This window comes from Petromyzon marinus, chromosome 57, assembly GCF_048934315.1.
Source record: "Petromyzon marinus isolate PM22_M1 ecotype Great Lakes invasive population chromosome 57, UKy_Petmar_22M1.pri1.0, whole genome shotgun sequence".
Taxonomy (NCBI): domain Eukaryota; kingdom Metazoa; phylum Chordata; class Hyperoartia; order Petromyzontiformes; family Petromyzontidae; genus Petromyzon; species Petromyzon marinus.
This window is the reverse complement of record NC_133723.1, coordinates 10,140,626-10,284,804: the sequence shown is the minus strand read 5'-3', so window position 1 is coordinate 10,284,804 and position 144,179 is coordinate 10,140,626. Positions and strand designations below refer to the sequence as shown.

The window sequence follows — 144,179 nt, the reverse complement described above, 5'->3', positions numbered from 1 at the left end:
TGTAGTAGTTACACGTGTAGTAGTTACACATGTAGTAGTTACACATGTAGCAGTTACACATGTAGTAGCTACACGTGTAGTAGCTACACATGTAGTAGCTACACATGTAGTAGCTACACGTGTAGTAGCTACACGTGTAGAAGTTACACGTGTAGTTACACATGTAGTAGTTACACATGTATTGGCTACACATGTAGTAGTTACACAAGTAGTAGTTACACATGTAGTTGCTACACATGTAGTATGTAGTAGTTACACATGTAGTAGTTACACATGTAGTAGCTACACGAGTAGTCTTCTTTGGTTCTTTCGGTAAAGTCACGTAGAATGAGAATAAAATAATAAATTGATAAAATAAAATAACACAATAATATTCTCACGACGTTTCGGCCACAACACAAGCGGCCTTCATCAGGTGAAGGGACGAGACAGTCTGGTAGGACTCCAGCGCTGTCCTACCAGACAGTATCGTCCCTTCACCTGATGAAGGCCGCTTGTGTTGTGGCCGAAAACGTCGTGAGAATATTATTGTGTTATTTTATTTTATTAATTTATTATTTTATTCTCATTCTACGTGACTTTACCGAAAACGTCGTGAGAATATTATTGTGTTATTTTATTTTATCAATTTATTATTTTATTCTCATTCTACGTGACTTTACCGAAAAAACCAAAGAAGATGAATCATTGCAGTCACGAACGCTTTAAATCGAAATTTACACGTGTAGTGTTACACATGTAGTAGTAGCTACACATGTAGTAGCTACAGGTGTAGTGTTACACATATAGTAGCTACACATGTAGTAGTTACACGTGTAGTGTGTAGTAGCTACACGTGTAGTAGTTACACATGTAGTAGTTACACGGCCCCGCACATTCAAGGGCCCCGCGCTAAATGGTTTCAAGCTGTCAATTCCGATTCAGTGATTCTGCACTTGCTCTATTACTATAGTACTATACTGCCTTCAACTTTTATGAACGACTGGGTGTTTAACGTTGGTTATTTATCATATTATCTGGCTGTATAGCAAATAAAAAAAACAATAACTTGACTTTGCAAGTTACAAATGTGTGCTTCAACGTGTTTTTTAAAATTTAGGGCCCCTTTATAAAATCATGGTTTAGGCCCCGCGCGAGCTTCATCCGGCACTGAGGAGACCGAATGCCGGAGGGAGTGACTTGGGGGGGGGGGGGGGGGGTCACGTCAAGAGGCCCCGGGTCACCCATTGCCGCTGGGGTGAGATCGCGAAAACAAATCTCAAACGTGTCGTGAGGCCCGCCACCACCCGACGCGAGCCAGAATCGGCGAGGTTTTGTCAACGCAGACAACAACAACAACGACACGGAATGACTCCGCGTTTCAATTCCTTCGCAGGACGTTCACCCCAGCCCCCCAGCCCCCCAGGCAGAGCCCCAATGGCACGATCCCTCTGTCTGCGAGGAGGGGCATTTGCACTGTGACCACGGGAGCGAGGTCATTCCTTTGTCGTGCGGCTCTCTATATATATAGTTTATAATATATAGTATATAACATATATAGTTTATCATATATAGTATATAATATATAGTCTATAACATATATAGTATATAATATATAGTCTATTATATATAGTATATTATATATAGTATATAATATATAGTCTATAATATATAGTATATAACATATATAGTATATAACATATATAGTCTATAATATATAGTATATAACACATATAGTCTATCATATATAGTATATAATATATAGTCTATTATATATAGTATATAACATAAATAGTCTATCATATATAATATATAACATATAGTCTATAATATATAGTCTATAATATATAGTATTTAACATATATACTCTATAATATATAGTATATAACATATATAGTCTATCATATATAGTATATAACATATATAGTCTATAATATATAGTATATAATATATAGTCTATGATATAGTACATAATATATAGTCTATAACATATAGTATATAACATATATACTCTATAATATATAGCATATAAGATATATAGTATATAATATATAGTATATATAATATATAGTATATAACATATATAGTCTTTCGTATATAGTATATATAATATATAGTATATAACATATAATGTATAACATATATAGTCTATAATATATAGTCTATAATATATAGTATATAACATATATAGTATATAACATATAGTTTATAATATATAGTTTATAATATATAGTATATAACATATATAGTCTATCATATATAGTATACAATATATAGTCTATAATATATAGTACATAATATATAGTATATAACATATATAGTCTATCATATATAGTATATAACATATATAGTCTATAATATATAGTATATAATATATAGTCTATGATATAGTACATAATATATAGTCTATAACATATAGTATATAACATATATACTCTATAATATATAGCATATAACATATATAGTATATAATATATAGTATATATAATATATAGTATATAACATATATAGTCTTTCGTATATAGTATATATAATATATAGTATATAACATATAATGTATAACATATATAGTCTATAATATATAGTCTATAATATATAGTATATAACATATATAGTATATAACATATAGTTTATAATATATAGTTTATAATATATAGTATATAACATATATAGTCTATCATATATAGTATACAATATATAGTCTATAATATATAGTACATAATATATAGTATATAACATATATAGTCTATCATATATAGTATATAACATATATAGTCTATAATATATAGTATATAATATATAGTCTATGATATAGTACATAATATATAGTCTATAACATATAGTCTATAACATATATACTCTATAATATATAGCATATAACATATATAGTATATAATATATAGTATATATATATAATATATAGTATATAACATATATAGTCTTTCGTATATAGTATATATAATATATAGTATATAACATATAATGTATAACATATATATTCTATAATATATAGTCTATAATATATAGTATATAACATATAGTTTATAATATATAGTTTATAATATATAGTATATAACATATATAGTCTATCATATATAGTATACAATATATAGTCTATAATATATAGTACATAATATATAGTATATAACATATATAGTCTATCATATATAGTATATAACATATATAGTCTATAATATATAGTATATAACATATATAGTCTTTCATATATAGTATATAATATATAGTCTATAACATATATAGTCTTTCATGTATAGTATATATAATATATAGTATATAACATATATAGTTTATAACATATATAGTCTATAATATATAGTATATAACATATATAGCATATAATATATAGTATATTATATATAGTCTATAATATATAATATATAACATATGGTCTATAATATATAATATATAACATATAGTCTATAATATATAGTATATAATATATAGTCTATAATATATAGTATATAATATATAGTCTATAATATATAGTCTATAATATATAGTTTATAACATATATAGTCTATAACATACAGAGTCTATAATATATAGTCTATAATATATAGTCTATAACATATATAGTCTATAACATATATAGTATATAATATATGACATAGTATATAACATATGATATATTTTTGGTAAAAAAACATTTTGTCTGGCGGTGGAGGTGGTGGGGGTGGTGGGGGTGGTGGAGGAGTCAAATTGTCGTTGGCTGCGAAGCGGTGGGGGCGCCGTTTGTTGATGTGGCCGGTCGGCGCATTAAAGTGATGAATGTTCTGACGTAGGGGACACTTTTTCTCTCTCTCTCTCTCCTCCCTCTCTCTCTCCTCTCTCTCTCTCCTCTGTCCCCTCTCCTCTCTGGCAAGACAAGGGGCCTTTTCTATTTGCTTTTTTTGCTCCTGCCGATAACCAGTCCATTTTTCACGGAGCGACACCACAACAAAGAGAGACGTGGCTCGCGTTGCGTCTTTGTTGTTGTTGTTGTTATTGTTGGTGTTGGTGTTGTTGGTGTTGTTGTTAATCTCTCCCAATTTTGTCGTCTCCTAGGCGGACACAAAGAAAAAAAACTTTCGGCGGAATTTTATAGCCAAGAGCTAAAAAAAATTCTCCTCCCGGTTGCATTTCTGTGGATTCTTCCTCCCTCGTCTCGTCTGGCACTTCCACTCGGACATTCAATTTCTGCGTGCGTTCGATCTGCGTACGTACGATCTGTGTATGTACGATCTGTGTATGTACGATCTGTGTATGTACGATCTGTGTATGTACGATCTGTGTATGTACGATATGTGCATGTACAATCTGTGTATGTACGATCTGTGCATGCACAATCTGTGTATGTACGATCTGTGAATGTATGACCTGTGTATGTACGATCTGTGAATGTATTATCTGTGTATGTACGATCTGTGTATGTACAATCTGTGTATGTACGATCTGTGAATGTATGACCTGTGTATGTACGATCTGTGAATGTATTATCTGTGTATGTACGATCTGTGAATGTACGATCTGTGAATGTATGACCTGTGTATGTACGATCTGTGAATGTATCATCTGTGTATGTACGGTCTGTGTATGTACGATCTGTGTATGTACAATCTGAGAATGTATTATCTGTGTATGTACGATCTGTGTATGTACGATCTGTGTATGTACAATCTGTGAATGTATTATCTGTGTATGTACAATCTGTGTATGTACAATCTGTGAATGTATTATCTGTGTATGTACGATCTGCCCGCCTGAGATGGCTGGCACACCAGCGGACTTGCGATGCACAGACTGACTGACTCGTTAACCAGTGTGCTTGTGTCAACATCACTTATACGGACACACTGACTACCTAACCAGTGTGCAGCGGCGTTTGGCTAACCATCCAAAAAAGACGGTCACTGCTTTCAAATGCACTTCTGTGGCCGTCTGGAACGCTCTTCCTTCCGATATTAGGAAGCCACTGAAGCTATGATGCACATCGTCTAGATGAGAAACTAATTTCTTCAGAACTGCTCTTTGTGCTTCGTTTGTTGTCCTTCCAACGGTGCCTCGGATGAGCACGATTGGCTACGATGTTACATCCATCACGTACGGTGCGAAAGAAGTTCAACATACATGGCCACGATGCACAACCGGTTGTCATAGGCTGCTGCAGGGCTACGGGGCGGGTGGCAGGGGGCAGTGTAACGAAATCCATCGTTGTGCTGGGGTACTGCACTGTGCACCCGCATAAATGGTCTCCGCCTTCACGAAGCCGTACTAACCAGAGTGGTGAAGTATGGTCAAAATGACCCTGACAACAAGCGTGGTGTTTGGGGCTTGTTATCCAGCAGTGGATTCACAGATAATTGCGCGCGCGTTCTGTGATCCGATGTAATCACGTGGTGCTACTGACACCTGAATTCTAACCCAGACTGCCAGCGGGGCCGGGGGGTGGGGGGGGGGTCTGTGACGTGGCCGTGACGCGGAACCCACGTGGGACGGGCCAAGCACGCTGCGTCGAGAGATACCCAGCAGCATTGGGTTGCGTTGCTTAAATCCCAGGCATGTAAAACACAAACAAACATTATGTTTTAATGTGCCCATGTGAAGCCCACCGAGCTACATAGAGCTCTTTTTTTTCAGAACGCACCATGCTATCACAAATGATAGCTCAACGAAGTGGCTTATCATCAGCACGATCACATTTATAGCAGCCAAATAACTCTAAACGCGTGATGTTGATTCTTAATGCGGATGAAAAAAAACGGAGGACCCGAAGAGAAATTCACGCCACCGTGGGAAGAAAGAGAGACGCGTAATGATGAGAGAGAGAGACTCACACGAACTCCAAATATACAGCAGGCGTCGGGGTCGGGATCGAACTCACGCCCTCCTGTGTACCAGAAGAGGGGGCAGCCAAAGAGCTTTAAGGGGGCAGCCAAAGTGCCTCAAGGGGGCAGCCAAAGAGTCGCATGGGGGCAGCCAAAGAGTCTCAAGGGGGCAGCCAAAGAGTCGCATGGGGGCAGCCAAAGAGTCTCAAGGGGGCAGCCAAAGAGCCCCAAGGGGGCAGCCAAAGAGCCTCAAGGGGGCAGCCAAAGAGTCTCAAGGGGGCAGCCAAAGAGTCGCAAGGGGGCAGTCAAAGAGTCGCAAGGGGGGCAGCCAACGAGCTGCAAGGGGGCAGCCAAAGAGTCACAAGGGGGCAGCCAAAGAGTCGCAAGGGGGGCAGTTAAAGAGTCTCAAGGGGGCAGCCAAAGAGTCTCAAGGGGGCAGCCAAAGAGCCACAAGGGGGGGGGGCAGCCAAAGAGTCTCAAGGGGGCAGCCAAAGGGGGCAGTCGAGGAGCCGAATGCGACTTGTGAGGCGCAGGTTGCCGAGCGTTGGCTTCGTGCCCGCAGCGTCACCGTCGTGGGGGGTCCTCGGCCCCCCTACACCCCCCCCCCTGGTGGCCAAAGCTACGAGTTGCCCCCCCCCCCACCCCCGCCAACAACCACCATGAGATCTGTTTTCAACAACGGTGTGAAAGAACACCAGCTTATTTAAATCGCGGTTTAAATTAACGTTTTTTTTTTGTTTGTTTGTTGTGAAAACCCTTTAATTTGAACGTTCCACGTTTTATTTCAATTTAATGAGAGCGGCGACGCAATATTGCCGAGAGGTGACGACGATGGAGCTGTCGTGGCTGCGTGTGGCTAAGACGGAGGAGCGCCACCCCCCCCCCCCCCCCGCACAGCGTTAAATGTTGGAGACCGTGAGCTGTGAAGACGACGACCACGTGGGTCAGGGCAGGGGGAGGCCACCGCGACTTTGAATCGCGTCTCGCGTGCGCCCGTGGGAAGAGACACATCACAGTATTGGGGGGGGGCGCACCCCCCCCCCCCCCCCTAAGCCAACAGAGTAGAACCTCGCTTAGCGACGGTCATTGGTTCCACGAAACCGGTCGTTGAGCGATCGGGTCGTTCAGCGAGGATTGTAAATCGCAAGTTAAATTGTTCATTCGTTCCGATAGCATCGAAAGGTACCCCCCTTTTTAACCACAAAAAGACGGCACGTTGTCATATTTAAACAAAGTATATTATGCACAAGCATACTGACGACATAATCGACGCATAATATTTAAAGAAACATGGGTAATCAATGCATTAATTAATATTAACGAGACCTACTGCGGCGCATTGTTAACAGGGGAATGGTCAGTAAGTTAACACGTGGGGCTCTATGGAGACTCGTCGGTCAGCGATTAGTCGTTAAGAGGGGTGCTACTCTACACTGCTATACACTACACTACAATACACGACACTATACAATACTATACACTACAGAACTATACACTATACACTACTATACACTGCACTATACACTACAATACTATACACTACTATACACTATACTACTATACACTAATATACATTATACTACTATACACTACAATACTATACACTACACTAATATACACTACAATACACTACACTATACACTACTATACAGTACTATACACTATACACTACACTATACACTACTATACTCTACACTACACGATACACTAATTTACATTATACTACTATACACTACAATACTATACACTACACTACGATACACTACAATACACTACACTATACACTACTATACACTACACTATACACTACTATACACGAAACTACTATACACTACACTATACACTACACTATACACTACACTATACACTACTATACACTACTATACACGACACTATACACTACACTATACACTACTATACACGACACTACTATACACTACACTATACACTACTATACACTACACTATACACTACTATACACTACACTCTACACTACACTATACACTACTATACACTACTATACACTACTATACACTACTATACACTACACTATACACTACACTATATACTACTATACACTACACTATACACTACTATACACTACTATACACTATGCTATACACTACACTATACACTAATATACACTACACTATACACTACTATACACTACACTATACACTACTATACACTACTATACACTACACTATACACTACACTATACACTAATATACACTACACTATACACTACACTATACACTACAATACACTACACTATACACTAATATACACTACACTATACACTACACTATACACTACACTATACACTACACTATACACTACAATACACTACACTATACACTACTATACACTACACTATACACTACACTAAACACTACACATTGGGCTCCATGGAGGCCCGCCGTTAATCGATTGTTCGTTAAGAGAAGTGCTGGGATCGTGGGGATCGTGGGGAGGACGTGGGGTGTGAGAAGGATGAGGATGGAGGGATGGCTGGAGGGGGTGGTGGTGTCGCCGTGGTGGATGATTGCGCGTGCCTCGCTGCCCCCGCCGCTCCTGGAAGCTGACGACGTCTCCATGTTGACGGGGGGGGAGGGGGAATTGTTGCATTTCAAAGGCTTAGAATGGTGGGGGGGGGGGGGGCAAAAAGAAGCCCCCCCCCTTTCGACAGCTGTCAGCGCTTGAGTCGCTTTTTTATCGTGTGAAACATTTCACACCGTCCAGTTTGTCGTCGTTTGTCGACGCTGAATATCGCAATTTATTTTGTGAGTCCATTGCCGCCGAACGCCGCCGCCGCCGCTTGCAGATGAGTGGCACCCGCTGGCTGAGTCGCGCGCCTCCTTTCATTCGATTCGCCGCCGTGTTGGGGGCATTTGTTGTGCCTGGGTCTGCGAGTCGTCGTGTGCGTCTCGAGGTGTGTCCGTGTGTCCGTGTGCCCGTGTGTCCGTGTGCCCGTGTGTCCGTGTGTCTCTGTGTCCGTGTGTCTCTGTGTCCGTGTGTCCGTGTGTCTCTGTGTCCGTGTGTGCGTGTGTCCGTGTGTCCGTGTGCCCGTGTGTCCGTGTGCCTCTGTGTTCGTGTGTCCGTGTGTCTCTGTGTCCGTGTGCCCGTGTGTCCGTGTGTCTCTGTGTCCGTGTGTCCGTGTGTCTCTGTGTCCGTGTGTCCGTGTGTCTCTGTGTCCGTGTGCCCGTGTGTCCGTGTGTCTCTGTGTCCGTGTGTCCGTGTGTCTCTGTGTCCGTGTGTCCGTGTGCCTCTGTGTCCGTGTGTCCGTGTCTCCGTGTGTCCGTGTGTCTCTGTGTCCGTGTGTCCGTGTGTCTCTGTGTCCGTGTGTCTCTGTGTCCGTGTGTGCGTGTGTCCGTGTGCCTCTTTGTCCGTGTGCCCGTGTGTCTCTGTGTCCGTGTGCCCGTGTGTCTCTGTGTCCGTGTGCCGTGTGTCAGTGTGCCCGTGTGTCTCTGTGTCCGTGTGTCCGTGTGGGGAGCGGTAGTGTAACGGTTAGCGCTACGCTGCGCTACGAACCTGACGACCCGGGGTTCGATCCCTGCTCACGGCCACCCCCAGTGACGATTATCTAAACCGGTCCTGGGCCTCCTCTAGGTCGACTCAGCCTCAAATGAGTACCTGGTACGATGTGTAAACATCGCCACTAGGGAGACAAAGGCGGCCGGGCGTGGTGTTAGCCACCCACCCCCTCGTGTGCCGTGCCGGCCTTTATGGGTGCTCGCTAACAGCACTTGCCCCTACAGCCTGTTAAAGACTATACGGGGGATCTTTGCCTCTTTCGTGGTAGTAAGAGAGTGGGCGTCAGGCCAGTTTCTTGTCGATTTAATACATTCCACGTGTCGTCGTGGTAGGAAACCGAATCGCTCCATTAACCAACAACAACAACAACGACGACGACAAATCCACCGGCCCATAGAGAAATCCATCATCACACACGTGAGATAAAATGAACAGCGAACCTACTTGCTGCGCTACCAGCACCATAGCGGCGAAGGCACCTGTCTGACCTCCCTCCCTCCCTCCGCACAATCTCGCACAGAGAGAGAGAGAGAGCCGGGGCCTGTCAGGCTAGAGAATAGCACGACGACTTATTGGCAAAACTGACAAGACGCAACCATAACAGCGGTCACTTTTCTTGTTTTCTTTGCCCCCCACCCCCATCCACCGGCGCCCCCCCCCCCCGTCCAGCCCCAGGAGCGATGGCCACGTGGCTCACGTCGCGTGTGGACAGAGGTCGCACAGCCCCCTACACCGCTGTCTGCCATTTAATTACCATCACTCACCCCCTCCCCTCCCCATCCAAATAAAGACAAAGATACCCCGACCCCAATAGGCTGAACATACCGTGCTGCTAGCGAGTAGCAGCACGGAATGTTCAGCACCGTGGCACACGAGGGGGTGGGTGGCCAGCACCACGCCCGGCCGCCTTTGTCTCCCCAGTGGCGATGTTTTTTTTACACACCGCACCGGGCACTCGTTTGAGGCTGAGTCGACCTAGGGGAGGCCCAGGAACGGTTCGGATAATCGTCACCGCCAGTGTTGGTGGCCGTGAGCGGGAGTCGAGCACGGGTCACCGGATTCGCAGCGCGCCAACCGCTGCACCACCGCTCCCTATCCACCCACCTCCTCCACACCTCCACCCTCCTCCCCTCTTCAGCTCTCTTTTTATAAGACATCCATCTCGCGTTGATCTAAATACGCGGTCGATGGGCGTGCAGGACGAGGATTAGGGTTTCAGCGTCTGAACATAAAAATTGAAACGTCGATGCGGGGTTCTGTGTCTCCCTCCCTCCCTCCCCCGCCTACCGCCTCCATGCCGCAACGCAACACCGGGACGCAAGCGCCGACTGCTTGCGGTCGGCGCCGCGTTCGCCTACCGCTGAGCCGCTTGCGAGCTGCTACTAATGATAGTGGTGGTGGTGGTGGTGATGATGTGTGGTGGAGTGGTAACGATGATGATGGTGATGATGATGTGTGGTGGAGTGATAATGATGGTGATGATGATGTGTGGTGGAGTGATAATGATGATGATGTGTGGTGGAGTGATAATGATGGTGATGATGATGTGTGGTGGAGTGATAATGATGATGTGTGGTGGAGTGATAATGATGATGATGTGTGGTGGAGTGATAATGATGGTGATGATGATGTGTGGTGGAGTGATAATGATGGTGATGATGATGTGTGGTGGAGTGATAATGATGGTGATGATGATGTGTGGTGGAGTGATAATGATGGTGGTGTGTGGTGGAGTGATAATGATGGTGATGATGATGTGTGGTGGAGTGGTAACGATGATGATGGTGATGTGTGGTGGAGTGATAATTATGGTGATGATGATGTGTGGTGGAGTGATAATGATGATGATGTGTGGTGGAGTGATAATGATGGTGATGATGATGTGTGGTGTAGTGATAATGATGGTGATGATGATGTGTGGTGGAGTGGTAACGATGATGATGGTGATGATGATGTGTGGTGGAGTGATAATGATGGTGATGATGATGTGTGGTGTAGTGGTAACGATGATGATGGTGATGATGATGTGTGGTGTAGTGATAATGATGGTGATGTGTGGTGGAGTGATAATGATGGTGATGATGACGTGTGGTGGAGTGATAATGATGGTGATGTGTGGTGGAGTGATAATGATGGTGATCACGCGTGGTGTGTTAATTATCACTGAGACTGTGGCTATAATGTGACGCTTTGTAATTTGGACTTCGTACACACACTGCCGCCTAGCATCGTCGTACCCACGATCGTCGTACGTACTTTGAACTTCTTTCGCACCGTACGTAGCCAACCGCGCTCATCAGAGGTGCGGGATTAGAATCGCATGAGCATTACTAGAAGCACACCATGCTTATGTGTATGTTGGAGCGGTAGTGTAGCCGGTAGCGCGCCACGCTACGAAACTGGTGACCCGAGTTCAATTCCCGCTCACGGCTAACACCGGTGACGATTATCTCAACCGGTCCTGGGCCTCCCCTAGGTCGACTCAGCCTCAAATCGTGCGGTGCGTAAACAAACAACGCCACTTGGGAGACAAAGGCGGTCGGGCGTGGTGCTGGCCACCCACCGCCTCGCGTGCCGTTCGGGCCTTCATAGGTGTTGCTGCTCGCGAACAGCACTTGCCCCTACAGTCTGTCACAGGCGGCACGGGGAATCTTTGTCTGTTTAAGTCCGGTGGACTTTTTTCGCACCGGTCACGGTGCGTACGATCAGTGGAAATGTCTCACGGACAGGATAACAGGACAGACAAATATCTCCCGTATAGCCTCAATCGACTTTTGGGGCAAGTGCTGTTAGCGAGTAGCACCTATGAAGGGCTCACAAGGTAGACGAGCTGGTGGGTGACCGGCGCCACGCCTGACCGCCTTTGTCTCTCCAGTGGCGATGTGCACTACACACCGCAGCAGGTACCCATGTCAGGCTGAGTCGACCTACGGGAGGCCCAGCACCAGTTCAGACAATCGTCACTGGTGTTAGTGGCCGTGAGCCACTAACACCAGTGACACAGTGCGCTATCCACTCCGCTACCGCTCATACATATGCACATGCACACATCTATATACACACAAACGTATACAACATTAATAATATATACGCCGAATAAATCAACACGTAAATGCATACACATAGGAATGCAAATATGTACGCATCGTTGTGAGCATAATGTCAACAATGCGCGTGCATCCACAGATACACTCACACACGTACACACACACGGATACATTCACACACATACACACACAGATACACTCACACACGTACACACACACATACACACACAAAGGCACCGATACACACACAGATACACTCACACACTCACACACATTCACAGATACATTCACACACGTACACACACACAGATACACTCACACACACAGATACACACACACACAGATACACTCACACACAGATACACTCACACACGTACACACACACAGATGAACTCACACACACAGATTCACACACACACACATACACACACAGATACACTCACAGATACACACGCACATATACACACACAGATACACTCACACAGACAGATACGCACATACACACAGATACACTCACACACACAGATACACACATACACACATAGATACACTCACGCGCACAAATACACTCACACACAGATATATACACACACACATACACACAGATACACTTACACACAGATACACAACAACCGCCATTCGCCACTAAGTGGCGTTGACGTCACCACGACGCTTGTGCCAGGCCATGTGCACCTTGAGGCCACGTGAAGTATCGAACGCCCGCCGGTAGGAGGGCACGGGCAGAACCAGGTGCCACGCGTCGACTGACTGAGATGAGTGGCTGATGCACCACCTGTGCCCCCTACTGTGCCAACTTGCTGCGCTTTAGTCACCCGGCGCTTCGCTCGTTGTTGTGAGCGTCGCTCTCCGCCCTCTGTTGTTGTTGGAGGGCGACTGTCTCCAACTGCCCAGTAGCGTCCTTCACGAGCCTCCTCCACAGATGCCGATCTTGACACCGCTGGCACCAGTCATCGGAAAGTCCACTCAACTCCACGTCCTCCTGTACCACATCACTCCATCTCTTCTCTAGCCCGTGCCGCGCCCGTTTTGCCCCGTCGATCCGGCCGAACAAAAGCTGTTTCGGCATGCGGTGGCTGGGCATGCGGGCTACATGACCCAGCCAACGCAGCCTTGCCTGCCGGAGGAGCTCACCGATGGGACCGTGCCCAGATCTTTCGAGGATTGGTGAGCTCCTCACACATTCCAGCCTGGTTAAATCCAGGATTGATTGTAGGCAGGCCAGCCTAAATGTTTCTAACCGGCGGAGATGTTCCATTAGGGAGGTCCACGTTTCACAAGCGTAGAGAAGGGAGGGAATGACTGTGGCCGAGAAGACCTGTAGCTTCGTGCGGAGCGACAGACCAGGTAGCTTCCACACAGCGTTACGCAGCATTGCCGCTCGAATGATTCGGAGAGAGACCTCTGCTGTTAAATCGGAGCCGGTCATGAGCACGCTGCCCAAGTATGGGAAACTCTCCACTCTCTCGACAACTGCCCCATAACCGATTGGGAGTTGTGGGGGTGGAGTGTCCGATGGTACAAAATACCCAGGCAGGTGCTTCGTTTTGGTGGGGCTGATGGTAAGGTCCCACCTCTTAGTGGCACACTCCAGTTTCAGCAGCAGCGCCTCCAATTCCTCCTCTGAGTGAGCCGCAATTACCAATTACACACACATACACACACAAACAACCGCCATTCGCCACTAAGTGGCGGTGACGTCACCACGACGCTTGTGCCAGGCCATGTGCACCTTGAGGCCACGTGAAGTGTCGAACGCCCGCCGGCAGGAGGGCACGGGGCAGACCCAGGTGGTGCCACGGGTCGACTGACTGAGACGACTGAGATGACTGCTGGCTGATGTACCATCTGCAGCGTGGCGCTGCCCGATCCACCACCCCTTCGTTATTAAACAGATTTTGCTCGTTCGCATTTTTTCTCTCTCACGCCAACTTTCCACGTGTAATTTCTGCACATTACGCAAAAGGAGGGGGATTACCCCCCCACACACACACACACTAATTGCAACCGTGGTTATTCATCTTGTTTAGAATGACATTGTTTTTGCGATGGGGGTTATTTCCCTCGGGGTGTGAGTCTGTGTGAGTGTGCGTGTGTGAGTGTGCGTGAGTGTGTGTGGGTGTGTGTGAGTGAGTGTGCATGTGTGAGAGTGTGTGAGTGAGTGTGTGTGTGAGTGAGTTTGCGTGTGTGAGTGGGTGTGTGTGAGAGAGTGGGTGTGTGTGAGCGTGCGTGAGTTTGTGTGTGTGTGTAAGTGTGAGTGTGTGTGCGGGGAGCGGTGGTGTAGCGGTTAGCGCGCTGCGCTACGAACCTGGCGACTCGGGTTCGATTCCCGCTCACAGCCAACATCAGTGACGATTATCTGTACCGGTCCCGAGCCTCCTAGGTCGACTCAGCCTCAAATGAGTACCTCGTGCGGTGTGTAAACATCGCCACTGGGGAAACAAAGGCGGTCGGGCGTGGTGCTGGCCACCCACCCCCTCGTGTACCATTCCGGCCTTCATAGGTGCTCGCTAACAGCACTTGCCTCTACAGTCTGTTAAGGCTATACGGTGCATCTTTGTCTTTGATTATTTGGTGGGGGCGGGGGGGAAGGGCACAACAGCGTTATTATCACTGGTTACAGGAACAAGTATCCGCGTTGTGTTCACCCCCAGTGCCCCTGCCCCCGTCCTGCCACTTGTTTCAGAATCAGAATATTGATAGAGAACAGCAAAGCATGTGGACGAGTTGACGTCAGTTGCTAAGAGGCCCTTCGCGTAGGTGATATCGCCAAGTGTGTGGACTAAATGTTGACTTGAAGCTTTCGTGACTGCAGGAATTCACATTCTCTGGGTCTTTCGGTAAAGTCATGTAAATAGAACAGTAAAATAATAATAAATAAAAAGGAAGTGAATTAAAAAAAAAAGATAAAAATACCACGACGTTTGGATGGCAACACAAGCAATCGTCATCAGGTGAACAAAGAGGTGGGGGAGCTGCTGAGGCAGTCAGTTATAAAGGTTTGAAATGGGTGCACGGATTATTCTCTACATTTGTTCGTTACGTCTCCTCTGGGCTTCAGGCCACAACGATCTCCCTCTTGGAACCTCGCCACGTGCGTTCTCTGCCTTGTAGGGATATAAAGTGAAATCACCACCATCATCATCGTCGTCGTTGTCCTGGGATTTCGAGAAGACGTGGGCCATTGTGAATATAATAATAATAAACAGCGCCCCAGCCAGGGAATTTATTTGCGAGCCCGTGGGTCGATTTCTTGAATGTTGTAGCTCCGTATCGAGCGACTGAGAATTGTTTTTGTTCATTAAGTTTTAACTATGACAAATTAATCTCGAATTCAATGCAATTTAATTAGCGCTGAGAGAGAGGGAGGGAGGGAGGGACGGTGTAACGGCAAATTCGCACCACTTGGAGCAGAGCTTTGTAACTCACAGGACGTCGGTGAGATTCCAGCCCGGGCCCGGCAGTGGAAACAGCCAGGGCACGGCAGTGGAAACAATTGTAGGGAGGGGAAACGTTTCTGAATGATCTCATCCCCCCCCCGACCCAACCCCTGACCTCCCCCCTGACCCAACCCCTGACCCCCCCTCCCTGACCCAACCCCTACCCCCCCTGACCCCCCCCCGACCCTACCCCTACCCCCCTGACCCCCCCCTGACCCAACCCCTACCCCCCCCCTCCCTGACCCCCACACTCAGAGCCGTTCCGAGGGTGCATGGCGTATCGCCGCTATTGGACGTTACGATGTCAGGTGTAATACTTGCGGTGTAAAACTACTCTATGAAAACTATTTTTGTTATTATTATTGCCTGGTAAGGCCCGCTGAGCTGTATAGCGGACATCACAAATGATAGCTCAACGAAGTAGCGCATCACCATCATCACCACCATTATCATCGCGTGGAAATGTAGAGCAGCAGCCAAATACTCTGAACGCGTTGCGATGTTGATTCTAAATGCGGAGGGAAAAAGCCGGAGGACCCTGAGGAAATCCCACGCGACCACGGAGAGAGAGAGACGCAAACTCCAAATATACAGCAGGGGTCACAGGGTCGGGACCGAAACCACAACATCTTGCAGTACAGGCGAGGTAGTTAACATCTCACCACCGTCTAAAGGCGTCAGAGCGCCCCTATCCCACAGTGGGGGTCTGCCCCGGGCCCCGGAACTCCCTGCCCCCCCCCACCCCCCATGGACGTCCCTGCCCACACCGCTTCCATCCATCCAGCGGTATTTTTCGTGAGTGCGTCACGGTTGCCCTGCGATGGGCAGATCTCTGCGCGTGTGGTGGGGATAGCACGTGGGTAGCACGTGGGACTCACGTGGGTAGCACGTGGGTGGACTCACGTGGGTAGCACGTGGGTGGACTCACGTGGGTAGCACGTGGGAGGACTCACGTGAGAAGGACGAAATACCCACGGGAGAGTTGCTCTTTAGGTCTCCATCTACAGCCACTATTCTTCACTACATTTCAGAGGGGGGTGGGAGGCTGGCACTTTCGCCGATAAGACATCAGCAATTCTCACGACGTTTCCACTGCAATACAAGCAGTCATCATCAGGTGTGAAAACCACAACAAGAAATTTTGAAAAAAGTGGCGGTTTTTTAACGTTAGCACAACGGATAGCGATTTGACAGTTTGTTCAGATGGACGAGTCCATCTATGTTCGGAAAAGAGGAGGGGGGAGACGAAAGATAATGGATGCGGTCTGAAAGCCACCTTAAGCGTTATCAATCAATTAAGACCCGAAATGGTTTATCAAATCCTTCCAATGATTGCTAAGCCAGAATCCATCTTCTCGGTTGAAATTGTCTCTGTGTTTGTGTATGTGGATAGCCTCATGAACGAATCACTCATGGTAGCCAGATGGCTTGCAAAGAACCTCTGTCTTGGAGAAGTCAATGTCATGTGAGCCTACTGAATTGTAACAGTGATCTGCCACGGCCGAGGTGTTGGGCCTACCATGTTTCAGGTCTGCTTTGTGTTCGCGAATGCGGTCCAGCATCATCAGGCGTCTACAAACTAAGTTGCCTCTGTGGTAGTAGTTACATTGGAGAAACCAAACGACATGTCTCGGACCGCATTAGTGAACACAAAGCAGACCTGAAACACGGTAGGACCAACACCTCGGCCGTGGCAGATCACTGTTATAATTCAGTAGGTTCACATGACATTGACTTCTCCAAGACAGATGTTCTTTGCAAGCCATCTGGGTACCATGAGAGATTCGTCCATGAGGCTATCCACATATACAAACACAGAGACAATTTCAACCGAGAAGATGATTTCTGGCTTAGCAATCATTGGAAGGATTTGATAAACCATTTCGGGTCCTAATTGATTGATCATTCTTAAGGTGGCTTTCAGACCGCATCCATTATCTTTCGTCTCCCCCCTCCTCTTTTCCGAACATAGATGGACTCGTCCATCTGAACAAACTGTCAAATCGCTATCCGTGGTGCTAACGTTAAAAAACCGCCACTTTTTTCAAATTTTCTTGTTGTGGTTTTCACACCTGATGATGACTGCTTGTGTTGCAGTCGAAACGTCGTGAGAATTTTATAGTTTTATATTTTCATTATTTTATTGTTTCCCTTCTATGTGACTTTACCGAAAGAACCAAGAATATGAATCCATGCAGTCACGAAAGCTTTAAATCAAAATATATTTTTTACCGTTCGTGTTGCGATTGAAACGTCGTGATTTGTTATTTTTTCATTTTATTTTATTGTGTTTATTTTTATTGTCCTTCCACCCGGCACCTCCGAATACCACGGGTTCGGCTACGTATCTGCGCCAAAGAAGTGCACACAAATACACGTACGTAGCGTGTACACACAAAAACAAAAATGCCAATTGCCTTGCATTGCCGAAGCGCTGCCATGGCTAACGCTGTCCATCACCTTCACGTGACCTGGGGAATTGCTTGGGCTCGGTAAGGTCACGCGTTCTGCACGGTTCCCGGCTTTTGGGGATGTCATGGAGGATTCCTCACGGAGTAATTTATTAACACGTGAGCGGAAGCTTCAACTTGCAAGCTCGTTTCAAATATATTTACATATATATGCACACGATGTGGCGCGTGCTTCACATTGGACTTTAATGGGCCCCCGTGGCGCCGTTCGAAATGAACAGGCCATTGTGTGGCAGCGTCGTGGCTCCAACGTGGTAAATAAGAGGAAAAATACATGTTGTATCGTATGCACCGCGTACGGTGCGAAAAAAGTTCAACGTACATACAAAGAGCAAAGATCCCCCGGATAGCCTTAACATACTGTTGGGGCAAGTGCTGTTAGTGAGTCGCAGCACCAATGAATTGCGGGCACAGCACATCCCAGCGGCGATGTTGTGTTGTTGTTTTAAAACAGCGCATTAGGTACTCATCTGAGGCTGAGTCTACCTAGGGGAGGCCCAAGAACCGGTTTCTGTTAATCGTCAGTGAATGTTGGTGACCGTGAGCGGGAATATAACTTGGGTCGCCGGGTTCGTAGCGCTAACGCAACACCACTGCTCGCCCAACTTGGGGCCACACAAACACACAGTGGCAATCACTGCCGCTCTGCTGGCTAATGCACAGGGACAGCTGCCAGTGGGGGAGCCCCTAGTTTAGACCACACGGCAGAAATAAAATCCGCTCACAGATTCGCGCATTGAGTCACTGGGACAGCTGCCACTGGGGGAGCCCCTAGTTTAGACCACACGGCAGAATTAAAATCCGCTCACAGACTCGCGTATTGAGTCACTGGGACAGCTGCCACTGGGGGAGCCCCTAGTTTAGACCGCACGGCAGAATTAAAATCCGCTCACAGATTCGCGCATTGAGTCACTGGGACAGCTGCCACTGGGGGTGCCCCTCGTCTCGCTGTGTCGAGGTGAGACGAACTTATTCGGGCGCTTGTGAGTTGCCGAGCCATTTAAAGAACGCCGCGTAAAAGGCGAAGATGATGATGAGTCGATCCTTCACATCGGCCGAGTTTGACTTCTATATTTGGGGTGGCAGTGGTTCGCTTCGCTAGGAATCGCGAGTGCACATTGTTGATTTATTTTAAATCTTAATTGTAAAATACTTAAAATAAATTAATAATGGTGCCCAGTTTGGGAGGAGCTTTCCCCCCTCCCCCACCGCGTGCCCCCCAAAACCCCCGCGTGCTCCCCCCGCCCCCCGCTAACTCCGCCCGTGATCTTCCACGAAGCTGCTCACGGTCCACCCAGAACGTCATCCGCACTGCACCAGGCACGGCAACAGCAGCAGCTGATACCCGGTGACGCACAGATGGAAACATTGAAATGTCTCCAGGAGGAGTCGTGGTGGGCGTGCGACTGCGGCTCCTCCAGAACGGACCGTAAATCCACACTGGATTTACTCTCCAACACACAACCGGTGGGCTGGAGCAGTACAGTACACTAATTGGCGCGTTGTTCACGTGACAAACCTTACTGGCTGTGTCCGGTGTGGGAGGGTTACGACACAGTCATACTTAACGCGATCGAACCCAAAAACCTTCATTAGGAATAATATTGGTCGCGACAGCCTACGTGTTAAACTGCTATTTATTTATGCACACACACACACATAAACACGTGGTGTGTTTATGTGTGTGTGTTGCTGGTGATTATTTCAAGGTGTCTGCGTCATCCCCTTCCCCCTCCACTCTCTCCCACGTGGCGCTCTCCGATGCAGGTGTTCACATTTGCGAGTCGCGCATCGGGGAGTCGGGGACTAATTGCCTATTGGCAAACAGCGCCACGTGGGGGTGCGGACGTTCATTACGTTTGTAAAATTATGATGATAATAATAATAAAAGCCGATTCTCCGTTTTAATTCAAATGTGCTGACAAATTATTTTGGGGTTCCCTGCTGATTTGCAGATGAGTCTTTATATAGAGGTCGTGTGATGATGAAAGTGGTGATGCTTTCCACATCGTACCGAGTACTCATCTATGAGGCCGAGTCGATCTAGAAGCTCAGGACCCATTCGGATATTGTATGTCCTGTGTGTGTGTACTCTGTGTACTCTGTGTGTACTGTGTGTGTACTGTGTGTGTGCTCTGTGTGTGTACTGTGTGTACTCTGTGTGTGTAGTGTGTACTGTTTGTACTCTGTGTACTGTGTGTGCACTGTGTGTAGTGTGTACTGTGTGTACTGTGTGTGTACTGTATGTACTGTGTGTGTACTGTGTGTACTGTGTGTAGTGTGTACTCTGTGTGTAGTGTGTACTCTGTGTACTGTGTGTGTACTGTGTGTGTGCTCTGTGTGTGTATTGTGTACTGTGTGTACTCTGTGTGTATAGTGTGTACTGTGTGTAGTGTGTACTCTGTGTACTGTGTGTACTGTGTGCTCTGTGTGTGTACTATGTACTGTGTGTACTGTGTACTGTGTGTAGTGTGTACTCTGTGTACTGTGTGTGTACTGTGTGTACTGTGTGTACTGTGTGCAGTGTGTACTGTGTGTACTGTGTGTGTACTGTGTGTGTACTGTGTGTAGTGTGTACTCTGTGTACTGTGTGTGTGCGACGTGAACCTGTACACATTTTTTGGTGGATGATGATGATCATGATTCGGGCTCTATCCGGGTATAGTGTCAGATCGCCGTGCAAGTAAAACGTTGTGTGTCGTACACCCCCGCTCCACCCGACAGAGCCGATTCATCAAGTTGTCACGTGGTGAACAGAACGTGGCCGGCCAATGTAAGGACTCATTCAGCAGCAGCAGCGTCATTGTCTGTGTTGCTGGAGAGCGACCCAAGGATCCTAACCCAGTTGTTAAACGTGTGACCCACATTTTTTTTCCTAGCAATGATTCATTATAAATTATTAACCAATGTGAGTTGAGCTATATATATTTTAAAAAAAGGATTACACTGAAACGTGCAGCGTTGTCGAACACAATTCATGGGTGCGGGGCATCATTCGGGTTAACTATCTTTGATCAATTCCATTAACAATTAATGAGAGAAGTCTAATGAAGGCACGTAGGAGAAGGAATACAACATTAATAATCCACAATTTAAATCCACCACGTGCCTTCTAGTTGGCATGTCGTGTCGCAGGGTCTCGGCACTCGAGCTGGTGTCTAATTAAAGTAAATTAAGCTAAGCTCGGAGTGCAATCGCAGACGGCCTCGGCTAATTAACGACAACAAGTATGTCGTCGTGATCATCATCATCATCATCACCACGACAAAAAGCGAGCAGTCGACTCGACAAAGACCTCTCCCCTCGCCGGGGAGCATCGTCGGCACGCTCGAGGCGCGTTGCGTGGTGCTGTGAGCGCGGGCACGGCTTTCCTTTCGTTTTCATTATGAACAAAAGGGGGAGAGGTGGCCCTCCTCCCGGGGCGCTCCCCCCGGGCCCCCCCCCCCATGAGTTTTGACACGCGATGTTCTTGCCAATCTCAACATCGACTGCGCCACTCGCAGTGGAACGCGACCGATCGAGCCTGGCGCTGCCGATCAGAGACCCCGCGTGGCCGTGAAAACTCCGCTGTGCTGAGCTTGATTTTCCCGTGTACAAGGTGGTCCAGATGTCTCGTGACCACCCCCAACCCCCCCCCCCCCCAACCCCCAAATTTCATTATCCCAAACTTAATATATATTTAAGTTTTATTTAAAACAGAAATGAGTATGTGAAGGGTAACAAACAAATTACTCGTACAGCACACCGGTGTTACTTTACACTACACTATACACTAATATACACTACACTATACACTACACTATACACTACTATACACTACTATACACTACACTATATACTACTATAAACTACTATACACTACTCTTTGTTTTTTTTCGGTAAAGTCACGTAGGTAAAATAAAATAAAACAATTAAATCACGACGTTTCGGAGGCAACACAAGCTTCCGTCTTCAGGTGGAACAGTCACAGCAGAATAACTGTATCAAGTGGGGAGGCTCTGAGAGCCTCGAGCTTAAATACAGGCTAAGGGTGGGGGGGAGGAGCCAAGTAGGGGACATTGATGGGGGGGCGGGGCTAAGGTTAAGGGGGAGGGGGAGGAGCCAAGTAGGGGACATTGATGTTGTGCGGGGCTAAGTTAATCCGTCTTTTGTTATGTTGAAGGTGCGGGGGATGCGGTGGGTCACTGCACGGGGGCAATGGAAAAATGGAAACAAAAAATGGAAAAGTTCGGAAAGAATATGCTGTGTGCTTATAAGGTAGCTAAAGTTTTGACTTGGTTTATGACATCTTTCCAGTGGTTGCTTCATTTAAAACCATCCTCTCGCTTGAAGTTGTGTCTATGTTTGTAATATCTGGATGGCTTCGTGGACAAATCTTTGATAATAACCGGGAGGTTTGCAGAGAACTTTGGTATCGGAGAAAACAGTCTAATGAGAACCCGCTATGTTGAGACAATGATCAGCTACAGCCGACGAATTGGTTCTGCCGTGTTTCAAATCTGATTTGTGCTCGCGAATTCGGTCAGAAATATGTCGTTTTGTCTCCCCGATATAGCAGTCACCGCAGGTGCAACTCAATTTGTTAACACCGGGGTACTGTAAGTCAGGAATGACACCCTTTACGGATGGGATCAGATCACGGATTTTGTGTACTGTGTTGACTCGAACCAGGATCTTGTGTTTGTTTAGAATTTTGGAAATCTTTTTGGTGACGCCTGCTATGTTTGACAGTGTAATGATTTTGATCGGAGTGTCAAGTGGTTGCTTCTGTATGGTGGGAGAAACAGCTTGGCGGATGGTACGGTCAGAGTAACCGTTGAGGGCTAGATGTACTTGTTTGAATTCACTGGTCAGGTGGTGTTTGTCAGAAATGCAATGAACTGTATGGTATAATGTTTTGATGAGAAAATTATTTTGAGCTGGGTGGTGGTGGTGAGAATCAGGCTTCAAGTAGGAATCTGTGTGGGTGGACTTCCTGTAAACAGAATGTCCCAAAGAGCCATCAGTCCTCCTCTCAAACAGAACATCCAAGAATGGCAGCTTGCCATCTTTCTCCACTTCCATGGTGAATTTGATGGATGGGTGTCTGGAATTGATGTGGTCTAGGAAATGGTTCAAAGCTGGGAGGCCATGTGGCCAAATGACGAAAGTGTCATCCACATATCTCTTCCACAGGGAAGGATCGATGTCTGGATGGCGTTTGATTCAAATTTCTCCATGAAAACATTGGCTATCACTCGTGACAAGGGGGAACCCATAGGGGCACTCTCATTTTGTTTGTAGAAGGTGCCATTCCAAGTAAAGTAAGTGTTGGTGAGGCAGTGCCTAACCAGCGCAGGTACATCAGGGTCCAGTCCATGTTGGACCAAATCCTCAATTATCGTTATGGTATCAGGCACTGGGATCTTGGTGAACAGAGAGACCACATCAAAGCTGACGAGGATATCGTCAGGAGATAGTACAATGTCTTTGACCATAGAAACCAATTGGGTTGAGTTAAGTAATGTGATGTAATGCAACACAGAGAGTCGGTCAACACACAACAATTGTACTAAGTTTGTTTAATTTAGTGTTGCCTTCTTCTCTCTCTGTCTCCCCTCGGTTATTGCTCTCTCCTCCAGCGGTGGCACCGGATCTCCCATTGACATGCTAATCCCTCTACCCCCCCCCCCTCTCTCTCTGTCCCCCCTCTCTACCTATTTAAGGCCTCGACACAGAGGCGTTGTTTCTCTGTGTGCCCATGCGTGTGTCTCTCTCTCTCTGTGTCTCTGTGTCAACTCTTTCTGCTTATGTGTCTGTGTATGTGTCTCCGGTTCTGTGTCTTATCTCTCTCTTAAATCTAGCAATCTTTAGAAGAACGTAATCAACCAGGTAGGGTGTTTACTGTTATGTTAGCCGACTATCTGCGCTGTATTGCATTATATTTCTAAGTTTGCGAGGTCTGTTACTCTTTCATTTGTACCTGATGATGATTGCTTGCGTTGCAATCGAAACGTCGTATGAGATTATGTCATTTATTATTTTCTATTTCTACGTGACTTTACCGAAATAACCAAAGAACAATAGCCCCTTCTTCATGGCTCATAAACAAAGACTCCAGAGAGACGGAGTGGATGGTAAGGGTCGGAGACTCCGCTAAACAGGGCGGTGATGTTGCATATGAATAGTGGGCCAATCGTGACTCTTGAGAAACGGTCAAACTATTTAGCAATCACACAAAGTATTATGGTTAAAATAAATCAATTTGTATTCAAAAGTTAAATTATTTAAATGTTGCTGGCACAATGCATTGTGGGAATGATTAATTAAGTCGTCAATTAATCAATACATGTGTTGCATAATCAACTGGTCGCTTCATTGATTTAGTAGTAGATTGATTACGGTAATTATTTGTTTCGTTCAAGTCTTCCGCAAAAGTCCTACGGGACCGAAACGATGTTGAGTTCAGTGACAACACGGACACGACATGTAAATGTATATATATACACTCTCACACGAGCACGTGGATGAAACAGCAGAGTTTATTTCATGGAGAGCGGGGTTTAGGAATTGAATTGCACACGTACAGGGGCGGTCCATATGTCTTGTGACCCCCCCCCCCACCTCTGAAACTTTATACAACAGGAATTTGTGTACACCAATGGGTGTGTAATGTCATGTACGCAATATCACTTTGATTGAATAGCATCGTCATCATCATCGTCGTCGTCGTTAAATCTTTCACTGTAAATCCGTTCTCCCACAGTACAATGACCTCGTACGCACCGACCATATCTGAAATAATTACGTGGGCTTTATTTAAAACAGAAATTAATATGCAAAATAATAAAAATTATTGGGGGCATCAGGGGGGGGGGGGGGTGGGTTGTCACGAGACCTTTGGCCGAGTCTGTGACGCACGTGGACCACGTGACGGCAGCAATGGGTGTGGCTTGTCCGTCACGCCCCCTCGCTCGGTCACTCGCAGAGCGCTCGGGCCGTGACGAGCAATCGGATCCCACCACGCCGAATGTTTCGTCTCATCCATGCTCTGTGTTCAACCACCACCACCACCACCCAGCATCGCCCAACCACTTATCACACTGCAGGTCACAACAACTACACTCACACTCGCCAACTCACCCAACCACTCACCCAACCACTCATCTACCCACCCCAATGCAGGTCACAACAACTACACCCACACTCACTCATTCACCGACTCACCACACTGCAGGTCACAACAACTACACCCACACTCACTCATTCACCGACTCATCACACTGCAGGTCACAACAACTACACCCACACTCACTCATTCACCCACTCACTCACTAACCCACTCACTCACTCACCACACTGCAGGTCACAACAACTACACCCACACTCACTCATTCACCGACTCATCACACTGCAGGTCACAACAACTACACCCACACTCACTCATTCACCCACTCACTCATTCACCCACTCACTCACTCACCACACTGCAGGTCACAACGACTACACCCACACTCACTCATTCACCGACTCACCACACTGCAGGTCACAACAACTACACCCACACTCACTCATTCACCGACTCACTCACTGACTCACTCACTCACCACACTGTAGGTCACAACAACTACACCCATACTCACTCATTCACCGACTCACTCACTGACTCACTCACTCACCACACTGTAGGTCACAACAACTACACCCACACTCACTCATTCACCGACTCACTCACTGACTCACTCACTCACCCACCACAATGCAGGTCACAACAACTACACCCACACTCATTCACTCACCCACTCACTCACCACACTGCAGGTCACAACGACTACACCCACACTCATTCACCGACTCACTCACCACACTGCAGGTCACAACGACTACACTCACACTCACTCATTCACAGACTCACTCACTCACCCACTCACCACACTGAAGGTCACAACAACTACACCCACACTCACTCACCCACTCACCACACTGCAGGTTACTACAACTACACCCACACTCACTCACCCACTCAGTCACTCACTCACCACACTGCAGGTCACAACAACTACACCCACACTCACTCACTCACCACACTGCAGGTCATCTCACCTGTCTCTGTCTTCCCCTCGTACTTCTTCACATTGGGAATTCCCGCCCCCCTCTCTCCCATAATCACCACCACCACCATCATCACCACCATCACCACCGTCACCACCATCATCATAACCACCACCATCATCATCATCACCACCACCATCATCACCACCACCACCGTCACTACCACCATCATCACCACCATCATCATCATCACCACCACCGTCACCACCACCGTCACCACCACCACCATCACCACCATCATCATCACCACCACCGTCACCACCACCACCACCACCATCACCATCGTCATCATCACCACCACCGTCACCACCACCACCATCACCACCACCATCATCACCACGACCGTCACCACCACCATCATCATCACCACCACCGTCACCACCACCGTCACCACCACCATCACCACCATCATCATCACCACCACCGTCACCACCACCGTCACCACCACCACCATCACCAGCATCATCATCATCACCACCACCGTCACCACCACCAACATCACCACCACCATCATCACCACGACCGTAAACCACCACCACCATCACCACCATCATCACCACCACCGTCTCCACCACCACAATCACCACCACCATCATCGTAATCACCACGACCGTCACCACCACCACCACCACCATCACCACCATCATCATCACCACCACCACCGTGACCACCACCATCACCACCATCGTCATTATCACCACCACCACCATCATCATCACCACCACCGTCACCACCATCACCACCATCATCATCATCATCACCACCACCGTCACTACCATCATAATCATCACCACCATCATCATCACCACCACCGTCACCACCCCCGTTACCACCACCACCATCACCACCATCATCATCACCACCACCGTCACCAGCACCACCATCACCAACACCACCACCATCATCATCACCACGACCGTCACCACCACCACCATCACCACCATCATCATCATCACCACCACCGTCTCCACCACCACCATCACCACCATCATCATCATCATCACCACGACCGTCACCACCACCACCACCACCATCATCACCACCATCATCATCATCACCACCACCGTCACCACCACCATCATCATCACCACCGTCACCACCGTCACCACCACCACCACCATCATCATCACCACTACCGTCACCACCACCACCACCATCACCACCACCACCACCAACACCACCACCACCACCATCATCAGCACGACCGTCACCACCACCACCATCACCACCATCATCATCATCACCACGACCGTCACCACCACCATCATCACCACCGTCACCACCACCACCACCACCATCATCATCACCACCACGACCGTCACCACCACCACCATCACCACCATCATCATCATCATCACCAGCACCCTCTCCACCACCACCATCACCACCACCACCATCATCATCACCACCACCGTCACCACCATCACCACTATCATCACCATCACCGTCACCACCATCATCATCACCACCGTCACCACCAGCACCATCACCACAATCATCATCACCACCACCGTCACCACCACCATCATCATCATCACCACCACCGTCACCACCACCATCATCATCACCACCGTCACCACCAGCACCATCACCACCATCATCATCAACACCACCACCGTCACCACCACCACCACCATCACCGCTATCATCATAATCATCATCACCACCGTCACCACCAGCACCATCACCACCATCATCATCATCACCACCGTCACCACCATCACCACCATCATCATCACCACCACCGTCACTACCATCATAATCATCACCACCATCATCATCATCATCACCACCACCGTCACCACCACCGTCACCACCACCATCACTACCATCATCATCATCACCACCACCGTCACCACCATCACCACCATCATCACCACCGTCACCACCATCACCACCACCACCATCATTATCATCACCACCACCGTCTCCACCACCACCATCACCACCACCATCATCATCATCACCACGACCGTCACCACCACCACCACCATCATCATCACCACCACCACCACCACCATCACCACCATCATCATCATCACCACCACCACCGTCACCACCACCATCATCATAATCACCACCGTCACCACCACCACCATCACCACCACCACCACCATCATCACCACGACCGTCACCACCACCACCATCACCACCATCATCATCATCACCACCACCGTCTCCTCCACCACCATCACCACCATCATCATCACCACGACCGTCACCACCACCACCATCACCACCATCATCATCATTACCACCACCGTCACCACCACCATCATCACCACCGTCACCAGCACCACCATCACCACCACCACAACCATCATCATCACCACGACCGTCACCACCACCACCACCACCGTCTCCACCACCACCATCACCACCATCACCATCATCATCACCACGACCGTCACCACCACCATCACCACCATCATCATCATCATCACCACCACCGTCACCACCACCACCATCATTATCACCACTACCGTCACCACCACCACCATCACCACCATCATCATCATCACCACCACCGTCTCCACCACCACCACCATCACCACCACCGTCACCACCACCACCACCATCACCACCACCACCATCATCATCACCACGACCGTCACCACCACCACCACCATCACCACCATCATCATCATCACCAGCACCGTCTCCACCACCACCACCATCATCATCATGATCACCACCACCGTCACCACCACCATCACCACCATCATCATCATCACCATCACCGTCACCACCACCATCATCATCACCACCGTCACCACCAGCACCATCACCACCATCATCATCATCATCACCACCACCGTCACCACCACCATCATCATCATCATCACCACCACCGTCACCACCACCATCATCATCACCACCGTCACCACCAACACCATCACCACCATCATCATCATCACCACCACCGTCACCACCACCACCATCACCGCTATCATCATAATCATCACCACCACCGTCACCACCACCACCATCATCATCATCATCACCACGACCGTCACCACCACCACCATCACCACCATCATCATCATCACCACCACCGTCACCACCATCACCACCATCATCACCACCGTCACCACCACCACCATCACCACCATCATCATCATAATCATCACCACCACCGTCACCACCACCACCATCACCACCACCATCATCGTCATCATCATCACCACCACCGTCACCACCTTCACCACCATCATCACCACCGTCACCACCACCACCATCACCACCATCATTATCATCACCACCACCGTCTCCACCACCACCATCTCCACCACCACCACCATCATCACCACGACCGTCACCACCAACACCACCACCACCACCATCATCATCACCACCACCGTCACCACCACCATCATCATCACCACCGTCACCACCATCACCACCACCACCATCATCATCATCACCACGACCGTCACCACCACCACCACCATCACCACCATCATCATCATCATCACCACCACCGTCTCCACCACCATCACCACCATCATCATCATCACCATGACCGTCACCACCACCACCACCACCGTCACCACCACCATCATCATCACCACCGTCACCACCACCACCACCATCACCACCATCATCATCACCACCACCGTCTCCACCACCATCACCACCATCATCATCATCACCACGACCGTCACCACCACCACCATCATCATCATCATCACCACCACCGTCACCATCATCATCACCACCGTCACCAGCACCACCATCACCACCACCATCATCATCACCACGACCGTCACCACCACCATCACCACCACCATCATCATCATCATCACCACCACCGTCTCCACCACCATCACCACCATCATCATCACCACCACCGTCACCACCACCACCATCATCACCACGACCGTCACCACTACCACCATCACCACCATCATCATCTTCATCACCACCACCGTCTCCACCACCACTATTACCACCAGCACCAGCACCATCATCACCACCACCATCATCATCATCACCACCACCGTCTCCACCACCATCACCACCATCATCATCACCACCACCGTCACCACCACCATCACCACCATCGTCATCATCATCACCACCACCACCATCATCATCACCACCACCGTCACCACCATCACCACCACCATCATCATCACCACCACCGTCACCACCACCGTCACCACCACCACCATCACCACCATCATCACCGTCACCACCACCATCATCATCATCACCACTATCACCACTATCACCACCATCACCACCATCACCATCATCACCCATGATTATAATCTGATTCAATTAACGAAGCGCGTGGCACTTTATTCAGCACATCTTCTGCTCACGTTGCTGATTGCTGCGGTCCGCCTGACGTTTGGAACTTCACCCTCCTCGTGTGTTCACCCACTGCCTTTGTGTGTTTACCACTGTGTGTGTTTACCACTGTGTTTGTGTGTTTACCACTGTGTGTGTTTACCACTGTGTTTACCACTGTGTTTACCACTGTGTGTGTTTACCACTGTGTTTGTGTGTTTACCACTGTGTTTGTGTGTTTACCACTGTGTTTACCACAGTGTTTACCACTGTGTGTGTTTACCACAGTGTGTGTTTACCACAGTGTTTGTTTACCACCGTGAGTGTTTACCACTGTGTGTGTTTACCACTGTGTGTGTTTACTGTGTGTGTTTACCACTGTGTTTACCACTGTGTGTGTTCACCACTGTGTGTGTTTACCACTGTGTGTGTTTACCACTGTGTGTGTTTACCATTGTGTGTGTTTACCACTGTGTTTACCACTGTGTGTGTTTACCACTGTGTGTGTTTACCACTGTGTTTACCACTGTGTGTGTTTACCACTGTGTGTGTTTACCACAGTGTGTGTGTGTTTACCACTGTGTGTGTTTACCACTGTGTGTTTTTACCACTGTGTGTGTTTACCACTGTGTGTGTTTACCACTGTGTGTGTGTGTGTTTACCACTGTGTGTGTTTACCACTGTGTGTGTTTACCACTGTGTGTGTGTGTGTTTACCACTGTGTGTGTTCACCACTGTGTGTGTTTACCACTGTGTGTGTTTACCACCGTGTGTGTTTACCACTGTGTTTACCACTGTGTGTGTTTACCACTGTGTGTGTTTACCACAGTGTTTGTTTACCACTGTGTGTGTTTACCACTGTGTGTGTGTGTTTACCACTGTGTTTGTGTGTTTACCACTGTGTGTGTTTACCACTGTGTGTGTTTACCACTGTGTTTACCACTGTGTGTGTTTACCACAGTGTGTGTTTACCACAGTGTGTGTTTACCACTGTGTGTGTTTACCACAGTGTGTGTGTGTGTTTACCACTGTGTGTGTTTACCACTGTGTGTGTTTACCACTACAAAACAACCCCCTACCTCCTCGCGGTGCCGGACGGGCAACTCTGTCGTGGACAGTGCTGTGGGGGGAGGGCCAATTCCGATTGGCTCCTCCCCTCATGGCGTCTGTGTCCACCACAGTGGCTAAACGGAGGCTCTGGACGGGTGCGAGGGGCTGGTAACCCCTCCACCTTCAATTAATTACCACTAAACCACGAGTTAAACTGAAATATGTAACTAATAAGCTTGTGCCGGAGGCCCCGGGAGGACAGGCGTCTATGACGTCTCCTGGCCAAACCCCAATTGGCGGAGCCAGAAGATTGAATCTCTACCCTCGGGGCTCCCCCAGAAACAACGAAAAGCCACTACGGATGGCCACGTGGAATGTTCGAACGCTCACTGCGGAGGAGAGGCTGCCACTCCTCTGTCGGGAGCTGGACCGGTACCGCCTGGATCTCTGTGGCATTCAGGAGGTCCGGTGGACCAGTTCTGGCTCCTGCCACCATGAGGGGTGGACAGTCCTCTACTCGGGGCAGCAGACTGCCAAACAACAGGGTGTGGCTCTTCTTTTGAACAAAAGAATGAAGGGGGAGTGGGAGCGTGGCGGTGAGGTGTGGTAAGCTGTAAGCCCCAGGCTACTTTGGGCTCGCCTTCCCATCAACCAGAGGCGAGGAGTGGTGGTCATGGTTACTTATGCTCCCACCGAAAACGAACATCCGTGGAGGGATGCAGGCAAAGCCGATGAGTCAGATGCCTTCTATGACCTCCTGTCACAGGTGCTGGCTAAAGTGGCCCCTCGGGATAGAGTCATCATGTTGGGTGACTTCAATGCCCGAGTTGGTCATGATGCTGGCACCTGGTCTGGAGTGATTGGAGGGCATGGGCCAGATCAGCTCAATAACAACGGTAGGAGGCTGGTAGATTTTTGTGCAGCCCATGGGCTTGTAATTATCAACACGCTGTTCCGGCATCGGCACATCCACACAACATCATGGATGCATGCCGGGTCCAAGCAAGAACATCTGCTGGACTATATAGTGACGGACCAGCGGATGCGAACCCATGTCCTTGACACCAGGACCTACCGTGGAGCTGATCTGCCCTCTGACCATCGACTAGTCATCTGTATGATGCGCCTGCCATTCTTCCACTCCGGTGGTGGGTGTACACCCAGGACCCCATTTCAACCTAAAGTGGCCTGGTCTCAGTTATCTGATGAAAGTCGCAAGCGAGAATTTCATCATCGCTTGCTGCTGGGATTGGCATTGTCCCCGACTCCTCCTGATGTCGAGGGTAAAAGGGCGAGGTTTAGGACTGTGACTCATGCAGCTGCAATGGCTGCTTTGGGTACGCGGTCCAGACATCCCCAGAGACCCTGGCTGACAGAGGAGGTGTTCAGGATAGTTGAGAAAAAGCGACAGGCCCACTTTCATCGACTACAGAATCCCACATCAGAGAATGATGAGGCTTACCGCAGCCTTCGCTCGGAGGTTCGGAGAGCCGTGAGGCGCTGCAAGGATTGGTGGTGGTCGTGGGTTGCTGAGGAGATGGAGTCTGCCTCAGTGGCCCGCGATCACAAATCTCTATTAAACTCCATCATAAAAGTAACCTGCAGCACCACACCTATTACCATAATTAGGGGAAAAAGCGGTGATCCAATCTCCGACCCCCAGGAACAGGTTTGTAGATTTTCGGAGCATTTCTGTGAGGTCCTGGAGGATGGGAAATCCCTCAGCCAGGAAAACATCGTGGCACAAAGTGGGGATGACCCTGCTGAGGCTGCGGTGCCTCAAATATTGGAGGAAGTCACCCCCTGTGAGTGGCTGGCTGAGGTGCCATCTGTTGAGGAAGTACTGAAGGTGATCCAGAGTCTGAGACCAGGAAAGGCACCGGGCAGAGATGATCTCCCAAGCGAAATGCTGAGGGAGGGTGGCGTTTGTGCACAGACTGCCCTATATGACATCATAACAACAGTCTGGACCACTGGATGGGTTCCGCAGGATTGGAAGGATGCCCTGGTGGTCCCCCTCTTTAAGAAGGTGGACGGCACAGACTGTAACAACTACAGGGGCATCTCACTCCTCAGTGTGCTGGGAAAGGTCCTGGCAAGGATTATTCAACATCGCCTTGCCAGGCACGCTGAGGAGAGGCTTGCGGAGCCCCAATGCGGTTTCAGGAAAGGGCGGTCCTGCACAGATGCCATATTTTCTGTCCTGCTATAGCAGAGGTGTAGGGAATTCCAGCAAGACCTACATCTCTGCTTTGTTGACCTGGTCAAGGCCTATGATACCATCAGTAGGCCAGGGCTCTGGGTTGTTCTTCGTGCTTTTGGAGTCCCTGACCCTCTGCTCACGATCATTAAGGACCTTCATGATGGTGAGCGGGCCCGGGTAAAACTACGTGGCCGGGAGTCAGAGCCATTCCCTGTACACCTTGGGGTGCGACAGGGATGTTGTCTGGCTCCCACATTATTTAACATCTATTTTGACCACGTAGTTCGTGAAGCCTTCAATAGCTGTACCGAGGGAATCTCCATTTGGTACAGATATAATGGGAGGCTGATCGATGCCCGGGTGCGGTCAAAGGATGGCTCCCTATTGCTCAACCACGTTATGTATGCCGATGATTTGGTAATAGCTGCTCATTCAGAGGAGGAATTGGAGACGCTGCTGAGAATGGAGCGTGCCACTAAGAGATGGGGCCTTACCATCTGCCCCACCAAAACTAAGCACCTGCCTGGGTATTTTGTACCATGGGACACTCCACCCCACAATTCCCAATCGGTGATGGGGCAGTTGTGGAGAGAGTGGAGAGTTTCCCATACCTGGGCAGTGTGCTTATGACCGGCTCCAGTTTAACAGCAGAGGTCTCACTCCGAATCATTCAAGCGGCAATATCTTTTCATCGGTTGCGTAACGCTGTGTGGAAGCTACCTGGTCTGTCGCTCCGCACTAAGCTTCAGGTCTTCTCGGCCACGGTCATCCCCTCCCTTCTCTACGCTTGCGAAACGTGGACCCCCTAATGGAACATCTTCGCCGGTTAGAAACATTTAGGCTGGCCTGCCTATGATCCATCCTGGGCTTAACCAGGCTGGATTGTGTGAGGAGCTCACAAATCCTTGAAAGATCTGGGCACGATCCCATCGGTGAGCTCCTCCGGCAGGCAAGGCTGCGTTGGCTGGGTCATGTACCCCGCATGCCCAGCCACCGCATGCCGAATCAGCGTTTGTTCGGCCGGATCGAGGGGGCTAAACGGGCGCGACACGGGCTAGAGAAGAGATGGAGTGACGTGATACAGGAGGACGTGGAGCTGAGTGGACTTGCCGATGACTGGTACCAGCGGTGTCAAAATCGGCCTCTGTGGAGGAGGCTCGTGAAGGACGCTACTGGGCAGTTGGAGGCAGTCGCCCTCCAACAACAACGGAGGGCGGAGGAGCGACGCTCACAACAACGAGCGGAGCGCCGGGTGGCTAAAGCACAGCATTTTGGCACAGTAGGGGGCACAGGTGGTGCATCAGCCAGTCATCTTATTCAGTCGACCTGTGGCACCTGGTCTGCCCCGTGACCTCCTCACACTTCACGTGGCCTCAGGGTGCACATAGCCTGGCACAAGCATCGTGGTGACGTCACCGCCACTTAGTGGCGAATGGCGGTTGTTGTTGTTGTTGTTGTTGTATGTGTGTGTATGTTTGTATGTGTGTGTGTAAATGTTTGTTTGTGGAACTTGTTTAGCACTGTACGTAGCCAACCGTGCTCACCGTAGGTGCGGTGAAAGGTCAGCAAACTAAACACAACAGCAAGAAGTTCTAAGGAAATGACTTCGTCAATCTAAATGATGATGATGATGATTTAAAAGCGTATCATAGCCCCCCAGTGGTTTCCTAATATCGGAAGGAAGAGCGTTCCAGACGGCCGCAGAAGTGCATCTGCACACACCGAGCGGTGCCTCTGAGCGTGAGACGATTCCAGCACCCTGGGGGGATTTCAGTATCCGGAGAGTCGCCGGTTCGACTCCACGTCCAAGCGGCTTCTGTCCACCCAGCAGCAGTCGATACGGTGGTGGGGTCAAATGTGGTATAGTTGCAGCTCTTTCAAGACGTATGGGCGTTGTGGAAGAGTAGGCCAAGGTGCCCTCTACAGAGAGAGGGGGGAGGGGGGTCTCTTGAGAGACATCGAGAGAGCTTCCTCGAAGTGGAGGTTCCTTCAGTCAGCGGTGGCGCGAGCGAGCAGTTGCAGGGCTGCGCCTTTGATTTGCTGGACGTCTGTGATAACGAGCTTCAACGCACATCGGATGCCTTCAGTATGAATACATATTCAGATAATGATCTTGTGTGTGTATGCTTTTTCTGTTTTATATTTTATTTTTAATGTGACGAGTTCGCTCCGAGCCAGTAGCGGCAATTCCACGGTCCTATGGCAAAGGGCCCAGGCTATACATATTGAGATATAACAACGTATTATTAAATATTACATCAACCGGTGGCTTCCAAGAACAATGTGGTGCTTATTTTATCGGTCCGAAGGGATGATGATGATGATGATGACGAGACCCAGTTTAATTTTGCACACAAATACACAGATCCCCCGTATAGCCTCTACAGAATGCTGGGGCAAGTGCTCTGAGCGAGTAGCAGCACCACCGCTGAAGGGCTGGCACGGAACACGAGGGGGTGGTTGGCCAGCACAACGCACGGCCGCCTTTGTCTCTCCGCAGTGCCGATGTTTACTCACACCGCAGCAGGTCACTCGTTTAAGGCTGAGTCGACCTAGGGGAGGAGGCCACGGACCGGTTTTTTTTTTTTAAATTCGTCACCGTCTTTGGTCGCCAGCGGGGACTAGGACTCGTTTCGCCGGGGCTTGTGTCGCGAAGTGCGCTAACCGCTGCGCCACCGCTCTCCGCAACGCAGACACACAAACACGCGCGCGCGCGTGATGCGCACGAGCGGCAATAAATGAGCGAGTCTGTGTTCGTGCCGCCGTTTCTAAATCGCTTTGCCGATGAGTATGTCGCAATCGGACGTGTGATACGCTTTGTAAAGCGTGTGCAGACTTCACAGGCTCACGTTCACACGCACACGCACCACCACCACCACCATCATCATACCATCTTCTTCTGATGGGCGCATCTTTAGAGCGCACACACACACAACAACAACAACGGTCCCTATGTACAGGGCCGTGCATAGGAAGGGGGCGGCGGGGGGTGATGGATTGGTGGGGGGCCCGGGGAAAATCCCCCACACTGTGGACCCCCCCCCCACCCCCACACCTTCAATACTAAACCGAAAGCAAAACAATCTGACGCCGTGACGTCGAGTGGCGGCAAACCCCCCCCCCTCCATAAATTGCGGGGCACGGGGCGGTCGCCCCGATTCGCCGTTGACGCCCCTAGGGATGGCTCTGCCGACGTTTCAGCACATTGCAGGAGCACTCAGCCGAGCCGCGATGATATGGGGGGGGGGGGGGTGTGCTGAAGTCGCCACTACATTGGCACGCGTTTTGTTTGCGCGACAAACCCTTAATTAATGGGCCGTGTCGGGTGGTGGCGGGTTTAACGACACAACATTTATATTTGACGCGATCTAAACCCAAGCAAAATAACCCCCACTATTATGGATAATATTCGTGATATATATTCCGCCACGGTGGCGAAATGTTAACTCCCTCGCCTTGTATATAGGAAGTCATGGGTTAGATCCTGACCCTGACGCCTGCTGCTGTATATTTGGAGTTTGCGTGTCTCTCTCTCTCTCTCCCCGTGGTCTCGTGGATTTCTCTGCGGGTCCACCGGATGTTGTCTCCACGTTTAGAATCAGCATCGTCACGCGTTGCGAGTATTTTGGCTGCTGCTGCTGCTATAAATGTCCACATGGTGGTGGTGACGATGACCATGAGCCACTTCGTTGGGCTATCACTTGTGATGGCCTGGTCGCCTCTGAAAATTAACTGTGTAGCACAGTTGGGGCCTTACAGTTGGTAAAATAAAATAAGTTTTAGTTTTAGTGTATTGGTCGCGAAAGCCTACGACTCTACTTCTGTGTTGAAGAGGCGTCGAAGGATGACAACACGATTTACAAACTAACAATGCTCCCGAGAGGAGATCGTGACCACCATTGATGCCCTGCGCTATCCGGTGGAAATTGTACGTTCCACTGGCGGAGGCCAAGACCATCCATCCAATAACAGGCGACGTTGACGTCTCCGCCACCAAGTGATAATACTGTTGCTCATTTTATACACCCCCAAAAAATAACGATGATGATGATGGATGTTTGTTGGTGGTGATGATCATCATGAGGATGCCTGGGGTGATGATGATCATGTTAATGATGCTAAAGATGATGATTGATACTTGACAGTGGTGATGAATAATTATGTTGATGCCTGCACGGACGATGATGATGTTGATGATGTTGATAATGATGGATGTTTGTGGGTGATGATCATCATGAGGATGTCTGGGGTGATGATGATGTTGATGATGATGGATGTTTGGTGGCCAAGCTGCTGCTGCTGCTGATGGTGATATTGCTGAGTTGACGACACCCACGACCTTGCGACCGAGAGGAGATCTCTGCGCAGAACCAACATATTTACAAATTAAAACATAATATAATGAGATCACAAAATCAGCACGGAGGGCCTTGCAAAAGAGGTCACCTCATCCGAACTCGCGCGATGGAATCACGCCGACTCAAAAAAAAAGACGTTTCGTCAAAGCAATTTGACGGCACGTGTCGTTTTCTGTTCCCTTCCAGCAACACGCACTAACGAGGCCACAATTAATGATTCCTAACGACCCATAAACGTTCGCACACCTGCAGCAGGAATTGGCGTGGCGCGCGCAATCACGCCGATGATAATTGAGCGGCAAACACGCGAGCGAAACGATAATAACTCACACACTCACACACACACACTCACACACACACTCACACACACTCACACACACTCACACACTCACACACACTCACACGCACACACACTCACACACACTCTCAGACACACTCACACACACACTCACACACACTCACACGCACTCACACACACACTCACACGCACTCACACTCACACACTCACACACACTCACACACACTCTCACACACACTCACACACACTCTCTCACACTCTCACACACACTCACACACACACTCTCACACACTCACACACACACTCACACACACTCACACACACACACTCACACACACACTCTCACACACACTCTCACACACTCACACACACACTCACACACACTCTCACACTCACTCACACTCACACACACTCTCACACACTCACACACACACTCACACGCACACACACTCACACACACTCACACACACACTCACACACACTCTCACACTCACTCACACTCACACACACACTCACACACTCACACACACTCTCACACACTCTCACGCACTCACACACACACTCACACACACACTCTCACACACTCACACACACTCACACACACACACTCACACACTCACACACACACACTCACACACTCACACACACACTCACACACACTCACACACACACTCACACACACTCACACACACACCCACACTCACACACTCACACACTCACACACACACTCACACACACACTCACACACACTCACACACACACTCACACACACTCACACACAAGTAGAGACAAAGGTCCCCTTGCACCATCCTCGCCCGTATAGCCTTCGGCGGACTGTCGAGGCAAGTACTGCAGGCGAGAGGAGCGGCACCCATGAAGGGCGGCACGTGGGTGGGGGGTGGAGCAAGATAAACACCGCGCCCGGCCGCCTTTGTCTCCCCGAGTGACGATGTTTAGTGCACACCGCACCGAGTGCTCATTTGAGGCGGAGTCCACCTAGGGGGAGGCCCGGGACCGGTTCAGAGAATCGGTTCAGAGAATCGTCACCGGCGTGGGTGGCCGCGAGCGGGAATCGAACTCGGGTCGCCGGGTTCGCAGCGCAGCGCTAACCGATGCATACAGAGATACACACAGTACACACACACACATAGTACACACAGAGATATACACAGTACATACAGAGATACACACAGTACACATAGTACACAGTACACACACACAGTACACATAGTACATACATAGTACACAGTACATACAGAGATATACACAGTACACACACACACACAGTACACACAGTACATACAGAGATATACACAGTACACACACAGTACATACACACACAGTACATACAGAGATATACACAGTACATACAGAGATACACATAGTACACACACACAGTACACACAGTACATACACAGTACACATAGTACATACACAGTACACATAGTATATACACAGAATACACACAGTACACAGTACACACACAGTACACACACAGTACATACACAGAGTACACACACAGTACACAGTACATACACAGTACATACAGAGATATACACAGTACACACACACAGTACACACACACAGTACACACACACAGTACATACAGAGTACACACACAGTACACACACACACAGTACACACACACAGTACATACAGAGTACACACACAGTACACACACACACAGTACACACACAGTACATACAGAGCACACACACAGTACACACACAGTACACACACAGTACATACAGAGTACACACAGAGTACACACACAGAGTACACACACACACAGTACACACACACACAGTGCATACAGAGTACACACACAGAGATATACACAGTACACACACAGTACACACACAGTACATACAGAGTACACACACAGAGTACACACACAGTACACACACACACACAGTACACACACAGTACATACAGAGTACACACAGTACACACACAGTACACACACACAGTACATACAGAGTACACACACAGTACACACACACAGTACACACACAGTACATACAGAGTACACACACAGTACACACACACAGTACACACACAGTACATACAGAGTACACACAGAGTACACACACAGAGTACACACACACACAGTACACACACACAGTACATACAGAGTACACACACAGAGATATACACAGTACACACACACACAGTACATACAGAGTACACACACAGAGATATATACAGTACACACACACAGTACACACACACAGTACATACAGAGTACACACACAGAGTACACACACAGTACACACACAGTACACACATACAGTACATACAGAGTACACACACAGAGTACACACACACACAGTACATACGGAGTACACACACAGAGTACACACACAGTACACACACAGTGTGTACTATGTGTGTGTGTGTACTGTGTGTGTACTGTGTATGTGTACTGCGTGTACTGTGTGTGTACTGCATGTACTGTGTGTACTGTGTGTACTGCAAGTACTGTGTGTACTGTGTGTATGTACTGCATGTACTGTGTGTACTGTGTGTGTACTGTTTGGGTACTGTGTGTGTGTACTGTGTGTATGTACTGTATGTATTGTGTGTACTGTGGGTGTACTGTGTGTGTACTGCATGTACTGTGTGTGTACTCTGTGTGTGTACTATGTGTGTACTGTGTGTGTACTGTGTGTGTACTGCGTGTACTGCATGTACTGTGTGTACTGTGTATGTACTGTATGTGCAATGTGTGTGCACTATGTGTGTGTACTGTGTGTATGTGCTGTATGTACTGTGTGTGTAATGTGTGTGTACTATGTGCGTGTACTGTGTGTATGTGCTGTGTGTATGTACTGTGTGTGTAATGTGTATGTACTGTGTGTATGTACTGTGTGTGTAATGTGTGTGTACTATGTGTGTGTACTGTGTGTATGTACTGTGTGTGTAATGTGTGTATACTATGTGTGTGTACTGTGTGTATGTAATGTGTGTGTAATGTAGGTGTACTATGTGCGTGTACTGTGTGTATGTGCTGTGTGTATGTACTGTGTGTGTAATGTGTGTGTACTGTGTGTATGTGCTGTGTGTGTGTACTATGTGTGTGTATTGTGTGTAATGTGTGTGTACTATGTGTGTGTACTGTGTGTATGTGCTGTATGTACTGTGTGTGTAATGTGTGTGTACTATGTGCGTGTACTGTGTGTATGTGCTGTGTGTATGTACTGTGTGTGTAATGTGTATGTACTGTGTGTATGTACTGTGTGTGTAATGTGTGTGTACTATGTGTGTGTACTGTGTGTATGTACTGTGTGTGTAATGTGTGTATACTATGTGTGTGTACTGTGTGTATGTAATGTGTGTGTAATGTAGGTGTACTATGTGCGTGTACTGTGTGTATGTGCTGTGTGTATGTACTGTGTGTGTACTGTGTGTGTAATGTGTGTGTGTGCTGTGTGTGTAGTGTGTGTGTGTGTACTGTGTGTATGTACTGTGTGTGTACTGTGTGTATGTGCTGTGTGTATGTACTATGTGTACTGTGTGTATGTACTGTGTGTAATGTGTGTGTGTACTATGTGTGTACTGTGTGTACTGTGTGTATGTGCTGTGTGTATGTACTATGTGTACTGTGTGTATGTACTGTGTGTGTACTGTGTGTATGTACTGTGTGTGTAATGTGTGTGTGCTGTGTGTGTATGTACTGTGTGTTTGTACTGTGTATGTACTGTGTGTGTACTGTGTGTATGTGCTGTGTGTGTACTGTGTGTACTGTGTGTTCTGTGTGTGTGTACTGTGTGTACTGTGTGTGTACTGTGTGTACTGTGTGTGTGTACTGTGTGTGTACTGTGTGTAATGTGTGTGTGTGTACTGTGTGTGTACTGTGTGTGTACTGTGTGTACTGTGTGTGTGTACTGTGTGTGTACTTTGTGCGCTACTCTGCAGGCAGCTGTCTCCTGGTGCGGTTTCGCTTCGTGCGCCCCCCTTGTTTCGCTGCAATGCCCCAGCACGACCAGAGGGCCGCACACAACGAGGGGAGGGGGGGGCTGCATTTGCCTGCGATCGATATTTGGAGGCGTGGCTTTTTGTTGCGGTTTCTACGGCAGAAAATAAAATAAAACAATTTGTTGATACCGCCGCAAATAAAACGACGCTGCGCGAGTCGACAAACACAGAGGCAGGGCGCATCCTCGCCGCTTGAGACGCGCGTTTCACTCTGTGCGCCGTTCGTTTTGCTCTTGGGAACGCTTCTAGCACAACGGCGGAACGCGCATAACCAAACCCCTACCACCGTTATAACGCGGATTGGGCAGCGTTAACGCGTTATAACGCGTCCACCGTTATAACGCGTCCACCGTTATAACGCGTCCACCGTTATAACACAGAGCGCGTCCACCGTTATAACGCGTCCACCGTTATAACGCGTCCACCGTTATAACGCGTCCACCGTTACAACATAGAACGCGTCCACCGTTATAACGCGTCCACAGTTATAACACAGAACGCGTCCACCGTTATAACGCGTCCACCGTTATAACGCGTCCACCGTTATAACGCGTCCACCGTTATAACGCGTCCACCGTTACAACACAGAACGCGTCCACCGTTATAACGCGTCCACCGTTATAACGCGTCCACCGTTACAACACAGAACGCGTCCACCGTTATAACGCGTCCACCGTTATAACGCGTCCACCGTTATAACACAGAACGCGTCCACCGTTATAACACAGAACGCGTCCACCGTTATAACGCGTCCACCGTTATAACGCGTCCACCGTTATAACGCGTCCACCGTTATAACGCGTCCACAGTTACAAGGCGGTTTCTGAGCGATTTACGACGAGCAACTTTATTGAGCTGCGCCACGGCCGAGCCTGTACGGCGATGCCGTGACGCGGAGTGACGCGGTCACGTGGTGGTTGACGTCGCCTCGGTTTTATTTTCACCGCGTGCGCGCGCAGCTGTAGTCGGGCTCGCGTCGCGTCTCGCCCAACTTCGTCGTTGTTACACCACCGATGTGGAGTTTGTTTTCGCCAAGTGTTTTTTTTTATTCACGCGGCACTTTTTCTACTACGACTAGCGCGTTAAACGAGGACTTGCTGTATTGTTATTTTGATTGTTTAGCCACTGCAGCCTCACTGAGTTCAGAGGACTCGTTTTTCAAGAGGATCCCGCCAAGCTTTTGTATTGCAAAGACCCTCCAACACCCGACGAGCAAAAATCGGATGAAATTGTCGTTTAAAAATGTGCCGAACATCCGCGTGCAGGACCCTCTTGAACGATGAGTAATGCGACTCAGCGTGAAGCTTTACTGGACGTCTTATCATTATTATTATTACACGATTTATTGAAAGATTTTACAACGTAGGTTCATACAGAGTCTGCAATCGAATTGCAGTGCAGCCTTCTGAAGTTGTACTTATTTTACTGACCCCACGATGATGATGATGATGAAGAAGTGATGATGATTATACAATAGTGAAGACAACTCGTAACAAATGCATGTTGATGATGGCAAATAGCGATGCCGCTGCTGCTACTGCTGCTGATGACGATCGCATTGATGATTGCCCGATGCTGCTGATGATGATGAGAAATAACGATGCCCGTTGCCCACTGGACATCTGCGAGAAAGAACTTCATAGCTCATCAGTATAAATACATATTCTGATTCTGACTGCTACTGACGATCACATTGATGCCATGATAGTGGCAATGAGAAATAGAACGACGACTCTTGTGTTGATGTTGCTGCTGCTACTGCTGCTGCTGCTGCCGCCGATCATCGTGACGATGAAACCGATGACGACGGCGACGACGTCACAACGACGGCGACGACGTCACAACGACGACGTCACAACGACGGCGACGACGTCACAACGACGACGTCACAACGCCGGCGACGACGTCACAACGGCGGCACTCTACACCCCGCCTCCCTACATCATTCGGGTGCTGAATGTCCTCGGCTCGGCGCCACCGCCGCCGCCGCCGCCGCCGCCGCCTTCTTGGTTGCACCGCGGCACGTGTCCCACGTCGAAGGTCTTCTTCACGCGCCCCTTGGCGCGGCTCCAGACGAACAGGAGCAGCAGGCAGAGCAGCACGACGCCCAGGAAGGAGCAGCATCCCATGGCCGTGGCCACGAGTACCGTCTGCAGATTGAGCAGGAACCTCTTGTGAGGCAGCGCCACGTCGCTCCCTCCGACGCCGCTGCCGCCGCCGCCGCCGTCGTCGTCCCAGCTGCCGTTGTCGCCGTGGCCCGGCCTGGCCGCGCCGTCCACGAGCGGCGTCGTCCTGGCCATGTGCAGGAAGTGGTCGGCGCCCGCGTAGCCGCGCACGGCGAGGCGCACCGCCAGGGTGTCGTTGCCGCCCGCGTTGGCCGCCACGCACGTGTACACGCCGCCGTCGCCCGGCTGCGCGTAGCGCACCTCGAGAGCGCCGTCGGGCGACACGAGCATGCGCCCGTTGCCCCGCGCCGTCAGCGCGGCCCTCTGCGGCGACAGCCAGAAGACCCTGGGCGGCGGGTCACCCTCGGCGCGGCACGGGAACACGGCGCTGTGGCCCTCGTCCACCACGGCGCTCCTCCAGCGCGACGACGACGACGGCTGCGGCGGCGGCGCCGAGGACGCGGACGACGACGCCGGCGCGGCGTCCCCGTCGAGGATCCGCGGCCGTCGGCAGGTGAAGTAGTTGGGCAGGAGGACGTCGGGGAAGTTGCGGAACTCCCAGCCGCGGACGCCGTCGGGCGCGGCGCACGCCGGCTGCGCGCCGTCGAAGCTCAGGCGCCGTCGCCGGCGCAGCAGCCACAGCAGTCGGCAGTCGCAGGCGAGCGGGTTGTCGTCGAGGCGCAGCACGGCGAGGTTGGCCACCGACTGGAAGGCGGCCTCCTCGAGTGTGTCGAGGCGGTTGCCCGACACGTTGAGCAGCCGCAGGTGGCCGAGGCCGTGGAAGGCGCGGGCCTCGACGGTGGCGAGGCGCGCGCCCGCCAGGTGCAGCTCCTGGAGGCGCGCCAGGTCGACGAGCAGGCGGCCCTCGACGGCCGCGATGGGGTTGAAGGAGAGGTTGAGGAGGCGCAGGTAGACGAGGTGGCGCAGCGCCGCGTACGGCACGGCCGTCAGGTTGCAGTGCGTCACGGAGAGGCGCGTCAGGTTGAGCCCGTAGAGGCTGTTGGGCGCCAGCGCCTCGAGCAGGGGCCAGTGCTCGATCTCGAGCGCCTTGAGGCGCGAGAGGCGGCGCAGGGCGTACGGCGGCACGGCGCCGATGCCGAGGTGGCGCAGACGCAGCGACAGCAGTCGGTGCAGGTGGGACAGCGCGTCGGCGGGCACCGACGTCAGGTTGCAACGCTCGAGCGCCAGGTGCTCGAGGCTGTGCAGGCCGGCGAAGGCGCGCTGCGACACGTACACCAGCTCGTTGTCGCCCACGTCGAGCGAGCGCAGGCTGCGGAGGTCGGCGAACATGAGGTCGAGGAGGACCACGACGCGGTTGTCGCTGATGTCGAGGTGCGTGAGGTTGCCGAGGCCGGCGAAGGCGCCCAGGGGGATGAGCTTGAGGCGGTTGCTGCGGAGACGCAGCGAGCGCAGGTGCGGCAGGTTGTTGAAGGCGCCGTCCTCGATGCTCGCCAGGACGTTCTCGCTCACGTCCACCTCCTCGAGCAGCGGGAAGGCGGCGAAGTCGTCGGCGGCGAGCGCCCGGATGCGGTTCTTGCTGAGGTCGAGCGAGCGCGTCTCCGTGGGGATGCCCTCGGGGATGGAGGCGAGGCGACGCCGGTGGCACACCACCGAGCGGTTGTGTGGGGAGCAATCGCAGCGTGCCGGGCAGCCCGAGGCGCGGCCCAGGCGCGCCACCATGGTGGTCACGGCCAGCGCCGTGGAGACGAGCAGCAGCGGCAGCAGCGTGGCAGGGGAGCCACGGCGGCCCGGCCGCATCCTCGCCAGCATGGCGGCAGCAGCAGCAACAACAACACGCTTCTTCTTCTTCGTCGTCTTCTCTGCTCCACTCAGAACGACCCGTGGAAGCGGATATCACAGAGCTACTTCTGAGAGCCTTTCTTCGTTTTGCTTGGTGCCTATGACGCCAATTGCTGGTGCCTGGTGTCTATGACGCCTATTGCTGGTGCCTATTGTGTAATGCCTATTGCTACTGCCTGGTGTCTATGACGCCTATTGCTGGTGCCTATTGTGTAATGCCTATTGCTAGTGCCTGGTGTCTATGACGCCTATTGCTGGTGCCTATTGTGTAATGCCTATTGCTAGTGCCTGGTGTCTATGACGCCTATTGCTAGTGCCTGGTGTCTCCGACGCCTATTGCTGGTGCCTATTGTGTAATGCCTATTGCTAGTGCCTGGTCTCTATGACGCCTATTCCTGGTACCTATTACAAGTGCCTACATTGTACATTTCTCGCGTCGAATGCCTAAAATGTCTATTGCTCATCTTTAGTGGCTCATGCCGAGTAGCTATTGTCTAAGTGCCTACTGCGAGTGCCTTATTGCTAGCGTGCAGATAGCTCGATGCCTATGCCTCGCGCGAGTGCCTGCATTGCCTGTTGCTAGCGCAAAGAGCCTCGCAACTGGTGTCTCGTCGTGCGCACCTAGTGACTTGGAGTGCCGAGCTACGGGTGGTGGGTGGTGGGTGGTGGTGGGTGGTGGTGGTGGGTAGTGGTGGTGGGAGTTGGCAGAGCGAATTGTGAATGCTGCGTGAGACCTCACAGGCGAGGCTGGCCAAACGATGGCAGTACAGCAAGTAGACGTCCCCTCTGGCCAGTGCAGCCTCCTATCTAAGACGAGGGCACGCGACCCTCTCGAGCAGGAGCAGTCTTCAGACTCACAGAGGCGTAGGCGCCGCCGTTGTTGTCGTTGTTGTTGCTGCTGCTGTTGTTGTTGTTGTTGCTGTTGTTGTTGTCTGCGCAATATTCAACTCGGTAGTGCCTGCGTTCAGAGGGCTTAACTCGTGATCTGAAGTGTACAGTTCAATTCCTGGTCATTGATTGGTCCGTAACTAAATGATGATCATGATGTAATTATTAGAATTATTATAATTGTTATAATTTTATGGTGACGCGGCTCATCGAGGAGGTAGCTATTTCATTGAATTTCATTCTTGATTTGCAAATCGATGTTATTCGCCCCCCCCCACCACGCCCCACCCCGTAATCGGATCAATCTCCGCAACCCCGCCCGTTCACTCGGAGTGGTGTCGAATTCCTGGCGGGGTTCTCTCCACCACCACCACCCCCCCCACCACCACCACCCCACCACCTCCACCCCACCACCACCACCACCCCACCACCACCACTCCACCACCACCCCACCACCACCACCACCACCCCACCCCACCACCACCCCCCCACCTAGCGCCCGGCCGCCTGGAGGGCACGTGGCCACGGAGACAGCGTTGGGGGTCTTCACAGCTTGGGGTCTTCAAACGGACGGTGGTGGTGGTGGTGTTGGTGGTGGTGGTGTTGGTGGTGGCGGGGGTGGTGGTGTTGGTGGTGATGTTGGTGGTGGCGGGGGTGGTTTTGGTGGTGGTGGTGTTGGTGGTGGTGTTGGTGGTGGTAGTGGCGGTGATAGTTGGGGTTGGTGCTGGTGGCGGTTGTGATAGTGACGGCAGTGGTGTTTGCGGTGGCAGTGGTGGCGGCGGTGGTGGTGGTGTTGGCGGTGGTTGTGGCAGTGACGGCAGTGGTGGTGGTTGTGGCGGTGGGTTGTGGTTAGCGATCACGAGGGCGTCAGCTACCTCGCCGTCGTGCGAAACGGAATTGTTCCGCGAACGGCGACGTAACGGCCCTGCGGTGTTCCCCTCGCAGGGAGTACAAAACGGGCGTCAAGGAACGAAACTCCCGGCGTCATTCCAGGGTCCATCGGAGTCGCGCTCTCAGAGCGCGGGGCCTTCGAGGGAGGCCGTTTCGTCCGAGCCTCGGGCTCGTTGCAGCTTTGCTCGCCACGGCATCGCCGGACGCCTCACGCCGGTGACCCAGGGACCCCACGGCTAGCCGGCCGGCCTTCCTGGGGTAAACAAAACCGTTTAATACAACGATAAAATTAACTATTGAAAATAATAAAAGCACGCAAAGCGAACGCACGTTGGCAACATACGTGGGAGGTTTTTTTTTTTTTGGGGGGGGGGGGACACAGAGAGGGAGGTGAATATTGTTGTGTCGTACAGACATCCGCCACCCGACGCAGACGATTAATAAAGTTGTCACGTGATGAACACACGTGGTCCCAATGCTTCGCTGCTTGGGCAGCATCACAGCAGGGATGGTGATTCACCACTCGGCGCCACTGCTGATCGCGATCACCCGGCTCATCCATCACCTCCAAGTAGAATCACAGTTGTGGCTCTCCACCATCATCATCATCATCCTCAGCCGTATGAAGAAGATGTCTCTAGATTCACACTGAGACCCATTGACTCACATAGAAACCCATAGACTCATATAGAGATCCATAGACTCACATAGAGATCCATAGACTCGCATAGAGACCCATAGACTCGCACAGAGCCCAACAAACTTACGTAAAGATCTCTATGAAGTCGCTTTTCTTTTTCTTTCAGAATCATAAACATACACTTACATTAATCGTCACCACAGCGATGATGATTCACCACTCCGCTACTCCAGCCGCAATCGTCCTGCTCATCATCCACCTCCATGCCGAATCACAGCTGCGGCTCCACGTCAACAACATCAGCCACGCGAAGATGCGAATACCCACGCTTTACCCCACCGCCACACGCGATCTGTCAAATTGACGGTACTGTTGGTTTTTTTGCCCACCAATCGAAATCGCTGGGTGCACGTTAGGCGGGTTGTGAAGTGGCAGCCGCAATGAACCGTTGGCGGTGAAGGCGAGTCGGGTCGCGGCGGTCCCTTAATAAAGAACGGTCACGAGGCAGTCCCTTGGTGAGCCACGCATGCGGCTCCTGGAGCCGCAGGTTGCCGCCCGCTGTTGTAGATCATTGGAGTGTCTCCCTAAGTCAATGTTCACTGGAAGATGATAAATGAAATGATTAGTATCTCTGCACGATTGAGCTGCTGTGCGGAAGCGTAGGGTGTGACGGGCACTGCGATCAACCCAGAGAGCTGAGTTCAATTCCCAGCCACGGCCGACAGGAGTGGAGGAGAGTCAACATCACTAGCGGACGGACCTTCGGTGCCGGCCGGACACCACCGGCGCCGCACATGCCGTGGGGAGACTTTCATCTGGCAGCGGGCTGGCAAAAGTACCACCGAGGATAATAACGAATATGACGATCATGATGATTTCAATTCTGAAGTGACGTTAACAATCGTCTACAAATATCGGAGCCGATTCTGTAAGGACACGGATTTGGTTTTCAGCCCCCCCCCCCCCCCCCCGAGGAAAGACAACGGAGAGCGTTAGAGACTTGCAGCCCACGTGCTGCGTCACTTTGTGCCACATCGAGGCAGCTCCCGCCGGGGGGTGAGGAGGGGGTGTGCCCCCCCCCCCCAGGCATTAAAAAAAGGAAAATGTCAGCCGGGCATTGGAAAGATTGAGAGGAGATGCGATGTTTGGGAGCTTTTGAGATGCTGCCCGCTGGTGTCCTTTAAGCAGTGCTCAGTGGGGAAAAAAATGCGAATCGTCAATCGATGTGGACGCTGTCCCCTCCCCCCCCCCCCCCCCACACTTATTGACTAAAAAAAACACGGAAGCTTAAAAATCCTGGCGGAGGAGATGGACCCTCCCCCCTCCATCTTCACCACCACCCGCAGGGAAGTGGAACAGACGAGTGGCCCGGCACGTCCTGGGGAGACATCGCGATCGCAAACCGCTCTCTGCCCCGTGCCAAACGTCGAATGTCCATGCCTCGCGCCTGCGGCTTCCGTGCAGCAGTGGATGAGCGGTGCTGCCCCGCGGTTACTACCGGAAGCCCAGGCAGGAGGTTCGGGGTTGGAGGTGCGGGGCTGGAGGTCTGGGGATGGAGTCTCAGGGCTGGAGGTCTGGGGATGGAGACTCAGGGCTGGAGGTCTAGGGCTGGAGACTCGGGGGGTTGGAGGCTCGATGCTGGAGGTCTGGGGCTGGAGCTATGGGGCTGGAGGCTCGGAGCTGGAGGTCCGGGGCTGGAGGCTCAAACTGAGGCTCGAGGCTGGGGGTCTGGGGATGGAGGACCGGGGCTGGAGGCTCGGGGTAAATTTTTTTGCAAATGACACGATGCTGATTACTGCTGGCCGCTCTCCGGATGACGTGATTGCTAAGCTCCAGGGTGATTTCAACAAACTACAACATCAGCTAGTTTCTCTTAAACTAGTCCTGAATACCTCCAAAACCAAGGTGCTTTGCTTCTCACCGGGACTAAAGCAGGAAGTTATTTTTCCCCAATTACATTCCTTGAATAATTATCAAATAGAGCAAGTCAAGATCTATAAGTATCTTGGGGCCATCCTGGATTCAAAACTTAGTTTTGAAGATCACATTGATTATATTGGTAAAAAGACAAAAATAAAAATTGGTTTTCTGTATCGACACAAGCACTGCTTCCCCCCAATGTTCCGTTTGGAATTGATAAAAGCTACCATACTGCCTCTACTTGACTACTGTGACATCGTGTATAAATCAGCCCCAAGTACTGTACTGAAGAAGCTTGATTCCATCTTTCACTCGGCCTTAAGATTTGCATTGAACTGCCCATATAGGACTCACCACTGTGATCTCTACATTTGGTCAAACTTAACATCTCTTAATGTTCGACGGCTTGTGCACCAGATCGTATTTATTCATGATGTACTTACAAAAAATTCCGCAGACTACCTACTGGATCTCCTCTCTGTTTCAAAGAACAAATTTGACCTCAGGTCTTCGCTCATTTACCAGCTTCACATTCCCTATTGTCATACAAAAACTGGAGGAAGGGCTTTTGCTATTGATATCCCCAGGGTCTGGAATGCTATTGCCAATAAACTGCAACTTGAATCACTACCTATGAGATCTTTACTCAAAACTGCTCAAGAGGAGTTGTACACCCCTAGCTGCCACTGCTATTCAGTGGCCTAAAATATGGATCTAGATTTTGGTGTTATAATTTATTTATGTAGTTTATTGTTGAAAATTCGGTCACAGTCCCTATGATCACTATTACATTGCATTTATGGCTTTTATTTTGGTGATTTCGAAAACTTTTTTTTTGGTTTTGGCCATGTTTTTGTTTATTGTAGTACAGAGTTAGACTGATGGCCTTAATCTTAGTTGTCTTGTGGTTGTTGTTGTTATTTGACTTGCATCCCACTGGGATTTTTGCACACAGCGTTGGTGTACGGTGCTTTTTTTTCAGAAGTATTTTGCTGTTTTTTTCATGGATTTTCTGTTTGCACAGTCATGTAATCACTTTAAGATGTTTTCTTGTTCATGTTTTTTGTTTGTTGAGGTTGCACCCGATTCAAGAGCAAGAATGGCTCACAGGGCTATACCAAATAAATGAACTATGAACTAATAAATGAACTATGTTATTCAAATCTGAAAAAAAAAATCTTCAGCTGGAGGCTCGGGGCTGGAAGTCTGGGGATGGAGGACCGGGGATGGAGTCTCAGGGCTGGAAGTCTGGGGATGGAGGCTCATGGCTGGAGGTCCAGGGCTGGAGACTCGGGGCTGGAAGTTTGAGGTTATTCCCGCTGTGGTGGTGGGAGGGGGGGGGGGGCGCCCTACGTAGGGCAGAATCGCCCTACCCGTGGCAATTCTACCCCCCCCTCTCATCTCCTCCTCCCCTGCCCCCCTCCCCGTGGGACAGCTGTTGAGATGAGTGTCGCCCGCGGCTCGTGTGAGCGCCGGGGAGAGACACGGGGAGCGGTGGGAAGGCACGCGGGCCATTTGGCATTCGTTTTATTTGATTGAATTTTGTTGTTGTGTGTGGCCTCAGTAGCTCGCCTCTCTCGCCTCTCTTTCTCCCATTCAATTCGCGGGCAGGTATCCACAGTGCCCCCCAATGACTTCTAAGCTCTTTCAATCTATACTGGAAGCACTGTAATCCCTCCTTTTCTGATCGATATTACGGCCCATCACACACACACATACAACCACAAATGATCGTTCACACACACACACAGATGCTTGTATGTGTGTGTGTTGCCAGCACACACACACAGAGATGCTTGTGTGTGTGTTGCTAGCACACACACACATACAACCACAAAATATCGTTCACACACACACACAGATGCTTGTATGTGTGTGTGTTGCCAGCACACACACACAGAGATGCTGGTATGTGTGTGTGTGTTGCCAGCACACACACACAGATGCTTGTATGTGTGTGTGTTGCCAGCACACACACACAGAGATGCTGGTATGTGTGTGTGTTGCTAGCACACACACACATACAACCACAAAATATCGTTCACACACACACACAGATGCTTGTATGTGTGTGTTGCCAGCACACACACAGAGATGCTGGTATGTGTGTGTGTGTTGCCAGCACACACACACAGATGCTTGTATGTGTGTGTGTTGCCAGCACACACAGAGATGCTTGTGTGTGTGTGTTGCTAGTACACACACACACACATACAACCACAAATGATCGTTCACACACAGACAAAGATCCCCCGAAAGCCTTACAAGACTGATGGGGCGAGTGCCCCACGTGACGATGTTTGCACACCGCACCAGGAATTCATTTGAGGCTCAGTAGACCTAGGGGAGGCCCAGGACGAGTTCAGATATTCGTCGCTGGCATTGGCGGAGAGCGTGAGCGGGAATCGAACTCGGGTCGCTGGGTTCGTAGCGGAGCAGGTTAACTGCTGCGCCACCGCTCCCCACTGAAACAAATGCTCGCCAAGACAAGCAGACACACGCACACACATAGACACACAAAGACAAAGAGCCCCCCTCCTCACCCACCCGGTATAGCCTGCATAGACTGTTGGGGCAAGTGCTGTGAGCGAGGGGGTGGGTGGCCAGCGATTTTTGTATTTTTGTCTGTGCTCCATCGGCTATGCACGCACACGGACCCACGCCATATTGTCTGTCAGTGAACATGTTGGATGAACACTCTCTCTCTCTCTCTTATCATCATAGATATCCATTATTAATTTATATTAATTGATTACCCCCCCCCCCCTCCTCCCTCTGGCCTTCGGCCCTGATTGTCTCACAAGTGACGACGTCACATCTACCCCCCCTCCGAAGCAGAGGGGAGGGTTTCTCCACAACGCTCTGGCTGTCACCTGATGATGCCTGCTGCTGCTGCTGCAGGCGTTGTCATTACCGGCGAAACGTCACGGCACTCGAATTGTGAACGCTGTAGTTGGGATCTTGATTTGAAGCTTTCGTAAACTGCAGGAGTCCATACTCTCTGGTTCTTTCGGTAAAGTCACGTAGATAGGAAAACATAATAAAAGAACACGACGTTTCGGTCCCAACACAAGCGTCCGTCATCAGGTAGTTGGGGGTTAACTCTCCAGCACACAGTCGCTGCGTGTGCTGTACTCGTAACCAATTGGCACGTTTTGTTTTACGTGACAAACCTTACTAATTGGCTGTGCCGGGTGGTGATGGGTTTAATGGCGTTCATATTTACGCGATCTAACCGATAAAAACCTCTATTATAGATAATCTTGGTAGCGACATGCTACTGCGTGTTAAACTTTCCCTCCTGTGTGTTGCTACGATGCCCTTGCTATGTCAGGTGCGCTTCTGAAAAATAAGTTAATAGCTGAGTGGGCTTTACCTGGTTTGTATACAAAACAATTGTTGTGAGTCGTCCGCCCCATCTCTCTCTTTCTGAGTCGTCCTCTCTCTGAGTCGTCCTCCCTCTCTCTGAGTCGTCCTCTCTCTGAGTCGCCCTCTCTCTCTCTGAGTCGCCCTCTCTCTGAGTCGTCCTCTCTTTGAGTCGTCCTCTCTCTGAGTCGCCCGCTCTCTGAGTTGCCCTCTCTCTCTCGGAGTCGTCTTCTTTCTCTGAGTCGCCCTCTCTCTCTGAGTCGCCCTCTCTCTCTCTCTGAGTCGCCCTCTCTCTCTCCCTCTGAGTCACCCTCTCTCTGAGTCGCCCTCTCTCTCTGCGTCGCCCTCTCTCTCTTCCTCTGAGTCACCCTCTCTCTGAGTCGCCCTCTCTCTCTCTGAGTCGCCCTCTCTCTGAGTCGCCCTCTCGCTCTCTGAGTCGCCCTCTCTCTGAGTCGTCCTCTCTCTGAGTCGCCCTCTCTCTCTGAGTCACCCTCTCTCTCTCTGAGTCGCCCTCTCTCTCTGAGTCGTCCTCTCTCTCTGAGTCGTCCTCTCTCTCTCTCTGAATCACCCTCTCTCTGAGTCGCCCTCTCTCTCTGAGTCGCCCTCTCTCTCTCTGAGTCGTCCTCTCTCTGAGTCGCCCTCTCTCTCTCTGAGTCGTCCTCTCTCCCTCTGAGTCACCCTCTCTCTCTCTTTGAGTCGTCCTCTCTCTGAGTCGTCCTTTCTCTGAGTCGCCCTCTCTCTCTCTGAGTCGTCCTCTCTCTGAGTCGCCCTCTCTCTCTCTGAGTCGTCCTCTCTCTCTCCCTCTGAGTCAAACATCGTTTGCAATATCGGCCTCGTTTAAAAATGTTCACCTGCTCCACTTTCGCAAGCAAAGTTGATGGCTGCAAGTGAAAGTCAATTAACACCGATTTTATTTTTCACATCTTCACCTCGCACCTCGGCAGACCTTATCAGGCAAAAACACCTTTAAAGGGATTTATTTTTCTCCTGTTAATCCAAATCTAAAATCTATGCCTGGGGTTAATTAAACTCGTGAGGGAGGCGGGTGGAGAGAGGGGGGCAGGGGGGGGGGGGGGTGCTGGAGGTGTTCTGCCGTTAATGGGCCCTGCAGCTGGGCGGGTATCCCCCTGAAGGTTACAGGAGAAGCATAGCGGGGCAGCGATAGTTAACCCGACGTGAGTTTAATGGTCCAATTAAGCGGTCGAGTGTCAACTCGTTCTCGCCCCAAGTTCATCGGCGGCTTTCCGGGGAGGAGGGAAAGAAAGAACAACGGTGAGCCCGAGATGAACAAGTGGAACGAAGACAAAATCAGAACACAGTGGGAATGAATAAATAAACGCAACGAAACTTTAGGGTTTTTGTTTTTGTATCTTACCTGGTAACGTCCACTGAGCTACAGCCTCCTATTAGGCCGCGTGTAGTTTCTCATAGCGCGAATGGGAGACAACGCGATGCAGATGATTGCATTAAAGGGAACGCGTTATTTTGTTAAAACGCTGATGCGAATCGGATAGAACGCGACCGAGCGGACGGAACAACCTCGCGCGAGTCGGAATCAGCGCTGGTACGGCCGCCTCGGCCTAGCATCATCACCACACGAGGCAGTGGGATACTGCTGGATGCTTCTAGACGCTACCCAACGCGCCTTCAGTCTTTGTTCGGCCTGTGTTACGCATCTCACGTTGGTATCGCGGACTGTGCTTCAACCCTGTATTATATTTTATCTATTGTATCGCGATTTTTCCATAGCGCGGTGTTCTTCAGGAACGCAACTATCGCGTTAGAGGACAGACCGCATATGCCCATTTATCAGAATCTGACTATTTATACTGGAGGACTCCGATGAGCTATAAAGCTCTTTTTCACAGATGTCCAGTAGGGGCACGGGATAATGACGTGACAACAACAACCAATCCAACATGATGATAGTGCAAAGTACAAGAGACGAAAACAAATCAGCCAAAGCACAAACAAATACAACACAAACATCCCCATCCTACCAGACAGAGCCCACCGAGGTTATTAACTTATTGTTCAAAAGCGACCTGGCCACAACTGATAGCTCAACACAGTTGCGGAGTATCATCATGATCATCATGTGGAACGTAGAGCAACCAAATTCTCTGATGTCGATTATAAATGTGGAGGAGAAACCCCGGAGAAAAATCACGGGGAGGGAGAGAGAGACACGCAAACTCGAAATATACTGCAGCAGCAGGCCTCAGGGTCGGGATCGAACCCACAATCTCCTGTAGACCAGGCGAGGTAGTTAACATCTCCTAGCCACCGTGGTGATGATGAGAGAGAGAGAGAGAGACACGCAAACTCGAAATATACAGCAGCAGCAGGCGCCAGGGTCGGGATCGAACCCACAATCTCCTGTATACCAGGCGAGGTAGTTAACATCTCCTAGCCACCGTGGTGATGATGAGAGAGAGAGAGACACGCAAACTCGAAATATACAGCAGCAGGCGTCAGGGTCGGGATCGAACCCACAACCTCCTGTAGACCAAGCGAGGTAGTTAACATCTCCTAGCCACCGTGGTGATGATGAGAGAGAGAGACACGCAAACTCGAAATATACAGCAGCAGGCGTCAGCGTCGGGATCGAACCCACAACCTCCTGCACACCAGGCGAGGTAGTTAACATCTCTAACACCACTTGCCCCAAAAGTCTGTTGAGGCTATACCGGGGGGAGGGGATCTTTTTCTTTGTGGGCGTTTCGCACCTCCGATTAGCACGATTGGTTAGTCGGGATCGAACCCACGACCTCCTGTATGACCAGGCGAGGCAGTTGACATCTCATAGCCACCGTGGTGGTGCCACCCCTTGATAAAAATGGATGCAGATAACTGCATCCATCTGTGCGGCGTGCTGTGGTTTAGAGCGCATGGCTCACAGCATTCTTTTTTTTTTCATTTGGGGAAGTTGGCTTTGAGATTTTGATTTCCTGCCCTAGGGGGTGGTGTGAAGGTCGGACGTTGCAGTCGTGCACGTGCCGTGCTGCAGTTGCCCAGGGCACTGCCGGCGGATAAATCTCCTAGGTCGACTCAGGCCTAAAGTGAGTAGCGTAGCGTACCTGGTGCGTTTAAATAGATTGCTAGCACTGGGGAGACAAAGGCGGCCGGGCGTGGTGGTGGCTACCCACACCCGTTGCGTACCGTTCCGGCCTGTGTAAGTGCTACTGGCTAACAGCACTTGGCCCATTACAGCCTGTTAAGGCTATACGGGGGATCTTTGCCTTTGTCAATAGTTGAAGTGCTTATACCTTTACAAAACAACTTCTTTTCGGCGCGTTCTTAAAAAAAGCAAAATCCGCTTTAATGTCCCCTTCGTGATGAAAATGTGCGAGAGATATATATCAATTAAGAACTAAAAAAACATTTAATCTAATTTACCCAAAGTATAATTGCTTCCATCCGGAAAAAAATATTTGATGGCGTGGGAATTAATCTTCAAAAACACTCGAAGCTAATCCGGAAATTTACAGATCGGTTCCACTTCTCGTGGGGCTTGTGTGGAATAAATGAGAGAGGTGGCGAGCGGGGGCAAACAGAGAGAGAGAGAGAGGTGCGAGACCATGGCGTTCCCTCCTCCTCCTCCTCCGGCACCATCATCATCAACATCATCATCATCAACAACATCATCATCTCGGCATTCACGGCACCGCACAAATTAAAAAAAATCGCTCTTGCCCAGATGGCTGCTCGAGATGCAACGGAGAGCGAGAGCAGAATGGGTGCAGTGTCAGTAGGCACCACGGTGGCTATGAGATGTTAACTACCTCGCCTGGTGGTACAGGAGGCCGTGGGTTCCATCCCCAACGCTAACGCCTGCTGCTGTATATTTGGAGTTTGCGTATCTCTCTCATCATCATCACGGTGGCCAGGAGATGTTAACTACCTCGCCTGGTATACAGGAGGCCGTAGGTTCGATCCCCAACGCTGACGCCTGCTGCTGTATATTTGGAGTTTGCGTGACTCTCTCTCTCATCATCATCACAGTGGCTAGGAGATGTTATCTACCTTCGCAGGTATACAGGAGGCCGTGGGTTCCATCCCCAACGCTGACGCCTGCTGCTGTATATTTGGAGTTTGCGTGTCTCTCTCTCTCTCATCATCATCACAGTGGCTAGGAGATGTTAACTACCTCGCCAGGTATACAGGAGGCGGTGGGTTCGATCCCCAACGCTGATGCCTGCTGCTGTATATTTGGAGTTTGCGTGTTCTCCCAGTGGTATTTTTCTCTCTCCCTCCGTGGTTGCGTCGATTTTTATTCGGATCCTCCGTTTTTTTCCCCATTTTAGCATTAATTTCACCACGCGTTTCTCCTCGGCATCAGAAGGAGGAGGAAGGGAGGGGGGGGGACGATGTCAACCCCAGACGCAAGCGATGATCAAATTCTAATTTTCAGTGTTCGACAGCTGCGCTTGAATGGGGCTCCAAGTGACACGTGAGTTGCGAGTATTTGGGCAGCCATACATGCCCACGTGACGACGATGACGATGATGATGATGACGACGATGATGATGATGATGACGATGATGATGACGATGATGATCACGACGATGATGATGACGATGACGATGATGATGATGACGATGATGATGACGATGATGACGATGACGATGATGACGATGATGATGACGATAATGACGACGATGATGACGATAATGACGATGATGATGACGATGATGATGACGATGATGAGCCCACTTCGTTGAGCTGTCATTGGTGATAGCCAGAGTCGCTTCTGAAAACAGAGCTACCGCATAGCTAGCTCAGTGATGCCTCGCCTGCTAAGATACAAATCGTTTGTAGTTAGTTGAGTTTAAGCGAGGTGCGGTTTGAAAGGTAAATGGGTCTCGGGAGCGCCACGGTATGGAAGCGGCACGTGACGCGGAGGAATCCGATGAGCTATAAAGCTCTTTGTTCACTGATGGCCTAGTAGGGGCACGGGGTACGAACGCTACAACAACAAACGATGCAAAAACAAGATAGCAGTGCAAAGTATAGGAACGGAAAAAAATACTTAAAATATATACAAATACAATAAAAACTACGTTTAAAAAAAATCTTAGCAGGTGCTGAGGTGGCGGCGGTGATGATGCGGAGGGGGAAAGAGGCCTCCATCCAGCAGTTAAATGACCATGGCAGCTGCTGCTGTTGACGATAACGACTTAGCTTAAACATAATCATTATGAATAATAATAATAACTGACATTTGTAAAGGAGCGCATTTCATCCGTAGATCCCACCAATGCGTCACCACAACGCGCACGGGGAGCCAGGAAACGAAGAGAAGATGCAGGGCACACGGCCACAGCTAGGCGGGGGGTGAAGGCCAGTTACAGCCACTCGTTCACTCACCCACTCACTCACCCACACACTTACCCACTCACTCACTTACCCACTCACCCACCCACTCGTTCACTCACTCACTTACCCACTCACTCATTCACTTACCCACTCACCCACCCACTCGTTCACTCACTCACTTACCCACTCACTCACCAAATCATACACTCACTCACTTACCCACTCACACACTCACTTACCCACTCACCCACCCACTCGTTCACTCACTCACTTACCCACTCACCCACCCACTCGTTCACTCACTCACTTACCCACTCACTCACTCACTTACCCACTCACCCACCCACTCGTTCACTCAATCACTTACCCACTCACTCACTCACCCATTCACCCACCCACTCGTTCACTCACTCACTTACCCACTCACTCACCAAATCATACACTCACTCACTTACCCACTCACTCACTCACTTACCCACTCACCCACCCACACGTTCACTCACTCATTTACCCACTCACTCACCAAATCATACACTCACTTACCCACTCACTCACCTACTCACTCACCCAATCATCCACTCACTCACTTACCCACTCACTCACTCACTTACCCACTCACTCACCTACTCACTCACCTAATCATCCACTCACTCACTTACCCACTCACTCACTCACTTACCCACTCACTCACCTACTCACTCACCCAATCATCCACTCACTCACTTACCCACTCACTCACTCACTTACCCACTCACTCACCTACTCACTCACCCAATCATCCACTCACTCACTTACCCACTCACTCACTCACTTACCCACTCACTCACCTACTCACTCACCTAATCATCCACTCACTCACTTACCCACTCACTCACTCACCCACTCGTTCACTCACTTACCCACTCACTCACCTAATCATCCACTCACTCACTTACCCACTCACTCACTCACCCACTCACTCACCCAATCATCCACTCACTCACTCACCCACCCACTCACCAAATCACCCATTCACTCACTCGATCGCTTACCCACCCACTTACCAACTCACCCACTCACCCACCCACTCAGTTTTTCAAGGCAGACTTCAATCTAGCAAACGGCTCCGTTTCTCCAATGAGACAAAGGCACGCAGCGTTATTCCAATGCGTGGGAACTGCACAATGATGACAGAAGCCTCGATCAGCCCCGCAGGAGCAGAACCTCGGAATCCGTAGAAGAAGGCGATCCTTAGAATATTCCGTCCCTATTAACACGGTTGGTCTTCACCTTCACTGTAGCCTTGCACCCTTTTGAGTCTCAATTGTTAACATGTTTATAATGTTCACGAATACATTGGGTTTGATGATTTACCTTCTAAAAATAAAATCTGGCCATGTCTCGCACCCCCAGAAAGGACACTCCAGGTTAAGAACCGCTGTATAATTAACACGGCCCATTAACATGACCCATTAACACGATCCATCAACATGACCCATCAACACGACCCACTAACACGATCCATTGACATGACCCATTAACACGATCCATTGACATGACCCATTAACACGATCCATTAACATGACCCATTAACACGATCCATTGACATGATCCATTAACACGATCCATTAACACGATCCATTGACATGACCCATTAACACGATCCATTAACATGACCCATTAACACGACCCATTAACATGACCCATTAACACGATCCATCAACATGACCCATTAACACGACCCATTAACATGAGCCATTAACACGATCCATTAACACGATCCATTAACATGACCCATTAATACGATCCATTAACATGACCCATTAACACGATCCATTGACATGACATTAACACGATCCATTGTCATTTATATGACGACATTAACCCCCCACCCACCCCCTCTGGTCGTCGCACCTGATAGGCTCACAGTGATGACATCACCGTCACGCCCCTTCTATTTTGAATTCAGTCTCACCGCCTGATGAAGCCGCTCGCTGTTGTAGCAATCACCGGCGAAAGTAGCAGGAGTCGAATTATAAACCCCGTGGGGTTTTTACCCTCCAACACACAGGCGGTGTGCGTGCCGGAATAGTCACTAATTGGCACGTTTTGTTTACGTGACAAACCCTTACCTAATTGGCTGTGTGGGATGGTGGCGGGTTTGACGACACAACATTAATATTAACGCGATCTAACACACACACAGACAAACTACATTATGGATACTATTGGTCGCGAATGCCTCCTATTACTACAAGTACGTACTAAACTCAGACACCTCGTTGGACAGTCAACATGGATCATTTGGGCGTCGCGGTGGCTAGGAGATGTTAACTACCTCGCCTGGCATACAGGAGGTCGTGGGTTCAACCGACCCTGACGTCTGCTGCTGTATATTTAGAGTTTACGTGTCTCTCTCTCTCATCATCATCACGGTGGCTAGGAGATGTTAACTACCTCGCCTGGCGTACAGGAGGTCGTGGTGTGTGCGTCTCTCTCTCTCATCATCACGGTGGCTAGGAGATGTTAACTACCTCGCCTGGCGTACAGGAGGTCGTGGGTTCGATCCCGACCCTGACGCCTGCTGCTGTGTATTTGAAGTTTTATGTCTCAATTATCTCTCTCCGTGGCTGCGTAAATTTCTCTCCCAGTCCTCCGTTTGTTCTCTGCATGTTTAGAATCGACATCATCACGCGTTTAGAGTCGTTGGCTGCTGTAGATGTCCACGTGATGATAAGAGCTATAGCTCTTTGGTTCTTTCGCTAAAGCCCTTTCTCTCTCTCCCCCCCCTACTGCCGAGGCCTCTAGAACCTCGTGCCACGGCAGATCTCGCGCCTACGGCAGCAGTTATTTTCTTGCTGTTGTAGTTTTGCGTCTCTCTCTCTGTCCGTGGTCGCGTGAATTTTTCTGCGATGTTTCAATCCACATTTAGAATCAACATGACGTGTGTTTAGAGCAGTGGTTCTTCTCAACCTGGGGTGCATCTCGCGCTCCCTGGGGTGCGAGACGTGGCCAGATTTGTGTTAGAAGGTAAATCATCGAAACGCGCGAAGCACGGGGCACGTTAGCACAACTACTTTGCTGCATCGAACCCTATGTATTCACGTCGCTGTTTAAAGATTGAGAATCAAAGGGATGCAAGGCTGCCCGTAGAGTTAAGAACCACTGGATTAGGGCATTTGGCTGCTATTCATTTGCACGTGATGATAATACGCCAATTCCTTGGGATGTAATTTGTGGGATAACCAGATCGCTTCTGACAGAAAGCGCTACGTAGCTAAGTGGGGCCTTAGCCGGTGAAATTACAACTAATTTTACGGTTTTATTTCCTTGCAAACATTGCAGCCAGCCGCGACACGTGGCGTGTAACGATGTCGCATATCTGGGAACTCAATGGAAAGTGTTCAATTATGAAATGAAAAAATAAACTACAAACTCCGGTGATAGCAATTGCTGCCAAGCAGTAAATTCGCTCTAATTGGATGTTGTTGTTTTTAATGAAAAGCTTAGTTTAAAACAAATATCTATATATGGCGAAAACCTCCCACAAAATCCGAGATGGTCGTTTGGCAGCGTCACCAATCTGAGCGGCTGCTGTGACTTTTGGCGTAACTGAGCATCGATTATCCGCTCACCGCACCTCCACGGTTCGCTCAAGCTAATTACGAGCGGGGTGTAAAAATATAAATAATGATTATGTAAAAAATTATACATATTAAAAACATAGGCCGTGATACATTCCGATAGGAACCAGCGTGCGTAAAAAAAATATATATGCATGCACGTTGAACTTCTTTCGCAACGTACGTAGCCAACCGTGCTAATCGGAGGTGCGGTGAATTTCATACACAGTATATGTATAAATATGCAGTATATGTATATAGTATATGTGCAGGGAAGCGTGGTGGAGAGATCGAGGGAGAGAGAGCCGATGTAGACGCATGTTCGGAGTTCCGCCAGGACACACAAAGTGGAACACGTGGGGCGTTCAGAACGCACACCAGGACACACAAAAGTGGAACACGTGGAGCTTGAGAACGCACACCAGGACACACAAAGTGGAACACGTGGGGCGTTCAGAGCGCACTCCAGGACACACAAAGTGGAACACGTGGGGCGTTCAGAACGCACACCAGGACACACAAAGTGGAACATGTGGGGCGTTCAGAACGCACACCAGGACACACAAAGTGGAACACGTGGGGCGTTCAGAACGCACACCAGGACACACAAAGTGGAACACGTGGGGCGTTCAGAACGCGCACCAGGACACACAAAGTGGAACACGTGGGGCTTGAGAACGCACGCCAGGACACACAAAGTGGAACACGTGGGGCGTTGAGAACGCACGCCAGAACACACAAAGTGGAACACGTGGGGCGTTCAGAACGCACGCGCCGAGTTCGCGTTGATGGTCCGTGGATCGCGTAGAGATTTGTGAATTTTATCTTTCTAGCGCCTTATATCCACGGCGCTTTACAAGGGTTGTGAGTGGTATAATGAGGGTAGCTGAATGTGATACGGTGAATAGGGATGGGGCTATGTGTATGGGAGGTTTAGTCGGTAGGGGAATTACTGGGGGGGGGGGGGGGGGTACCTAGGGATGGAGGGAAGGATGGGCCAGGCAGGAGCGGAATCTCTTCATGGGAGGGTGCTTCTCGCTTCGTGTGGACGGGGTGGGGCGTGGAAGTTTGTCCCAGCGCAAGGGGCGAGGAGGGCAAAGGAGCGAGACACGGTGGATTGGGCACAAGCAGAGCGGCGGGGGGGGGGGGCACGGTGAGGGGTGGGGGAGATTGAGGTGACATAGTCTGAGACGAGCGACGCGAGTTAAGGTCTGCCGGGTGGCACGACGGAAAGTCAGTCTGTCTGCGTGTCTGTGTTCTGGGCTTTCCTGACCACCGCAGAGATTGGGAAATGATTTGGAGGGACAAATCCTGACCACGTGGTTGCTGCTGCTACTGCTGATACTGCTGCTACCTTCCCGCTGCGTCTGTGTTTTTTTTTCTTTTTTCCCGGCGAGCGTGAGAGATGCGATTCTCATTTACTCATAGAGACTCATAGAGATCCATGAAGACTCGTAGAGACCCAGAGACTCAGAGGCTCATAGAGATCTACAGACTGACTCATAGAGACTTACAAAAGACGCAACGCCTCATATAGACCCAAAGCGACCCAGAGACACACAGACATTCATAGACACCCAGACACGGGTAGAGACACACAGAGATTCATAGAGACTGATCGGGTGGGTGATGGGTGATAGCGATGGTGACGATTGTAATGGTGACGATTGTGATGGTGTCGATCGGGTGACGGGAGACGACGATGGTGACGATTGCGACGACGTTTGCGGTGATAGTGATCACAATGGCCAGGGCGACGATGATGATGACGATGATGACGATGATGATGACGATGATGATGACGATAATGATGATGACGATGATGATGATGACGATGATGATGATGACGATGATGATGACAATGATGATGACGACGATGATGATGACGATGATGACGACGATGATGAAGACGATGATGACAACGATGATGACGACGATGATGATGATGATGACGATGACGATGATGATGACGACGACGATGATGATGACGATGACGACGATGATGACGATGATGACAACGATGATGACAACGATGATGACGACGATGATGACGATGATGATGACGACGACGATGATGATGACGATGATGATGACGATGATGATGACGATCTTCACCCGAACGATGGCAAGCAGAAAGATAGAAAGAGAGAGGGAGACGAAACGACTTCAAAACAGGGATTTAAACGCGGCTGCCTGTGGCCTGCGCGCGGGAGCAAGTGCTCTTCACCGCAAAGCATCACCCGAGTCAAGGATTATGTTTAAAGGCCGGAACTTGACAATCGGATACAGAACGTATTTCAAACAGGGGTCAAGGATTCCTTTGACTGCACTCTCATGATGCTAAACCCCCCCCCGCCCCCACCCCAGCTACCCCCCCCCCCATCTCTCTCCCACTCGAAGAGGCCCCGAGAGGCGCTGAGGATGGATGATGCGCAGAGTCGATATGGAGGCGGAGGGAAGACAATGGCTTTCAGACGTACAGCCAGCCTCGTTCTCCTCGAACGCCGCGTGTGGTTGTTGTGGTTGTTGTGGTTGTTGTTGTTGTATAACGCGAATTGGATATAAGGCGATGATGGATGAATTAGGGAACACGTTTTTCCCACTGTTCATAACGCGGACGCCAATCGGATTTGACGCGTTCCGAGCGAACGGGAACGACGTCGCAGCGCGGGTGAGAACAGGCGAGCGGTGGTAGCGGCTGCCCTGGTGGAGCATCGCGCAAGGCCTCGGGATGCTATACTCTTTGGTTTTTTCGGTAAAGTCACGTAGGTAAAACATAAAGTAAAATAAATGAAAACAACTAAATTAAATCACGACGTTTCGGAGGCAACACAAGCTTCACTTACTGCAGTGACTTTGGCTGTAACGGTTCCACTTGACGACCGAAGCTTGTGTTGCCTCCGAAACGTCGTGATTTAATCTAGTTGTTTTCATTTATTTTATTTTCTACCTACGTGACTTTATCGAAGAACCAAAGAGTATGAATCCTTGCAGTCACGAAAGCTTCACATCTAGAACATCGGGATGCTGCTGGATGCTTCTAGATCAGCGGCTTAGCTGCAGCTTTGCACCACGTTGGGTCTCAGAAAGGGCATTTCGCATCCCCCGGAGGTGAAGACCCACTGGAGTCGATGCTACCATCAGTTTGCTCCTGCAGTATAAATACATATTCTACTTATGTGATTGTTTATTTTAAGGCCACAGTGGCGTTGAAGCGAGTCTAACGTTTGTCCTATTCTTCTGTGTATTACAGTCACTTGCCTGCCTCCCAGCAAACATTCCAACGTTGGCCTAACGTTGGGCCAACGTTTCCAGCAAACATTCCAAAGGTTGGGCCAAAGTTGCTCCAACGTTTTCCAGCAAACATTCCAACGTTGTGCCAACCCCTGGGCCCGTCGATACAAATTCATTTGCGCGCCTTTCTTCAAACAGGTAATTAAAAAAATAGATACAAAACAACAACAACAACAACCAAGGGTCCCAGACAGATTCCAGATGAAACTGCGCTAATTGCTGCCGAATGTTGAGCGCGGCTGGTAATGGATCCGCCCGTACGCCATCGTTAAAATGTTATCGCTGTATCGTTTTTTTTTCTATTTTAAATAAAAATAATGAAATTAAACGAGCAACACCGCACACTCCGTTACAGTTCATGTCGACCCTCCCTCCCTCCCTCCCCATTAAGTCGAGCACTTAGGCGCTCGTTCCGGGGAAGTTGGTCGATCGATAGAGATTGAACTACGACCTCTGGCGCGGAGATCCGAGCCCCCTCCATATTGTGGTGGTGGGGGGGGGCTGGCGTGAATTCGCGAATTCCTTTCCCCCGGAGAGAAGGGCCGATCCTAAATTAATTTTTACAGAATGAGTCAAATGCCCTCTCGAGGGAGGAGGGAGGTGGAGGGCGAAGGAGGAAGGAGTGGGGAGAGAAGAGGTAGGAGGAGAGAGGAGTGGGGAGAGAAGAGGTAGGAGGAGAGAGGAGGAGGGAGGAGTGGGGAGAGAGGAGGTAGGAGGAGAGAGAAGGAGGAGGGGAGAGAGGAGGTAGGAGGAGAGAGGAGGGAGGAGTGGGGAGAGAAGAGGTAGGAGGAGAGAGGAGGAGAGAGGAGTGGGGAGAGAAGAGGTAGGAGGAGAGAGGAGGAGGGAGGAGGAAGGAGGAGAATGGAGGAGGGCGCAAAAGGAGAAAATGTGGGGAAATTAAAATGTTAATGTGCCTAGAAAATGCAACAATTTATCTTAGTGCTGCTGCTGCTGGGTTGACAGATGCAGCACTTGTCGTAGTTATAAAAAAGAGAGCGAGAGAGTGAGCGAAATGGAGTAGTAAGAGAGGGGGTAGAGAGAGAAGGGGGGCAGAGAGGGGGGTAGAGAGAGAGAGGGAAGGGGTAAGGAGAGCAGAAAAAAAAGCAAAAAATATTTTGTTGGGTCTTTCACTTAAAAGAGGGGGGGGGTTACATAAAGCAAAGCATACAAAAACTAAAAAAACCCCGAAATGATGAACGAAGCAAAGTGCCGACTACACCGAGCATCTTTTTGTTTCCTCTGATCGTTAATAAAAAGGACAGAGGCGGTGCACAAGGACAGTCAACAAACAACAACAACAACAGCAGCAACATGCTCGTCCACAACAACACTGTGCGCGCTCGTGGCCTTACAGAGGGAACAGACAAATGCATAATCGGCGACGGTTCGGGCAATGGGCCTTCCTTTCCTCGAGCACACAAATCACACGGCACGCTGCAGATCGCAACATTGGTTGTCGGCCTCGTCTCCCGGCACCGGAACGTGGCGCAGCCAGCCCCTGCAGCGACTTTCTCGTGCCACTGCTGGCTGGTGTAAGAGCCCGCTCCACTGGACAGGCTCGCCGGTGTGGGTGGACCTCCCAAGGGGGTTGGTGATGAGCGCGCACGCCGTAAGGACCCTCACGGACTCGGAGTGAGAAGCTTCATTTAAGACTGCAGCAGCAGCAGCAGGAGGAGGAGGAGGAATCCGCTGAGCTGTGAAGCTCTTTAACTCACAGGGAGGGTTCAATATGGGGCACGGGGGGAAGAGTGACCGTGAGCTCGCTACGAGTGAGGCCCCTACCCCCTACCCCCCTACCCCCCTACTCCCCCCTACCCCCCTACCCCCCTACCCCCCCTACCCCCCTACCCCCCCTACCCCCCTACCCCCTCTTGTCGAGGGGGCTCAGGGCGAGCGCGAGGAGTGAGCGGTGATGGGGCCGGACGGCATCGTTCGCCATCAGCGCCCGCGTCACTCGGCCGCGTCTCACTGCTAGGGGTGCCAAGGTGGCTAGGAGAAGTTAGCCACCTCGCCCGGTCTGCAGGAGGCCGTGGATTCCATCCAGACCCTGACTCCTGCTGTCTAGTATTTGGAGTTTGCGTGTCTATCTCTCTCTCTCTCTTCCCGTGGTCGCGTGGATATTTCTCCGGGACCTCCGGCTTGTCGCCCCACATTTAGAATCGACATCACCACGCGTTTCGAGTTACCTGGCTGCCGCTATAAATGTCCACGTGACGATGATGACGATGATGATGACGATGATGACGACGATGATGACGATGATGATGACGATGATGACGATGATGATGATGAGCACACTTCGTTGAGCGATTCTTTGTGGCCAGATCGCCTCCGAAAAATCGCGACGGAGCTCAGTGGGTCGAACACCTGGTGAAATAAAATTAGTTTATCTCTCTCTCTCTCTCTGCGTGGCCGTGTGACATTTTCTCAGGGCCCTCCGGGTTTGAACCCTCCACATTCAGAATCAACATCACGCGTTTAGAGTAGTTGGCTAAAATACATTTCTAAGTGGCGATAAGCCACTTCGTTGAGCTAACCTTTGTGATGACCGGGTCACTTCTTAAAATAATCATCTATATAGCCCAGTGGGCCTAACCTGCTGAAACAATAAATACAATTTTAAATAGTTGAAATAGAGGGCCAACTAAGGCCTTCTCAGCACAGATGCGCTCGACAGGATATAGATGACAGGATATAGATGAGCACCACCACGTTGACACCTATGCCTGGCCACCTTTGTCTCACCCACACTACTAGAGCGGCAACAAAAGCGGCCTCCAGTTTGAGCAGCAGCAGGGGCAGCAGGAGCAGCAGTAGGAGCAGCAGTAGCGGCAGCAGTAGCAGCAGGAGCAGCAGCAAGAGCAGCAGCAGTAACAGCAGCAGTAGTAGCAGCAGCAGCAGTAGGAGCAGCAGGAGCAGTAGCAGCAGCAGTAGCAGTAGGAGCAGCAGTAGCAGCAGCAGCAGGAGCAGCAGCAGTAGCAGCAGCAGCAGTAGCAGCAGCAGCAGTAGGAGCAGCAGCAGCAGTAGGAGCAGCAGGAGCAGTAGCAGCAGCAGTAGCAGTAGGAGCAGCAGTAGCAGCAGCAGGAGCAGCAGCAGCAGCAGTAGCAGCAACAGCAGTAGCAGCAGCAGCAGTAGCAGCAGCAGGAGCAGCAGCAGTAGCAGCAGCAGCAGTAGGAGCAGTAGCAGGAGCAGTAGCAGCAGCAGTAGGAGCAGCAGCAGCAGTAGCAGCAGCAGTAGGAGCAGTAGCAGGAGCAGTAGCAGCAGCAGTAGGGGCAGCAGCAGCAGTAGCAGCAGCAGTAGGAGCAGCAGCAGCAGAGTCTCCAACTCGCTCTCGGAGCGAGCAGCAACCAGGGGGTCACCAGCGGGTCACCAGCGGGTCACCAGGCGCCCATGGTCATGCCATGGTGTAGCTATCTGCGAGCCATCCTTTGACCGGACCCCGGGCAGTCGATGAGCCTCCCATTGAATCTGCTGTACCAGATGGAAGTTCTACCGTTGCAGCTGCAGCTCCTTATCGAGCGGTGTGGTTTTCTGTTTAACATGAATACGTTGTATTTATTGATTGATCCTTATGCCGGTACCCTGGGGGTACCAAATAATGCAGAATGGCCGAGGCAATTAAAATATTTTATTTCTGGAACACTATTTCTATTTTTTTTCCAGGGGTGTACTTCACTCCGCGACTGGGGTAGCAATCAATCCGACATCGGTGCCACACCCCGCGATGTCGACACGCAGCGAGGACGATGGCGCCGAAACCCCGAACGCTCGCGGCACGCCCCGTGGTGGTGGTGGTGGTGGTGCATCGTGAGGACAGCTCGTCCAGATGAGTCGACTGCCACGTCGCCGACCATCAACAGGCTAAGAATGACCACGTCACGGACATTGCGCGAGAGCCGGGTCACCATGGTACAAAGACAAAGACCCCCCCCCCCCCCCCCCGGTATAGCCTTAGCAGACTGTTGGGGCAAGTGCTGTCAGCGAGAACCCATGACGGCCGGCACGGCACACGAGGGAGTGGGTGGGTGTCCAGCATTACACCCGTGTATATACACACACATGTACGTCATATATAAATATACACACGCGCACGCGCCCTGCCGTGCCGCAGATGAAAACACCAAGTTGAAAGATCAACCAGAACACATTGCACGCACAGATAGAGGCATGTGCTGTGAAAACCCGACACGCTCAAAACAGCACACAAGATGCGGAGGGCAGATAGCGCGTAATGCATAGCGGAGCCCGCGTGCGAGATAGCGAATGAAACCAAGCCCCCCCTCTCCTCCCCCTACCCCCCCTCCCCAGCCCCCCAAGAGATAACAGTGCAGATGGAGTCACCAATTCATAGCCTCCACCATCACCCAACCCCTCCCCCCCCCCTACAATTGTTCCCCGCTTTTGATGCTCATTTTTATCAGCTAGGTACAGGTATCACCCCACCCTCACCCCCACCCACCCCCCCCCCAGATACAGGAGCAGAAAAGAAGAAATCAGCGGCAGCGCAAACCAAAAACAAAATTCGGCGCCAGGGAAAACGAGAGAGGAGGAAGCAAATAAACATCCGCGGAAGCTGCCGCGGTCGGTTTGAGGGCGGCTAACGCCATGGGGAGACGGGCGAGCGGTGTCAGAATCAGAATCTGTATTCATCCTGGAGGAATCCGATGAGCTATAAAGCTCTTGTTTTGCAGATGCCGGTTCTGGGGGGGGGGGAGCAGGTGGGAAAGGGGGTGGGGGATTCGACTCTGCCGGTGTTGGTGTTCATGTCATTATCCCCGGCCATAGGAATGTGGAATTACCACCGTTGAGTGCAGCCCCGTAAGTATTCACATATTTGTTGAACTTCTATCGCACCGTACGTAGCCAACCGTGTTAACCTGTGGGTCTCTGTCGGTGTCTCTGCGGGTCTCTATGAGTCAGGGTCTAGAGGTGACTCTGGAGGTGACTCCTCTAGAGATGACTCCTCTAGAGTTGACTCCTCTAGAGATGACTCCTCTACAGATGACTCCTCTTGAGGTGACTCCTCTACAGATGACTCCTCTAGAGGTGACTCCTCTAGAGGTGACTCCTCTTGAGGTGACTCCTCTACAGATGACTCCTCTAGAGATGACTCCTCTAGAGATGACTCCTCTAGAGATGACTCCTCTAGAGGTGACTCCTCTACAGATGACTCCTCTAGAGATGACTCCTCTAGAGATGACTCCTCTAGAGATGACTCCTCTACAGATGACTCCTCTTGAGGTGACTCCTCTACAAATGACTCCTCTAGAGGTGACTCCTCTAGAGATGACTCCTCTAGAGATGACTCCTCTAGAGGTGACTCCTCTAGAGGTGACTCCTCTAGAGGTGACTCCTCTCGAGGTGACTCTAGAGGTGACTCCTCTAGAGGTGACTCCTCTAGAGGTGGCTCCTCTAGAGATGACTCCTCTAGAGATGACTCCTCTAGAGATGACTCCTCTAGAGGTGACTCCTCTAGAGGTGACTCCTCTAGAGGTGACTTCTTTAGAGGTGACTCCTCTAGAGATGACTCCTCTAGAGGTGACTCCTCTAGAGGTGACTCCTCTAGAGGTGACTCCTCTAGAGGTGACTCCTCTACAGATGACTCCTCTAGAGGTGACTCCTCTAGAGGTGGCTCCTCTAGAGGTGGCTCCTCTAGAGGTGACTCCTCTAGAGGTGACTCCTTTAGAGGTGACTCCTCTAGAGGTGACTCCTCTAGAGGTGGCTTCTCTAGAGGTGACTCCTCTAGAGGTGACTCCTCTTGAGGTGACTCTAGAGGTGGCTCCTCTAGAGGTGACTCCTCTAGAGGTGACTCCTCTTGAGGTGACTCTAGAGGTGACTCCTCTAGAGGTGACTCCTCTAGAGATGACTCCTCTAGAGATGGCTCCTCTAGAGGTGACTCTTCTAGAGGTGACTTCTCTAGAGGTGACTCCTCTAGAGGTGACTCCTTTAGAGGTGACTCCTCTAGAGGTGACTCCTTTAGAGGTGACTCCTCTAGAGATGACTCCTCTAGAGGTGACTCCTCTAGAGGTGACTCCTCTAGAGGTGACTCCTCTAGAGGTGACTCCTCTACAGATGACTCCTCTAGAGGTGACTCCTCTAGAGGTGACTCCTCTAGAGGTGGCTCCTCTAGAGGTGGCTCCTCTAGAGGTGACTCCTCTACAGATGACTCCTCTAGAGATGACTCCTCTAGAGATGACTCCTCTAGAGATGACTCCTCTACAGATTACTCCTCTTGAGGTGACTCCTCTACAGATGACTCCTCTAGAGGTGACTCCTCTAGAGGTGACTCCTCTAGAGGTGACTCCGCTAGAGGTGACTCCTCTAGAGGTGACTCCTTTAGAGGTGACTCTAGAGGTGACTCCTCTAGAGGTGACTCCTCTAGAGGTGACTCCTCTAGAGGTGACTTCTCTAGAGGTGACTCCTCTAGAGGTGACTCCTTTAGAGGTGACTCCTTTAGAGGTGACTCTAGAGGTGACTCCTCTAGAGGTGACTTCTCTAGAGGTGACTCCTCTAGAGGTGACTCTAGAGGTGACTCCTCTAGAAGTGACTCCTCTAGAGGTGACTTCTCTAGAGGTGACTCCTCTACAGATGACTCCTCTAGAGGTGACTCCTCTAGAGGTGACTCTGGAGGTGATTCCTCTACAGATGACTCCTCTAGAGGTGACTCCTTTAGAGGTGACTCCTCTAGAGATGACTCCTCTAGAGGTGACTCCTCTAGAGGTGACTCCTCTAGAGGTGACTCCTCTAGAGGTGACTCCTCTAGAGGTGGCTCCTCTAGAGGTGGCTCCTCTAGAGGTGACTCCTCTAGAGGTGACTCCTTTAGAGGTGACTCCTCTAGAGGTGACTCCTCTTGCGGTGACTCTAGAGGTGGCTCCTCTAGAGGTGACTCCTCTAGAGGTGACTCCTCTTGAGGTGACTCTAGAGGTGACTCCTCTAGAGGTGACTCCTCTAGAGATGACTCCTCTAGAGATGGCTCCTCTAGAGGTGACTCTTCTAGAGGTGACTTCTCTAGAGGTGACTCCTCTAGAGGTGACTCCTTTAGAGGTGACTCCTCTAGAGGTGACTCCTTTAGAGGTGACTCCTCTAGAGATGACTCCTTTAGAGGTGACTCCTCTAGAGGTGACTCCTCTAGAGTTGACTCCTCTAGAGGTGACTCCCCTACAGATGACTCCTCTAGAGGTGACTCCTCTAGAGGTGACTCCTCTAGAGGTGGCTCCTCTAGAGGTGGCTCCTCTAGAGGTGACTCCTCTACAGATGACTCCTCTAGAGATGACTCCTCTAGAGATGACTCCTCTAGAGATGACTCCTCTACAGATTACTCCTCTTGAGGTGACTCCTCTACAGATGACTCCTCTAGAGGTGACTCCTCTAGAGGTGACTCCTCTAGAGGTGACTCCTCTAGAGGTTACTCCTCTAGAGGTGACTCCTTTAGAGGTGACTCTAGAGGTGACTCCTCTAGAGGTGACTCCTCTAGAGGTGACTTCTCTAGAGGTGACTCCTCTAGAGGTGACTCCTTTAGAGGTGACTCCTTTAGAGGTGACTCTAGAGGTGATTCCTCTAGAGGTGACTTCTCTAGAGGTGACTCCTCTAGAGGTGACTCTAGAGGTGACTCCTCTAGAGGTGACTCCTCTAGAGGTGACTTCTCTAGAGGTGACTCCTCTACAGATGACTCCTCTAGAGGTGACTCCTCTAGAGGTGACTCTGGAGGTGACTCCTCTACAGATGACTCCTCTAGAGGTGACTCCTCTAGAGGTGACTCTGGAGGTGACTCTGGAGGTGACTCCTCTACAGATGACTCCTCTAGAGGTGACTCTGGAGGTGACTCCTCTAGAGGTGACTCCTCATGAGGAGTCACCTCTAGAGGCAGGTCCACCCACAGTGGTCAGAGTCCACCCACAGTGGGAGAGAGGGAGAGAGACGCAAACTCCAAATCTAGAGCAGGTGTCAGGGTCGGGATCGATCCCAGGCCCTCCGGCATACCAGGCGAGGTGGTTAACATCTCCTAGCCACAGTGGCACCACAAATTTGGTCATCATCATCATCATCCAGTGTCCACCACCATCATCCAGTGTCCACCACCATCATCCAGTGTCCACCACCATCATCCAGTGTCCACCACCATCATCCAGTGTCCACCACCATCATCCAGTGTCCACCACCACCATCATCCAGTGTCCACCACCATCATCCAGTGTCCACCACCATCATCCGGTGTCCACCACCATCATCCGGTGTCCACCATCATCATCATCATCCGGTGTCCACCACCACCATCACCACCACCAGCTGCTGCTGCTGTTGCATTACGAGTGGTGTGGGTGGTGCGGTTTAGGGGTTGCGGCCCCAGAAGTTTAAGGGCGCGAAGATCGAAGCCCTCCACCCCCCCCCCCCCCCCCCCACCTTTCTGCGCCGCCCGATCATTCGAAGGGAAGGGGGAAGGGGGGCTTGCGCGAGACGTCCTCGATGATGAGATTCTCCGATCGATCCGCTGCTAACTCACGTTAACCGAGCGAGCCACACGTTGACCGAATAGCCCCCGTCTCGCTGAGTAGACGTCCTTCCATCATTTGCGTGTTCTCGTGCAATCGTTCGCGTGGTCGCGGCAAACAAAAAAATATACAAAAAGCAACAAAATCAAACCAAGGGGGGCAGTTGGGGGGTGGAGGGCAGTGGTGGTGGTGGTGGGGGGGAGTGGTGGGGGTGCAAGTGCTGTGTAGCGAGTAGCATCTATGGAGGCCGGCACGGCACACGCTGGCGGTGGATGGCCAGCACCACCCTGGGCCACTCACCAACCCGCACCGCTTCAGATGAGGATAATTACATTCTGTTGGTCTCGCGTGCGGGAATTGAACTCTGGGCACAGGCCTTGGGCTCCGTGACGCGGCGCGCTCGCCGCTGCGGCACCCCCACACCAACGTGGCGAGGCAGGGCGGAGGGGACGGCGTGGTCGGGGCTCTGCGGAGCGAACGGAGCGGGGCTCCCTCCTCCTCGCCCGCGAGAAGGGAGAGCGGAGGAGAGCGAGCGAGCGCGTCCGGTCACGGGCTGATGAGTCGATGGCAAGGGGCCCCCTTGGGAACGCACGCGCATGGCGCACGCACGGAGCCGATGGTAAAGGGGCCGGAAATCTCTCAACGAGTGCTGCGTCTCCACTCGCTCACACGGCGCCAGCGTCCACCCGCTGTGGGCAGTGCCCATCACCTTAGCGTCTACACATTATCTGCTCCACAGACAATCATCGTGCGGTTTATTGTATTTTCCACATGCTTGTCCACGTCTCGTGTATGTATATATATAGACCGCAGCGTGTTTTGTTGGAAAAAAAAACCCTCCAGGATGTTTCTCTTTATCTGACCACCTTGCTTAAACATCATTGTTCTCACAGAAAGCTACCGGCGGGAGCTTGCTATCAGACACAGTTGCGATGTTCATACGAACGGAATCAAGAAAATCGTCGTTAGCAGTGGCCATCATCGACCGTACCCATAAGAAATAATTTTATAGGGAGGCGGAATTGCTCAAGAAACCAAACTTTCACCCAACCCAATAAACCCTCTTCAAAACAATTAACAAGTTGTCTTGAAAGTAAAATATATATACATGTACGTGATACGTGACGTTTCGGGCAATGACCCTTCGTCATAAGCACACTACACACACACGTCACGTGCGCCGCCAATCCGGCCCCTTTAATTGGTGCTCGCAAAGCGACGTCACAAGTAAGAGGACTCCTGCGGAAGTGCAGGGGAGCCGGTTCGATCGCTGCTCGACAGTGGCGTGAGAGGGGGGTTAGTGGGGGGGGGGGTTAGTGGAGGGGATTTAGTGGGGGGGGGGGGAATTAGTGGGGGGGGATTTAGTGGACAGGGGGGGGGGCAGCCACCCCGATCTCCCACGCGACGTCCCCCCCAGTGGCTTTCAGGCGTGGGTTGATTCTGGCTCTCAAATATTTGGATTCCGAAGTGCGCGGTGCGTCTTGGGAGGCACTTAGCAGCTCCATAGTGCAGCGAGATGGTCTCGCTCTCTCTCGCTCTCTCTCTCGCTCTCTCTCTCTCGCTCACTTTCTCTCTCCCTGGGTCTCTCTCTCTCTCTAGCTCTCTCTCTCGCTCACTTTCTCTCTCTCGCTCTCTCCCTGGGTCTCTCTCTCTCTAGCCCTCTCTCTCTTTATTTACGATCAGAGGAAACAAAAAGATGCTCGGTGTAGTCGGCACTTTGCTCCGTTCATCATTTCGTTTTTTTTGTTTTTGTATGCTTTGCTTTATGTAACCCCTCCCCCTTTTAAATGAAAGACCAAACAAAATATTTGTTTTCTTTTTTTGCTCTCCTTACCCCTTCCCTCTCTCTCTACCCCCCTCTCTGCCCCCCCTCTCTCTCTGCCCCCTCTCTTCCTACTTCATTTGGCTCTCTCTCGCTCTCTCTTTTTTTATATAACTACGACAAGTGCTGCACCTGCACGCAACCCTTCCCACAGTCAAACGGCCTCCGACGGGTAGCTTAGATCTGCATGCAGAGCTCTCTACCGTCATCTGCCACCGAGCACACGGCCTCCTCCAGCGCCCACTGCTCCTTGAACGGCCGGTACGGCGTGGGTCAGCCGCGCGTGGCGGAACTCCGGCCACACCCTGGCTCCGACCAGAGCACGGAAGATGCCCAGGCTGCTGGCCGAACGTTGCCCCTCCAGGGCCACCTTCCTCGCCCTGTATATGGCGAGCTTGGCATAGCCGACGAGCACGTTGACCAGCCCCTGAAGATGTTGGGGTCCGTTTCCCTTCGGGTATCCAAAGATGAGGACCGTCGGGGAGAAGTGGAGGCTGAACCTTAGGAGGATGTTTCTCAGGACCTTGAACAGCGAGTCCAGGCTCTTGCACTCCACGTATTGGTGCGCCACCGTCTCCACTTTACCACAGGACCGGCACTCCGGGGACATCATCGGTGAAGCGCGCCAGGGAGACGTTGGTGGTGACGGTGCCGTGGGCGATGCTCCAGCTGAGGTCGCCGATGTGGTTGTACGTCGGGCTGGAGTGGAGTTGCCTCCAGCGAGGCCTCTCCGGAGAGATTCAGGGCTAGGGCTTTCCTCCAGGCATGGTCCTTGTGGCTCCTCAGGGTGTCCTGTTGGTGGAACCGGACCATGTAGGAGTAGAGCACCTTCCTCTTTACATTTGCGAAGGCCACCTCCGGTAGGTCTTCCAGCCGGCACAGGTTGTGATCCGCCTTCGTTTGTCGGCATTGGCGATGCAGTGGCACGACTGAGAGCTCCGGTGGAGGGGGACCGAGAGGGGCCTCGTCATCCCCAACGCCGATGGGGGGCGTTCTCCCCGCTGCCGCTGAGAAGGCCCCTTGGCTTCGGCCAGGATCCGGGCAGCCACCCGGAGCGACTGCAGCCCCCCTGTCTTTGCGGTCATGTCTGCTGGTCCGAGCCACCGGCCCCGTGTTCCAGGCTCCACCAGATCTCCCATCCTGGTGAGACGCGCGTTGGCGAGGCGCCTCTCCATGCCTGGGGAGGCGGATATCAGCTTTGTCTGTGGGTTCCTGAGGATCGGTTCGAAGACCAGATCCTCGGCCGATCGCGGCTGGTTCAGCCTCCTGACGGCGAGGGAGCTCCATGTCTGCAGGACGCTCCTGTAAAAAGGTGGCAGCTGTCCCAGTGGGAGGCCCTGCAGGTCCATGTAGATAGTTGTTTGGAGCACTGCAGACCCCCCCAGCTGTTTCAGGAGGACCTCTCTCTCTCTCAGGATGACACGCAAATTCGTGAAGCGTTCTCTCAGGCTCTGTCTCTCTCTCGCTCGATCTCTTTTGATCTCTCTCGATCTCTCTCTCTCTCTCGCTCTCTCTCTCTCGCTCTCTCTCTCTCTCTCTCTGAGGCTCTCTCTCGATCTCTCTCTCTCTCTCTCGATATCTCTCTCTCAGGCTCTCTTTCTCTGAGGCTCTCTCTCTCGCTCTCTCTCTCTCGCTCTCTCTCTCTCGCTCTCTCTCTCTCGATCTCTCTCTCGATCTCTCTCTCTCGATCTCTCTCGATCTCTCTCCCTGGGTCTCTCTCTCTCTCAGCCTCGCCAACTTCGCCTGTGCTCAGGCGAAAATGGCGGTGTACAGAACGAGAAAAAAGATGCTGGAAGGTGACACTGACGGCTGCTCCGTGCTTCCAGTGTTCAGAGGCCTGCTTAAGGCGCGGCTCCGGCTGGAGCACGCCACGTACCACACACACGTGTCGGTGATGTGCAGCGCGTCTTCTTCGAACGCTGGGGAGCCGGACAAGCCCCTCTCTGTACCAGCGTGGACGGAACCCCACGTGTTCACCTTCTGAAGCGCTCGCTCGTCAGCGTGGCGTGCGCGATGACCACCACCACCACGTGACTTTTCTTTTGTGTTGTGCGCGGTGTTTTTAATGCCATAGCGCGTGGATTTGTAACGTTTATTTCCATTTGTGTTGCTGGTGATTTTGTGTATTTCGTATTGAAATCGCCTCCAGTGCTTTTGCTGCTGGCGGCAATAAAAGTTGTTTAAAAGGTTAAGTCTCTCGATCTCTCTCACGCTCTCTTTCCCTGAGTCTCTTTCTCGCTCTCTCTCTCTCAGGCCCTCCTCCCTCGCTCTCTCTCACTCTCGCTCTCTCTCTCTCTATCGCTCTCTGCCACATACCCTCTCACTTTCATATTTCAAGGCACATTTGTTTTTATCGGGGTCTTTTTTTGAGTAGAGTTGAAATCTCCGATTATAATAATTGGGATATTTTTTCGCTCTCATTCATGGATCTATGTTCCTATATTTATATATCTACGTGGCATTAGATATGCAAATTGCATCTTCACTAACTTCTAAACGCCCGAGTAGAATTTGGAATGACGCGGCGTACGTTTTTTTTAGTCTACAAGGACGCGTGGAAGGGAGCGGCACAGACACCCGATTCAGGATCAGGATCTCGATGTATTGCTGGCGGAGGAATCCGATGAGCTATGAAGCTCTTTTCCCACAGATGTCCTAGTTCGGCACACCGGTGTGCCGAACTAGTAACGAATTGGCACGTTTTGTTTACGTGACAACACCTTGCTTCATTAGTTGTGTCGGGTGGTGGCGGGTTTAATGACGCATTTATATTCACACGATCTCAGCCACAACCCTCTTTTATGGAAACTGAACTTTTTTTTCGTACCATTTAAAGCCCACTGAGCTATTAGCTTCTTTTATCAGAAGCGACTTCGCTATCACAAATGATAAGGCCAACGGAGGGGCTTATCCTCACGTGGAAATGTATAGCAGCAACATCATCTAAAGCATGCAAACCTTTCTCAATGCGGAGGGGGCAAACTCAGGGAGGAACACAGCGAGGACCGTCGACAAAAATAACTGCCCGAGCTCTGCCGTCCTCGATCGTCAGTCCGACACATTTGTTGCCACGCACTCTTTCGAGCACAATCCATCACGGAAGGCGCGGTGACCCGTGGTTAAACTCTTGTTAGGAGTCACGGCGCGTTGGGGGTCACGGCGCGTTGGGGGTCACGGCGCGTTGGGGGTCACAGCGCGTTGGGGGTCACGGCGCGTTAGGGGTCACGGTGCTTTGGGGGTCACGGCGTGTTGGGGGTCACGGCGCGTTGGGGTCACGGCGCTTTGGGGGTCACGGTGCTTTGGGGGTCACGGTGCGTTGGGGGTCACGGTTACTTGGGGGTCACGGCGTGTTGGGGGTCACGATGCGTTGGGGGTCACGGCGCGTTGGGGGTCACGGTTACTTGGGGGTCACGGCGTGTTGGGGGTCACGGTGCTTTGGGGGTCACGGTTACTTGGGGGTCACGGCGCGTTGGGGGTCACGGTGCTTTGGGGGTCACGGTTACTTGGGGGTCACGGCGCGTTGGGGATCACGGCGCTTTGGGAGCCACGGCGCGTTGGGGGTCACGGTGCTTTGGGAGCCACGACGAATTGAGAGTCACGGCGCTTTAGAAGCACGGCGCCTCCCGGCCGGGAACGCGATCGCGATGGAGTCGTCGCCAACGTTCCGTTTGTCGATTTCCATCGCGCGCCGCCGTGTGCACGCCTCTGCCAGGCCCTCCACAGATGGCAGCGGAAGCCTCCGGGCGGGTTGCTTCGTCTCGCTCGTCTCGATATTTCACGACCCGCTTCGTGCGGGGCCCTCAGCATTTCTTGATTTTAAAAAATCATAACGCAAGGGCGGCCAATTTAAATCATTTCCTCCCCCCAATAACGCCCCGTAATCGGTGTACGTGTAGACAGACGCATGCTGTGCGAGCATATGACGTGCGTGTGTGTGTGTGGTGTGCGTGTGTGTGTGTGGTGTGCGTGTGTGGTGTGCGTGTGTGTGTGTGGTGTGCGTGTGTGGTGTGCGTGTGTGGTGTGTGTGTGGTGTGCTGTGTGTAGTGTGCTGTGTGTGTGCGTGTGTGGTGTGCATGTGTAGTGTGTGTGGAGTGCTTTGTGCGTGTGTGGTGTGCTCTGTGTGTGCTGTGTGTGTGGTTTGTGGGTGTGCTGTGGGTGTGTGGTGTGTGGTGGGTGTGTGTGTAGTGTGTGTGTGTGGTGTGTGTGGTGTGTGTGTAGTGTGTGTGGTGTGTGTGCTGTGTGTGGGTGTGGTGTGTGTGTGGTGTGTGTGTGTGTGCTGTGTGTGTGTGGTGCGTGTGTGTGGTGTGCTGTGTGTATGCTGGGTGTGGTGTGTGTATTGTGCGTGTATGCTGCGTGTGTGCTGTGTGTGGTGTGTATGGTGTGTGTGGTGTGTGTGGTGTTGTGGTGTGTGTGTGGTGTGTGTGGTCTGTGTGGTGTGCTGTGTGTGTGTGCTGTGTGTGTGTGCTGTGTGTATGCTGTGTGTGTGTATGCTGTGTGTGTGCTGTGTGTGTGCTGTGTATGCTGTGTGTGTGCTGTGTGTGGTATGTGTGGTGTGTGTGTGGTGTGTGTGTGTGTGCTGTGTGTGTGTGTGGTCCGTGTGTGTGGTGTGCTGTGTGTATGCTGGGTGTGGTGTGTGTATTGTGTGTGTATGCTGCGTGTGTGCTGTGTGTGTGATGTGTATGGTATGTGTGGTGTGTGTGTGGTGTGTGTGGTGTGCTGTGTGTGTGCTGTGTGTGTGTGCTGTGTGTATGCTGTGTGTATGCTGTGTGTGTGCTGTGTGTGTGCTGTGTATGCTGTGTGTGTGCTGTGTGTGGTATGTGTGGTGTGTGTGTGTGGTGTTTGTGGTGTGTGTGGGTGTGGTGTGTGTGTGTGGGTGTGTAGTGTGTGTGTGCGTGCTGTGTGTATATATGCTGTGTGTATGCTGTGTGTGTGCTGTGTGTGTGCTGTGTGTATGCTGTGTGTGTGCTGTGTGTGTGCTGTGTGTGCTGTGTGTATCCTGTGTGTGCATGCTGTGTGTGTGCTGTGTGTGTGCTGTGTGTGTATGCTGTGTGTGTGCTGTGTGTGTATGCTGTGTGTGTGCTGTGTGTGTATGCTGTGTGTGCTGTGTATGTATGCTGTGTGTGTGCTGTGTGTGCGTGCTGTGTGTGTGCTGTGTGTATGCTGTGTGTGTGTGTGCTGTGTGTGTGCTGTGTGTGTATGCTGTGTGTGTGCTGTGTGTGTATGCTGTGTGTGTGCTGTGTGTGTGCTGTGTATGCTGTGTGTGTGCTGTGTGTGGTATGTGTGGTGTGTGTGTGTGTGGTGTTTGTGGTGTGTGGGTGTGGTGTGTGTGTGTGGGTGTGTAGTGTGTGTGTGCGTGCTGTGTGTATATATGCTGTGTGTGTATGCTGTGTGTGTGCTGTGTGTGTGTGCTGTGTGTGTATGCTGTGTGTGTGCTGTGTGTGCTATGTGTGTGTGCTGTGTGTATCCTGTGTGTGCATGCTGTGTGTGTGCTGTGTGTGTGCTGTGTGTGTATGCTGTGTGCGTGCTGTGTGTGTATGCTGTGTGTGTGCTGTGTATGTATGCTGTGTGTGTGCTGTGTGTGCGTGCTGTGTGTGTGCTGTGTGTATGCTGTGTGTGTGTGCTGTGTGTGTGCAGTGTGTGTATGCTGTGTGTATGCTGTGTGTGTGTGCTGTGTGTGTGCTGTGTGTGTATGCTGTGTGTGTGCTGTGTGTGTGTGATGTGTGTGTGCTGTGTGTGTGTGCTGTGTATATGCTGTGTGTATGCTGTGTGTGTGCTGTGTATGTATGCTGTGTGTGTGCTGTGTGTGTGTGCTGTGTGTGTGTGCAGTGTGTGTATGCTGTGTGTGCTGTGTGTATGCTGTGTGTGTGTGCTGTGTGTGTGCTGTGTGTGTATGTGTGCTGTGTGTGTGCTGTGTGTGTATGCTGTGTGTGTGCTGTGTGTGCTGTGTGTGTGTGTGTGCTGTGTGTGTATGCTGTGTGTATGGTGTGTGTGCTGTGTGTGTGCTGTGTGTGTGTGCTGGGCGTGTGTGCTGTGTGTGTGCTGTGTGTGTGTGTGCGCTGTGTGTGTGTGCTGTGTTTGTGTGTGCTGTGTGTGTATGCTGTGTGTTTGCTGCGTGTGTGCTGTGTGTGTAGTGTGTATGCTGTGTGTGTGCTGTGTGTGGTGTGTGTGTGGTGTGTGTGTGTGTGGTGTGTATATGCTGTGTGTGCTGTGTGTGTGTGTGCTGTGTGTGTATGCTGTGTGTATGCTGTGTGTGTGCTGTGTGTGTAGTGTGTATGCTGTGTGTGTGCTGTGTGCAGTGTGTGTGTGGTGTGTGTGTGTGTGTGCGTGGTGTGTATATGCTGTGTGTATTCTGTGTGTGTGCTGAGTGTGTGTGTGCTGTGTGTGCTGTGTGTATGCTGTGTGTATGCTGTGTGTGTGTATGCTGTGTGTATGCTGTGTGTGTGCTGTGTGTGTGTGCTGTGTGTGAGTTGAACTTCTTTTGGCAGCGTACGTGGCCAACCGCGCTAATCGGAGCTGCGAAACACTCACAAAGACAAAGACCCCCCCCCCCCCGTATACCCTCAACTGACGTTTAGGGCAAGTGCTCTTAGAGATGTTAACTCCCACGCCTGGAGTACAGGAGGTCGTGGGTTTGATCCTGACCCTGACGCCTGCTGCTGTATATGTGCAGTTTGCGGTGTGTCTCTCTCTCTCTCTCTCCCCGTGGTCCTCCGGCTTCCCACTCCACATTTAGAATCAACAGCACGCGTTTAGAGTATGTGGCTGCTATTATACATTTCCACACGACGATAAGCCACGCAGGTTGAGCTGTCATTCGTGGCCAGGTCGCTTCTGAAATAAGAGCTACGTAGCTCATTGGGCCTTACCTCGGTAAAATAAAAATAGTTCAGTTGAAAAAAAAACAATAGTTGTGTAGTACGTATGTTGAACTTCTTTCGCACTGTACTTAGGCAATCGCGCTAATCGGAGGTGCGGGAGAGGGACAACAGACTGAACCCTCAATGCAGTTCTAAATGAATGAGTTTGACAACCTAGATGATGATGATGATTATTAGAAAGTGCACAGCTCCCAGTAGGCATCCTAATATCGGACGGCAGAGCGTTCGAGAAGCGTATCATGCGGCGACCCTCTTGTTTGTGCCAGGGTTGACTCAACCCCTCAATCAGGATGCGAACTCGCCGCTCGATCGACCGCTAAAGCCACCTGGCTCCAAACGGATGAACTTCCACCGTGGGATGGGGCATTCTATAAAGTAAAAAAAAACACAACTATGCTTTATGTTACCAGCTAAGGCCCAGTGAGGTATATAGATATTTTTTTTTCAGAAGCGACGGGGCCATCACGAATAATAGCCCAACCTAAGTGGCTTATCGTGGCAAATTATTAAGTGGCAAATTCTCTAAACGCTCGTTTCACTCAGGGCCCACCCATTCAAACGAAGCTTTCGAACAGCGCAAATGAAAATGTGATCATCGCATGCATCTGGGGGTTGACATCGCCCCCCGCTCCACCCACCCACCACCCCTCTTCTCTTCCTCCACCTCCTGACGCCGAGGGGACACGACCGAGGTTACAGGACCGTGAGGCTCGTGCAGCTGCTACGAGGCTGCGTCGGGTTACCCACTCCATACCAGGTCGAGACGGGATACCCACTCCATGCGTGCTATAACGGTGTGTGTGTGTACCACGTTATAACGGTGTGTGTGTGTACCGTGTTATAACGGTGTGCGTGTACCACGTTATAACGGTGTGTGCGTGTACCACATTATAACGGTGTGTGCGTGTACCACGTTAAAACGGTGTGTGTACCACGTTATAACGGTGTGTGTGTGCCGTGTTATAACGGTGTGTGCGTGCACCACGTTATAACGGTGTATGCGTGTACCACGTTATAACGGTGTGTATGTACCACGTTATAACGGTGTATGCGTGTACCGTGTTATAACGCTGTATGCGTGTACCGTGTTATAACGGTGTATGCGTGTACCGTGTTATAACGGTGTATGCGTGTACCGTGTTATAACGGTGTCTGTGTACCGTGTTATAATGCTGTATGCGTGTACCGTGTTATAACGCTGTATGCGTGTACCGTGTTATAACGGTGTATGCGTGTACCGTGTTATAACGGTGTGTGTACCGTATTATAGCGGTGTGTGTGTGTACCACGTTATAACGGTGTGTGCGTGTACCACATTATAACGGTGTGTGTACCGTGTTATAACGCTGTATGCGTGTACGGTGTTATAACGGTGTATGCGTGTACCGTGTTATAACGGTGTGTGTGTACCACGTTATAACGGTGTGTGTGTGTGTACCGTGTTATAACGGTGTGTGTACCACGTTATAACGGTAGCGCGGTTCCCGCGTTATAACGGTGTGTGTGTACCGTGTTATAACGGTGTGTGCGTGTGCCGTGTTATAACGGTGTGTGTACCACGTTATAACGGTGTGTGTGTGTACCGTGTTATAACGCTGTATGCGTGTACCGTGTTATAACGCTGTATGCGTGTACCGTGTTATAACGGTGTATGTGTGTACCACGTTATAACGGTGTGTACCACGTTATAACGGTGTGTGTACCACGTCATAACGGTGTGTGCGTGTACCACATTATAACGGTGTGTGTACCGTGTTATAACGCTGTATGCTTGTACCGTGTTATAACGGTGTATGCGTGTACCGTGTTATAACGATGTATGCGTGTACCGTGTTATAACGGTAGCGCGGTTCCCGCGTTATAACGATGGTGCTCGTGCCGCGGTGTAACCAGCGCGTGCGCGATCCGTGTTGTGCCACCAGCGCCCCCTAACGGAAGGAGCGTGCTGCAGTGTGAACACCGCCACAAGACAATAAGCGGACACGAAGCGTCGTCTCCCGAGCTGCTGTCCACTGGTACTGACACCGCTTGCCACATAACAACACTAACAACAACAATAACAACAACCGCCATTCGCCACTAAGCGGCGGTGACCTCACCACGTCGCTCGTGCCAGGCTACGTGCACTTCAAGGCCACGTGAAGTGTCGAAAGCCCGCTGGCAGGAGGTCACGGGACAGACCCAAGTGCCCTGGGTCGACTGACTGAAATGACTGGCCGAAGCATCACCTATGCCCCCGACTGTGCCAACACACACACAAAGGTCCCCCGTATAGCCTTAACAGACTGTTAGGTCAAGTGCTGTCAGCGAGCACCTATGAAGGCCGACACGGCACACGAGGGGGGTGGACCTGGCCGCCTTTGTCTACAAAGTGGTGATGTTTACACACCACCACAGGTACTCATTAGAGGCTGAATCGACCTAGGGGGAGGCTCAGGACAGGTACAGATATTCGTTATCACCGGTGGTGTTGGCCGTGAGCGGGAATCGAACTCGCGTCGCCGGGTTGGTAGCGCAGTGTAGCGCTAAACCGCTACACCACCGCTCCCACACGCGTGCGACATTCACCCTGGCTACCTCGAAGGCTGGGGTCACGTTTGCCAACAAACAAAACCCCGCAAGGCTAAAAACCCCGGGAGTTGCGTGAATGAATCATTAAAACAATGAGACAGATGATGCCAAATGATGGCTTAAACTAATGAATAATTTAAACCCATTAATGTGCCGGACAATTACATGCTCAATGTATTCCAATTTGCCCAGCAGATTGTGATGAATGTGTGTGTGTGTAGGGGGATTTTGACGATTTCGCAAATTAAATTGCTTACGTTATAATTGCGGAATATTGGACCGCACAGAATGTATACAACTGGCGTACACAAATGCACAACATGCTATCGTGCATGCGCCTTGTTTAGGCTCACGGAGCATTCTAACTTGCCTACATGCACACCATATTACACGCAAATACACAAAGATAGCACCCCGTGTAGACTTCAACAGACTGTCAAAGAAAGTGCTGTTAGCGAGCACCTATTAAGGCTCGCACGGCGGTGGGTGGCCACCACCACGCCCGGCAGCCTTTGTCTCCCCAGTGCTGACGCTTACTACTTACCGCACCAGTTACTCCCTTTAGGCCGAATCGACCTAGGGGAGATCCAAGACTAGTCATATTCGCCACTGTTATTAGTTGTGAGCGGGAATTGAACTCGGGTAGCCGCGTTAGTAGCGCAGGGCACAACCCACTACCTTACCGCTCCCCGTATGCATACAACAACTGCCATTCACCACTAAGTAGCGGTAACGTCACCACGGTGATTGTACCAGGCTACGTGCACCTTGAGGCCACGTGAAGTATCAAAGGCTCGCTGCTGAGAGAAGGTCCTGCGACACATGCAGTTGTCAGGGGTTGATTGACATGACTGGCAAATGCTACGCTGTGCTCCACACAGCGCCAAATTCTGAAATGTCTTCATTTTATCCGCACAGCGCTCCGCTCGTTGTTGTGAGCGTCGCTCCTCCGCCCTCCACTGTTGTTGCTCAAGGGGTCTGCCTCAAATTGCCCGGCAGCATCGTCCTTCACGAGCCTCCTCAACAGAGGCCGAACTTGACACCGATGGTACCAGTCATTGGCAATTCCACTCAGCTCCATATCTTCCTGTGCCACATCACTCCATCTCTTCTCTAGCCCGTGCCGCGCCCGTTTAGCCCCCTCGATCCGGCCGAACAAAAGCTGTTTCTGCATGCGGTGGCTGGGCTTGCGGGCTACATGAACCAGCCAATGCAGCTTTGCCTGCCGGAGGAGCTCACCGATGGGACTTCGCCCAGATCTTTCAAGGATTTGTGAGCTCCTCACACAATCCAGCCTGGTTAAACCCAGGATGGATCGTAGGCAGGCCAGTCTAAATGTTTTTAACCAGCGAAGATATTCCATTAGGGGAGTCCACGTTTCGCAAGCGTAAAGAAGGGAGGGAATGACTGTGGCCGAGAAGACCTGAAGCTTCGTACGGAGCGACAGACCAAGTAGCTAACACACAGCGTTACACAACCGATGAAAAGATAATGCCGCTCGACTGATTCTGAGTGAGACCTCTGCTGTCAAACCGGAGCCGGTCATGAACACACTGCCCAGGTATGGGAAATTCTCCACTCTCTCCACAACTGCCCCATTACCAATTGAGAGTTGTGGGGGTGGAGAGTCCGATGGTGCAAAATAACCAGGCAGGTGCTTAGCTTTGGTGGGGCTGATGGTAATGCGCCACCTCTTAGTGGCAAGCTCCAGGTTCAACAGCAGCGCCTCCAATTCCTCCTCTGAGTGAGCAGCAATTACCAGATCATCGGCAAACATAACGTGGTTGACCAATAGGGAGCCATCCCTTGACCGCACCCGGGCATCGATCAGCCTCCCATTGTATCTGTACCAGATGGAAATTTCTCCGGTACAGCAATTGAAGGCTTCACGAACTACTTGGTCAAAATAGATGTTAAATAATGTGAGAGCCAGATGACATCCCTGTCACACCCCAAGGTGAACAGGGAATGGCTCCGACTCCCGGCCACGTAGTTTTACCTGGACCCGCTCACCATCATGAAGGTCCTTAATGATCGTGAGCAGAGGGTCAGGGCCTCCGAAAGCATAAAGAACAACCCAAAGCCAGGCCTACTGATGGTGTCATAGGTCATGACCGGGTCAATAAAGCAGAGATGTAGGTCTTTTTGGAATTCCCTATACCTCTGCTGTAGCAGACGGACAGAAAATATTGCATCTGTGCAGGACCGCCCTTTCCTATAATTGCATGGGGGCTCCACAAGGCTCTCCTCAGCGTGCCTGGCAAGGCGATGTTGAATAATCCTTGCCAGGACCTTTCCCGGCACACTGAGGAGTGAGATGTCCCTGTAATTGCTACAGTCTGTGTGGTCCCCCTTCTTAAAGACGGGACCACCAGGGCATTTTTCCAATCCTGCGGTAACTGTCCAGTGGTCCAGACTGTTGTTATGATGTGATGTAGGGCAGTGTGTGCACAAACGCCACCCTCCCTAAGTATTTTGCTTGGGAGATCATCTCTGCCCGGTGTCTTTCCTGGTCTCAGACTCTGGATCGTCTTCAGTACTTCCTCAACAGATGGCATCTCAACCAGCCACTCACAGAGGGTGACTTCTTCCAATGTTTGAGGCACCGCAGCCTCAGCAGGGTCATCCTCACTTTGTCCCATGATCTTTTCCAGGCTGATGGATTTCCCCTCTCCCAGGACCTCACATAAATGCTCAGCAAATCTGCAAACCTGTTCCTGGGGGTCGGAGATTGGATCACCGTCTTTTCCCCTAATGATGGTAATAGGTGTGGCGCTGCAGGTTACTTTTTTGATGGAGTTAAATAGTAATTTGTGATCTCGGGCCATTGAGGCGAACTCCATCTCCTCACCATTCTTGCAGCGCCTCACGGCTCTCTAAACCTCTGAGCGAAAGTTGCGGTAAGCCTCCTCATTCTCTGACGTGGGATGCTGTAGACGATGAGAGTGGCCTGTCGCTTTTTCTCAGCCAACCTGAACACCTCCTCTGTCAGCCAGGGTCTATGGGGAGGTCTGCACCGTGTACCCAAAGCAGCCATTGCAGCTGCATAAGCTGCGGTCCTAATCCTCGCTCATTGCCCCTCGACATCAGGAGGAGTGGGGGACGATGCGAGCCTCATACGCAAGCGATGATGAAATTCTCGCTTGCAAATTTCAACAGCAAGCTGAGACCATGCCACAATGGGTTTTAATGGGGTCCTGGGTGTATACCCACCAACAGAGTAGAATAATGGCAGGCACATCTTACAGATGACAAGTTGATTGTCAGTGAGCAGATCAGCTCCACGGTAGGTCCTGGTGTCAATAAAATGGGCCCACATCCACTGTTCTATCACTATGTAGCCCAGCAGATGTTCTTGCTTGAACTAGGCATGCATCAATGATGTTGTGTGGATGCGCCGATGCCGGAACAGCGTGTTGGTAATTACAAGCCCATGAGCTGCACAAAAATCTAGCAACCTCCTACCGTTTTAATTGAGCTGATTTGGCACATGCCTTTCAATCAATCCAGACCAGGTGCCAGCATCATGACCAACTCGGGCATTGAAGTCACCCAACAAGATGACTCTATCCCGAGGGGCCACTTTAGCTAGCACCTGTGACAGGAGGTCATCTGACTCATCGGCCTTGCCTGCATCCCTCCACGGATGTTTGTCTTCGGTGGGGGCATAAGTAACCACGACCACCACTCCTCGCCTCCGGTTGATGGAAAGGCGAGCCCAAAGTAGCCTGAGGCTTACAGCTTCCCACACCTCACGCCGACGCTCCCACGCCCTCTTGATTATTTTGTTCAGGAGAAGAGCCACTCCCTATTGTTTGACAGTCTCTTGCCACCGAGTAGAGGACTGTCCAGCCTTCATGGTGGCAGGTGCCAGATCCGGTCCACCGGACCTCCTGAATACCACTGAGATCCAGGCGGCACTGGTCCAGCTTCCAACAGAGGAGTGGCAGCCTCTCCTCCGCAGTGAGCGTTCGAACATTCCACGTGGCCACACGTAGTGGTTTTTGTTGTTTCTGGAGGAGCCCCGAGGGTAAGGATTCAGTCTCCTGACTCCGCTAGATGGGGTTTGGCCAGGAGACGTCATAGACGCCTGTCCCCCCGGGGCCTCCGGCACAAGCTTAATACATACAATAAATCGTGGTTTCGTCGTAATTTCAGTTTCAATTTATTTACTTTGGTATAGCCCTGTGAGCCATTCGGCTCTCACGAATAAGAAAAACATCTTAAAGTGACTATGTGACTGTGCAAACATAAAATCCAAGAAAAAACAGCAAAATATTCCTGAAAAAAGCACCGTACACCAACGCTGTGTGCAAAAAATCCCAGTGAGATGCAAGTCAAACAACAACAACAGCCACAAGAAAACTTAGATTAAGGCCATCAGTCTAACTCCGTACTGCAACAAAACAAACATGTCCAAACCAAAAAAACGTTTTCCAAATCACCAAAAAATAAAGCCATAATTGCAACATAACAGTGATAATAGGGACTGTGACAGAATTTTTAGAATAAACTACATAAACAACATGTAACACCAAATCATAGACCCATAGCTGGCTGCATGAGTTACTCCACAACAGAAGCATCAGTCGGAGTATCAAATTTTTCAATGCACCTTTAAGATCAGCACGCTAAATCAATATACAGATAATACTTTGCTGCGTCATCCGGAGCGAAAACATTTTAGTTTATTTTACGCCAATGAATAGCAGTGGCAGCTAGGGGTGTACAACTACTCTAGAGCAGTTTTGAGAGAAGATCTCATTGGTAGCGATTCAAGTTAATTAATTGAAGGTGGAGGGGGTAACAGCCCCTCGCACCCATCCAGAGCCCCCATTTGGCCGCTGTAGTGGTTACAAACGCCATGAGGGGAAAGGCCACTCTACATTGGCCCTCCCCCCACGGCACTGCCCACCACAGCGTTGCCGTCCGGCACCAACGAGGAGGTAGGGGGCTGTTTTTGCCAGACCCACACACACATACACACACACTACAACAACAACAACCGCCATTCGCCACTAAGTGGCGGTGACGTCACCACGACGCTTGTGCCAGGCCATGTGCACCTTGAGGCCACGTGAAGTGTCGAACGCCCGCTCGCAGGAGGTCACGGGGCAGACCCAGGTGCCACGGGTCGACTGACTGAGATAACTGGCTGATGCACCACCTGTGCCCCCTACTGTGCCAACCTGCTGTGCTTTAGCCACCCGGCGCTCCGCTCGTTGTTGTGAGCGTCGCTCCTCCACCCTCCGTTGTTGTTCGAGGGCGACTGCCTCCAACTGCCCAGTAGCGTCCTTCACGAGCCTCCTCCACAAAGGCCGATCTTGACACCGCTGGTAGCAGTCATCGGCAAGTCCACTCAGCTCCACGTCCTCCTGCACCACATCACTCCATCTCTTCTCTAGCCCGTGCCGCGCCCGTTTAGCCCCGTCAATCCGGCCGAACAAAAGCTGTTTCGGCATGCGGTGGCTGGGCATGCGGGCGACATGACCCAGCCAACGCAGCCTTGCCTGCCGGAAGAGCTCACCGATGGGACCTTGCCCAGATCGTTCAAAGATTTGTGAGCTCCTCACACAATCCAGCCTGGTTAAACCCAGGATGGATCGTAGGCAGGCTAGCCTAAATGTTTCTAACCGGTGAAGATGTTCCATTAGGGGGGTCAACGTTTTGCAAGCGTAGAGAAGGGAGGAAATGACCGTGGCCGAGAAGACCCGAAGCTTAGTGCGGAGCGACAGACCAGGTAGCTTCCACACAGCGTTACGCAACCGATGAAAAGATATTGCCGCTCGATTGATTCGGAGTGAGGCCTTTGCTGTTAAACTGGAGCAGGTCATAAGCACACTGCCCAGGAATGGGAAACTCTCCACTCTCTCCACAACTGCTCCATCACCGATTGGGAGTTGTGGGGGTGGAGTGTCCGATGGTAAAAAATACCCAGGCAGGTGCTTAATTTTCGTGGGGCTGATGGTAAGGCCCCATCTCTTAGTGGCACCCTCCAGTCTCAGCAGCAGCATCTCCAACTCCTCCTCTGAATGAGCAGCTATTACCAAATCATCGGCATACATAACATGGTTGAGCAATAGGGAGCCATCCCTTGACCACACCCGGGCATCGATCAGCCTCTCATTATATCTGTACCATATGGAGATTCCCCCGGTACAGCTTTTGAAGGCTTCACGAACTACGTGGTCAAAATAGATGTTAAATAATGTGGGAGCCAGAGGACATTCCTGTCGCACCCCAAGGTGTACAGGGAATGGCTCTGACTCCCGGCCACGTAGTTTTACCCAGGCCCGCTCACCATCGTGAAGGTCCTTAATGATCGTGAGCAGAGGGTCAGGTACTCCAAAAGCATGAAGAACAACCCAGAGCCCAGGCCTACTGATGGTATCATAGGCCTTGACCAGGTCAATAAAGCAGAGATGTAGGTCTTGCTGGAATTCCCTACACCTCTGCTGTAGCAGATGGACAGAAAATATGGCATCTGTGCAGGACCGCCCTTTCCTGAAACCGCATTGGGGCTCCGCAAGCCTCTCCTCAGCTTGCCTGGCAAGGCGATGTTGAATAATCCTTGCCAGGACCTTTCCCGGGACACTGAGGAGTCAGATGCCCCTGTAGTTGTTACAGTCTGTGTGGTCCCCCTTCTTAAAGAGGGGGACCACCAGGGCATCCTTCCAATCCTGCAGAACCCGTCCAGTGGTCCACACTGTTGTTATGATGTCATATAGGGCAGTTTGTGCACAAACGCCACCCTCCCTCAGAATTTCAGTTGGGAGATCATCTCTATTCGCTGCCTTTCCTAGTCTCAGGCTCCGGATCGCCTTTAGTACTTCCTCAACAGATGGCACTTCAGCCAGCCACTCACAGGGGGTGACTTCTTCCAATATTTGAGGCACCGCAGCCTCAGCAGGGTCATCCTCATTGTGTGCCACGATGTTTTCCTGGCTGAGGGATTTTCCCTCCCCCAGGACCTCACAGAAATGCTCATCAAATCTGCAAACCTGTTCCTGGGGGTCGGAGATTGGATCACCGTTTTTCCCCTAATGATGGTAATAGGTGTGGCACCGCAGGTTACCTCTTTTGATGGAGTTAAATAGAGATTTGTGATCGCGGGCCACTGAGGCTGACTCCATCTCCTCAGCAACCCGCGACCACCACCCATCCTTCCAGCGCCTCACGGCTCTCCGAACCTCTGAGCGAAGGCTGCGGTAAGCCTCCTCATTCTCTGACGTGGGATTCTGTAGCCGATGACAGTGGGCCTGTCGCTTTTTCTCAACCATCCTGAACACCTCCTCTGTCAGCCAGGGTCTCTGGGGAGGTTCGGACCGTGTACCCAAAGCAGCCATTGCAGCTGCATGAGTCACAGTCCTAAACCTCGCCAATTTACCCTCGACATCAGGAGGAATGGGGGACGATGCCAATCCCAGCCGCAAGTGATGATGAAATTCTCGCTTGCAACTTTCATCAGATAACTGAGACCAGGCCACTTTAGGTTGGAATGGGGTCCTGGGTGTACACCCATCTTACAGATGACTAGTCGATGGTCAGAGGGCAGATCAGCTCCACCGTAGGTCCTGGTGTCAAGGACATGGGCTCGCATCCGCTGGTCTGTCACTATGTAGTCCAGCAGATGTTCTTGCTTGGACCCGGCATGCATCCATGATGTTGTGTGGATGCGCCGATGCCGGAACAGCGTGTTGGTAATTACAAGCCCATGGGCTGCGCAAAAATCTAGCAGCCTCCTACCGTTGTTATTGAGCTGATCTGGCCCATGCCCTCCAATTACTCCAGACTAGGTGCTAGCATCATGACCAACTCGGGGATTGAAGTCGCCCAACAAGATGACTCTATCCCGAAGGGCCACTTTAGCCAGCACCTGTGACAGGAGGTCATACAAGGCATCTGACTCATCGTCTTTGCATGCATCCCTCTACGGATGTTCGTCTTCGGTGGGGGCATAAGTAACCACGACCACCACTCCTCGCCTCCGGTTGATGGGAAGGCGAGCCCAAAGTAGCCTGGGGCTTACAGGTTCCCACACCTTACCACCACGCTCCCACGCCCCCTTCATTCTTTTGTTCAAAAGAAGAGCCACACCCTGTTGTTTGGCAGTCTGCTGCCCCGAGTAGAGGACTGTCCATCCCTCATGGTGGCAGGAGCCATAACCGGTCCACTGGACCTCCTGAATGCCACAGAGATTCAGGCGGTACTGGTCCAGCTCCCGGCAGCGGAATGGCAGCCTCTCCTCCGCAGTGAGCATTCGAACATTCCACGTGGCCATCCGTAGTGGCTTCTCGTTGTTTCTGGAGGAGCCCCGAGTGTAGAGATTCAGTCTCCTGGCTCCGCCAATTGGGGTTTGGCCAGGAGACGTCATTGATGCCTGTCCCCCCGGGGCCTCCGGCACAAGCTTACTAGTTTGATATTTCAGTCTTAGTTCAGTGGTTATTAATTGAAGGTGGAGGGGTTACCAGCCCCTCGCACTCGTCCAGAGCCCCCGTTTAGCCACTGTGGTGGTCACAGACGCCATGAGGGGAGGAGCCAATTCGAATTGGCACTCCCCCCACAGCAGTGTCCACGACATAGTTGCCCGTCTGGCACCGCGAGCAGCTAGGGGGTTGTTTTGCAGGACCCACGCACGCACATACTCACACACTCACGCACACACTCACACACACACTCACTCACACACTCACGCACTCACTCAAACGCACGCACGCACACATTCGCTCACACACTCACTCACACACTCACGCACGCACATACTCACTCACACACACACGCACGCACTCACTCACACGCACGCACACATTCGCTCACACACGCGTACAAACACGTGCGCTGCACGGATTCATAAACATTCCGAATGCTGACGTTGTGCCTCCCTCCACCAAAAAATAATTGCAGCCATTGAGATCGAATGTGAAAGTTTGCGAGCACTCTGCAGGGCCCAGATCCAGACTCGGCGTACAAACGCGGCCTAGAAATTAAAAAGATCGCGTGACTGGGAGAAACGGCGTTTAGGAAAAAAAAATAAGAAACAATCATTGAAGCCAATCGCAGGATCAGATGAAAAACTCATTAACCTTGCTAAATTTACGGCCAAATTGTCCTCCTCTCCAGATAGCCAATACGCCGACTACGACGCCAACAACAACAGGAAACAACAACAACAATAATAATGCATCGCTTAATTACTGTAAATTTCACAGCGAAATTACTAAATAAGTGCGCGCGTTTTAAAGATCGACCGATTTCAGAGCACCCCCAAAACCTCTCCCTCCAACCCCCTCCACCCCCCCACCGCGGGGGGGGGGGGCAGCCAAACAATAAAATAATTTATATTAAATGCGATGTCACCTCCACTCAACAGGGTGATAGCTAAAAACACTGTACGCTAAAATGAAAACGCAAAGACAAATAAAATCACGTTCAAGTTAAAGCCACGAGAACAGAGTTGGGCCTCGCGAAACTCGTTCCCTTAGCGCGGCGAGCCTCGCAGCGTTTGCCGGAACCACCACCGGCTGCGTCGAGGCGCTGCAGATCCTTGGTGGGGGGAGGAGGGGGGGGGGCGCTTGAGAAGGCACCGACTCCCCCACACCCAGCGTCGAGCGCAAGATCCGAGGTTGGGAGGGCGGTAGCGGTGAGGTTCCGTGCCCTGAAGAGCAGCGCCGCGTTACACAACCTCCCGGCCGTGCGCCATAGCGGTGGGACCCACAGGGTGGATTGGTCCGAGACGAAGCGGAGCTTCAATCGACCCAGAATGTGTGACGCCGGCTCAATGCGAGGGTCTGCGCAGAGCCCTCGCGTGGGAATGGGTCCCCATTTGGGGCACGGCACGGGGGTCACGCGGCCGAGAGGTCAAGCGGTTGTTGTGTCGGGCTCAAGAGGTTCATCGGACATGAACAGTTGAGGTGGCCGCCGTCGCTTCCTTCCTGCTGACATGTAACTTTAGATGCAACTTTAAAAGGGGACCTCTCTTACACATCGGTATCGCAGCACTCACTATTCTATAAAACTGTAAACCAAGTAAGGTCCCACTCAGCTTTATTTAGCTGCTTTTTGTCAGAAGCGACCTGGCTAACCACAAATGATAGCTCAACGATTTGGCTCATCATTATCATCATCATGTGGAACTGTATAGCAGCCCAATACTCTCTAAAAGCACGGTGGAGTTGATTCCAAATGTGGATGGGACAAGAACGGTGGTGGAACCGGAGAAAAATCCACGCGATAACCAGGAAAGAGAGAGGAAGGGAGAGAGAGAGTGAAAAACACCAAAATATACAGCAGCAGGCGTCAGCATCGGGATCGAACCCACGACCTCCTGTATACCAGGCGAGGTAGTTAACATCTCCTAGCCACCGTGACACCCTCAATTCAAGAGACGACTTGTGAAGAGATGGCTATTCACGAGACTACTATTTTAAGTCGACTATTCACGAGACTACGACTACAGCGACGACTATTCCAGAGTCTGCCCTTCACGATACGGATGTGCCTCCTTGCACCTCCAAGCATGGGCCTGTGCAACATCTCCATCTTCGATCCCAAGGCAATTCCATATTCCTGTGGCGGGCGCCGGTGGTTCCGTGAGAGCGACTGGCGCATCGCCGATCGAGCCAGCAGGAGGCACAGAGTGGTGACGTCGCGGCTAAGAGACGAACTCAAATCTGAGCCTCGCCATCACCAGCCCACACGCCGCCACCACCACCACCCCCCCACCACCACAACCCCCCCACCACTCCACCACCACCCCCCCACCACCCCACCACCACCACCCCCCACCACTCTACCCCACCACCACCAGTACCCACCCCAACCAAAGTGCCGCGCAACTATTTCAAAGTGAGAGAGACCACCACGACCACAACAACAACGACGACATTCCGGCGGGGACCGGTCGAGGGCAAGGTCGATTAAATAAATAAATAAATAGCCCGCACGAAGCGCTGCGCGGGGCTCTGGGGCCGCCCGGGCATCGTTTCCGTCTCTCTCGCGGCTCGGCTGCCTCGCCAAGAAGGTGGGTGGGGGGTGAGTGGGGGGTGAGTGGGGGTGGGGGTGGGTGTGGGGGGTGAGTGGGGGGTGAGTGGGGGTGGGGGGTGAGTGGGAGTGGGGGTGAGTGGGGGGTGAGTGGGGGTGGGGGGTGAGTGGCGAAAAAAGAATCCCACCCACACCTGCATCGCGGGTCGCATCGCGCGGCTTTGACCCCAAATCAGCGGGGGGGGGGGGGGGGGCAGGGAGTCGCTGTGGGGGGGGAGTCGCTGTGGACGCCCCCCCCCTCCAGGGTTCGAGTCCCCGTTCACAGGGGCCGTCAGCGGTGACGGACCCCACCCCCCTCTAGGTCGACTCAGCCGGAGACACAAAATAGTGCGGCAGGCACCACGCATGCGTGTCGCACCTCTATCACAGCAGGCACAGCCAACCGCGCGCGCGTGTGCGTGCGTGTATGTGTGTGTGTGCGTGTGTGTGTGCGTGTGTGTGTGTGCGTGTGTGTGTGTGCGTGTGTGTGTGTGTGCGTGTGTGTGTGTGTATGTGCGTGTGTGCGTGTGTGCGTGTGTGTGTGTGTATGTGCGTGTGTGTGTGTGTGCGTGTGTGTATGTGCGTGTGTGTGTGCGTGTGTGTGTGTGCGTGTGTGTGTGTGCGTGTGTGTGTATGTGCGTGTGTGCGTGTGTGCGTGTGTGCGTATGTGTGTGCGCGTGTGTGCGTGTGTGCGTGTGTGTGTGCGTGTGTGCGTGTGTGCGTGTGTGTGCGTGTGTGTGCGTGTGTGTGTGTGCGTGTGTGTGTGCGCGTGTATGCGTGTGTGCGTGTGTGCGTGTGTGTGTGCGTGTGTGTGTGTGCGTGTGCGTGTGTGTGTGCGTGTGTGCGTGTGTGTGTGCGTCATTCCCTCCCATCTCTACGCTTGCGAAACGTGGACCCCCCTAATGGAACATCTTCGCCGGTTAGAAACATTTAGGCTAGCCTGCCTACGATCCATCCTGGGTTGAACCAGGCTGGATTGTGTGAGGAGCTTACAAATCCTTGAAAGATCTGGGCAAGGTCCCATCGGTGAGCTCATCCGGCGGGGAAGGCTGCGATGGCTGGGTCATGTAGCCCGCATGCCCAGCCACCGCATGCCGAAACAGCTTTTGTTCGGCCGGATTGAGGGGGCTAAGCGGGCGCGGCACGGGCTAGAGAAGAGATGGAGTGATGTGGTACAGGAGGACGTGGAGCTGAGTGGACTTGCCGATGACTGGTACCAGCGATGTCAAGATCGGCCTCTGTGGAGGAGGCTCGTGAAGGATGCTACTGGGCAGTTGGAGGCAGTCGCCGTCCAACAACAATGGAGGGCGGAGGAGCGACGTTCACAACAACGAGCGGAGCGCCGGGTGGCTAAAACACAGCAGGTTGCCACAGTAGGGGGCACAGGTGGTGCATCAGCCAGTCATCTCAGTCAGTCGACCCGTGGCACTTGGGTCTGCCCCGTGACCTCCTGCCCGCGGGCGTTCGACACTTCACGTGGCCTCAGGGTGCACATAGCCTGGCACAAACGTCGTGGTGACGTCACCGCCACTTAGTGGCGAATGGCGGTTGTTGTTGTGCGTGTGTGTGTGCATCTGTATGTGCGTTTGTGTGCGTGTGTGTGCGTGTTTAATTCGTGGTTAGGGAGACAAACGTGGACCCCCTTAATAGAACATCTTCGCCGGTTAGAAACATTTAGGCTGGCCTGCCTGCGATCCATTCTGGGTTAACCAGACTGGATTGTGTGAGGAGCTCACAAATCCTTGAAAGATCTGGGCAAGGTCCCATCGGTGAGCTCCTCCGGCGGGCAAAGCTGCGATGGCTGGGTCATGTAGCCCGCATGCCCAGCCACCGCATGCCGAAACAGCTTTTGTTCGGCCGGATTGAGGGGGCTAAACGGGCGCGGCACGGCTAGAGAAGAGATGGAGTGATGTGGTACAGGAGGACGTGGAGCTGAGTTGACTTGCCGATGACTGGTACCAGCGGTGTCAAAATCGGCCTCTGTGGAGGAGGCTTGTGAAGGACGCTACTACTGGGCAGTTGGAGGTAGTCGCCCTCTAACACGCGTGCGTGTGTGTGCGTGTGTGTGTGCGTGCGTGTGTGTGTGTGCGTGTGTGTGCGTGTGTGTGTCTGTGTGCGCTGTGTAGTGTAAGGAGCGGCAGTGTAGTGGTTAGCGCTACGCTGCACAACAAACCTGGCGACCCGGGTTCGATTCCCGCTCACGGCAAACATCGGTGACGATTATCTAAACCGGTCCTAGGCCTCCCCTAGGTCGACTCAGCCTCAAATGAGAACCTGGTACGAGGTGTAACCATCGCCACTAGGGAGACAAAGGCGGCCGGGCGTGGTGTTGCCCCCCCTCGTGTGCCGTGCCGGCCTTTATAGATGCTCGCTAACAGCACTTGCCCCTGCAGTCTGTTAAGGCTATACGGGGGATCTTTGTGTGTCGACAGTCGGTCAACCCATGACACCTGGGTCTGTCCCGTGACCTCCTGTCAGCAGCGAGCCGTCGACGCATCACGTGACCTCGGAGAGCACCTGACCTGACACAAACGCCGTGGCGGCGTCATCGCCACTGCAAACTGAACTAAAACTATATATATGTTATTTTATATATGAATGTTTTTTTTTTATTTTACCAGGTAAAGCCCATTGAGCTGGAGAGCTCTCTTTCAGAAGCGACAAATTATAGCTCAACGAATTGGCGTCGTGTGGCATTTCACAGCAGCCAATTTCCCTAAACTGACGTTGATTCTGAATGCGGAGGGAAATAAAATGTGGAGGACCCGGGGAAAAATCCACGCGACCACGGGGAGAAAGACAGAGACGCAAACTACAAATATACAGCAGCAGCAGCAGGCGTCAGGGTCGGGATCGAACCCACGACCTCCTGTATACCAGGCGAGGTAGTCAACATCTCATAGCCACCGCTCACGGTCAACACCAGTGACGAACATCTAAACTCGTTTTGGGCTCTCCTCTAGGTCAACTGAGCCGCAAATGAGTACCAGGTGCGGTGTGTAAAACATCATCACGAGGGAGACAAAGGCGGCCCGGTCGTGATGCGGGCCAACCAAGACCGTTCGAATGCCGACAATCAAGGGTATTTCCCTGTCCCCAGACGACCTGCTTGTCAGTTTTGATGTAGTTTCCTTATTCACCAAGGTTCCTGTACCTGACACCATCACAATCATTGAAGACTTGGTTCATCAAGGACTAAACACTGAGGTACCCCCCCCCCCCTGGTGAGACACTGTTTAACCAATACATACTTCATTTGGAATAGAACTTTCTACAAACAAACTGAGGGCACCCCAATGGGCTTCCCCCTATCTCCGGTTATAGCTAACATTTTCATGGAGAAATTTGAGACTGACGCCATCCAGACTGCCACTCTGCGCCCAACTTCATGGAAGAGGTACGTGGATGACACTTTTGTCATCTGGCCACATGGCCGGCCTGCTCTAGATCAATTCTTCGACCACATCAATTCCATACACCCAGCCATCAGATTTACCATGGAAGTCGAAAAAGATGGCAAGCTACCTTTTTTGGATGTCCTAATAAAAAAGAGACCTGATGGTTCAATGAGCCACTCTGTCTACAGGAAAGCTACCCATACGGATGCTTATCTGAAACCGGATTCCCACCACCATCCATCACAGAAGAATTCTCTCATCAAGACTGTACCATAGAGCCCAATGCATATCCGACCAGGAACACATAGGCAGTGAACTCAAGCACGTACACCAAGCTCTTAAGGCTAATGGTTACTCCGACTATACAATCCGCAAAGCTATCACTCAAACCATGAAGAAGCACCCTCTTGAGGAGCCTTTCAAAACCATCACTTTACCCTACATTGCGGGTATCACAAAAAAAACTCCAAAATCTTGAATAAACACAAGATCCAGGTCCGTCTCAACACATTACATAAAATCCGTGATCTGGTTCCGTCTGTAAAAGATGTGATTCCGGACATACAGTACCCTGGTGTCTACAAACTAAGTTGCCTCTGTGGTAGTAGTTACATTGGAGAAACCAAACGCCATGTCTCGGACCGCATTCGTGAACACAAAGCAGACCTTAAACACGGTAGGACCAACACCTCGGCCGTGGCAGATCATTGTTATAATTCAGTAGGCTCACATGACATTGACTTTTCCAAGACAGAGGTTCTTTGTAAGCCATCTGGCTACCATGAGAGATTCGTTCATGAGGCTATCCACATATACAAGCACAGAGACAATTTCAACCGAGAAGATGGATTCTGGCTTAGCAATCATTGGAAGGATTTGATAAACCATTTCAGGTCTTAATTGATTGTACACGCTTACAGTGGCTTTCAGACAGCATACATTATTTTTTCGTCTCCCCCCTCCTCTTTTCAGAACATAGATGGACTCGTCCTTCTAAATAAACTGCCAAATCGCTGCGCGTGGCGCTAACGTTTTTTTATAAATAAATAAAAACACCGTTTATAAATAAATTCATTAATGCAAACCGACACACCTGAAGACGACCGTTTGTGTTATGGTCGAAACGTCGTGAGAATTTGTATTGTTTTATATATATTTTATTGTTTTATTGTTTCCCTTTAACGTGACTTTACCGAAAGAGCTAAGAATATGAATAGGTACTACTCGCTTACAGCACTTGCCCCTACAGTCTGTTACAGGCTATACGGAGCGGGGGGGGGGGGGAGGTTTGTCTACATATCTGGCGGAACGCAACCCAAGGAGATGAAACACGGAGAAGCTGGCGAGAGCAGGAGATTTATTTACGGGAAGCGATTGAATTGATCGCGACGAGTAACCCGCCGATGTCCGCTTCCGCGGGCCGTTTTGAGCATAGCAGAGCGCCACTTAAAGAAGACGGCATCTCAGTGGTAGCTCTGCCATGTCCGCTTCCGCGGGCCGCTCTCCGGAACGCTGCTCTGTCTCGCGACGACGCCGATCGCCCACACGCTCGCGATCGCGTTGCGAGGAGGAGTGACAGAGCGACAACACGTACCTGAAATGTTTTTTTTTTATTTCAAAAATTCTGAGAAGAATCGACTGTTGAATTGAATGGAAGAGAATCGAGTCGGAGTGGGTCTGGCCAGATGGGGGGGGGGGGGGGGTGGGAGGGGCACCGTCAAAGCGCCACCCGCACCATGAAAGCGCGAGAGCTGAGGCAGCGCGACGCGTGGGGGCTCAATGCCGGAGCTCCGGGACATAGAGAGCCCGTAGCGCAGAGGGCCCGGTTTAAACTCCCACGCTCCCCCACGCTCTCCCCACGCTCTCCCCACGCTCTCCCCACGCTCTCCCCACGCTCCCCCCACGCTCTCCCCACGCTCTCCCCACGCTCTCCCCACGCTCTCCCCACGCTCTCCCCACGCTCCCCCCACGCTCTCCCCACGCTCTCCCCACGCTCTCCCCACGCTCCCCCACGCTCTCCCACACTCTCCCACGCTCTCCCACGCTCCCCCCACACTCTCCCCACGCTCTCCCCACGCTCCCCCACGCTCCCCCACGCTCTCCCACGCTCTCCCACGCTCTCCCATGCTCTCCCCACGCTCCCCCCACACTCTCCCCACACTCTCCCACACTCTCCCCACGCTCCCCCCACGCTCTCCCCACGCTCTCCCCACGCTCTCCCCACGCTCTTCCACGCTCCCCCACGCTCTCCCACGCTCCCCCCCCCCCCAAGAAAAAAGATGTATATTTGAATACATCAAAGTTACAGAACCACAGCCGTCACCCCTGGGGCGTCGGGCGAATCAGAACGACCGCCCCGGGCCCCGCGCTTTGGGAGGGGGCGGGGGGGGCGGGGGGGGGCGGGGGGGGGCGGGGGGGGGCACTTAGACTTCACGACGTCAGATTTTATAATTCCGATTGAAGGCGTCTGGTGCCCCCCCCCCCCCCCCCAAAGTGGCATTTCCCCCGGGACCCAGTGCCGGATTATCCCAGTAGCAGAATTATCAACTGCTACGGGCCCCGCACTTTCAAGGGCCCCGCGATAAACGCTTTCAAGCTATCAATTCCGATTAAGTGATTCTGTATTTGCTCTATTACTATAGTACTGTACCGCCTTCGACTTTTATGAACGACTGGGTGTTTAAGATGAGCGATTTGTTGTATTATCTGGCTGTATAGCAAATGAAAAAATACAATTACATTACTTTACTGCGCAAATAAAACATGTGCGTGGTGTTTTAATATTAATGTTTTTGTGATCATGCTACAGGCCCCCCTCAAGCTTCATCCGGGCAGGCACCTGCCCCCCCCATCCCCATTCTCCATGGAGCGCCTCCCCACGTTGGAGGCATCTTGAGGCATTGCCACGCTAACTCCCGTGCCCTTGGACAGAAATACATCTCTCCTCTGAGAGATTTTGGCTGTCCGCCTGATGAAGCTGGTTGTAATTACTGGCGGAACGTCGTACTCAGATTGCTAATGTTGTGGCTTGGCTCTCCAACACACAACCGGTGGTGCTGTGCTAGTATATTACACTACACTACTATACACTATATACTACACTATACACTACACTGCTATACACTATATACTGCACTATACACTACACTACTATACACTATATACTACACTACTATACACTAGTGTCGTACTAGTATGCTACACTATACACTACTATACACTAGTGCTGTACTAGTATATTACACTATACACTACTATACACTAGTGCTGTACTAATGACGAATTGGCCACGTTCTGTTTACGTGACAACCCTTACTAGTTGGCTGTGTCGGGTGGTGGCGGGTTTTAACGGCACATTTATATATTTACGCGATCTAACCCAACAAAAACCTCTATTATGAACAATAATACTAGTATTATTATTATCTAATAGTGGTTCGTTCGTAAGTGCAGGCGTTCGTTAGTCGGGAGTTCGTAAGTCGGGGACTGTCGGTACGCTTAGTTTGTGGTTGTTGTTCTTGCCCGCCCTCCACCACCCACTCGCCTCCAATTAACGCGGTTGGCTACGTACGGTGTGAAAGAAGTGCAACGTCCATGAAGCTCCTTTTCACGGAAGTGAAATCTTTGGTGCCCTTAGCAGCTTTGCATCCTGGGTGAGCGCACACTCTGATCCTGCCACCCTCCCCCCTCCCACCGCCATCAGGTCGCGTTCCAAGCTGATGTTGTTGAGTCCGAGTGAGAAGCCGAGACACTACGACACAGACGCATTTGTCCGAGCGAGTGGCCCCGATGTTCCGAACATAAACAACGACGAAGCAAATCGAACGCCAGCCGCGTGCAGACGAGCTGTGTGCACATCGTGCACGTGTAATTGCACGCACATGAGCGATGTTACGCGTTGCGATGCATTATTGTATAGCACAGAGTGGCACACAAGTCAGGACACATCGGTGTGGGGCGGGCAGGGGGGGGTTGGGGTAGAGATCGGGCAAGATTGGCGAGGTGCCATCCACCCCCGTAAGTTGATTGCCTTCAGAATATTTCGTTTGGTTGCTTCAATCGATACGGCCCCGACCGAACACGCCGCAAGGGTTCTTGAAATATAAATCCCAATTTATCTTTTGAGTTTTTTTCGTGTTTTTAGGATGTATTTTGGTTGTTTTGTGCTTTTTCAACGAGTGCCTTACTATTGTAAAGACCGACACAACAGACCACTTCAATCATATAAGCGTTTTGGGTTGGATCACGTACATACAAATGTGCCGTTAAACCCTCCACCACCCGACACAGCCACGATGAGTAAGGTTTGTCACGTAACACAGACCGTGCCAATTCGTTACTAGTACAGCACTAACCGGTTGTGTGTTGGAGAGCAAATCCACAGCGTTTACAATCTGAGTGGATTTTCTCTCCATATTGGTCGCGACAGCCAACGTGTTAAACCAATCTCTATATACATGCACCGAGGTCATTAACGACGACAAAAAAAACATATGAGCAAATACGGAGCAAAATATGAAGATTTCGCAGGTCGAGTTAGCGTGGAGAGACGCACGAGTTGGAACTACAACGGAGAGAGCCAGGCGGATGGACGCGTGCGTTGGAGAATGTCTGCAGGTTCCAGCGGCGAATCCATCAATCTCTGTGGGTCTCTGTGAGTGTTTCTCCTCTGCGTGTCTCTATGGGTTCACTATATGGGCCCATAGTTTGGGATGCATGGCCATAATCACACTCCTGTGGCTCGTGCCTTTAATGCATCTCGCTGAGTCTATATTAATCTCTACGTGTCTCTAGGTATGTCTAGGTATCTCTATGTAGGGGTCTCTATGGGTTTACTATGTGGGCCCACAGTGGCTCCTGTCTTTAACTTCCCATTCACAGAGGATGTGCAGTGCAGCAGCAGCATCAGCAGCATCGTCTTTAACTTCACATTCACAGAGGATGTGCAGTGCAGCATCAGCAGCAGCATCGTCTTTAACTTCCCATTCACAGAGGATGTGCAGTGCAGCAGCAGCATCAGCAGCATCGTCTTTAACTTCCCATTCACAGAGGATGTGCAGTGCAGCATCAGCATCGTCTTTAACTTCCCATTCACAGAGGATGTGCAGTGCAGCAGCAGGGCATCAGCAGCATCGCCCTGCTCTTGACGATGCTCTCATGATGCGGTTAAAGAACACCCAGAGGCCGATGCGATGATGATGATAACGACGATGGTGAGGACGACGACGATGATGACGATGATCATGACGACAATGATGACGATGGTGATGACAATGGTGACGATGATGACGATGATGAAGATGGTGATGAGGACAATGATGATGACGATGATGATGATGACGACGATGATGACGACGATGATGACGACGACGATGATGATAACGACCACAATGATGATGACGATGATGACGACGACGATGACGATGATGATGACAACGACGATGATGACGACGATGATGACGACGGCGATGATGACGATGATGACGACGATGATGATGACAACGACGATGATGACGATGATGATGACGACGACGATGATGACGATGATGACGACGACTATGATGACGACAACGACGATGATGACGATGATGATGACGACGACGATGACGACGATGATGACGACGATGATGATGACAACGACGATGATGACGACGATGATGACGACAACGACGATGATGGCGATGACGATGATGACGACGACGACGATGATGACAATGATGACGATGATGACGACGACGATGACGACGTCGAATCTAAATAGCTTCGTGGACTTTACCTGGTAAGACACAAGGAGTTTAGTTGTATCGGTATGTATGTTTTTAGTAAGTGATTACCTTACACTCCCTGTACATGTCACTCCTATGGTGTGTTTGTATTGTTTGTTTATGTAACGTCCTGACCACATGCCCCTTGCTGGCCATCTGTGTTGGCTCTCCAACACACCGATATGCCTTACTAGTAACGAATTGGCACGTTCTGTTTACGTGACAACTCCTACTAATTGGCTGTGTCGGGTGGTGGCGGGTTTAACGACACAATTATATATTTGCGCGATCTAACCCAAAAGAAAAAAATAACTGTATTTGAATAAATAATAAATAATATTGTCACGATTCCGATGCGGCCTCAGAGACACGCATCGTGGGTTCACAAAGACAAAGATCCCCCGTGTAGCCTGCAACAGACCGTTGGGGCAAGTGCTGTTAGCGAGTAGCGAGCACCTACGAAGGCCGGAACGGTAACACGAGGGGGTGGGTGGCAAACACCACGCCCGACCGTCTTTGTCTTTCCAGTGGCGATGTTTACACATCGCACCAGGTGCTCATTTGAGGCCGAGTCGACCTAGGGGAGACCCATGACTGGTTAAAATAATCGTCACTGGTGTTGGCCGTGAGCGGGAATTGAACTCGGGTCGCCGGGTTTATAGCGCAGTGTAGCGCTAACAACAACAACCGCCATTCGCACGAAGTGCCAGGCTAGGTGCACTTTGAGGCCACGTGAAGTGACGAACGCTCGCTAGCAGGAGGTCACTGAACAGACCCAGCAGGTGCCATGGGTTGGCTTACTGAGATGACTGGCCGATGCACCACCTGTGCCCCCTACTGTGCCAACCTGCTGTGCTTTAGCCACCCGGCACTCCGCTCGTTGTTGTGAGCGTCGCTCCTCCGCCCTCTGTTGTTGTTGGAGGGCGACTGCCTCCAACTGCCCAGTAGCGTCCTTCACGAGCCTCCTCCACAGAGGCCGATCTTGACACCGCTGGTACCAGTCATCGGCAAGTCTACTCAGCTCCACGCCCTCCAGTACCACTCCATCTCTTCTCTAGCCCGTACCGTGCCCGTTGTGCCCCCTCTATCCGGCCGAACAAAAGTTGTTTAATCATGCGGTGGCTGGGCGAGCTGCACGACCCAGCCAACGCAGCCCCACAAACAAAGACAAAGATCCCCCGTATAACCTTAACAAACTGTTTGGGGCAAGTGCTGTTAGCGAGCGCCTATGAAGGCCGGCACGCACACGAGGGGGTGAGTGGCCAGCGCCACGCCCGACCGCCTTCGTCTCCCCGTGTGGGGAAATGTTTTACACACCGCACCAGGTACTCATTTGAGGCTGAGTCGACCTAGGGGAGGCCTAGGACCGATTGAGTCTTCACACCCACACACACGTGGCGGCGGCGGCGTTTACAAATCCGCAGCGGTTGCTCAAATCACCGCGACGTGGCGCGACTTTCGTTCGCTCTACGTTCGAATTCCCACAGCGTTCGCACGCGTTAAGCAACGCGAGCGCTTGTCAGGGCTTTTAGGTAAATGCATCGTAACCAAGTGAACTCAAAACTAAACTTTGTTTTGTCTTACCCCACGTTACCAGGTGAAGGCCCCGCTGAGCCGCTACGTAGCGCTTGACCAGAAGCGACCCCGGCTATCACCAAATGACAGCTCAACGAAGTGGGCTCATCATCATCATGATCATCATCGCGTGTAAATGTAGAGCAGCCACACACTTTGAACGCGGGACGTTCATTCTAAATGCGGAGGGGAACAACCGGAGGAACCCCGAGAAACATCTACACCAACCACGGGCAGGGGGAGAGAGAGAGACAAGCAAACTCCAAATATACAGCAGCAGCAGGCGTCCGGGTCGGGATCGAACCCACGACCTTCTGCAGACCAGGCGAGGTAGTTAACATCTCCTAGCCACCGTGATGATGATGAGAGAGAGAGACACGCAAACTCCAAATATACAGGAGCAGCAGGCGTCCGGGTCGGGATCGAACCCACGACCTCCTGTATACCAGGCGAGGTAGTTAACATCTCCTAGACACTGTGGAGCACGAGATAAAGGCGCAGTACCTGCAATCGCTCGCACTCGCAACTGCTCGTGGAAGCGCCGTCCGCTTGAGGTGGTCCGAAAGACCCCTCCCGCAGATCGCTATCAACTCTCAGCACCGAAGGTGCAAGATTGCTATATATATTTATACGTATTCAAATTTAAAATCACTCGAACCAATGCTGACCATCGGCAGAATAATTCCGACAACAGCCATCTGTGCCCACGATCCATGAGCACAATACACATATAATATTAGTTTGATATACATGTGTGTAGAGTTGTGCAAATGAGCAGCGTAAGCAGGTCGCGATATCAAAATCAAATCATGAACATTATCATTCACGCACCCACTCACCCGAACACCCACTCATCAATCAAGCCACCCAACCGCTCACGGCCGAAGTTCCAGAGGTGTCTCGCTTCGGTCGACTCAGCCTCAAATGAGCGCCTCGTGCGGTGTGAATACAAACATCAGCACGGGGGAGACAAAGGCGGCCGGGCGTGGTGGTGCTGGCCACCAACCCCGATTCGTGCGCCGTGCCGGCCTTCATAGCCGCTGCTACTCGCTGACGCAGCACTTGCCCCGACAGTCTGTCGAAGGCTATACGGTGAGGTGGGGGATCTCTGCCTTTGTCTGTGTTTCTCCATCACAAGCTAACCGCGTCCTCTGCTCCAAACTCATTTCGCCGTCTAAATCCGCCCGTCACACGGCAAGATCACTGCCCGCATTTCACATTGTGTATGTGACGTGCGTGTGTGTTCGGCTGCGTACGCGTGTGAGCTTGTTCGTGTGTGCACATATGTATGTAGGGGGAGCGGTAGTGTAGTGCTCAGCGCTACGCTGCGCGACGAACCCAGCCACCCGAGATCGATTCCCGCTCACGGCACAACACCGGTGACGATTATCTGAACCGGTCCTGGGCCTCCCCTAGGTCGACTCGGCCTCGAATGAGCACCTGGTGCGGTGCGTAAAAATAGCGCCACTAGGGAGACAAAAGCGGCCGGGCGTGGTGCTGGCCACCCACCCCCTCGTGTGCTGTTCTGGCCTTCATCGGTGCTCGCTAATAGCACTTGCCCCAACAGTCTGTTACGGCTATACGGGGGATCTTTGTCTGTGTATGTTGTGTGCATGTCGCGTGTGTTGTGTGCATGTCGCGTGTGTTGTGTGCGTGTCATGTGATGTGTGCGTGTTGTGTGTGTGTGTGTGTGCGTGTCGTGTGTGTGTGTGCATGTCGTGTGTGCGTGTCGTGTGTGCGTATCGTGTGTGTGTGCTGTATGCGTGTCGTGTGTGTGCGTGTCGTGTGTGTGTCGTGCGTGCGGTGAGGTGTCGTGTCGTGTGTGCGTGTCGTGTGTGTGAGTATCGTGTGTGTGTGTGCTGTGTGCGTGTCGTGCGTGTGTCGTGTGTGCGTGCTGTGTGCGTGTGTGTGTCGTGCGTGCGGTGAGGTGTCGTGCGTGCGGTGAGGTGTCGTTTGTGTGCGTGTCGTGTGTGCGTGTCGTGTGTGCGTATCGTGTGTGTATGTGTTGTGTGTGTGCGTGTCGTGTGTGTGCGTATCGTGTGTGTGCGTGTGTGTGTGTGCTGTGTGCGTGTCGTGCGTGTGTCGTGTGCTGTGTGCGTGTCGTGTGTGAGCGTGTCTTGTGTGTGTGTCTTGTGCGTGTGTGTGCTGTGTGCGTGTCGTGTGTGTGCGTGTGTGTGTGCTGTGTGCGTGTGTGTGTGCTGTGTGCGTGTCTTGTGTGTGTATCGCCCCACCATGGACACTGCCAAGTTTTGATGGACCAGCTCAGCTGATAGCAACCCCCCCCCCCCTGGCCTGGGGGGGGGGGGAGGAGGGTCTCAGGGCCCAGCGCGGGGGAGGCGGGAGCGACGTCGTTCGCCATCAGCGGCCGCGTCACTCCGAGTCGCTCCGGGACGCCTCCGGGCAGACGGCGACTTAAGTGGTCACGAGCGGTGGCTCGGAGATGTTAACTACCTCGCCTGGTGTACAGGAGGTCGTGGTGTGTGCGTCTCTCTCATCATCATCACGGTGGCTCGGAGATGTTATCTCCCTCGCCTGGTGTACAGGAGGTCGTGGTGTGTGCGTCTCTCTCATCATCATCACGGTGGCTATGAGATTTTGACTACCTCGCCTGGTGTACAGGAGGTCGTGGTGTGTGCGTCTCTCTCATCATCATCACGGTGGCTCGGAGATGTTATCTCCCTCGCCTGGTGTACAGGAGGTCGTGGTGTGTGCGTCTCTCTCATCATCATCACGGTGGCTATGAGATTTTGACTACCTCGCCTGGTGTACAGGAGGTCGTGGAGTGTGCGTCTCTCTCATCATCATCACGGTGGCTATGAGATGTTGACTACCTCGCCTGGTGTACAGGAGGTCGCGGTGTGTGCGTGTCTCTCATCATCATCACGGTGGCTATGAGATGTTAACTACCTCGCCTGGTATACAGGAGGTCGTGGGTTCAATCCCGACCCTGATACCTGCTGCTGTATATTTGGAGTTTGCGTGTCTCTCTCTCTCTCTCTCTCTCATCATCATAACGGTGTCTAGGAGATGTTAACTACCTCGCCTGGTGTACAGGAGGTCGTGGATTCGATCCCGACCCTGACGCCTGCTGCTGTTGTATGTTTGGAGTTTGCGTGTCTCTCTCTCATCATCATCATCACGGTGGCTAGGAGATGTTAACTACCTCGCCTGGTGTACAGGAGGTCGTGGGTTCGATCCCGACCCTGATTCCTGCTGCTGTATATTTGGAGTTTGCGTGTCTCTCTCTCATCATCATCATCACGGTGTCTAGGAGATGTTAACTACCTCGCCTGGTGTACAGGAGGTCGTTGGTTCGATCCCGACCCTGACGCCTGCTGCTGCTGTATATTTGGAGTTTGCGTGTCTCTCTCTCATCATCATCATCATCACGGTGTCTAGGAGATGTTAACTACCTCGCCTGGTGTACAGGAGGTCGTGGGTTCGATCCCGACCCTGACACCTGCTGCTGTATATTTGGAGTTTGCGTGTCTCTCTCCACGTGGTCGCGTGGATTTTCCCGGTTTCCCCTCTCCACATTTCGGAATCGACATCACGCGTGTCAGTGTACTTGGCTACTGCTGCACGTTTCCACGTGGTGATGATGATGATGGCGGTGGTAAGCCACTTCATTGATGATGGCCAGGTCGCTTCTAATGAAGGGCAGCAATAGCTCAGTGGAGGCCTCACACCTGCTAAAATAAACAGTTTTAGTTTAGAGCGTCGGCTGTGCCAGAAAGCGACTTGACATTGGGGGTCCGTGTTTTTCTCTTGCCTTCTTGATAACTATCTTGTTTTTTTTTTATCCTTCCACCAACAAACATCAACAACAGCAGCAGCAGTCGCCATTCGCCACGAAGTTTCACACCACGGCGCTTGTGCCAGGCTAGGTGCACTTCGAGTCTATGTGAAGCGTCCGAGGCTCACGGACAGGAGGTTACGGGACAGACCCAAAAATACAAAGATCCCCCGTATAACCTTTAACAGACTGCTGGGGCAAGTGCTGTTAGCGAACACCCACTAAGGCTGGCACGGCACACGAAGGGGTGGGTGTTGTGGCTTAGCAACCACGCCCGACCGCCTTTTTCTCCTCAGTGGCGATGTTTACACACCGCACCAGGTACTCATTTGAGGCTGAGTCGACCTCGGGGAGGCCCAGGAACCGGGTCAGATAATCGTCACTGGCGTTGGTGGCCGTGAGCGAGAATCAAAATCGGGTCGCCAGTTTCGTAGCGCAGCGCGCTAACCGCTGCACCACCGCTCCCCACAAACACACACACTCACACAGACGCATCAAAGAGACATTCCCTCTGAGCCCAGGTAAGCTGTTGGGCAAGTGGTGTCAGCGTTGGGTGGCGAATGTTCGGTGAGAATATCCAAAGCGCGTTACGAGGAGATTCCACTTCGCACGCATTGCCGCTGCTGCTCCTGGAATCGAGCACGCGGTGCAATTATCCTGCTGCTTGGATGAGCGTCGACACATCGGCGGCTCATGTCACCACTTTTAGAAATTCCACATTCCTCCAACGTCAAGCCACCCCCAGCTACCCAGCTACCGACCTGCCCAGCACTCCACCACACACACGCACACAGCTAGATGTGCTGGACGGAACAGGAGAGGGGAGAGGGTGGGGGGGGGGATCGTACAGCTGTGGAAAAGAGGAGGTTGTGGAGGGTGCATCTCCTCCTCACTCCTTCTCCATCCTCCTCCTTCCTCTCTCCTCCCTCCCTCCCTCCTCCTCCTCACCCACCTCCTCACCCACCTCCTCACTCACCCCTATCCTCAACTCCGTGCATCACTCTGCCCAGAGTGAGGTGGCTCGTGAAGGATGTGTCCCACCTGCGTGCGCGAGCTCTCCCCGAGTCTCCCAACCTCTGCTCCTCCTGCTCCACCTCCTCCTCCTGCTCCACCTCCTGCTCCACCTCCTCCTCCTGCTCCACCTCCTGCTCCACCTCCTCCTCTAATCTCTCCTCCAACGCCGTGCAATCACTCGGCCCGGCTGCCGGCCGTCGGGCTACTCAGCCTCGGTCGCAGCCCCCTCCTCCTCCTCCCGCTCGTCTTTCTTATGAATTATCCACGCATCCCGTGCCCAGCTGCTTGCTCGTCTATAGATAGCAGGCAGTGTGTGTGGTCATAACAAAGACAAAAATCCCCCCCTATAGCCTTTAACAGACTGTAGGGGCAAGTGCTGTTAGCGAGCACCTATGAAGGCCGGCACGGCACACGAGGGGGTGGGTGGCCAGCACCACGCCCGGCCGCCTTTGTCTCCCCAGTGGCGATGTTTACAGACCGCACCAGCTACTCATTTGAGGCTGATTCGACCTAGGGGACGTCCATGACCAATTCAGATAATCCTCACTGGTGAGCGAGAATCAAACTCGGGTCGCCGGGGATCGTAGCGCAGCTGACTGCTACACCATAGCTCCCCCCACACACTCACACACAGCCGCGCACACTCACACACAGACACACACAACAACAACAGCGCCATTCGACACTAAGTGGCGATGACGTCACCACGACGCTTGTGCCAGGCTACGTGCACGTTGAGGCCACGTGCAGTGTCGAACGCCCGCTGGCAAGAGGTCACGGGACAGACCCAGGGATTGAGAAGACCTGAAGCTTCGTGCGGAGCGACAGACCAGGTAGCTTCCACACAGCGTTACGAAGCCGATGAAAAGATAATGCCGCTCGACTTATTCTGAGTGAGACCTCTGCTGTCAAGCCGGAGCCGGTCATGAGTACACTGGCCAGGTATGGGAAACTCTCCACAACTGCCCCATCACAAATTTGGAGCTGAGGGAGTGGAGTGTTCGATGGTACAAAATACCCAGGCAGGTGCTTAGTTTCGGTGTGGCTGATGGTAATGCCCCACCTCTTAGTGGCAAGCTCCAGGTTCAGCAGCAGCGCCTCCAATTCCTCCTCTGAGTGAGCAGCAATTACCAGATCATCGGCAAACATAACGTGGTTGACCAATAGGGAGCCATCCCTTGACCGCACCTGGGCATCGATCAGCCTCCCAATGTATCGGTACCAGATGGAAATTCCTCTGGTACAGCAATCAAAGGCTTCACGAACTACGTGGTCGAAAACTGTTAAATAATGTGGGAGCCAGATGTAATCCCATTCACACACCCAGGGTGAACAGGGAATAGCTCCGACCCCCGGCCACGTAGTTTTACCCGGGTCCGCTCACCATCATGAAGGTCCTTAATGACCGTGAGCAGAGGATCAGGGACTCCGAAAGCACGAAGAACAACCCAGAGCCCAGGCCTCCTGGTAGTATCATAGGCCTTGACCAGGTCAATAAAGCAGAGATGTAGGTCGTGTTGGAATTATCTACACCTCTGCTGTAGCAGACGGACAGAAAATATGGCATCTGTGCAGGACCGCCCTTTCCTGATATCGCATTGGGAAGCTGCAAGCCTCTCCTCAGGGTGCCTGGCAAGGTGATGTTGAATAATCCTTGCCAGGACCTTTCCCGGCACACTGAGGAGTGAGATGCCCCTGTAGTTGTTACAGTCTGTGCGGTCTCCCTTCTTAAAGAGGGGCATCCTTCCTTCCAATACTGCGGAACCCGTCCAGTGGCCCAGACTATTGTTATGATGTCATGTAGGGTAGTCTGCGCACAGACGCCACCCTTCTTCAGCATTTCGCTTGGGAGATCATCTCTTAGTGAGCAGCTATGTCTCAGACTCTGAGACATAGCTGCTCACTAAGAGATGTACCACTCGAACACTCGCACGCGGCGCTGTCGTTCACACGCAAACCGCACCAGGTCCTCATTTAAGGCTGAGTCGACCTAGAGGAGGGAGTGGGGGAGGGGGGCAGGCCCAGGACTAGTTCAGATATTGAGATAATCGTCACTGGTGTTGGCGGCCGTGACCGGGAATCGAACTCGGGTCGTAGCGTTCGGAGTGAAGCGTGCACTGACCCCTACCCTACCGCTCCCCGCACAGAGACACGTACACGAAGACAAAGATCCCCCGTATAGCCTTTACAGACTCTAGGGGCAAGGGCAGTTAGTGAGCAGCTATGAAGGCCAGCCACGGCCCATGACGGGGTGGGTGGCTAGGCACTCATTTGAGGCTGAGTCGACCTAGGGGAGGCCCAGGACCGGATCAGATAATCGTCACAGGTGCTGTGCCATGAGCGGGAATCGAATTCGGGTTCGCCAGGTTCGTAGCGCAGCGCGCTAACCGCTACACCACCGCTCCTTACACTACACAGCGCACACAGACACACACACACGCATAGGCAAAGCAATTACGCACACACACACTACAACGCATTGTATTGTGAACTTATTCACATGTTAAATGCCATTATTGTGGTGCTCAAACTGTGAAAGTCGCGAGTAAATGAATTCACTGAATTATTATTTTATTTTTCATATTAGATTTTTTTTTTACAATTGTACTTTAAATATTAATAATAATGATGTATTTAATGGCGTGTTGGCCGTGAAATATATCTAATTTATCCCGACCATGTACCGACAAAGACAAAGGTCCCTCGTGTAGCCTTAACAGACTGTTGGGGCAAGTGCTGTTAGCGAGTAGCAGCACCTATGACGGAGGGAACGGCACACGAGGGGGTGGGCGGCCAGCATCACGCCCGGCCGCCTTTGTCTTCCCAGTGGCGATGTGTACACACATTGCACCAGGTACTCATTTGAGGCTGAGTCGACCTGGGGGCGGGGGAGTCCAGTATAATCGTCACCAGTGTGTGGTGGTGGCCGCGATCGGGAATTGAACTCGTGGCGCTGGTGATCGTAGCGCAGTGCGCCAACCGCTCTCCGTAATCTACCGCACACCTACATACAGACACAACAAAGATCCCCCATATAGCCATAACTGACTGTAGGGGCAAGTGGTATTAGCGAGCACCTACACACACACAACTACATACACACACACCTACATAAACACAACAACCGTCATTCGCCACTAAGTGGCGGTGACGTCACCACGACGATTGTGCCAGGCCATGTGCACCTTGAGGCCACGTGAAGTGTCGAACGCCCGCGGGCAGGAGGTCACGGGGCAGACCCAGGTGCAACGGGTCGACTGACTGAGATGACTGAGATGACTGGCTGATGCACCACCTGTGCCCCCTACTGTGCCAACCTGCTGTGATTTAGCCACCCGGCGCTCCGCTCGTTGTTCTGAGCGTCGCTCCTCCGCCCTCCGTTGTTGTTGGAGGGCGACTACCTCTAACTGCCCAGTTGCATCCTTCACGAGCCTCCTCCACAGAGGCCGATCTTGACACCGCTGGTACCAGTGATCGGCAAGTCCACTCAGCTCCACGTCCTCCTGTACCACATCACTCCATCTCTTCTCTAGCCCGTGCCGCGCCCGCTTAGCCCCCTAAATCCGGCCGAACAAAAGCTGTTTCGGCATGCGGTGGCTGGTCATGCGGGCTACATGACCCAGCCATCGCAGCCTTGCCCGCCGGAGGAGCTCACCGATGGGACCTTGCCCAGATCTTTCAAGGATTTGTGAGCTCCTCACACAGTCCAGTCTGGTTAAACCCAGGATGGATCGTAGGCACGCCAGCCTAAATGTTTCTAACCGGCGAAGATGTTCCATTAGGGGGGTCCACGTTTCGCAAGCGTAGAGAAGTGAGGGAATGACCGTGGCCGAGAAGACCTGAAGCTTAGTGCGGAGCGACAGACCAGGTAGTTTCCACACAGCGTTTCGCAACCGATGAAAAGATATTGCCGCTCGACTGATTCGGAGTGAGACCTCTGCTTTTAAACTGGAGCCGGTCATAAGCACACTGCCCAGGTATGGGAAACTCTCCACTCTCTCCACAACTGCCCCATCACCGATTGGGAGTTGTGGGGGTGGAGTGTCCGATGGTACAAAATACCCAGGCAGGTGCTTAGTCATGGTGGGGCTGATGGTAAGGCCCCATCTCTTAGTGGCACGCTCCAGTCTCAGCAGCAGCGTCTCCAACTCCTCCTCTGAATGAGCAGCTATTACCAAATCATCGGCATACATAACCTATAAAAAAAAACACAAACACACCTACACACACACACACCTACACACACACCTACATACACACACTACACTCACTATCAGATTGTGGTGAACACTGACGAATTCGAATTATCATTGCGCCGAGCCTTTGAACACCGTGCGAGAGGGCATTGAACTCGAGTGGAAATTGATGCGGTCGTACAATCTCTCACAAAGCAATGTCGAAAATAAAAATGCATTCATCATTTTGGTGATTTCTGCGAACTTCGGTAGGGGGGATGGCGAAGCGGTGTACGAGCACACGACGTCGCCTACACACAATAGGCGACGTCGTTTCGGGCAATTGACCTTCTCCGAAACGAGAGAGAGAGAGACGAGATGGATAGACCGAGTTCACCACAGCGCGCACACATAGAGAGAGAGAGAGAGACGCTACAAATGAAGAGTGACTTTACTGCACGGTTATGGTATTATTAGACCGAGTGCAGGCTGGTAAAATATTTCCCGGTTTGATTTAGAGTGGGGAAAAACACTATAAACTAAAACTATCTTTTTTTATTTTACCAGGTAAGGCCTCACTGAGGTGATATAGAGCTATTTTTTCATAAGCGACCCTGCAAAGACAAATGATAGCCCTACGAAGTGGCTTATCGTCACGTGGACATTAGTAACAAACAAATACTCCAAGCGCACATTTCTAAATGTTGAGGGGAAAACCAGAGGAACCAGAGAAATATCCACGCGAGACACGCAAACTCCAAATATAAAACAGCAGGCGTCAAGGTCGGGATCGAACCCACGACCTTCTGTGTACCAGGCGAGGTAGTAACATCCCCTAGCCACCGTGATGATGATGATCGAGATCGAACCCACGACCTCCTGTGTACCAGGCGAGGTAGTTAGCATCCCCTAGCCACCGTGATGGTGATGATGATCGAGATCGAACTCACGACCTCCTGTGTACCAGGCGAGGTAGTTAACATCCCCTAGCCACCGTGATGGTGATGATCGAGATCGAACCCACGACCTCCTGTGTCCCAGGCGAGGTAGTTAACACCCCCTAGCCACCGTGATAATGATGATGATCGAGATCAAACCCACGACCTCCTGTGTACCAGGCGAGGTAGTTAACATCTCCTAACCACCGTGACGGTGATGATCTAGATCGAACCCACGACCTCCTGTGTACCAGGCGAGGTAGTTAACATCCCCTAGCCACCGTGATGGTGATGATCGAGATCGAACCCATGACCTCCTGTGTACCAGGCGAGGTAGTTAACATCCCCTAGCCACCGTGATGGTGATGATCGAGATCGAACCCACGACCTCCTGTGTACCAGGCGAGGTAGTTAACATCTCCTAGCCACCGTGATGGTGATGATTGAGATCGAACGCACGACCTCCTGTGTACCAGGCGAGGTAGTTAACATCTCCTAGCCACCGTGATGGTGATGATCGAGATCGAACCCACGACCTCCTGTGTACCAGGCGAGGTAGTTAACATCTCCTAGCCACCGTGATGGTGATGATCGAGATCGAACCCACGACCTCCTGTGTACCAGGCGAGGTAGTTAACATCTCCTAGTAGTATACTACACTATATACTACAATACACGCGACGCTGTACATTAGCACGGTTGGCTACGTACGGTGCGAAGGAAGTTCCACGTACCTACTATCAAGTGGCACGTGCTCACGCGTCCGCCGCACGTGCGAAATCTTCCGCTCAATCGCGGCTCCGTAGCCGACCGGTCGCTCTCTCGAAATCGCGCAACGAAATTTATTTATTTATTTTACCACCACCCCCCCCCCTCTCATCCCCCCGCCCCCCCCCCCCCGAGCCCCCAGAGGGACTGCTTTGTCCACGTCTGAGCTGGGGGCGGGGAGAGGCGGGGGGAGAAATTTAAAGCGCCGGCAACATTTGAGGGATTGGGACGGCGAACAATGGGGGAGAGTTCGCCGCCGCCGCCGCCGCCCTCCGCGGTGCGACTCGTCGCCTCGGAACGTCGCCGCCACCACGGCGCCGGTCGTCACCTGACGGTCGGGCACCGCGAGCAGCAACCGGTTGGCGCAACCGGTTGCAGAAGAGACGTCTCTCGCGCGCAAGCGATCCAGTTGCATGCGACCGGGTTTCAGCCGGCGCATCGTTCGACAGTCGAGTCCGTCACTCTACGGCGAGCAGCAACCCCGGTCGGCGCAACTGCTGCCTGCAACTGGTTTGCAGAAGAGACGATTCAGTTGCATGCAACCGAGTTTCTCGCAAGCGATTGATGGGGTTGTCGACCCACGCATGGCATCGCCGCGAGGTCTGCGAACCGGTAGATTTGTCCCAAACACGATCCGCTTGAAATGTAAATGAATGACTACACATCATTGGCAGCTGTAGGTTGGCCACTTCACGAGACTACGAGTCCGTCGGGAACATGTCGCCGTGCAGAGCCCTTCGCGTGAGAGAACGGGTCCAGGGAAAGTGGACACCGTAGAGGTACTTCCGAGACCTTCAAGTGCACGCAGCGGGGCCCCCACACGCCTCGTCTGTGACCTACATCAAGGAGTAACGGGAAAGGGCTGAAGCGTGAATCCCCGAGTCTGCGAAATAAATTCAAAGTTTTGGATAGAATTGGAAAACAAATTTGTAATTTTTTTTTGTTTGTTATTGGGGCAGGAGGCAATGGGGAGTAGCATTCCACGTAATTCGAAATATTTGGTAATTCGGCAAAGTCCAGAGTCCCGTATGTGTCGAATTGACAATGTTTCACGCTACCTTTCAACTCGTCCTCATTACTAGCGGGCGCGTCAGTTCACCCGATATGATGTACGTACAGCATTTTTTTTTATTCTCACACCTGGAAAGTATCCAAACTGTAGTGCGGAGTCAAATTTCACAACCGCACGTGTTCAGTTACGCACTGCGTTATGACGCGCGCACAGAGATGTACATTTACACCTCCACATAGAGACACTCGCACGCCTCGATCAACACCGACACACGCAGGCGAGCATTTACAAAGACAAAGATGCCCCCCTCTGTTATAGCATTGACAGTCTGTCGGGGCAAGTCTAACGAAAAAAGAAATCAAATTAATTAAATTTTTCCAAGTAAGGCCCACGCGACCGTGGATGTCACAAATGACAGCTCAGCGAAGTGGGATTACCAAACACTCTAAACGCGTGATGCTGATTCCAAATGTGGAGGGGGAAACCGGAGGTCTCGGAGAAAAATCCACGCGGCCACGGGAAGAGAGGCACGCAAACTCGAAATATACAGCAGCAGCAGCAGGCGTCAGGGTCGGGATCGAACCCACAACCTCCTGTATACCAGGCGAGGTAGTTAACATCTCCTAGCCACTGTGGTGATGATGATGAGAGATAGACACGCAAACTCGATATACACAGCAGGTGTCAGGGTCGGGATCGAACCCACGACCTCCTGTACACCAGGCGAGGTAGTTAACATCTCCTAGACACCGTGATGATGATGATGATGAGAGAGAGACACGCAAACTCCAAATATACAGCAGCAGGAATCAGGGTCGGGATCGAACCCACGACCTCCTGTACACCAGGCGAGGTAGTTAACATATCCTAGATACCGTGATGATGATGATGATGAGAGAGATACGCAAACTCCAAATATACAGCAGGAAGCGTCAGGGTCGGGATCGAACCCACGACCTCCTGTACACCAGGCGAGGTAGTTAACATCTCCTAGCCACCTTGACGAGGTTAGCGAGCACCTATGAAGGGATGGGTGGCCAACACCACGCCCGGCCGCCTTTGTCTCCCCAGTGGCGATGTTTACACAACGCGCCTGGTACTCATTTGAGGCCGAGTCGACCTAGGGGTATGTGGCGCAGTGCGCTAAGCGCTGCGCCACCGCTCCTCACATTGACAACTATACCGCCACTCCCTGTTGCGGGAATTACTTGGTCACCACGCTCACAACAATGGTGATTACATGCATCTAAGTTGTATAATCCTGTTCTTGTGATTATAGAAATATAGGGTAACACTGATATAGGATTATAAAGGGTAGGAGCATCTGGTAGTCTCATGCTTGCACCCATAGACACACAAATACAAATATAGCCTCAACATTAATGTTGGGGAAAGTGCTGTTTGGAAGCAGCACAACAAAGACAAAGATCCCCCGTTTAGCATTAACAGATGTTTGGGGCAAGTGCTGATAGCGAGCAGCACACGATAGACAAAGATCCCCCGTATAGCCTGAAGAGAATGTTGGGGCAAGTGCTGTTAGCGAGCACCTATGAAGGCTGGCCTGGGCACACGAGGGGGTGGGTGGCCAGCACAACGCCCTAGTGGCGATGTTTACACACCTCACCACGTACTCATTTGATGCTGAGTCGACCTAGGGGATGCCCAGAACCGTCTCAAATATTCGTCACTGGTGTTGGTCGTGGACTCGGGGCGCCGGGTTAGTAATGCAGTGTACTATCCATTACACCACCGCTCCCCACTGACACACACTGACACATACAGACTAACGCACACACACACACTGACACACACACACACAGACACACATTGACACACACTGATACATACAGACTAACACACACACACACTGACACACACAGACACACACTGACACATACAGACTAACACACACACACACTGACACACACTGACACATACAGACTAACACACACTGACACACACTGACACATACAGACTAACACACACACTGACACACACTGACACATACAGACTAAAACACACACTGACACACACACACTGACACACACTGACACATACAGACTAACACACACACTGACACACACTGACACACACACAGACACACACTGACACATACAGACTAACACACACACACTGACACACACTGACACACATTGACACACACACTGACACACACTGACACATACAGACTAACACACACGAGGACACCCCCGTACAACCTTAACAGACTGTTGGGGCAAGCGCTCTTAGCAAGCACCGACGAAGGCAGGCACGGCACACGAAGGGGTGGGTGGCCAATTGACACACACACTGACACACACTGACACATACACACTGACACACACTGACACATACAGACTAAAACACACACTGACACACACACTGACACACACTGACACACACTGACACATACACACTGACACACACTGACACATACACACTGACACACACTGACACATACAGACTAAAACACACACTGACACACACACTGATACACACTGACACACACTGACACATACACACTGACACACACTGACACATACAGACTAACACACACACTGACAAACACACACTGACACACACTTACACATACAGACTAACACACACACTGACACACACACATTGACACACTGATACATACAGACTAACACACACACTGACACACACACTGACACACACTGACACATACAGACTAAAACACACACTGACACATACAGACTAAAACACACACTGACACACACACACTGACACACACTGATACATACAGACTAACACACACTGACACACACACACTGACACACTGACACATACAGACGAACACACACACTGACACACACACACTGACACACACTGACACATACAGACTAACACACACACTGACACACACACTGACACACACTGACACATACAGACTAAAACACACACTCACACACACTGACACACACTGACAGACACACGAAAAATACAAAAATCCCCTGTATAGCCTTAGCAGACTGTTGGGGCAAGTGCTGTTAGCGAGCACCTATAAAGGCCGGCACGGCACACGAGGGGGTGGGTGGCCAGCACTACGCCCGGCCGCCTTTGTCTCCCCAGTAGCGATGTTTACACACCTCACCAGGTACTGATTTGAGGCTGAGTCGACCTAGAGGAGGCCCAGGACTCGGTTCAGATGATAGTCGCTGGTGTTGGCCGTGAGCGGGAATCGAACCCTGGGTCCGAGTTCGTAGCGTAGAGCGCTTAGCGCTGCACCATCGTCCCCCGCACCAACACACAAACTGACACACACTGACACACACACACTAACACACTAACACACACACACTGACACACACTGACACACACAAACTAACACACTAACACACACACTAACAAACAGACACACACACTGACACACTAACACACACACAAACTGACACACTGACACACACACACACAAACTGACACACTGACACACACACACTAACACACACACTAACACACAGACACACACAAACTGACACACACTAACACACACACACTAACACACAGACACACACACACTAACACACAGACACACGCACTGACACACTAACACACACACACAAACTGACACACACACTAACACACTAACACACACACTAATACATAGACACACGCACTGACACACTAACACACACACACAAACTGACACACTGACACACACACTAACACACACACACACTAACACACACACACAGACACACGCACTGACACACTAACACACACACACAAACTGACACACTGACACACACACACTAACACACTAACACACACACTAACGCACAGACACACACACTGACACACTAACACACACACACAAACTGACACACTGACACACACACACTAACACACTAACACACACTAACACACAGACACACACACTGACACACTAACACACACACACACAAACTGACACACTGACACACACACACACTAACACACACAAACTGACACACTGACACACACACACTAACACACACACACTAGCACACACTAACACACAGACACACGCACTGACACACTAACACACACACACACAAACTGACACACTGACACACACACACTAACACACACACACACTAACACACAGACACACACACTGACACACTAACACGCACACCACAAACTGACACACTGACACACACACACTAACACACACACTAACACACAGACACACACACTGACACACTAACACACACACACAATCTGACACACTGACACACACACTAACACACACACACACTAACACACAGACACACACACTAACACACAGACACACACACTAACACACAGACACACACACTAACACACAGACACACGCACGCGCGGGCACTCACCTCAGCAGTCGGCAAGGTGTTCTTGTGGCGGGGGTTAGCCGGTGGAAGACCGGGAGACTCGCCTCAAACCTTCACCTCGATTGTCTTAATCGCCGCACCATCCTCACACCGCACTCCCGCTACGTGCACGCGCGCGTGTGCACGTGCGCGTGCGCACACACGTGCGCGCGTGTGTGTGCACGTGCGCGCGCTATCACTCAATGCCAATCGCAGCACAGACGCGACCCAGCGAAGCTCAGCAACACCTACAGCGAGTCCTTGATGCGTATACCATGTACACGCGTAGCGACGCGCAGCAGCGGCGGCAGCGGAGCTCGCTGTATGCGTGGAGCCCCTTGGGCTTACTGGGGCAGGGAGGGAGGGAGCAGGCGGCAACAGTCACCACAGCCACGCCACAACCCGCATGCCCATTCACAACAGCGCGGGTCGCAAGAATGAAGAAGGCGGGTGGTGGTGGTGCTGGTGGTGGTGCTGGTGGTGCTGGAGGCTGACTCCAGTCCTTTTTTTTAAGCGCGAGGAATCCACTTCGGGCTTTTTTTTCTCACGCGGCTTTGCCAATGGGGCTGGGCTATTGGGGCTGCGGGCGGTCAAGAAACAACGGAGCCCCGGATTGTTCAAATCGGATTCTGGCTCCTCCGTTTAAAAAAAAGAAAACCTCACACCAGTCAAGCCGGGGGGTGGGGGTGGGTCATGTAGTCTTGTGGTCCCCATTGAGAACGTCGAGGTAAGGCAAGGTGGTGATGGTGGCTGATGTGGTGGTGATGGTGGCTGATGTGGTGGTTGTCGTGGTGGTGGTGATTGATGTGGTGGTTGTCGTGGTGGTGATGGTGGTGGTGGTGGTGGTTGTCGTGGTGGTGGTTGATGTGGTGGTTGTCGTGGTGGTGGTATTGATTGATGTGGTGGTTGTCGTGGTGGTGGTGATGGTGATGGTGGCTGATGTGGTGGTTGTCGTGGTGGTGGTGGCTGATGTGGTGGTTGTCGTGGTGGTGGTGATTGATGTGGTGGTTGTCGTGGTGGTGGTGGTGGTGATGGTGGTGGTTGTCGTGGTGGTGGTGGTGGTTGATGTGGTGGTTGTCGTGGTGGTGGTAGTGATTGATGTGGTGGTTGTCGTGGTGGTGGTGGTGGTGGTGGTGATGGTGATGGTGGCTGATGTGGTGGTTGTCGTGGTGGTGGTGGCTGATGTGGTGGTTGTCGTGGTGGTGGTGGTGGTGATTGATGTGGTGGTTGTCGTGGTGGTGGTGGTGGTGATGGTGGCTGATGTGGTGGTTGTCGTGGTGGTGGTGATTGATGTCGTGGTTGTCGTGGTGGTGGTGATGGTGGCTGATGTGGTGGTTGTCGTGGTGGTGGTGATTGATGTGGTGGTTGTCGTGGTGGTGGTGGTGATGTTGGCTGATGTGGTGGTTGTCGTGGTGGTGGTGATTGATGTGGTGGTTGTCGTGGTGGTGGTGGTGATGTTGGCTGATGTGGTGGTTGTCGTGGTGGTGGTGGTGATTGATGTGGTGGTTGTCGTGGTGGTGGTGGTGATTGATGTGGTGGTTGTCGTGGTGGTGGTGATTGATGTGGTGGTTGTCGTGGTGCTGGTGGTGGTGGTGGGGTTTGTATGAATTCACAGTTGCTGAACAAAGGTAATAATTGCCCATGCAATGAACGAGAGACAACACAAGTGACGTCTCTGCTCAAATGAGCACGGATTTGTTGAGACGGGTACTTATTTTCCCCTTACAGCCCTGGAAATTCCACATTACTATGACGGGGAAGGTTGGGTTGGGGGTAGTCACTCCGTAGATTTCCCCACAAAGTGGTACCTAATTGTATCGACCCCCGAGGCATGATGGCTGCTGAGTCACCCACACAAGCAGGGTGTGAACTCGCATCTTGCCGATCGCGAGCCACTCCCATCCATCTGCCGCTTTGCTGATAACGCGTCGATTGATTATCAGCAGAGCGTGTTCGTTGCATGTTCACCACAAGTACAGTGCGTGTGCTTAATGCAGCCCTTGATGCCCTTGCAGAAAAGGTTTCTATTTAGTGTTTAAACATCTGAACACACCTCCTGTTCCATTGCCACAAAGTGGACACTCTGTGGTGCTTTAGGTAAAGTCGCGTGGGTAGAAAAATAAAACCAAAGATAAAACACATCACGACGTTTCGATCGCAACACCACAAGCGGTCGTCCTCAGGCGGGAAAAAATAATCCAGCAGTGGAATTGCTGAAGCAGCGAGATAGCTCGCTGGTTCTACAGATCTACTACTCGCTGGTTCTACAGATCTACTGCTCGCTGGTTCTACAGATCTACTGCTCGCTGGTTCTACAGATCTACTGCTCGCTGGTTCTACAGATCTACTGCTCGCTGGTTCTACAGTTTCACTGCTGGCTGGTTCTACAGTTCTACTGCCCGCTGGTTCTACAGATCTACTGCTCGCTGGTTCTACAGATCTACTGCTCGCTGGTTCTACAGATCTACTGCTCGCTGGTTCTACAGTTTCACTGCTCGCTGGTTCTACAGATCTACTGCTCGCTGGTTCTACAGATCTACTGCTCGCTGGTTCTACAGTTCTACTGCTCGCTGGTTCTACAGATCTACTGCTCGCTGGTTCTACAGTTCTACTGCTCGCTGGTTCTACAGTCTCACTGCCCGCTGGTTCTACAGATCTACTGCTCGCTGGTTCTACAGATCTACTGCTCGCTGGTTCTACAGATCTACTGCTCGCTGGTTCTACAGATCTACTGCTCGCTGGTTCTACAGATCTACTGCTCGCTGGTTCTACAGTCTCACTGCCCGCTGGTTCTACAGATCTACTGCTCGCTGGTTCTACAGATCTACTGCTCGCTGGTTCTACAGATCTACTGCTCGCTGGTTCTACAGATCTACTGCTCGCTGGTTCTACAGATCCACTGCTCGCTGGTTCTACAGTTCTACTGCTCGCTGGTTCTACAGATCCACTGCTCGCTGGTTCTACAGATCTACTGCTCGCTGGTTCTACAGATCCACTGCTGGCTGGTTCTACAGATCTACTGCTCGCTGGTTCTACAGATCCACTGCTGGCTGGTTCTACAGATCTACTGCTCGCTGGTTCTACAGATCTACTGCTCGCTGGTTCTACAGATCTACTGCTCGCTGGTTCTACAGATCTACTGCTCGCTGGTTCTACAAATCTACTGCTCGCTGGTTCTACAGATCTACTGCTCGCTGGTTCTACAGTTTCACTGCTCGCTGGTTCTACAGTTCTACTGCTCGCTGGTTCTACAGATCCACTGCTCGCTGGTTCTACAGATCTACTGCTCGCTGGTTCTACAGATCCACTGCTGGCTGGTTCTACAGATCTACTGCTCGCTGGTTCTACAGATCTACTGCTCGCTGGTTCTACAGATCTACTGCTCGCTGGTTCTACAGATCTACTGCTCGCTGGTTCTACAGTTTCACTGCTCGCTGGTTCTACAGATCTACTGCTCGCTGGTTCTACAGATCTACTGCTCGCTGGTTCTACAAATCTACTGCTCGCTGGTTCTACAGATCTACTGCTCGCTGGTTCTACAGTTCTACTGCTCGCTGGTTCTACAGATCTACTGCTCGCTGGTTCTACAGTTCTACTGCTCGCTGGTTCTACAGATCTACTGCTCGCTGGTTCTACAGATCTACTGCTCGCTGGTTCTACAGTTCCACTGCTCGCTGGTTCTACAGATCTACTGCTCGCTGGTTCTACAGATCTACTGCTCGCTGGTTCTACAGATCTACTGCTCGCTGGTTCTACAGATCTACTGCTCGCTGGTTCTACAGATCTACTGCTCGCTGGTTCTACAGATCTACTGCTCGCTGGTTCTACAGATCTACTGCTCGCTGGTTCTACAGATCTACTGCTCGCTGGTTCTACAGATCTACTACTCGCTGGTTCTACAGATCTACTGCTCGCTGGTTCTACAGATCTACTGCTCGCTGGTTCTACAGATCTACTGCTCGCTGGTTCTACAGATCTACTGCTCGCTGGTTCTACAGATCTACTGCTCGCTGGTTCTACAGATCTACTGCTCGCTGGTTCTACAGATCTACTGCTCGCTGGTTCTACAGATCTACTGCTCGCTGGTTCTACAGATCTACTGGTCGCTGCTTCAGCAATTCCACTGCTGGATTATTTTTTCCGCCTGAGGACGACTGCTTGTGGTGTTGCGATCGAAACGTCGTGATGCTTTTTTTGCTTTTTTTTATACCTACGTGACTTTACCGAAAGAACCACAGAGTGTGGATTCCTGCAGTCACGAAAGCTTCAAATCAAGATCACACCTAGTAGTAGTAGTAGTATCATTATTATTATTATTCATAAGGCTGTCGAGGCTGGCGTGGATCGGCGTTACGAGCGCGTTGCGTGAGAACGAGCGAGGCGATCGTTCTCGGAGCTTGCGGAAGAGAGGCGATGATTGCGGAGTGGATCAGCGCTCCGAAATTAACAAGGTGAACGCTTCCGACACTTTGCAACAACGCCGCGAGAAATGTGCCGCCGCCTCCTCCTAGCTCTGGAGACCGCCTGGAGGAGATTCCAGGCGCGCGTTGACAACGATGGCGAACACGTGGGAGACTCTTGGACGTTTTGAAGCTATTAATAGACATTTGTTATCACAGTTACAATGTACTAGTATCCGTTATTTTTCCATTAAAGAACGATAGTCCCATATGAGTGTTGATAATTTCTGGAAGCACCAAGTACAAGAGGAGGTGACTGACCGATGGTGATGGAGTGATGAGTGAGTCCCCCCCCCCATACACCAGGGGGTCAGAAACCTGCGCCTCTGCAGCCAACATGCTGCGGCTCTTTAGCTGCCCACTTGCGACTCTTTGGCTGCCCCCTTGCGACTCTTTAGCTGCCCACTTGCGCCACGGGCTACAATCCACGTCGGCTTGGCATTGCCCCGCGTGCTTATAAAAGTGCTCGCAGGGTTCCAGGATTATTTCGGATAGTGTAGTCTTAGTTGGGAGCGCCTTACGCCGTTAAGTGCATGTGACCGTACTCAAAAGCCAGCCAGCCAGCCAGCAGCAGCAGCGTTCGGGGACACAACGAGCAGAGAGAGCGATGCAAGGAAGACTCGTCTTGTCGCTACGAGTCGACTGTTTGGAGAGCATTGTAAATGAGACCAAGTTCCGTTCTCGCTGCAGAGAGAAAGGCTCGCGGAGAACGGCTCTCGGCTCCCGCGATAATAAAGAGCGTGCACTCGGCTCACGAGTGATTAATTGATTTAATTAAGAATGCATTTAGATGGAAAAGCCCACGTGCGCGCACGAGATTACATTCGTCTCCAGCAATGAGGACGTCTCGGTTTTGAATAAACCCGGTGTCAAACCCGGGACCATCCCCACCCCGCGTCGCCAGCCGTCGCTTTCACGCAATGCTCACCACCAGCAGCACCATTAGCACCACCAGCACCATTAGCACCACCAGCAGCACCATCAGCACAACCAGCAGCACCATCAGCACAACCACCACCACCACCACCATCAGCACAACCAGCACCATTAGCACCACCAGCAGCACCATCAGCACAACCAGCACCATCAGCACCATCACCACCACCAGCAGCACCATCAGCACAACCAGCACCATCAGCACCACCATCAGCACCATCAGCAGCACCATCAGCACAACCAGCACCATCAGCACCACCACCATCAGCACCACCACCACTAGCAGCACCACCACCACCAGCACCACCATCAGCACCATCAGCCACACCATCAGCACTATCAGCACCATCAGTAGCACCACCACCATCAGCAGCACCATCAGCACCAGCAGCACCACCAGCACCATCAGCACCACCACCAGCAGCACAACCACCACCAGCAGCACCACCACCAGCACCACCATCAGCACCATCAGCAGCACCATCAGCACTATCAGCACCATCAGCACCATCAGCAGCACCATCAGCAGCACCAACAGCACCATCAGCACCACTAGCACCACCACCACCATCAGCACCATCAGCACCATCAGCACCACCACCATCAGCAGCACCATCAGCACCAGCAGCACCACCAGCACCATCAGCACCACCACCACCATCAGCACCATCAACACCACCAGCACCACCACCATCAGCAGCACCATCAGCACCAGCAGCACCACCACCATCAGCATCATCAGCACCAGCAACACCACCATCAGCACCATCAGCACCATCAGCACCTCCACCACCATCAGCACCATTAGCACCAGCAGCACCACCATCACCACCATCAGCACCATCAGCACCATCAGCACCACCACCACCATCAGCACCATCAGCACCATCAGCACCACCATCATCAGCACCATCAGCACCACCATCAGCACCATCAGCACCATCAGCACCACCATCATCAGCACCATCAGCACCACCAGCACCATCAGCAGCAGCGCGCGGTCTCAGTGAGAGGCGCGCGTTTCACGTTGTGTGCCGGTGTGCCTTGCGCCAGAGTGAGTGCGTGTGTGTCTGTGTGTGAGAGTGTGTCTTTGTGTGTGTGAGTGTCTGTGTGTGTGAGTGTCTCTGTGTGATTTTGTTTGTGTGTGGGTGTGTGTGAGTATGTGTATGTGTGTCTGTGTGTGTGGGTGTCTGTGTGTGTGAGCGTCTGTGTGTGTGAGTGTCTGTGTGTGAGTGTCTGTGTGTGAGTGAGTATGTGTGTGTGTCTGTGTGTGTGAGTGTCTGTGTGTGAGTATGTGTATGTGTGTCTTTGTGTGTGAGTGTCTGTGTGTGAGTGTGTTTGTGTGTGTGAGTGTCTCTGTGTGTGTGTCTGTGTGTGTGAGTGAGTGTCTGTGTGTGATTGTGTTTGTGTGTGGGTGTGTGTGAGTATGTGTATGTGTGTCTGTGTGTGTGGGTGTCTGTGTGAGTGTCTGTGTGTGTGAGTGTCTGTGTGTGAGTGTCTGTGTGTGAGTGAGTATGTGTGTGTGTGTCTGTGTGTGTGAGTGTCTGTGTGTGAGTATGCAACGTGAAACACACGGCTGCCTAACACACAACGCAGCGTGGACGTCCCCACGCACATTGAAAAAGTATCCTGCACGGTGTCCATGCCACAGCCTCCGCCCCAACCCCTCCCCCCCCCCAAATCTGCTCCCTCCACGTGGGTTCGATCCCCGACCCTGGCGATGCCGCTGCTCGTCTGGAGACCACGTGGTTTGCTTCCCCGGCTCCTGCGGTGATGCCCTAAACGTTCACCATCAGCACGCGTTCACGTTAGGTGACTGCTATCACGCGTGGTGGTGGTGATGATATCAGCCCACTTCGATTTGAGCTGTCATAATCACGCGGGCCAGGTCGCGCCTCGTGTATAACATCAAGTGTAACGTTCACTGGGTTTCCTCCAGCGGCGAAGCGAGCAAGTCATTGCAGGGCTGCGCCTTCGCCCGTTACGGACACACACACACACAAATCAGTTTGGCTGTTGTTGTTTTTTTTATCAGTCTGAACGTTGCTCGCTGTGGCCATTGCCGTTCATCGTGACCAGCAGCGCATTTAGGGTGCAATGGAAATCAATAGGCGCGCGTTAGGTGGTGCTTAATGATGACCCAATAGCAGGCGGCAAACTCTCCCGCACCGAAGACAGCACATTTAGACCGGGCAGTACTCTTACGCGGCCCATAACCGGGCTGCATTTGGACACGTGCGAGACGGATTGCGCTATCGCGCCTACAGTGCTGTAAACGGTGGTCCAAACGTCGGGAGACGTTACAGGGTTACAGAATTTGATACATTTCAACATTGCCATTATTTAGTTTTTATTAATATTGCGTCTGTTACAGTAATCGTCATCATTGATATATATTAAAAAAACATTTTCATTCTTTGACATTTACAAAACTCGGCCAAGAACCCCGACCGAATTGAGACTAAATAATACTTTTATGAACGTTCAAAAACTTCAAGTCCTGAATTTGCGTCGAAAAGAGAATCCTTGCAATGCATTAATGTTCGCAGAAGTCAGTTTAAACATTTGTTAAAACATAGATAAATCAAATACTCCTCTGTCATTTGCTAAACTAAATGTAACCCGATGATTCTTGGGCTTAGGACCAGTTTTTAGCAGAATGGTCAATTTATATAAACTTTTATAATATTTATATAAACTTATACAATATTTATATGAACTTATATAATATTTATATAAACTTCCCCTGTACACAAAACAGTGCCCCTCCTTAACCTCCTTCCGTTCTTTTCTTAAAGGCTCACTTCTTCCCTACATATAGACTCAACACTGCCCATAGACTCAACACTACCCATAGACTCAACACTACCCATAGACTCAACACTGCACCATGGACTCAGCACTGCCCATAGACTCAACACTACCAATAGACTCAACACTGCCCATAGACTCAACACTACTCATAGACTCAACACTGCCCACAGACTCAACACTGCCCATAGACTCAACACTGCCCATAGACTCAACACTGCCCATAGACTCAACACTGCACCATGGACTCAGCACTGCCCATAGACTCAACACTACCCATAGACTCAACACTGCCCATAGACTCAACACTGCCCATAGACTCAACACTGCACCATGGACTCAGCACTGCCCATAGACTCAACACTACCCATAGACTCAACACTGCCCATAAACTCAACACTACCCATAGACTCAACACTGCTCATAGACTCAACACTGTCCATAGACTCAACACTGCCCACAGACTCAACACTGCCCATAGACTCAACACTGCCCATAGACTCAACACTGCCCATAGACTCAACACTGTCCATAGACTCAACACTGCCCATAGACTCAACACTGTCCACAGACTCAACACTGCCCATAGACTCAACACTGCCCACAGACTCAACACTGCCCATAGACTCAACACTGCCCATAGACTCACACTGCCCATAGACTCAACACTGCCCATAGACTCAACACTGTCCACAAACTCAACACTGCCCATAGACTCAACACTGCCCACAGACTCAACACTGCCCACAGACTCAACACTGCCCATAGACTCAACACTGTCCATAGACTCAACACTGCCCATAGACTCAACACTGTCCATAGACTCAACACTGCCCTAAGACTCAACACTGCCCATAGACTCAACACTGCCCATAGACTCAACACTGCTCATAGACTCAACACTGTCCATAGACTCAACACTGCCCATAGACTCAACACTGCACCATGGACTCAGCACTGCCCATAGACTCAACACTGTCCATAGACTCAACACTGCCCATAGACTCAACACTACCCATAGACTCAACACTGCCCATAGACTCAACACTGCCCATAGACTCAACACTGCACCATGGACTCAGCACTGCCCATAGACTCAACACTACCCATAGACTCAACACTGCCCATAGACTCAACACTGCCCATAGACTCAACACTGTCCATAGACTCAACACTGCCCATAGACTCAACACTGTCCACAGACTCAACACTGCCCATAGACTCAACACTGCCCACAGACTCAACACTGCCCATAGACTCAACACTGTCCACAGACTCAACACTGCCCATAGACTCAACACTGCCCACAGACTCAACACTGCCCATAGACTCAACAAAGCCCATAGACTCAACACTGCCCATAGACTCAACACTGCCCATAGACTCAACACTGCCCATAGACTCAACACTGCCCATAGACTCAACACTGCACCATGGACTCAGCACTGCCCATAGACTCAACACTACCCATAGACTCAACACTGCCCATAGACTCAACACTGCCCATAGACTCAACACTGCCCATAGACTCAACACTACCCATAGACTTAACACTGCCCACAGACTCAACACTGCCCATAGACTCAACACTGCCCACAGACTCAACACTGCCCATAGACTCAACACTGTCCACAGACTCAACACTGCCCATAGACTCAACACTGTCCATAGACTCAACACTGCCCATAGACTCAACACTGCCCATAGACTCAACACTGCCCATAGACTCAACACTGTCCATAGACTCAACACTGCCCATAGACTCAACAATGTCCACAGACTCAACACTGCCCATAGACTCAACACTGCCCACAGACTCAACACTGCCCATAGACTCAACAAAGCCCATAGACTCAACATTGCCCATAGACTCAACACTGTCCATAGACTCAACACTGCCCATAGACTCAACACTGTCCATAGACTCAACACTGCCCATAGACTCAACACTGCTCATAGACTCAACACTGTCCATAGACTCAACACTGCCCATAGACTCAACACTGCACCATGGACTCAACACTGCCCATAGACTCAACACTGCCCATATACTCAACACTGCCCATAGACTCAACACTGCACCATGGACTCAGCACTGCCCATAGACTCAACACTACCCATAGACTCAACACTGCCCATAGACTCAACACTGCCCATAGACTCAACACTGCACCATGGACTCAGCACTGCCCATAGACTCAACACTACCCATAGACTCAACACTGCCCATAGACTCAACACTACCCATAGACTCAACACTGCCCACAGACTCAACACTGCCCATAGACTCAACACTGCCCACAGACTCAACACTGCCCATAGACTCAACACTGCCCATAGACTCAACACTGCCCATAGACTCAACACTGTCCATAGACTCAACACTGCCCATAGACTCAACACTGTCCACAGACTCAACACTGCACCATGGACTCAGCACTGCCCATAGACTCAACACTACCCATAGACTCAACACTGCCCATAGACTCAACACTGCCCATAGACTCAACACTGCACCATGGACTCAGCACTGCCCATAGACTCAACACTACCCATAGACTCAACACTGCCCATAGACTCAACACAAACCCATTGACTCAACACTGCCCACAGACTCAACACTGCCCATAGACTCAACACAGCCCACAGACTCAACACTGCCCATAGACTCAACACTGCCCATAGACTCAACACTGCCCATAGACTTAACACTGCACCATGGACTCAGCACTGCCCATAGACTCAACACTACCCATAGACTCAACACTGCCCATAAACTCAACACTACCCATAGACTCAACACTGCTCATAGACTCAACACTGTCCATAGACTCAACACTGCCCACAGACTCAACACTGCCCAAAGACTCAACACTGCCCATAGACTCAGCACTGCCCATAGACTCAACACTGTCCATAGACTCAACACTGCCCATAGACTCAACACTGTCCACAGACTCAACACTGCCCATAGACTCAACACTGCCCACAGACTCAACACTGCCCATAGACTCAACAAAGCCCATAGACTCAACACTGCCCATAGACTCAACACTGTCCATAGACTCAACACTGCCCATAGACTCAACACTGTCCATAGACTCAACACTGCCCAAAGACTCAACACTGCCCATAGACTCAACACTGCCCATAGACTCAACACTGCTCATAGACTCAACACTGTCCATAGACTCAACACTGCCCATAGACTCAACATTGCACCATGGACTCAGCACTGCCCATAGACTCAACACTGCCCATAGACTCAACACTGCCCATAGACTCAACACTACCCATAGACTCAACACTGCCCATAGACTCAACACTGCCCATAGACTCAACACTGCACCATGGACTCAGCACTGCCCATAGACTCAACACTACCCATAGACTCAACACTGCCCATAGACTCAACACTGCCCATAGACTCAACACTGTCCATAGACTCAACACTGCCCATAGACTCAACACTGTCCACAGACTCAACACTGCCCATAGACTCAACACTGCCCACAGACTCAACACTGCCCATAGACTCAACAAAGCCCATAGACTCAACACTGCCCATAGACTCAACACTGCCCATAGACTCAACACTGCCCATAGACTCAACACTGCCCATAGACTCAACACTGCACCATGGACTCAGCACTGCCCATGGACTCAGCACTGCCCATAGACTCAACACTACCCATAGACTCAACACTGCCCATAAACTCAACACTACCCACAGACTCAACACTGCCCATAGACTCAACACTGCCCATAGACTCAACGCTGCCCATAGACTCAACACTGTCCATAGACTCAACACTGCCCATAGACTCAACACTGTCCACAGACTCAACACTGCCCATAGACTCAACACTGCCCATAGACTCAACACTACCCATAGACTCAACACTGCCCATAAACTCAACACTACCCACAGACTCAACACTGCCCATAGACTCAACACTGCCCATAGACTCAACGCTGCCCATAGACTCAACACTGTCCATAGACTCAACACTGCCCATAGACTCAACACTGTCCACAGACTCAACACTGCCCATAGACTCAACACTGCCCACAGACTCAACACTGCCCATAGACTCAACACTGCCCATAGACTCAACACTGCCCATAGACTCAACACTGTCCATAGACTCAACACTGCCCATAGACTCAACACTGTCCACAGACTCAACACTGCCCATAGACTCAACACTGCCCACAGACTCAACACTGCCCATAGACTCAACAAAGCCCATAGACTCAACACTGCCCATAGACTCAACACTGTCCATAGACTCAACACTGCCCATAGACTCAACACTGTCCATAGACTCAACACTGCCCAAAGACTCAACACTGCCCATAGACTCAACACTGCCCATAGACTCAACACTGCTCATAGACTCAACACTGTCCATAGACTCAACACTGCCCATAGACTCAACATTGCACCATGGACTCAGCACTGCCCATAGACTCAACACTGCCCATAGACTCAACACTGCCCATAGACTCAACACTACCCATAGACTCAACACTGCCCATAGACTCAACACTGCCCATAGACTCAACACTGCACCATGGACTCAGCACTGCCCATAGACTCAACACTACCCATAGACTCAACACTGCCCATAGACTCAACACTGCCCATAGACTCAACACTGTCCATAGACTCAACACTGCCCATAGACTCAACACTGTCCACAGACTCAACACTGCCCATAGACTCAACACTGCCCACAGACTCAACACTGCCCATAGACTCAACAAAGCCCATAGACTCAACACTGCCCATAGACTCAACACTGCCCATAGACTCAACACTGCCCATAGACTCAACACTGCCCATAGACTCAACACTGCACCATGGACTCAGCACTGCCCATAGACTCAACACTACCCATAGACTCAACACTGCCCATAGACTCAACACTGCCCATAGACTCAACACTGCCCATAGACTCAACACTACCCATAGACTTAACACTGCCCACAGACTCAACACTGCCCATAGACTCAACACTGCCCACAGACTCAAGACTGCCCATAGACTCAACACTGCCAATAGACTCAACACTGCCCATAGACTCAACACTGTCCATAGACTCAACACTGCCCATAGACTCAACACTGCCCATAGACTCAACACTGCCCATAGACTCAACACTGTCCATAGACTCAACACTGCCCATAGACTCAACACTGTCCACAGACTCAACACTGCCCAGAGACTCAACACTGCCCACAGACTCAACACTGCCCATAGATTCAACAAAGCCCATAGACTCAACATTGCCCATAGACTCAACACTGTCCATAGACTCAACACTGCCCATAGACTCAACACTGTCCATAGACTCAACACTGCCCAAAGATTCAACACTGCCCATAGACTCAACACTGCCCATAGACTCAACACTGCTCATAAACTCAACACTGTCCATAGACTCAACACTGCCCATAGACTCAACACTGCACCATGGACTCAGCACTGCCCATAGACTCAACACTGCCCATAGACTCAACACTGCCCATATACTCAACACTGCCCATAGACTCAACACTGCACCATGGACTCAGCACTGCCCATAGACTCAACACTACCCATAGACTCAACACTGTCCATAGACTCAACACTGCTCATAGACTCAACACTGCACCATGGACTCAGCACTGCCCATAGACTCAACACTGCCCATAGACTCAACACTGCTCATAGACTCAACACTGTCCATAGACTCAACACTGCCCATAGACTCAACACTGCACCATGGACTCAGCACTGCCCATAGACTCAACACTACCCATAGACTCAACACTGCCCATAAACTCAACACTACCCATAGACTCAACACTGCTCATAGACTCAACACTGTCCATAGACTCAACACTGCCCACAGACTCAACACTGCCCAAAGACTCAACACTGCCCATAGACTCAGCACTGCCCATAGACTCAACACTGTCCATAGACTCAACACTGCCCATAGACTCAACACTGTCCACAGACTCAACACTGCCCATAGACTCAACACTGCCCACAGACTCAACACTGCCCATAGACTCAACAAAGCCCATAGACTCAACACTGCCCATAGACTCAACACTGTCCATAGACTCAACACTGCCCATAGACTCAACACTGTCCATAGACTCAACACTGCCCAAAGACTCAACACTGCCCATAGACTCAACACTGCCCATAGACTCAACACTGCTCATAGACTCAACACTGTCCATAGACTCAACACTGCCCATAGACTCAACATTGCACCATGGACTCAGCACTGCCCATAGACTCAACACTGCCCATAGACTCAACACTGCCCATAGACTCAACACTACCCATAGACTCAACACTGCCCATAGACTCAACACTGCCCATAGACTCAACACTGCACCATGGACTCAGCACTGCCCATAGACTCAACACTACCCATAGACTCAACACTGCCCATAGACTCAACACTGCCCATAGACTCAACACTGTCCATAGACTCAACACTGCCCATAGACTCAACACTGTCCACAGACTCAACACTGCCCACAGACTCAACACTGCCCACAGACTCAACACTGCCCATAGACTCAACAAAGCCCATAGACTCAACACTGCCCATAGACTCAACACTGCCCATAGACTCAACACTGCCCATAGACTCAACACTGCCCATAGACTCAACACTGCACCATGGACTCAGCACTGCCCATGGACTCAGCACTGCCCATAGACTCAACACTACCCATAGACTCAACACTGCCCATAAACTCAACACTACCCACAGACTCAACACTGCCCATAGACTCAACACTGCCCATAGACTCAACGCTGCCCATAGACTCAACACTGTCCATAGACTCAACACTGCCCATAGACTCAACACTGTCCACAGACTCAACACTGCCCATAGACTCAACACTGCCCATAGACTCAACACTACCCATAGACTCAACACTGCCCATAAACTCAACACTACCCACAGACTCAACACTGCCCATAGACTCAACACTGCCCATAGACTCAACGCTGCCCATAGACTCAACACTGTCCATAGACTCAACACTGCCCATAGACTCAACACTGTCCACAGACTCAACACTGCCCATAGACTCAACACTGCCCACAGACTCAACACTGCCCATAGACTCAACACTGCCCATAGACTCAACACTGCCCATAGACTCAACACTGTCCATAGACTCAACACTGCCCATAGACTCAACACTGTCCACAGACTCAACACTGCCCATAGACTCAACACTGCCCACAGACTCAACACTGCCCATAGACTCAACAAAGCCCATAGACTCAACACTGCCCATAGACTCAACACTGTCCATAGACTCAACACTGCCCATAGACTCAACACTGTCCATAGACTCAACACTGCCCAAAGACTCAACACTGCCCATAGACTCAACACTGCCCATAGACTCAACACTGCTCATAGACTCAACACTGTCCATAGACTCAACACTGCCCATAGACTCAACATTGCACCATGGACTCAGCACTGCCCATAGACTCAACACTGCCCATAGACTCAACACTGCCCATAGACTCAACACTACCCATAGACTCAACACTGCCCATAGACTCAACACTGCCCATAGACTCAACACTGCACCATGGACTCAGCACTGCCCATAGACTCAACACTACCCATAGACTCAACACTGCCCATAGACTCAACACTGCCCATAGACTCAACACTGTCCATAGACTCAACACTGCCCATAGACTCAACACTGTCCACAGACTCAACACTGCCCATAGACTCAACACTGCCCACAGACTCAACACTGCCCATAGACTCAACAAAGCCCATAGACTCAACACTGCCCATAGACTCAACACTGCCCATAGACTCAACACTGCCCATAGACTCAACACTGCCCATAGACTCAACACTGCACCATGGACTCAGCACTGCCCATAGACTCAACACTACCCATAGACTCAACACTGCCCATAGACTCAACACTGCCCATAGACTCAACACTGCCCATAGACTCAACACTACCCATAGACTTAACACTGCCCACAGACTCAACACTGCCCATAGACTCAACACTGCCCACAGACTCAAGACTGCCCATAGACTCAACACTGCCAATAGACTCAACACTGCCCATAGACTCAACACTGTCCATAGACTCAACACTGCCCATAGACTCAACACTGCCCATAGACTCAACACTGCCCATAGACTCAACACTGTCCATAGACTCAACACTGCCCATAGACTCAACACTGTCCACAGACTCAACACTGCCCAGAGACTCAACACTGCCCACAGACTCAACACTGCCCATAGATTCAACAAAGCCCATAGACTCAACATTGCCCATAGACTCAACACTGTCCATAGACTCAACACTGCCCATAGACTCAACACTGTCCATAGACTCAACACTGCCCAAAGATTCAACACTGCCCATAGACTCAACACTGCCCATAGACTCAACACTGCTCATAAACTCAACACTGTCCATAGACTCAACACTGCCCATAGACTCAACACTGCACCATGGACTCAGCACTGCCCATAGACTCAACACTGCCCATAGACTCAACACTGCCCATATACTCAACACTGCCCATAGACTCAACACTGCACCATGGACTCAACACTGTCCATAGACTCAACACTGCTCATAGACTCAACACTGCACCATGGACTCAGCACTGCCCATAGACTCAACACTGCCCATAGACTCAACACTGCTCATAGACTCAACACTGTCCATAGACTCAACACTGCCCATAGACTCAACACTGCACCATGGACTCAGCACTGCCCATAGACTCAACACTGCCCATAGACTCAACACTGCCCATATACTCAACACTGCCCATAGACTCAACACTGCACCATGGACTCAGCACTGCCCATAGACTCAACACTACCCATAGACTCAACACTGTCCATAGACTCAACACTGCTCATAGACTCAACACTGCACCATGGACTCAGCACTGCCCATAGACTCAACACTACCCATAGACTCAACACTGCCCATAGACTCAACACTGCCCATAGACTCAACACTGTGGGCAGGGTTGAGTCTATGGGTAGTGTTGAGTCTATGGGCAGTGTTGAGTCTATGGGCAGTGTTGATTCTGTGGGCAGTGTTGAGTCTATGGGCAGTGTTGAGTCTGTGGGCAGTGTTGAGTCTATGGGTAGTGTTGAGTCTATGGGCAGTGTTGAGTCTATGGGCAGTGTTGAGTCTATGGGCAGTGTTGAGTCTATGGGTAGTGTTGAGTCTATGGGCAGTGCTGAGTCCATGGTGCAGTGTTGAGTCTATGGGCAGTGTTGAGTCTATGGGCAGTGTTGAGTCTATGGGCAGTGTTGAGTCTATGGGCAGTGTTGAGTCTATGGGCTTTGTTGAGTCTATGGGCAGTGTTGAGTCTGTGGGCAGTGTTGAGTCTATGGGCAGTGTTGAGTCTGTGGACAGTGTTGAGTCTATGGGCAGTGTTGAGTCTATGGACAGTGTTGAGTCTATGGGCAGTGTTGAGTCTATGGGCAGTGTTGAGTCTATGGGCAGTGTTGAGTCTGTGGGCAGTGTTGAGTCTATGGGCAGTGTTGAGTCTGTGGACAGTGTTGAGTCTATGGGCAGTGTTGAATCTATGGACAGTGTTGAGTCTATGGGCAGTGTTGAGTCTATGGGCAGTGTTGAGTCTATGGGCAGTGTTGAGTCTGTGGGCAGTATTGAGTCTTTGGGCAGTGTTGAGTCTTTTGGCAGTGTTGAGTCTATGGGTAGTGTTGAGTCTATGGGCAGTGTTGAGTCTATGGGTAGTGTTGAGTCTATGGGCAGTGCTGAGTCCATGGTGCAGTGTTGAGTCTATGGGCAGTGTTGAGTCTATGGGCAGTGTTGAGTCTATGGGTAGTGTTGAGTCTATGGGCAGTGCTGAGTCCATGGTGCAGTGTTGAGTCTATGGGCAGTGTTGAGTCTATGGGCAGTGTTGAGTCTATGGGCAGTGTTGAGTCTATGGGCAGTGTTGAGTCTAAGGACAGTGTTGAGTCTATGAGCAGTGTTAAGTCTATGGGCAGTGTTGAGTCTATGGGCAGTGTTGAGTCTTTGGGCAGTGTTGAATCTATGGACAGTGTTGAGTCTATGGGCAGTGTTGAGTCTATGGACAGTGTTGAGTCTATGGGCAGTGTTGAGTCTATGGGCTTTGTTGAGTCTATGTTGAGTCTATGGGCAACAAAGCCCATAGACTCAACACTGCCCATAGACTCAACACTGTCCATAGACTCAACACTGCCCATAGACTCAACACTGTCCATAGACTCAACACTGCCCATAGACTCAACACTGGCCATAGACTCAACACTACCCATAGACTCAACACTGCCCACAGACTCGTAGACTCAACACTGCACCATGGACTCAGCACTGCCCATAGACTCAACACTACCCATAGACTCAACACTGCCCATAGACTCAACACTGCCCATAGACTCAACACTGCACCATGGACTCAGCACTGCCCATAGACTCAACACTACCCATAGACTCAACACTGGCCATAGACTCAACACTACCCATAGACTCAACACTGCCCACAGACTCAACACTGCTCATAGACTCAACACTGCCCACAGACTCAACACTGCTCATAGACTCAACACTGCCCACAGACTCAACACTGCCCATAGACTCAACACTGCCCATAGACTCAACAAAGCCCATAGACTCAACACTGCCCATAGACTCAACACTGTCCATAGACTCAACACTGCCCATAGACTCAACACTGTCCATAGACTCAACACTGCCCAAAGACTCAACACTGCCCATAGACTCAACACTGCCCATAGACTCAACACTGCTCATAGACTCAACACTGTCCATAGACTCAACACTGCCCATAGACTCAACATTGCACCATGGACTCAGCACTGCCCATAGACTCAACACTGCCCATAGACTCAACACTGCCCATAGACTCAACACTACCCATAGACTCAACACTGCCCATAGACTCAACACTGCCCATAGACTCAACACTGCACCATGGACTCAGCACTGCCCATAGACTCAACACTACCCATAGACTCAACACTGCCCATAGACTCAACACTGCCCATAGACTCAACACTGTCCATAGACTCAACACTGCCCATAGACTCAACACTGTCCACAGACTCAACACTGCCCATAGACTCAACACTGCCCACAGACTCAACACTGCCCATAGACTCAACAAAGCCCATAGACTCAACACTGCCCATAGACTCAACACTGCCCATAGACTCAACACTGCCCATAGACTCAACACTGCCCATAGACTCAACACTGCACCATGGACTCAGCACTGCCCATAGACTCAACACTACCCATAGACTCAACACTGCCCATAGACTCAACACTGCCCATAGACTCAACACTACCCATAGACTTAACACTGCCCACAGACTCAACACTGCCCATAGACTCAACACTGCCCACAGACTCAAGACTGCCCATAGACTCAACACTGCCAATAGACTCAACACTGCCCATAGACTCAACACTGTCCATAGACTCAACACTGCCCATAGACTCAACACTGCCCATAGACTCAACACTGCCCATAGACTCAACACTGTCCATAGACTCAACACTGCCCATAGACTCAACACTGTCCACAGACTCAACACTGCCCAGAGACTCAACACTGCCCACAGACTCAACACTGCCCATAGATTCAACAAAGCCCATAGACTCAACATTGCCCATAGACTCAACACTGTCCATAGACTCAACACTGCCCATAGACTCAACACTGTCCATAGACTCAACACTGCCCAAAGATTCAACACTGCCCATAGACTCAACACTGCCCATAGACTCAACACTGCTCATAGACTCAACACTGTCCATAGACTCAACACTGCCCATAGACTCAACACTGCACCATGGACTCAGCACTGCCCATA

The 144,179-nt window shown here is 51.2% G+C and overlaps 1 protein-coding gene across 1 annotated transcript; it reads right to left on the bottom strand.

Moving 5' to 3' along the window:
• Window positions 1–36,078: 36,078 nt before the first annotated feature.
• Window positions 36,079–124,657, bottom strand: LOC116955039 (leucine-rich repeat and immunoglobulin-like domain-containing nogo receptor-interacting protein 1). The gene is made up of 2 exons (XM_076052767.1): window positions 124,049–124,657; window positions 36,079–48,585 (listed from the first exon to the last, which is right to left on the bottom strand). The coding sequence occupies exon 2, from the start codon at window positions 46,521–46,523 to the stop codon at window positions 44,526–44,528; it is 1,998 nt and encodes a 665-aa protein (XP_075908882.1). The 5' UTR covers window positions 46,524–48,585; window positions 124,049–124,657; the 3' UTR covers window positions 36,079–44,525.
• Window positions 124,658–144,179: the final 19,522 nt, after the last annotated feature.

Coding starts and splice junctions, on each gene's coding strand:
- LOC116955039 (XM_076052767.1), bottom strand. CDS start 46,523: ATGCTGGCGAGGATGCGGCCGGGCCGCCGTGGCTCCCCTGCCACGCTG.